The 144,179-nt window shown below is 41.3% G+C and overlaps 5 protein-coding genes across 5 annotated transcripts in view; 2 read left to right on the forward strand and 3 right to left on the reverse strand.

The window, feature by feature from the left end:
- Window positions 1-681: 681 nt before the first annotated feature.
- On the reverse strand, window positions 682-59,347 carry cep89 (centrosomal protein 89). Its single transcript, XM_084001573.1, has 17 exons — window positions 59,205-59,347; window positions 58,525-58,631; window positions 57,185-57,331; window positions 56,371-56,563; window positions 54,313-54,364; window positions 52,559-52,666; window positions 49,875-50,093; window positions 48,951-49,093; window positions 45,470-45,553; window positions 44,640-44,743; window positions 44,084-44,208; window positions 43,798-43,978; window positions 42,757-42,924; window positions 33,749-33,890; window positions 28,290-28,379; window positions 8,374-8,522; window positions 682-1,446 (listed from the first exon to the last, which is right to left on the reverse strand). Exons 1-17 carry the CDS (start codon window positions 59,244-59,246, stop codon window positions 1,161-1,163), a joined length of 2,340 nt encoding a protein of 779 aa, XP_083857699.1. The 5' UTR covers window positions 59,247-59,347; the 3' UTR covers window positions 682-1,160.
- On the forward strand, window positions 8,590-22,952 carry LOC311005382 (E3 ubiquitin-protein ligase RNF182; the record flags this gene model as incomplete). Its single annotated transcript, XM_083997768.1, has 2 exons — window positions 8,590-8,650; window positions 22,216-22,952. 2 exons carry the CDS (start codon window positions 8,590-8,592, stop codon window positions 22,950-22,952), a joined length of 798 nt encoding a protein of 265 aa, XP_083853894.1.
- Window positions 59,348-63,509: 4,162 nt separating the features above from the next.
- On the reverse strand, window positions 63,510-92,452 carry rhpn2 (rhophilin, Rho GTPase binding protein 2). Its single transcript, XM_083993236.1, has 15 exons — window positions 92,275-92,452; window positions 87,109-87,224; window positions 80,169-80,297; window positions 74,960-75,035; window positions 74,264-74,341; window positions 73,561-73,685; window positions 73,251-73,417; window positions 71,464-71,651; window positions 71,115-71,271; window positions 69,007-69,126; window positions 68,648-68,839; window positions 68,077-68,153; window positions 66,353-66,499; window positions 64,935-65,090; window positions 63,510-64,546 (listed from the first exon to the last, which is right to left on the reverse strand). The coding sequence occupies exons 1-15, from the start codon at window positions 92,338-92,340 to the stop codon at window positions 64,280-64,282; spliced, it is 2,061 nt and encodes a 686-aa protein (XP_083849362.1). The 5' UTR covers window positions 92,341-92,452; the 3' UTR covers window positions 63,510-64,279.
- Window positions 92,453-111,779: 19,327 nt separating this feature from the next.
- slc7a10a (solute carrier family 7 member 10a) lies at window positions 111,780-132,786 on the forward strand. Its single transcript, XM_083997780.1, has 11 exons — window positions 111,780-111,970; window positions 117,001-117,205; window positions 118,655-118,806; window positions 127,838-127,963; window positions 128,582-128,735; window positions 128,895-129,018; window positions 129,242-129,345; window positions 129,487-129,583; window positions 129,762-129,911; window positions 130,570-130,747; window positions 130,866-132,786. Exons 1-11 carry the CDS (start codon window positions 111,865-111,867, stop codon window positions 130,964-130,966), a joined length of 1,497 nt encoding a protein of 498 aa, XP_083853906.1. The 5' UTR covers window positions 111,780-111,864; the 3' UTR covers window positions 130,967-132,786.
- Window positions 132,787-138,396: 5,610 nt separating this feature from the next.
- The window catches only part of lrp3 (low density lipoprotein receptor-related protein 3), a gene marked incomplete at its 3' end in the record, with an annotated part of 8,702 nt that continues 2,919 nt past the window's right edge, over window positions 138,397-144,179 (reverse strand). The window contains exons 2-7 of the mRNA XM_083993386.1: window positions 143,403-143,541; window positions 143,106-143,311; window positions 141,488-142,104; window positions 140,328-140,800; window positions 139,963-140,095; window positions 138,397-139,281 (exon numbers count right to left, since the gene is read on the reverse strand). Coding sequence (XP_083849512.1) covers window positions 138,397-139,281; window positions 139,963-140,095; window positions 140,328-140,800; window positions 141,488-142,104; window positions 143,106-143,311; window positions 143,403-143,541 — 2,453 coding nt within the window. The remainder of the gene's footprint in view (window positions 139,282-139,962; window positions 140,096-140,327; window positions 140,801-141,487; window positions 142,105-143,105; window positions 143,312-143,402; window positions 143,542-144,179) is intronic.

Here is a 144,179-nt window from a genome sequence, read left to right on the forward strand (position 1 = left end):
TTTTTGAGTGACAGAAAGAACAAATGAGCCTTGTGACCCAAAGAAAAATGTGCTTTATTATTAACACAGTAAATGACACCTGTACCTCAAAATGTTAACTAATATTTAACTAATACAAAGAAACAAGGGGCACTAACCATATAATAACAATAATTATTATTATCATATAAAATTTGAGACAAGCATGTATAAATATATCTATATAAACACTTATTTCATCTCAACACTTCCGATTTTGTTGTTTGTTATTTTCAAAACAAATAAATCATTCTTTCACTCATCAATATGGTCTCTTCCTTATTAATCACTCAATTTCATTTTTACATTTCTTACATTTCTTATGTCATATTTGACCCCAGGATTTAGAATTTTCTCTTTCTGTCACACACACACACACACACACACACACACACACACACACACACACACACACACACACACACACACACACACACACACACACACACACACACACACACACACACACACACACACACACACACACACACACACACACACTACAATACAATATTGCTACTGCAATAATGTTAATACCGTTACCACATGTGTCCTGCAGATGGCATCATTGGTCATGTACATTAGTCTTTATCAAGCCAAATATTACAGACATTATCATCTTACTGGTGAAATATTATGCTTGGCATCTATAAATCCCTGAGACTCTTTTAAAAAGACCAGCAGAAAAAAATCTTTGGAGATCACACCATTCATGACACAATGACATCTTAGTAATAACCCAGAATGATGTTCTCTATAATTGGCCACGCATACTGTATTTGGTCATAAAAGACCAGTGAAATTGAGTCATTTTTATGTTTTCCCTTTTATTTCTCATATTATTATCTCTGATATGTTTTATTCTGCTCAAATCAAGTTGTCATTCTTGATTCAAGTTGAGTGAACTAAACTAATCACTGCCTCTATGGTACCGTGTGGTATTTGTTTTCACCAGATAGATATCAGAAATATGTAACTACACTGTAGTTGAAGTAGTTTCTTAAAGAATATAGTGCAAGTTTACAATGGATCCATGTGTGAAGCAAAGTGAAACTGGCAAACTGCATATCTGTAGGTTACAATGCTTGTGTATTCCGATATGTATGCACGGGCGCAGCTACAGGGTTGTAACTCTCTGGGTGTCAGCAATAGAAATCCAGCCCATGTTTATGTTTTTCATCCGAGGAGTTGTTGGGGTGGTCGGAGTCAGATTTAAATACAGACCTTCTCTGGAGCCCAGGGCTTTGATGAGGGGTGGAGGAGGAGGCTTCATCTGGGGCCTGAGAAGGCCAGCCAGGAGAGGCACTGCCAGAAACGGCCCAGCCATGGAGGTCTGAAGTGAGTCTTGAGTCAAAAAGAGTCTCCTTCATTTGCTGGTTTTCCCTGGTTGCTGCCTGCCACACCACCTCCAACTCCTCCTCTACCTCCCTGGAGGAGTGAAGAGAAAAGAATAAAGAATGAAGAACAATGAAGTCAGTCTGTTTATCTAATATTAAAATTTGGTATTTCCTTAGATCATCATACATACACAGTTAATATATTGCATATCTACATATCTACGGTCATACAGTACATCACTGTGGCTGAATAATATGATCAGACTGATTTAAAATGTATGTCTTCCTTCTCATACTGTACAGTGGAAATGCTGAGTCATCAGTCATCACTAGTGGGCAAATCATTTAAACCTTCTGTCGACATGCTGCTTTAAACTAATCGGCAAAAAGAGCACAGGCATCATGGGGACAAAGTGATCCCAGTAGCTCACTCACACTTTCACATGCACAAGACTAAAAGTCTTTCAGGTTGCCCTCTTCCCACCACTCCTCACTTATCCAAATACACGGGGCTGCTAAGAATACAACCGCATGCACAATCTCCTTTCCCAATCAGGGAAGAGGCAATTCACACTATGACTGACAGTGTTCAAACATGGATTGGATTAGAATTTCATACATATTTATCTCTCGTTGCACTCTCTCCCTCACTCTTCTCACACACACACCAAGCTTTTTCTTTAGGAAATCAGTGTCTGACGGGAACAACACTCACCTTAATGTTAGAAAGCGTCATTCAGCTAAAGCACAAGAGCACTTCACTATCAAAATGAACTCACCATGGCACCATGCAGGAGAAATAAGTGGAGTGTCTCTATATAAAGCAGCAATCACAGCTCAGACGGGTTGTTACACTGAATTCAGATCATATGGGAATAACTGTCATAGGAGAGTGATTGTTAAAGCCTCAGACTGGGAAGTGCACACTCCATTAAACACTTCCTGCCAGTGCAACATTTTAACAGAGATAAGAAGCCGAATCAGCTGCATGAAGATGTAGTGATGCTGAGTTTCATTGTCTCAAAATGTAAATGTTGAATGATTGTAGTGAGTAGCCTTCCAAAATTGAACACAATGTGACTGCAATAATCATTTTAACCTGTAACAAGTGGTGTTTGTTATTTTGTCTAACCATGATGTAAGTTAGTAAGTTACTTGTCTAAACCAGAACACTAGAAGAGCAATAATGTATTGGTTCCTGTCAGACATCTGTTAATTTACTGCCTCTCTGTTTCTGCACTACATAATGTACTGAACTGATAATTAATTCTGCTCATGTGCTACCTCTCATTATATTTACAGTTGTTGGCTGCTATTTCTAAGTGCAAGTAGAACAAAATGTGAGCAGCATGTGTACAGTGGTGGACTAACAACCTGATATTTCACGCAGAGAGGAGGGGAAAAGTCATACTATGAACAGAATTACAGATCCACACAGCACGTAATAATCTCTGTGTGTCGTTGGCTGACGCAGTAAAGCTCCTCGATCATGTGCTGTTGGTACGTCAGCACCTGGTCTGGACGCAGTCAGCTGCTCATTACAGACGATGGAGCATTATGATGGATTGATGTCAGCCGGCTACATTTTTGTGCAGATGTTCATTGTTCCCAGTGGGTGAATCCTAAAAATGTAATCCTGCTGTGATACTTCCCATGTACCAGGTTGCAGTTTTCACTTGAGTAGTCGTTTCAGTAGTTTAAAGGGAGCATGGATTGTCATAAAAATATGGCAAAGACATCCATGTCCACTCAGATTAATTTGTAATTATTTTTATGATTTCTTTGTTAATGACTAAATATCTTATGTTAAATACTGTAGGTCTCCTGTCTGTATGTTTAGGTACTTATCATAGTTATCTAACATGTACAAGAATTGTAAAAGATGTAAAGTTGAAAACTCTTGTTTAATAGATTTTCTTACTTTAGAGTTAGGTTTTCATTAATTATCATTTTATCCAACCATACAGTTGGTATCGCAAAAATTGATACTGAGAGTATTTCTGTTTCGTTTTGTTTGTTTTTTTCATCTCATCTACCTGGTCACGTTGTTACATTATGTCCTTATAATTATAAATATGAGGAGCTCAAATCTCCTTTACACCAAAAAAGGTGCACTTTCAGTGGCGCCCAGTTTATTAAAGATGATGACAGTGACTTATGACAGTGATCTCACAAGGTGGTGCCTGTAAACTTGCACTGGTATAGTCTAATGGACTTTAATAGATACTTTTGCTTGTTGAAAATGATCCGATAATGTTACTTGATCTATGTAAATGTGGCCATGTTTCTTATTCAGATATGAGACAGACACGTGAAATACTGTCAGAATAACATTAAGTAGTGCAAAATCTGAAAGCTGCCTAAATCACAAGGAAATAAAAACTAAGGAGTCAATAAATTCTGGACCAAACTTCAACAGTGATTGGTTTCTGTCCCAGTCAAGAGGTGTTAGTTGCCAACATTTAAACAAACCAGAGATCAAGAAGCTGTCAGTAGCCAAAGGTATAGCATCTTGTTAACGTACAGTATGTGAAGAATAGTTGTTGATGGGGTTTCAGTGACCCTGAGACAAGTGATCTCATCTTTAATTTAAGAGGTCACTTCAGGTGATGGACTGCAAAGCATTTTTCTCCTTTTCTGAGCAAAGACCATCGCAATTTTCACCGTCTGCTAATCAACTTCAACCCAAACAGCTTGCACATACACGTTACCCATGGCAACCACATTCAGACAGACAGAAGATTCAGTCTGAGCAACAAAATAAACCCTGCAGCTGTGAGAGAATGAAAACGCTGCAGAGTAGTGTGTTTTTGTGATTTGATGGGAAAGCTGTGGCCACCACTGGGCCACACAGCTGCAGTCTGACCTATAGAGAAAGGCTCAGCAGACGCTCCACCAGACCAGTAATCTCCATTACAATTATAGCTTCAGTAAGAATCAGCCATCTCAGGATTTGGTCTGCCACTCTGAGCTGTTATTCTGAGCTGTGAGGTTTATAAGGCAGCTCTGTCCGTGAGACGGCCACAGGCAACAACACTAGTGCTAGCATTTACCGTCTCAATTGTCACTTCAAGAAAGCCTTTGTCCTTTTGTTCCATAACATAAGAGTAGAGGGTCATTTCTGTACAAATCCTCATACACTTAATTCAGATCCAGACAGATACTTGTGTGGAATAGTAATATACTGTATAAATAACATAAAGTGAGACAGTTCCACAGTTCTCACAATTGAATTTTGTCAACTGAGTTGTTGTTTTTTAGCAATAAAGATGTTGTCTCCTGGATTTATTCTCCATTGAGTACATAAATGTGTTTTCTGTGTTACTAAACTCAGGTAAATTGGAGTAACACTATGAACAGCAAACAAAACAACAGTTGATCATTTCATTGGGTTAAAGAAATGGCATCTTGGTGCCAGTTCCAGCTCTATCAAAGGGCTAATGGGGGATTATGTATGTGAGCTGAGCCTTGAGAGGCTGGAGCGTAGCAATAAGTACAAAGCACATACTAACTGTCGCTACTTTTACAAAGGTCAGTAAATACAATAATCACTATCCATCCCTATTGGTATTATGTGGAGTTTTTCAGTGTATGTGTTCCTCAAAGTACTGTAGGTACAAGTGAGTTCTAACATGACCCTCCTATTGGACGTGTGTCCCCCTCCCAACCTGCTGTTTCTGCTCTGGCAGCAACAGAATCACATCTGAATCTGATGGGAAACCAAGCGATAATCAAGATCTACTAGAATGTGTTTTCTGCTTTCATGAGCTTTAGCATTAACTATGCATGAGGTTCCTAGTGTGTTTGCCATTTAAGTAATGTCAGCATTTTTACACTGCTTATTTTCCAGCATGTCAAAACAGGAGAGACTAAAACCGTGTTTCACCAAGCTGAAACTATTTTAGTAACAGCAATTTTATCCCGCATAATGGTCCTTTTCCCTCATCATATTTTCAATCAATTACAAATGGAACCCACTCTTATTTAGCTATTTGTTATATTGAAATGAGGATACAATAAAAACTTCAGTTATGAAAATCACTGTTTGCTCATATAAAAATATTGCTCTTTGTTTTCATGGCTGGTTATGGCGGGAGACAGGACTGCTTTTTTGGGGGGGGGGGGTAAAAGTGATCTGAGGTCTCAATCCCCTCCTGTGCTCCTGGAAGTCTCAGGCAGCGTTGCTTCCCTAGAGGGTACAGGGAACTCAGCAGGCAGGCGGCAATCACAACCTATCAGCGTCTCTGCCGCTGGTGCATGGGCAGAATACAAAGCAGTGGATCAGAGAGAAAAAAGAATGAGGCAGACATGGATTTTTCCTCCATGTGGAGGTGAGAAGTTTGACTTCTCACCTCCACGAGTTTAACAGGAGAAATCTGGATTCTCAACACCACAGGAACTGCTACACTGACTACACAACAACTGACTACACACTCATATTGCACTAGGCTGGAGGTCAGTCAGGGCTTCAGCCACATGTATCATAATGACCTACATGGTCCAAGGGGAGGGTGCACGGTTGGCAGCACAGCATGACAGAGCCAGTAGGTTAGTAGTGTGAGTGGTGTGCATGTGTGTGTGTGTGTGTGTGTGTTTGTGTGTGTGCGTGTGTTTGTGTGCTTTGTCATTAAGATGCCCTCAGAGCAGAGCAGGACAGGATCTTCTAACAATCTGATTAGGTAGCTTTCATTTGATAGCAGCAGGCAGCAGGCCCGGAGACTGAGCTAAAAACAGCCATACTAACAGGGGAATAAAGGGGAAGTGGTAGGTTGTTTCAGGAGCAACAAAGTACCCGTCTGGGTTTTTCAAGGGTGTCATTCTGTCGCACTAAAAATATCTGGGAATAATCCCTCCCTGAAAATCAGCCATAACTCAAACTGTTGTATACGTGACTTCGTTCCTCCCATATCCAGGACACCAGCTTTACCATTTCAAATCAAACTATACCGGTAAACCCACTTCCATCACCAGTACAATTCAATGAATGCAATAGTCCGGCCTTATTACTATTAACATACAGCCTTCACTTACAAGATTGCTCTTTCTGTCTTGTCTGGGTGCAACTACTACCTCAAAAACAAGAAAAATACACTAAACACATACAGTATATCATAGCCCAGGCACAATGAGCAAGACAGAAAGGTACAGTAGGCCACACAAGTTTTAGAGTAAATTAAACCCCCAATATCTATTTGCTAGTAAGATTAAATCAATACAGTAGAAGTGATGTGTGTAATGTGTGTGTGTGTGTGTGTGAGAAAGAGAAGCCATATATGTCACCTGGGCCCAGCTGCATGACATCCTACTCAGCAGCTTCAACCATAGGCAAGGACCCTACAAGTGACTGCCAGCACACACAAACAACCCACAAAAGAGTGGGAGGCATCATCACACTGGTATTAACAGATTTACCGAAAAACTAAAATTGCCCGTAAACTTGTGCTATTTGTAACAGGAGGGGGGCTTTCTCTGTAATTCTAAAGTACAATGTTTCAGACACCACTTATGCAAATTCTGTTGAGAAGTGCATGTGATTGTTCCTCCTCCACAATCACAGCATCTGTGGATGAGAATACAAAGTGAGGATTGGAGGATTAGTAGAGAGGGCTGCTCCTGAGGGGGTTTTAAGAGAATTTTAGAATGAAGCTGTCCACAGGTTTCCTGAGATGTCAGTATCTGTCTCCTGAATCCACACAGAGTAGAAATGGACTGTATAAAGACGGAAACTGTGCAAACAGACACACAAAATGTATGAATGTAATGTGTTGTATGCTATTTTGTGTAAAGCTGAATTGAACAGTATATAAACCACAAAGAACCGTGTCTCATAGAATTTTTTCCTACACAACGAAATTGCAAAAGCGTAAGGTTGTGTATAAAACATATTTCTGACTGGAACATAGTTTATATAGATATAATGCGACATATCTGGTGAGTCATAAAGGCATTAATACTGAATATATCAGTAAAATGATCAGCTGACCATGTAATACATCCATTTTTAGTAACAGCAGGGTTATTAAACTAGTTTACAGCTGTGTTGAGGCATTTGTAGCACCTAGTTCAGGTAGGAGAAAGATTATTATGATTATGAACTTATGTTCATCATGTTATGATAAGGCAGGTAGCATACAGCGTTTTTTTCAGGGCTTCTTGCTTAAAATAGACTCATCTGGATAAGGGGGGTGAGAGTGACTTATTACTGTAATAAAGTTGCAGGCTGCACAAGCAAATCAATACAACTCACTAGCGCTGAGGGGAACTGTAGAGTCAGGTGTTGATTATCCCTGCAAACCCCTCTTACACACATTATATAGAAATACTGATTGTAACTATGGCAGCTTTACATTTGGCCATTGGTGACCTGTGAGACTGTATTGGGAAAGACGTAGAAGAGTAAAGTTCAGCATTTTTGTGCTGCTGTTTCTTATCTCTTTTTAAGTATATTTTTTGGCGTTTCCATGCCTTTATTAGATAGTACAGTTTAGTGAGACAGGAAATGGGGAGGCAGAGAGAGGGGGAATGACATGTAGGAAAGGGCTGCCCGATGCGGGGCCACCTGCAGCAAGAAATGTAGCCTCTACACATGGGGCGCCTGCTCAACCGACTGCGTCCCCGATTTTCGGGGTAACCAACTATCTCAGCAGATGTTAGTCAAGCTTCATTGCTGTATGTATATTCTTTTTACAAGAAACGATAAGAAAAAAGAAGAATGCTTTTAAAAAGGTTGAAACTGATCATTTAGTCTCGACATCTCTTTCTGTTTCATCAGTAGCTATTCAGTTGTGTCCTGTTCTATCTCCACATACACCTTACTGCTGCCTCTTACCGCCTCGGGCCTCCCTCCCTTTTCTTTTAAGCTTCACACACTATTGCCTCCTTCTTTGTCCTCGTCCTCTCATTCACACATTCTCTGCCTATCTTCCTCCCTTTTTCAGGCTGGCTGCCTTCTACCGTTTCTCCTCCACTCTCTCCTCCCTCTCCCTCTCCCTCTCTCTCCTCCACACTCCCCTCCTACCGTTTGGACTGCAGCAGTCTCTCCTCAGCCTCCTGTCTTTCTGTTAGCAGCCTCTGCAGGTGAAGGATCTCCCTCTGGTGAGAAGCTGTCCTCCCCTCCGCTGCCTCCTCCAACACTGCCAGTCTTCTTGATGCCTGCCTCCGGTACACCTGCACACACAAACATACGCACACAGGAATGAGATGTGGAGTGTTTCTATGAAAGAGGTGGATTTACATGGGGGACAGCGCAGCAGAGACAACTGGAGTGGAGGAGGGGGAGTCACACACAGGACAAGGTGAGGAACAAAACACACACACACACACACAACCTGCAGATCTTGCGTAGAGAGGCGAGTGTGAGTACATCTGTACTGCAACGCTACTGCATTTTGTGTCTATTTGTTTGGAGGGTTTGTACTTGTGTTTATGTGTACGTGTGTCCACAAAATTATAGGTTATATTTGAGTTGTTGTATCAACAGATGAGCAGCTGCTTTATAAAAGTTCATAACTAATGCTCTTAGTGCAGCTTGCAGACTCATACAAGTGGAATACATGTTTATTTTTAAGTTGACTAGTTTAGCCCAGCGAATGCTGTATAACACTAATGCCAATAAAGCAAAAGGAGGGCAGGTAGAGTCAAGAGATAATCAATGGAAGACAACAGAAAAGGGCAAGAGAGGCAGGAGATGCACAAAGAGAAGCAGAGGGGAGATGCAGTGTGTTTCTACTCTATGCTCTGCAGTTGGAGATGTAGAGATGAGAAAAACAAGATCTGAATAAAGACAGAAACTGTATGTGACTGCCTTCAGCGTTTATCAGAGTTTATCACTCTGTCTTCTTGGTAAAGAGTAAGAATACACAAGTTGCTTTGACTCTTTCACCTACAGTACACACCACAGATAGATTATTTGACACAGTGCACTGGAGCAGTTAAGTCAAGTGTTGTATGACTTAATACTGATGATGACTGTGATACTGATTTATTTATTAGGCTGTACTGAAGCTTCTCTGCATGCTTTTTTTAATCAAGCAGTTATGATTCCACAGTACTGTTGAGTTGCAATGGGCTTTATGCACAGCTCCACTACTTCCTGAAATAATCCAGCTCGTTTGTTTCCTGTTTTATATTATTGGACAACCTGATTAATCCAGGTGTGTCTGACCATTGTGACTACTCAGACACACCTGGATTAATCAGTTTGTCCAATAATGTAAGACAGGAAATAAACGAGCTGGATTATTTCAGGAAGTAGTGGAGCTGTGCATAAAGCCCATTATCCAAACATGATGGGTTTAGGTAAAGTTTATTTTATTTAGGAATATTTTACCCCCAAGTAATGCAGACTGTACAGAAAGTGACTGGAAGTATGTGGCTACATGTTGCTAGATGTGGCCTCTCTGCACGGAGGCTTTAAGAGAAACACACTAACAGGTGTGAAATGTTTTTCTTTTCTTTAGAAAACCAATTCCAACCAGGACTCATGTTTCACTTAGTCTACTGTCCGTTTTGAATATATACACACGTGTGAGTGACGGACAGTTCTGTTCCTTTTTTCTTTCAGGCCTCCCTTTAAAAAGACTTGCCTGCCCTTTTCAGGTCACTTCATTAAAGATGGTGGAAAAAAAAGAAATGAACTGCAAAGAACAGACTTGAAAGCTGAGAGAATGTCAACACGATGTTTTGCTCTGTGTAAAAAAGAGCTGATGAATAAGGAAGTGGGGTTAAATTAATTTTCAAGTTCCACATGTTGTTAGCCGAAGTGTTGAGGCAATGTCACCAAAGACAAATTAATAAAAGAACCAGAAGCAACATTAATAAGTAATATATGAATTAACTATGAAATAAATGAGAACAAGTACAGCTATTGTGCGAGTTCACACTTTACCCATCATCACTACACTAAATTAATTTTATTTTGAGATGAACAGTTGAAACAAATTCAAGCTAAGGGTAAACAGTATAAAATAAAGAACATAAAAAAAACATCCATCAACAAGCATCAACATAATCAATTACACATTTAAAAATGCATGAATAACCTTCTACATCATAGTTGACAAAAACTATCTGTAATACAGTATGTTCTTTCCACACCATCCCATGTATGATGAGCAAGTCATCACTGGCACATGGCTGGATGGACTTTTGTTCAGCCGTCGGGAAAATTAAAATGCAAAATGAAGCTGATGTGAATGTATAAATGATGTTTGAATACAGATATCAGAACCATATGTTCTGAACAGCCAGCCATATGGAGCGGTCACCTGAGAAATAGAAGCTATAAAACCCAGTGCCGACCCTGAGCACATCATTCATTACATACTTCCTCTGTGAAAATATTTGCTACAGGTAACAGGCAAGCACTGGTAAGATGTACCTCACTGCTGTTTGAATGTACAGGATGTCACAAATCATAAAATGGATGAATTTGTCTTTTTTGTCTATTGGCAGGCCAAATATGTTATAAAACACAGCCTGGATTTTCATTTGTTATAATTACTTCTCTGATGACATTCAGTGGTATTTGGCATTTATTCGCATAGCACGTTATGATCACATTTTGATTTTGGCATCCACCTGAGAAAATCTCTTTCTTTACTGACTAACAGAGATTGTCTTTCTATTAGTGCTCGAGCATTGGTAGTTTCACGCAATAAATACACTCTGTGCATCATCAGACCAACACCTGTAAATATTTCAGAGATTGTACTTTCTATTCAGCCAACCTCTGTGTAGCTGTTGCTCATTAACTGCACACCATGGTTGATGGTTGCTTGGTTTCCACAAGTGTGTGTGATGTAGGAGAGGCACAGACTGCAAGCAGCGTTTCAGAGACAGATGCTGAGAAAGACAAGAATGATTCAGATGCATCTGGGCACAGAGCTCAGAATCAGACTTGACGTAGCACGAAGAATTAAATTAGTGCTTAAAAATAATCAGCATATGGCTACAATTGAGAATATCAGTATTAGTACATACTGTACATGTAACATGCTATTTAATTTAGCTGTGGCCTCACTGAAGTGTTGTAACCCTCCTCTGCAAAGGGATGTCTAGGTGATAATTACATGACAGAATATGGCTTTAGCCCCCGCCCTGCTGTGGTTGACAAAATTAGAGGTCCTTTATGGAAAATGTGTGATTCTTGATATTAGGACATATGAATTGTCAACTGTCATCAATAACAATAGGTATTTACTCTTAGCTCTTCTTCATGAGCAAAAACTGTAACCAACTATCTCAAGCATGTATTGACAAAGCTATACCAATGACCAAAATAAGTAGTATGCTGACCAAAATAACTTGATAATGCAATCATTGCAAATCACTTGGAAAAAATATATAAAAATATTATGGTCCGCCATCACTGTCCATGAAATTAGCTATTAATTCCTGTTTTTTTTTCCTACTGTAGGCTACTTAAGAAAAATGAATCAGACATAATGTGTAATACTGAGGGTAGCTACAGTACATTCAAGATTCACTCAGGAAAAGTTTGGGAGCTCAGGAGCTGCAGAAACATATTAGCCTACTTGGCCAGCTACAAGCCTTAGCGTTCAGTATGGCCCTACCTCTCTCCCAAACCAGCATGTTAATTCCCATGCAGCTCAGCGCTCAGTGATGAATGGAAACGGTCTCATATTTTGAAGAACTATGATCTGGAAAGTAAATTGCCTGAATCTCCATCACCTCCTCAGGGAGGCAGTGGGGTGCCAGCATCAGCCCAGCTGAAGCAAGTGACATTTAGCCCTCACAACAAGCTTTGGAGCTGTAGCCCAGAGGCTGAGTGACCTTCTCCACCCAATAACAACAATAACAACTAAAAATTCAGAGCAAACAAGTATTTTTCATATACTGCCTCCCAGTGAGGGACTGTGGCTGTATTAGAAATGCATTTTCATTTTTTTGTTAACACTTATCTCCAGAGATTTCACTGAGCACTGTGCAGCACTGTCTTTTTATACTCACACCTGAGAACCTCTCAGTAAAAACACCTTCAAATGATAACTAAAAACCTTTCAGCAGGGACTGGGATTTACTGCCAGACTCAGACACTTTTCTCCTGTATCAAAGAAGACATGAAACTATTTAGTCCTATTTAAAATGAGGACAGGACCCCCTGTCATGTAGGAGGGTTTCACAACAGCCATGACGAAAATCATGCTGTATATTGCATGAGTGATTTATCTCTCTATGTATTATGCTTATGCTGTACATGTAGAATTCACTCCCAGAGTCACTGGAAGGACATTCCTGTAAACCAACATACGTAATTTGACTTAGATGATGTATCTGTCATCCTGACTCACTGCCAATAACTATCCCCTTGGGCAACCTAGATCCTACAGGTGGATACTGTGGGACAGTGTTGAATACACACAGCAGTGACTAACAGCACATTTGAGTTGTCTGCTTGATCTTGCTGGCAGGCTTCATTTTCTGAAATGAGTGGTCACCTGATTCTCTTGTTTGTGCAGTTGTTGTTGGTCCTCTGGGCTCTACCTCCACCTCCAAGTCCTGCCTTATGCTGAATTAAGATTTGTGCCATCGCCAACAGCTGCCACAACATGTCTGAATTCATGAGTACGCCTTGAGCCTCTGTTTAGACTACTTCATGTGCACCCTCTCTTTCATCTTCCAAGTTCCACCCTGTAATTATTTTGATTAACACCTTGCAGCCTCACTAATGCCATTCTATTTTATACACTTTACACATTCACAAATCCAGATGATGTTGAATTCGCTGTAGTAAAAACTCTTTACTTCAGCAACAAATTGGTGAGTGTGTGAACACATAAACCTTTTCTGCCAAAATGCAGTTGCAAAAATAAAAGACTTTACTCCTCCTCAGTCCTCACCCACCTTAAAGCATTTAGTGAGACCCAAGTGAATACACTGACTGAAGCAAAGTATAGTTACAGTAAAGAAGGAAACAGTAAAGAGAGTGAAATTTAGCAAGCAAGACATTGCATGTTTCCAATAGGGGTGTTGACTGGATACTAGCTCTTATTGGTAGGTGATAGAAACATGGTTTAATTCGTAGCTCAGAGGAACAGGAAAACAACATTAGTTGCTTTCTATTGGCCCAACACAGAGCACTAACAAGATGCTGGACAGGATCCTGTGGTATCTGGGGACATTTGTGTGAATAAATACAACTGGATGACTGTGAAGAAGGCTGGGGTTGAAATACAGCATTTAGTGCAGGTCCATTAACTTTTCAATGAAGGGTAGAAATTACAGTATTTCTCTACTTACTGTAAGCCAATAATGTGCAGCATAAAACTGAAGGACCAAGGAGAATCTAATTGCCATCACACACAAGGTATAGTAAAGTACTTGTGGTGTGGAGGGTCCACAGTTGTGTGGTGGTTTGTTGAAAGTTGGCCTGAAATGATGATTATATAATGTAATCTATAATGTTGTGTGATAAAAGAGATTATCTTCCTTTTTGTGTATTAATATTGACAGTTCACAGATAAATTAATATTTGTTGGTATCTATAAGGACTGATATTTTGAACCATGTCAGAGGCTGTCTATAGCTTGTTCTGTGTTTACCTTCTTGACTTGCTGGTTCTTTGTCATTTCTCTGGTATATAGTCACTTATTAAGAGATCACAGTAGACTTATCAGATGAATGGACTTAATACACTTTCTTCAGCCTAATGGTTGTGACAGATTGCAGTCGCTTATATTTTCTATCAACGTGCTCGACATTTTGATTAGAAATGATGAACATCTTGAAAACAAATTAGACATGGTGGTGCATTTCATGAGACCAGCAGCAAGCCACACTTGCTTCGCCACTGCTACGTATCATTCTAACAAGGCCACCATAATGCATTCACTGAAAAACACAAGGGCAGCATCAGTAACCGCTCTGAAAGCACTTAAAGGGCACTCTCCAGCCTGATATGGGAAGAAGATGGTGCTCCCAAAGTAAACCCACACAAACTAAGAGATTAATTTCGCTTGCTGTGAAGCAACAGTGCTCACTCAACGCTCCTTCAGAGCCTTTTTCCCATTTCTGCTGGACTCCTATCTCCTCAAAAATGTATCTACTGTGGCAACAGAGACCTCCCACAAAGAAATATGATTGCTCAGACTGAGAGCAATTAGGGGAAATGGCTATAATTTCAGTGCACATACAGTACAACATATTATGATCAAGTAGTGCAGACGAGAGCACTGAGAACAAAGAGAATCAAATGATCAATGTACAGTAATAACCTCAGATCAGTTGTATTTTGTGATTTTAAGAACAAGCCTTTCCCTTGTTGCACCATATCACATGGTAATCATTCTATATACCGGTACTGTACATTATTTTGTATTATTGTGTTACTTTGAATCTACTGTAATTAACAGACTAAATCCACTGCTTCATTATAAGCCTCTAAGGCCGCTATGGTGGCAACCACCTTTATGTTAGATCCCTGCAGTGTCTGTGACAAACCCACTGCTCAGAATATGAATAACTAACTGCTCCATTAATACCTTGCAAATTTTTTTCACATAATTTTGCATTTACAACTTCAATCCTTGTACATGCTCTATTTTCATTTCTATGCTTTTACTGTCACTATTCACACATTCTGTTATTGCAGGTTTATCTGAACACTGTAGCAGATTCTTGGTGCATTAGCAGTGTCTTTTCCCACTGCCTCACACTCTTGAGTGTGTCTACATTAAATGGCAGGGAACCGAGCCACATCCCCAGCCAATAATAATTACAACTTACGATGAAATACACTTTGACAAATGTGGCGCTGACAGAATATGGTCAGATGCATCATTTTAGATCCATAGATCTGTCTTTGTCACAGCTAAAGATTGTAGAAAATTGCCTGAATATCAGTTGAAATGACAGCAGCTAAAAAGTAGCACAGGTCAGTGTGCAGAATGTCAAGTAGGGATGGCACAGCACAACTGATCATATAGTGCAAGTTTAGATAAATGTACCAATCCACCCAATGAAGCAAAGGCACCCACTATTCTGTCACACAAGGCTGAGTACTATTTATCACTGTAGTGAAGAAAAATAAGAAGGCTGTATTTGAAAAATGTTACAGGGGAACATGCATTGGGGTCTGGGATGTTTGTGTGTCTGTTTTTTTTAAAATACGTTTAAAATGGATAGTGTTTTTTCTTCTCCGTTTCAAACCTGCCTCCTGACTGCACACTGTTGAAATTTGGGAGGTGTGCGCTTTGGCTACCTGTTATGCTCATCTTTTTCATCTCGGTGTAGATTTTGAAAAAGTTTTTGAAAATCATCTTGAGCCAACATGAGGCCATGGCCTTGGATTTTGAGTCTAAGTGAATGTTAGCACCAAATCTGAAGAAATTTCCTCACTTCACATTATTGAGATATTGTGTTCACTAGAGTGGGGTAGATATACTGTACATATGGACAGACAACTCAAAAACATAATGCCTGGCCCTGGAGGAATCTTTCCTTTATTGTCCACAATGTGGAAATTTGTCTTTGGCTTCACCACATAACACCACATAAAATCACTTGCCAGAGATATGTGCTCCTCAGAGTGTAATATAAGTCAACTCTCTTTTTACCCTGCAGCCCAGCTCCCATTGCACCTCTGAGATGCAGAGTTGTTCATTAGAAGATGGTTCAGTGCTGATTCTTTTCTGCAAGGTTAGTTGTATCAGATGTCATTAGTTTTAGTTACTAACTAGTAGAGAGAAGAGATGTTAAATATTCAGAAATAATGTTTATATGTTGTATATTTGTAAAGCATTCTTCCTACATAGAAAACTTGAGGAGACTGAGGAGACTTTCCGATCTACAGGAAATATTCTGCGTAAATACTGTATATCTACACTGTAGGGTTAGGGTGTAGCTCGCCTTACATCTCTGTCAGGCCACAAGACTGCATTGCATGAAGGGAAAAGCATTGCAAGGCACAACTATGCCCATCCTACAGTAATATTCTTAAAGCAGTACTAAAGAACTTTCAGTTTTGGTTGAGTTTGGCGGCGCCAGTGGCCCAAAGCGGTAGTGTTTTGCCTGAAGGAAGACTCCATTCCCCATGAGCACTAGCACGTAGTGCCGTAAACATCCTGATCTCCCGGTGCATGGAAATTAACAGAAGACGTCCAAACTAAGTTTCTGTTACCAGCGGATCATTTCTCAGTAAACACACACGCAAAAGTGAAAGTGAAACTTAAGTGAGAGCCGGGTTCCTACCATGCTCCTCAAAGCTGCTTAGTGCCAGTGAAGATGATACAGACCCCCTCAGGCCATGACAGAGGTGTCATTCAACCTGTTGTAGGTCGATGTACCATCACAAAAGGTATGAAAATATTATATGAAGGTTGAAAAGTTCCTTAGTGTTGGTTTAAACATGACCGTCTTCCTCCATTGCTAAAAGTAGGTGTGTGTGCTACCAAACCTTCAAAGAGCTTCCGCTGCCAGTCTGAGAACAATTTCAGGGTTGAGAAATGAAGAATCTGGCAGAAGATAAAGCCCTTAACAGTCATTTAAGTTAATCTGTTTGCTTAAGAACATTGCATCTAAACTTGTGACTTAGACATACAGGTCAATAATATTTCATGAGCATGATGCAGGAATCCAGGTAAATACGAGGGGTTCACAATTGGTTTCTTGTTTCTGTACTTCTATAGCTTTTGAGCTCTTAAGCTTTTCTACATCCAAGGGGCAGACGAGACTGCATAACCTGTTGCATTGCTGTGTGTACACTTCACACCTACCCAGACCACACTTAGGGTGTCCTTTTATGTTTATCTGTTTTGCCAGCCCAGCTGGGAGCAGCAGTCTCTCTAAACAGTGACTTTCTCATTGGACTGTAGAGGCTGTCTCTCTGGCTTGTCTCCCGTTGCCTCACAGTGAGTAGCCGCACTCGACCAGAGACATACTGTATTTCTGAAGAATATCTGTACTGTAGCCCCAAATGTTTGTTCAGTTTTATCATTTGGATGTGTCAGCCCCTTTCATGGCTCACGGTGACCTTTCTGCTAGGTCTATGATGCACCTGAGCGAAGGAGGTTTGACCTCAGTTTGGTGACTGCTCTGTGGGGTGTGACTACATCGTCTGTAGGGCTGGGTATTGTGGCCAATTTCCTGAATCGATTCGATTTCGATTCCTAAGGTTCTAAATCGATTAATCACGATTCGATTCGATTCGATTCGATTTCATTAGAATCGATTCAATCTCCTTTTGAAAAATGAAAATGGCTCAACTCTGTGTTACAAAATACACTGCACTTAAAAGCTGTTGTTTATGGTGAAAAGAAAGAAAGAACAAACTTGTAAATGTGACAGTTTAAACTTGAACTGTAAATAAAACTGTTCCAATTCTCAAAAGGGCAATTTTGAAATTAGAAAGGAATTGCAGGTGAAAGTGAACTTGAACTGCAACATTCCATCACTGCAAATTGCATTAATTAATTAATTTATAATTAAGGCATTGTTTCTTTAAGTGCAAAAATAATGTTAATGGTAAAAAAAAAAAAAAAAAAACCCTCAAACTGTCTCAAGTCAAGTCTGCAGCAGCTAAAGCTCCCTCCCTCCCTCTTTTCGGGGAAATGTGTAGAAACGGAGCCCATGGTAAATAAAGTGACGGTGAATGGAGATAGGCGGCCCGGTCACGTCGCCTATCTCCGGAGTTCGGGCGCCATGTGTTATTTTTTTACCCAGCCCTAATCGTCTGTACTTTGTGTTGTACCAAGTGAATCAACTAAAATGGAACAAATTGTGACTATAACTTCTGTTCCCTGGAGAGGAGGAACAGATACCTGGTTGCCCCATCTGTTCAGCTGGGCTCAGTGAAGAGTTGCTGTTGACCTAATAGAATGACAGTGTTGATTGATACAGTATGTGTGGATAGGGCATTACAGACACTGTCTCAGGTCATCTGCCTTCAGGCATGAATACAGATTTCTTCAATCACACAGTGTGAGGGCGTGATGACATTCCATATTTTGCCCATTGTACTTTGATCCTCTCCTTCGGGGAACAGGTGTTTTAGTAATTTGGTTGGTTTTGTACCTAACTAGGTGTTTGAAATGGGCAAATGGCAGTTTGTTGTATGTGTGGATCCATTGAAAACACCCAAGAGGATGTACACCTCTGGTATCTGCAGGACAGTCTCTAATGAATAGTGATAGCTGGAAGCAGTAATGTCGCATTAAAGTTACTATTGAGACGATAAAAAAAGAGAAAAATATGAAACAAACTGGCAAACAATATTCATGAGGATTCAAAACATTTTAGACGTTTTTTTTATGGTTTATGAGATGAGAAATATATCATATTCAATCTGTAGGCTCTGAGGAGGCAATTCCTTCTGGTAAAGCTGAATGTTAGGTTACAATGTAAACTTCACAGAATAACTTCAGAGTCAAAGGTAACCTTTACAATCAAGTTCAAGCTGCATATTAAGAAGCTGAAACACAGTCCCAGAGTTGTGCCCTTTCTTTACAACATGTATTTGCCTTTGACTTCTGGGGGAAACCGGTTGATTCTGCTCCTGGGATTGATGTAGTAGGAGCTGGTTCTTTCTGACATCTTTCTGACGTGCTTCAGAAGGCTTTTTAAACGCAACAGACTGGTGGCTGAAATATTTAACAATCAGCAAGTCACAGAGAGGCCTGGTGGGCAATTGCCAACGCAACATCGACCTATTCAATCTATATTTTATGGTCATGAATGAATGAATGGCTGGCTTTTCTTTATATAGCATCCTCCTGTCAGGAGGGAGACTTGTTAATGACCAAATAAAGACGTAAAGTAAGAAGTAATAGGAATAAAGAACAGGTCACTGAAACACCAAGGTTTAATAAGGCTGTTACTGAACCTTTTGACGACACTGAATTACAAGAAATCTAACCACATTAAACTGAATGTGAGAGAGGACTGCAAAGCACTTCCCTGCTGCATCCCACAGCTGCAGAATACACAGCAAAATGCATATGAATGTATACATCTCACTGTAACAGATATCAACCCTGAGGAACACTGATTATAGTCTTTGTACAGGATGTCCACATCAGCATGTTCTCGTGGCTGATAATACAATCCACGCACAATAAACAGTTACAAATAAGCATCATATGGCTTCAAACAGTAATGTCAGTGAGCAGTCATCACTTGTCATCTTGACTATAAAGACCACATCTACTCAGCTTCTCTTGTTCGGCCATGCTGACCATGGCCTGGATGCTCAGAACCACATGTAAGTAAATTTCAGCCTGGGACCTGAGAGGGTTGTGACTGAGATCCAGAAATGTGGCAGTCTTACCATACCATAGAAGGTTCCAGCTGGGGCATGGAATTGTGGCACCATTAAGACAAGCACTTTTTGGTCACATACCAAGTGGGCCCTAATAATAAATATGGATGATTGTTGGGTGACTCAGACGAGGGGTGATCATTGCCCCTGAGGACAAGGGTTGATGTTTCTCCCTCACCAATCATACCAGGGAAGTGCCAAACCTGCAGCGAAAAATGCTCAGTTCTTTCCCCTGTACCAGAATTAAAGAGGAGCCTCTGTAGCTTAAACGTCCTAAGAGCAACATCTACAAGAGTTATTACACACACCATCATCAGTCCAGATACAGATCATGTTGCAGGATACTTCAAGAAAGTAGAAGGTACCTAAAAAAACAAAAATGTTAATTTCCATAAATCTGTGATGACACATGGAAATTAAAAAAATGCGACACTGTAGAATTTCCTACATCAGTATTTTTAAAAGATCAGAAATACAAGTAAATTACATATAGAAGAATGGTTTATGAACATAAAACATATAACTTGATATAAAATAGCAATAGTTCCAATATATTTGGTATAATTCATGCACATACTACACTGTCTCCATAATACTTGAACTCATTTTCTATCCTGAGAACCTGCACTGGATTTTAAAATAAAATAAAATAAATAAATAAATAATATCTTTCATGTGGAACTCAAAATACGATTACCTTTAAAAGCACAGTCTTACAAGTTATTACCTGCAAATTGATTGCTGTTTGACACGTCTTTGACAGCACACTTATACAACCATTATACGACAAAATTGGGCCATGCTTGATGACAGTATCTGAATCCAGCCCCCTTAACCAATATGTTTGAAGTATCTGAAAAGGTTTTCTGAAAATAACAGTACTGCTGCCAATCATCCTGTCCTTATCGGGGCCCTATTTCACAACTAACACTGACATTTTGAAGACATCCAAAGAATGATAGCCTTGCTCTCCTGATCCTGTAGGTTTAATGAGATAATAGAATACAGCAACTGTTGCCTCATTAACTGACTTTGTCTAACTAAGTACCACAGTTACACTCTGCAATATTGATGCAGTTTTTGTTACAACTATCTATCTATCTAATTAAATGTTTCTATATGATGGCTAATAGTTGTATTCTTGAAATCTCAACCAGGGTAAAGCTCAGTGAGTTTCTAATAGACCATTAATTGTAAAATTCTATTATTCAAAGAGTGGGAATAAACACCTGTATTAACAATAATCAAATTAATCACTGATTATCTGGATCAGTCTTGGTACTTTATTTCTGATATTGCGGAGATCTTGACCTAAAAACCTAATTCCTATTCATGTTAGGTGACTGATGGTTACATGCTCACAGCTATTTGACCTTATTAATGGTGACTGACAGTGTCTTGCTGTTTTTCTATGGAGCAAACAGATCACTAGAGTTTTCTTGTATCAGCCCTTTAGGGCCTCAGTAGATGTCAAACATTATGTACCATCCCAGTGAGGCTGTACTGATACAGGGATACAGAAACACAAGTACTGGCAACATGTATTTTGAGCCCTGAAGAGGTTAAACCCAACACAGTTTAGAAAAAAAAACTGATGGAGAAGAAACAAAAAGTCACAATTTGAAACACAGAAATGTGTTTATACACACACTTGCCTACATCTTGTTTCCAGATTATAACATGAATTTGTTTGATGGACATAAGTGAGTTGCTGTGTTTGAAGCATGTACTGTACCTCATATAAGCAGCAATAATGTGTTTGTGATATCTGATCAGTGACAATCTTATGTTTTCATTTCAGTTTTTCTTCTCTTTATCTCCTGTGAGTGTCTTCACAGACCTTTCAAGTATTCATACGTTTAATTGGTTGAGATAAAGCTCTGTAGTCATGGCAGACAACAGTGACTCATATTGGGAGTAAAATAAATCAATAGCCAGAAGCATGATAGTCTTTAAATTGCTTTTTTGATCGTGAATTAATCCAACGGTCACAGATTAATGCCGACCAAAACACTAATTTTCTCAGTGTCTTTAGTCAGTATAAACAACACAGAAGTGAAAAGCTTTCAGCAAAGACATTTCTTTGCTTTATAGTTTTTATCTTAACAACCCACATAAAAACTAAATAGTACATCATAGACTCAAACAAAAGGATTAAAATTGTAAAAGACTCAATTCCAGGGTCACCTGATTGCTAACTAAATAGAAAAAAAAGAATGCATATTCTCCACAAAAACAATGAATTAACAGAAACTGCTGAAGAAGAAGGGACAATGCTGCTTGTCACCTATCCCCAAAGATCAATAGCATTACAGGCTGCCACAACTGGCTCTCTGATGACACCCTGATCCTATTCCCAAACCATAAATCATTCATCAGCAGCAGGTCCACAGGGCAGGAGCTGTGAAAGCAGAAGGTACTGTAGAGTCCTGACCTTTTCCTGTTGGGCGTAGATGAGACCTGCTTGTGTCAGTGCCATGTCTAACATCCTATTCAAAGTCATGTGTAACGCTGGACTAGAGAAAAGTCATCATCCCTCTAACGCCTTCTTTATCAATCTGTTTCTGCCTCTATATCTTTCCCTAGAACATGACTTGAAGATGAACAGCCCACAGCCTGAGTTGGAGGAGACGGACTGTCCTCCACCAGAAGAACTAGAGTGTAAGATCTGTTACCAACGCTACAATGCCAACAACCGCAAGCCCAAGATCCTGGACTGCTTACATCGGGTCTGTGCCCGCTGTCTCATTAAGATCCTGGACATTGCTGATGGAGCAGGCTGCATCTCCTGCCCTTTTTGTCGGCATCAAACTGAGATCACAGAGTTTGAGGTTTCAGCGCTGCCTGACGATGCTAACATCATATCCCACTTGGCGATGCGGGACAAGTCCTGGAACTCTGACCACAACAAGGAGGTGGTCCTGACTCCAAAGAGTTTCTCCTCCTCAAGCCCATCTCATGACTCCTCTAACTGCCTGGTCATCACCATAATGGAAGTGCAGAGAAACTCACAGCACTCCCCAAGCCGCTCAGACATTTACACTGAGCAGAGCCTGGACTCGGTATCAATGGGCTCCAATGGGCCAACTGACCAGGACACCCTGTCCAAGTTCTGCAATCATGTCCCACGCATCCTGGTCTGGCTGCTGGGTTTCTTATACTTCGGCTCCCTGCCTCTAGGAATCTACTTGTTAGTAATCCAGAGAGTGACTCTGGGTATTGTATGTGTTAGCTTGGTACCATCAAGTTTGACAGTTTGTCTGGTTTATGGATTCTGCCAGTGTCTGTGTCAGGGTATGTGTGACTGCTCCTCCAGGGGCTGATATGATGCTACTTAACTAGTGGTACCTACTGTGGATGGGATAAAAGCTACTGCAGAAAACGGGTACGTAATTTGTTAAGTTGATAGATATGAGGCCAAAAAGTGAATGTGATGTTTTTTTTAGCAGGAGACTGACTAAATACTAGTCAGTTACTTTCGTGCAATTGATGGGCCAGTCAGAAAACCTAAAGAGACCATCTTGAAGGAGGTTGAAACTCAGAAACTAGTTTGTCCACAGCCGCCCAACAAGCTCAGCTAATAGGTACAACACCTTGCCTACATCTCTGTAATGTATTTTTGTGAGCTGTTTTTTTCTGTGTTGTGTGTATGCCCTAGTCTTGAGAGAAGATTTTTTTTTAACTTTAACATACATCATAACAGCACTAAGTCCCATGCCCTCATTTATCAGCACTGAATACCAACAAAATCTTACAATCACTTCAGTGAATGATGAGTTTTACTAATATGAAACTTTATTTTAGGATGCCTGCACATTTAGTTTAAACTCTGAACCATGAATAAACACAGCACCTGATGAGAAAGGAGCACTACAAATGAAATACCACATACTAGATATTTTCACTGTTAAAATGACAGATATTTCATATCAGGAAGAAAAGGAATATTTTCATGCAAGATGCACATCTTAAACACTAATTACCAAATTCATTCAATTGGCTGCAATACTTGTTATTTGTCTGTCACAGTAGGTTTGGGCATACATGATTAGGTTGTTAGCAGAACCCATCTCCTCCCTCTCTCTGCCTCAAATACACACATCAATCAGGTTGTTGTTTTGAATCTATCTGGTATATGTCACATAAAAACCAGTCTCATATCTCAGGTTTTTTGATACTCTTTCAATGTTTAGCAACAACCTTCAGTTTGATGGTAGATTGAACAAGGCAAATTACCAAGTGGTACTAAAAGTTACACTATCTGTCAGCTGAATGCAACGAGATGGCGAGAGAGAGAGAGAGAGAGAGAGAGAGAGAGAGAGAGAGAGAGAGAGAGAGAGAGAGAGAGAGAGAGAGAGGGAGAGGGAGAGAGAGAGATCAGCTACACATTTATGGAATGACAGTTTTTCTGGTTATGCAAAGGCAACCTTGATGTGTACGGGTGTGTAGCCTAAGGCGCAGACATTAAGCATGTTGGCAATAGTACAATAGTGCTTTTTGTGGCCTTGTAGGTTCCATAATGTTGCATAAATACAACATAATTGGTCTCAGTACGTAGTCGGAAATAAACCATTCCTCACTCTCAGCAACACATCAGTCCGACCCCTGAAACCTCTCTCTCTCCAAATATTTATAATCTTAAATTAAGTGTTTCAAAGGCAGTTGTGTATTGTGTACTTACCAGAGCGCCATATGAATTAAAACTGTGATTTCCAATGGTGGCAACTGCAATAATTATGTACAATCCTACTGTAAATTGACACAAGCACTACGAGCAGTCAGGAGCAGGTGTAGATTTTGTTGGTAGCAATGAAAAGGTCGGAGCTAGTAAAATATTGATGAATGCAGAAAGGCACATAGATTTCCCTCTGCCAACAGTTCACACACATTCGTTTCATGAATGAGACCCGTTGCATATGGCCACAATTCAGTCATGTGGATTTGTTATTGTGTGGCCCCTCATGGTTGTATTTATGTGGCATTTAGGGTAGTTTTCCTTTAGCTAAAGCTATTTGTGTGACATCTTGAATTGCTGGATTTGTAACCAGCATTGAGTTACTTTTACTGCTGCATTTAAAAGAAACTTTAGACTATGTTTTGCTTTTATAAATTCCCTTTTTAATGTGACTGGAAGTGGCAATCAATAAGCATGGTCATTTACAACTCTGATAACTGAGGGCCCTCAACTATTAATTATAGCTCCATGTAATTATCTCCTTCATAAAAACTGACATGTAGCATTTTGGGGAAGAATAATTTTGAACTGAATGGGTCCTGTGTAAGTGCAGTAAATTCTGTGATTGTTTTGCCTTTCTTTTGTCAACATCTTTCTATCACTGTCTCTCTACCCAGTCCTATGTTTTCCTGTGTTTCTGTCCATGATCTCCTCAGCTCTCTTAGTGCCACACTTCAGATTAAAGATGCTAGTAGACAATGAAATAAACGGATAATTATTTTCTACATGTTGCTTATGTGCCAATTTATTTTTACTGAGTTCCACAGCTGAGGGGCTCTAATAGAAAATGCCCGGTCAACTTTAGAGACTTTGGCGGGCTGTGGGAGCAGTTAGAAGGCTCATACCTGAGGAGCACAAGCAGCGGCTAGGCTCATAAGGTACAAGTAAGTCACGTAATGAGTACGTTTAAAATCAACCCTAAATTTGACCAGTGCAGAGTAGCAAGGACAGGTGTTATGTGGTCTTGTCCCTTAGTATTCGTTAAAAGTCTCACAGCCGAATTCTGGACGTGCTGGAGACGAGAGATGGCCTTTTGACTCGGTTAGAGAGTGCCCCTCATGTTGGCATATGCCTGAAGCGCTGATCGCCGGTTTGACTCCTGACCAAGATGATCCTTTGCACATGTCATTCCCCCAGTCTCTCCCTCAAATAGAGGCAAAAAACACCCCAAAATATCTCCCCGCCAAAAATCTGCTACGCATTCTATAGTGCAACCAGTTGGAAACTAAGTAAGAGGAGGCAGAAGAGAGAAACATAGTAATGAGAGATGACAGACAATGGCAGCAGGTCAGACAGTAGAGAGAGGTTTTATTTTCTGCCTGGCTGGCAGAGCTGTTAGACAGAGTGCTTTTCAGTGGAGCGTTTGCCCTGCTGATTGTACAGTCCGACATCTATGAGACCCCGCCTTTCATCTCTCTCAGCTTGAGTGGCAGGTTGTATAAAGATAGAAATCTCGGCTCTCTTACTTCCGAAAGGGAATTACCATATTTGTGTGAATGTAAGACAACTCAGACCATACTACAGCATCTCACAGGATAATCCACAGATCTCACTGTCATTCAACTGTTCTTCTTTACAAATCATACTAATTAACAGAGTTGACAATAAGTAATGTAGTTAGGTGTCACTTATCAAGGATTTGTCCTGAGAGTAGAAACTCCTTGATTTGGCTCGCTGCCTGTAAGTCATCTCACGCTGACGTCAAGCAGCATGGGTCATGCAAACGTGTGACCTAGCTATATTTATACAAGCACTCATATAAAATATTCAACATTTTCAGGTGTTTAAAAAGATGGGGCATGAATTTTAATTACACATGAATAATGTACTTACAATCTGTCCTCTCTTTATAGCATTCACTTAACACAAAACCCCTGTCCTCGTTTCTGATAAGCAGCTAAATTAATTTCAATCACCATAGGTTTATTATAACAACTGCGTGAAAGCTGGAGTTAGAACAAAAAGCAACTGCAGGAATTTGGTAGTGTTGTATTTCATTTGCATGAGCTGCGAGAGCAACGGATAAAAAAACAAAAACTATGAATTCACATTGCCATCTTAGAGTGAGTCACCTGCTAACTGCTGTGAGATGCAGTGGAATACAAAAGGGACTGTGGTGTATGAATGTGACTGAGGCAGGTAAAACAGCGAGGCAGAAAACATACAGTATAACATTTGAAACTCAATTTTGATGTCTTTGAGAGAATACGACCATTGAGATTTAAAATCTCAGGAATGTACCCAACAGCTTGTTAGACTTTTATTGTCATTTGAATAGTCTATCCAAGTGAGATAACTGTATCATTACCTGATGATGCATGACCCGGATTTAGTGCATCACAGGCAGTGGTTTCAACCTAAAAACAACCTGAAACAATCTCTATGCACAGCTCCAGTGTAACCTCTGGTATAGCTCCTCCTTTAAGCATTGTCTTACTTAATCTCTCATTTTTGGAGGGTAATGGGGAGAACACAAGCGTAAAAGGAGGAAGGGAATAAATATCTACAACTTTCCTCTATCATTCCTCTGATCACCACCAACAGAAGGAAATCACATTCACAAATGAAAACACACACCCCTTTCTATCCGGGCTGTTGCTATAGAGACACAAATAAAATTGTTACTAAAATGTTTTCCCTCCCGTAGGTCAAGTGACAAGAGCCTCTGACAGCTGGAACACACACAGAGCACTGGCCCTGGAGCAAGGCACTACTGCAGCAAGACTAATAGCATGTTTGTGCTTAACTGAGGCTGAACCAATACAGTGTTGCAGCACAACTGTTAGCCATAGTGACAAGTTTCAAACCAAGATGACACTGTAGGCAGAGATAGAAAAGGTTGCCATGGTGATTCCTTGAATAAGCTCCATTGGGAAGAATCCATACGTTTTTATGTTGTTGTTTTTCTCACAGTCTTCATGTCTACAGTCAAGACTGTGTTTACAATCTATAGCATCTACCTCGAAAAGGCACTCGCTGACAATGATGTACACCAGTAGTGAGAGATCTTTGAAAGCAACAATTATTGCTACGAGTGGCTGTCCAGCAGCTCATCGTGCTGCACACTGCATTGTGCTACTCATCAACTGTGTGCATATGCACTGCATGACTTTCTCCCCAGTTCATATGATTATTAGGAAGCTCTTGCCTACACCTTACCAATTGTAGGTGGACATAACGTCTGTCTCTATCTGACTGTATCTGCACAGAGGTTTCCGTTCTGTATTCTCATGTCACCTATGGTCCATGAACTAATAGTATATAGGAACGTTTCCAGGCAACTGGTAAAATAGTTGCCGTGTATATGTGGCAGTTATAGCACCAGTGTCAGTTAAGCGGAATAGTTTATAGCAACAGAAATTAATGAGCATGAGAAATAAAGAAGATGCAAACAAAGAATGTGTGACTGCCCGTGAAGCCCTGTAAATTGCCACAGGTTAGAAAAAAAAAAACATGTAACTAACAGCAGCAGTCTCACTTGTGTGGTATGATTCTGGACTCTGTTAAAGACTGAAAACTAAAGTCCTTAGAGAGCCAATACGATCAGCTCAAAGGATGTCAATCTGAGAGGCACAACTGTGGTGGTGAGGCCTGATAACAGATGGTTTATCAAGTGCACTGGAGTGGCCTGATCAATAAGAAGTAGAGTGGAGGGCCATCATGGGCAAAATTAAGTTTATGTGTATGTTGTAACAACTGACCCAAAGTTGTACCCTACCAAAACTGGCCTGATAACAGGAGTTATAGTTGAAATAACTTGTATATTATTTAATGGATAAGTCCTCCAGAACTATAAGGAACTTCTCAAACATTTGATTCAAATTTTATAATTGAAAAAATGCTGACACTTAATTTTCATGGTAAAATAGGCTTTTCATAGGGGTTCATTTTGGTGAGAATGTGACATTTAAATAAAGGAACTTACTTTGACCTCTTCCTGTAGTTTTCCAAATCGCACAGTGCCATTCAGTATCCTGCTCATGAATCCCTGCTTTTCTTGCTGAAGAACTGAAGCCTGGAGAGGAAGAGAGGGAAGATGGGAGGTTACTGATCTAAGAGTGGAACACAGAGGGGGGTGGAGTGCACAAGTGGGTGAAGGAAATTGGAAAAATGGATTATAGGAGAGATGGGTAAATGAAGAGAAAGAAGACAGTTGAAATTTGCAGTAGCCCTGTGGGAGGCACAAACACTGCCACAAACATTTTCAATTTAGGTCTCCGACTTTAATTGAGTTCAGTTCTGAGTTCACAACTCAAAAGGGTACGGGGAAACCACAAAAGCAATTAGCTATGGTCACTTAATATGAAATTATCATGGTCACCGTAAACTGCAGAAATGAGAAAGGGCAGATCTAACTGGCTTCTGAGCCTGAATCTCAGTAAACTGTTACTACAGTAACATAAATACTGTAACCCTAGACTACAAAGTCACTGCAGTTACCACAATTAAAACTTAAACCTTATGTGCTAGTCTTTTTTTATGGAAACAGCTCCGCTGTTCTGCTAATGTGCTCTAATCACAATACAGCAAATAATCAACAATAATATCTTGGGGCGTCATTTAGCTCAGTTGGTAGAGCAGACGCATAGTCCTCGCTGCAGCCAGCCCTCGAATCTCGACTCAGGTAGCCCTTTGTTGCATGTCATTCACCCTCGCTCTGCCTCCCATTTCCTCTCTCTCTCTCTCTCGACTACACTATCGACTAAAGGCAAAAAAGATGAAAAATATATACCGGTACAGTACTTACTTAAAAACACACACGCACACACTGTTGCGGTCACCTTGCCCCCTCATCCAGACAAAATTAGTTTTTGTTAGCTTTAGACCTGCTGCCTCTGATGTAGTGCGAGTCTGACCTTCTACAAGCTCTTGCTATGCACTAAACAGATATGGCAAAGTCCCTGCATCCATTAACATTTACCAGAAAAACTTTCTCCATTCCTCTGCCAGACATGACACTGACTGAGCAGAGCTCGCAGTGCAGTGCAGCTACTTATAGTTTCAGATAAGCTTTAGTGTTTGATTTCATAAGTTGTATTATGTAGCTATGACTGTTATGTATAAAATTGCAATGTCCAAACACAAAATGGTGAAAATATATAATACTGTACAGTAAGATCAAGCCTGATGTTGCATTACCTGAGACATTGTATGAATCGCAATAACATCAGTCAAGTGTAAATGTAACAATGCACTACCAAAGCAATGTTATGATTCCAGACAGGTTTAGGCCTCAGAGCGAACAAAAGGGGTTTTTCATGAAATAATAACAATCTTCAGTTAATCAATACAACACTCCATAGCAGCGACAATACATTTTCCGAGCATTCATTTTCTATGGTTTCATGCTTGTGTGTTTTTTTCTTGCTGACATTAAATCACATAAAAATGTACAAGTAACAGAATACTTGCGAGATTTGCTGTGTTCATTCTTTTGGCTCTGAACTATTGATTAACAAATCAAATGCAACTAAAAACTGATTATAAGCTTTGACCGAAGTGAAGCCTTAGTCGAGTTTAAGTTTTTGCGTCTGAATGTCAACAGCCTGCACAAAAATCAAGCTACAGTAAGTGAACTAACAGGCATTTGAGGATATTAATTCACTGAGTGAGTGCACTGCCCTCTCAGGAGTACGCAGCCTGGAGTTGGCACACAACACTTCCACTCGTCAGGTCAGAGCCAGATTTACCAACATGAATACCTTCATTCAATGCACCCTCCTGGTCCATGTGTACAGCAGCAGCTCATTACTGCCTGTCAGGCACATTCTGCAAGCGTATGAGAGCTCAATATAGACATAGTTCAACGCTGAGATTTTCCTGTATTACCAACTCTGACAGCAAATGTCACTCTGGCTAATTCTCAGAGTTCAGCCATTCATCTAGTAATAGAAACATCTATTACTCATAGAGTTATAAGATAAGCTTTCAGGTGGATTTAAGTAGTAACATAGGTGTGTTCTTTAATAAACACTCACCTCTACAGCTTTTTCCCCCCATTTATTTATGGGTGATGTCTTACTGAAATCCCTGGGTCGCTGTAGGTGTCTTGTCAATACAGAGCTAATGCTAGCTGTTGTGATTTTATGTATTTGGAGTCTCAAGTTCAAATACATTTGTTCATCCTCTGCTTGTGTCAAGTATTGTTTTCATTTAAAATCTTGGGTCACTCACTTAAATAAACTCACTCTGTATTTTCCATTCAGATGTGCAGAACTTCCATGAAGAGATAAAATAAATTTAAATGTTCATTCCAGTGTCCTTGTAAGCTATGACAGCATGCATATCAAAATAATGAAACTGAAAATACTGAAAAATACTTTCTTCCTGGTATGGTGTGGCAGTAAAACGTTTTTAAATGCACACAGTCATACATCATATTTACACAATCACCCCCACATCTTACAGCTGACATTAAGAGCCTCAGACTGTTTGAAACAAATGGCGCTTTTCCACTACACACAGCACGGAACGGCACGGCACGGCTCGGCTCGGCTCGGTAAAGTTGCTTTTCCACTACAGCTGAGTTCTCTAGTACCTTCTCAGCGGGGGCGGGGTCGGCCAATAGTGTAAAGCTGCAGTACCGGAGTAACCGTAGCTCTAGGGCCGCAGGTCTAGGACCCGTTCGTTTTACGTCACAGCGCCCCGGCCCCAAGGGGGCAGTTGTCGGTCTGAGAAGTGAAGCTCACTTCCGCATTCAAAAAGCTGCAATCCCCTCGGCTGTCGCTGGGGGCTGGCTCCAGAAGGGAGCAACTCCAATCGAGCCCCATGTTAAAATAGCCGATTTTACAGCTTAAAAAAACATATTTACAGCCTGGTACATTTTATTTTTTTGGTCTCAATCGATAGTTTCTACCCCCGCACACACTCTGAGGGGGGTGAATTTTTTTTAAACTCTACCGTTTTACTGTTATTAGGTTTAAAGTTCTGGCCAATTAGGGAGCAGAACCGTTGAGTGACAGGTCCGGCGACCGCTGCTACGAGGCCAGTGGGCGGGCTCTCGGCCGGCCAACGGCCGCACCGCTCCAAATATGGCAAGTAGAATCCAACATGGCGCGGCTCAAACCCCCGTAGTAGCGGCACAAAACAGACTCCTCCAAACCAATGGGTGACGTCACGGACGCTACGTCCATTCTTTTTACAGTCTATGCCCGGCCCCGACACCCCCAACGTTCGGAAGTTGCTGCGTTACTATGGAAACGGTCACCGCTTTGACCGTTATATTATTCCGCTTTGAATTTTATGGTGCGTTCCAGGCAACCCGTAACTCGTGTTTTTCCGACCTGTTCCTATGGTTACCCGTTAGAACGTACAGTCAAACTCGTAACTTCCCACCTGTGAACTCGTACTAGATCGATCTACTCCCAGTTCCCAGTTTGTAACTCGTAACTTGCCTGGAACGCTACAAACTCGTAACTGGTGACTTGAAGTCGTGACTTACGGGTTAAAAAGCCTGCCTGGAACGCACCATTATATTACAAGTTCACAAATCGAACGGGTCCTAGAGCTGCGGTCCTAGACCTGCGGTCGGTCCTAGAGCTACGGTTACTCCGGTACTGCAGCTTCACCCTACTCGGGTCGGCACGGGGGTGATCGCGGAGGAAATCGCGGGGCCGCATTGTCCGTGTCTCTTTTTTCGATCCGCTCGTCAGCTACAAACTCACTCGTCTGCACCTCGTTAACAGACCACAGTGTGGTTCTTTTTACAGTCTATGGGTTTTACACACAGCAACATTTAGCCTATCTCAGGTGAAGGAATAACAACAGTTTTGATACAGATCAGCTGGCGCTGTTGCCGCTCTGTTTTTGAAATTTGATTCTCATGTCGGACGTAACGCTCGCGACTCTTCCAGTGACTTCCAGCGAGGACGCTCTGCCCAATCAGCAGAAGGCAGTCGGCTGACGTCACGTTATAGTATCGCATAGATATATATCAGACCAGAGGGTAAATCTGTTCTGCTTGTGAATGGTATCAACATAAAAGACAAGAAATGTAACAATAAGCATATAAGAATTTTTTTTCATGGTAAAAAGAGGCTTTCTCCACGAGGAAAGTTTTATTGGCGCTCTCATATAGAAGACATAGATTGGGAAAAAGCATAACAAAGTTAAAGAAACTCATTTTAAAATTCTCCACAAAATATATCCTGTTAACTCCCTCATTTCAAAATTTATAGATTTGGACAGCTCCTGCGTTTTCTGTGGCCATACTGAAGAAACTTTAAATCATCTGTTTTTTGAATGTAATGTAACAATGAAAATTTGGTCAGACTTGTGTTCTTATATTTTCTCCCATGTAAACATGTCATACGGCTTCTCCATTAAAGATGTTATATGTTATTATGAAAATAAGAAGAACAGGTGTCTTCAGTATTTAGTTAATTTTTTCATTTTATTTGGTAAATACTTTATTCATAAGCAAAAGTTTGCAACCTCCAAACCAACCTTTTCTCATTTTTTAATTGAATTCAATTCTCTCTATAAATCCCTAGCCTTAGTTAAAAATAAGAAGAACACAACTTTTTTAGAAAACTTTGAAAAGGTATTTATTGTACTTCCTGACATTTAATGGAATTTGTTAACAGTGATTATTACACACCTATGTATTGACATGACAATATTTATTTATTTTTGTTTTGTTTCTGTTTGTTTAATTTTCTTCATTTTCTACTTATTTGAATGAGATCCTTGCTGTATTTATTTATTTTATCCATTGTCTGTCTGAATATGAAACGGCTCTCGTGTTGTGTTGTGTCAGTGTTTGACACTTTTTGTACACTTTGAACAGGGCCGAGGAGGTACTAAAAATGGTACCTGGTACCAGGTACTAGGGCTAGTGGAAAAGCAAAAATGCCGTGCCGTGCCGCGCCAGTAGAAAAGCGCCAAAAGTTACCAGGTGCCAAAGGTATCAAAAAGTTGCTCTCTAGTTTCCCTGTCTCTGTAGATCTGTTAGATTCTCTGTAATGTAGAGGGCAGCTCTATGGTTACCAGGCATTTCCCAGATTGCCTGTGTTGCTATAACATGTCAGCGATTCCTGACAGCCTGTGCTCTGGGCCAGCTTGTTTTTATAATCCTACCTGCCTGCACAGTGGTGACCCAGAAAATAACCACTGCTTTCCAGATAAACCCACTGAATTTTGGTTTCTGTCTTTCAATTGCTGCTTCAACTGCCACCCATTTTAACAGCCTAAAGGTTAAATAAACTCTGTGATTCTGAAAACAACTGTTTTTTTGTCTTGTTGACTGTGAAGTATGATAGAAAATTGGTAAAATTATGATGGTGTGAATTTCCCTTTCATGACACCATCTAAGGTCAAGGACACACTGGATGAGGCATATGTGTGGAGGTGGTAAAGTACCTAAAGTAAAGTAGTAAGTAGTACCATGTGTAACAGTTGATCTCTCTCCTGGGAAATATGCTCCGCCACAGAAATGACAGCTCCCAGGTAATGCCGAATCTTTTCCTCCTTCAGTACAAACTCCTCCTTCTGCCGCTTCAACACACTCATTCTCCTCTCAGCCTTCCTGGATGACGAAGGGAAGGACAGAATGGGTAAATGACGATTTAAGTGAATGATTAAGAAAGAAGATGGGGAGAAATAACAGACAGGGGTTAACAGGGGTTAACGAGAACATGGTAGACATAAGCACAGGAGAAGACCAGAAAATAGACCTGAGCACATAACTGGATAATATCTTGAGTCCCTGTCGGCTCAGTGGGGACAGGGTGAAAACACTGTTGGTTAATCAAACACCTCCTGACAATCTTTACACCTCAAAATGAGAAAGCCAAAATAATCTCAGCTTTTGCCTACAGGGAGCAGAGAAGGTTCCAAGAGACCAAAGCAGACCAAACAAATAACGCTCTTCATTCCTATGTACTAAACAGTTAAATGACTGACTGATACTACTATATAGCCTACTGTATGAATGATATTATATTATAAAGAGCCGATTATCAAATCAGAATGAAAAGTTTTTGTTTTTTTTAAACTTTTATTACATACTGCATGGTTTTGTACTCAAAACCTTTGGCAAATAAACACATTTTAAAATATGCCAAATATTAGTAACTCGACTAGTTGTTTGTTTGCTGTGCACCTGTCTTGTATGTGTGATGTGTAGGGGTGTCACGATTCTCCAAATCCTCGATTCGATTTGATTTTCGATTTTAGGGTCACGATTCGATTCGATTCTCGATTTTTTTTTTTCTTTTTCTTACAGCACAGACGCCTATGCTATTTTCAGACTAGTCTAGTCTACGATCATTGGTTTTATTCATCAAATTTTGTACAGTAAATCTTATTTCAAAAGATGGGATACATATAAGTGATGCAATTTCCATAATGTATCACATTAGGCACTATGGTCACATTTAAATAATTTCTTTACAATATAAAGGTAACATGCCCCCAAAAATCATGATCCAGGGGCCAAAATTGCCCCCAAGGTTTTGAAACAAATATATTTATATCTGTACATTATCATAATTTTATTTTTAATTAATTTACCGTCGTGTCTCATTATTCTCCTGATGTCGGCTTAATGTAATGTAAACGAGATTGCGCTGATACGCGAGAGTCATGTGACAGACAGCGGGGCAGAGCTGCAGCTGCTGTGCTGCCATGGATCAGGTCCTGATCAGACTGGCGGTGGTCCACAGTGAATCAGTCCCGACCCGGATCCTCCACCGTCACCAGATCCCCCGAAAGCCCCCGCAAATAATACATCGACAAAAAGTGGCAAGTTGCACCTTTTCGTCGGCTTATTATTTGCGGGTTTTTTTTTTATTTTTTATCTTATAACGTCACTGCAACATGCGGCTCTCAGTGCTTGTCGGTGTTGTGTAGTTAGAGCTGTGTCTCTCCTGTTTCCCAGCTAGGAGGGACAATAGCCCACCAGGGCTGGGTGATAAAACGCTATAAATTGTGAAATAACTTTTCTTCGATAGAAATATGAGACGTGGTCGATAGTTTTCCTTCATCCATGTTTTGGCAAATAGCCAATGATATTGAGAGTTCCGCTGCGCCGAACTAATCATGTGGCTGGAATAGAGCCAGTCAACATGTGCATTTGTTTGGGTTGCTGCAGACGTGCACATCAGCTGACACCGCTGGTAAAAAAAAAAAAAAAAAAGAGAGAGAGAGAGAATGAGTGAGTGTTGTCTCGAAATAAAAAGTAAAGGAAAACGTAATGTTATGAATATACTACTGTTCCCTGAAGGAGAGGAACGAGGTACAACACATATTGTATGGGATATCACGCCCACGCGTGGCCTAACTGAAGAAACCTCTATTCACGCCTTTACGGCAGATGACGTGGTGGTGACATATGTGAGGCCACGCCTGCATATACGTGCTCCACCACAGTCATCCTTCAGTTCGATAGCCGCTCTTCACCGAGCCCAGCTGCGTAGCGGGGCAACGTAGTGTTGTACCTTGTTCCTCTCCTTCAGGGAACAGTAGTTATATTCATAACATTACGTTCCCTTTCAGTCGATTCACTCGGTACAACACATAGCCTATTGTATGGGACATGTATACACGCCCCGCAGAGCAGCCACCGAACCGGAGCCAAACCTCCAATACTCTAGTGCAGGGGTCTCAAACTCCCGGCCAGGGGGCCACATCCGGCCCGCGGCCCCCCTACATCTGGCCCGCGTCTTGACGTGAAAAGTAGGAAAGGCTGTCAAAGTTAATGCCTTAATGCAAAATGCTTTTAACGGCCCTATTTTTTTTAATGCGTAATTAATGCGCTAACCTCGGGCCGCTCGTAGTTGGGGGAAACAGAGAAGCTGCCTTCTCCAGACGTGATCACAGGTAGGCAGTGTGTGCATGTCTGTGTGTGTGAGTTACTACGGTGCGCGACGCTCCCGTCCTCCGGATATTTCTGCAGCTGGATTCACATGATCCGGCCAGACATGAAACTCATGGACTGAGGAGTCGTCCTGCTGCGCTCTGCACGTGGTCCCGGTGTCTCATACACAAACAGTGATAATCCACTGCAACATGTTGCTGTTGCTGTTGTTGCCGTTGTTGTGGTTGTGCGCGACGTAGAGCTGCCGCTTCGACTAGCAAGTTTTCCCCCCCCCCCAATCTCCCGTTCATTCAGCTGGTGAGGGAGGGAGGGAGGGAGGGGGGTGGTGTGTGTGTGCGTGTGCGTGTGGGAGGGGGGGGTCTTATGATGCAGAAAACTTACAGTATATGTTTTTTCTCCTCATGTTCCTACACTAGAGAACTTGTTCTTCTTGTCACCAAACGAGGCTGCTCTCTCTCTCTGACAGCTGATAATACCAAATACCATGAAAATGGTATTTGGAAAGCATAAGAAACGTCCAGATCTGGATGTTTCTTATGCTTTCCATTCATCTTGCTGGTATTTCAAGCAAAAAAGAAAAATACTATGTGATTAACTCAGGAAATTAAAGGATTACAAATTTTAATCGTTTGACAGCCCTAATTATCGTACAATATTTGAAAATAGACCCCGTTTTCAGAAATATTTGTGATTTTTTTTTTATATTCGTCTTGAAAACTTTAGTGGCCCTCCACTGAGATGACAGTGCCAGCAGTGGCCCCCAGCTCATTTGAGTTTGAGACCCCTGCTCTAGTGCATCGTAGAGCCAGCAGAAAGGACAGAGTGAGCCACTGAAGGGGCTGTCACGTCCATACGATAAAACCGAACAAAAGTGTGCGGTGATGACCAACTGGCTGCAGCGCAGATATCACTCACAGAAACCCCTTTAAACAAGGCCCATGAGGCCGCCATGCCCCTGGTTGAATGTGCCCTCACACCTTGGGGTAACGGAAGACCCCTGCTGCTGTATGCTTGGGAGATAGCCTCCACAATCCAGTGGGAAAGCCGCTGTTTAGACAGCGCCTTGCCCCTAGCCGGATTAGCAAAACAGACAAACAACTGGTCACATAAACGCACACCTTGGGTGCGGTCTATGTAAGTGCGTAGTGCACGCACAGGGCACAATGAATTTAACCTCCTCTGCTCCTCAGATGCAAATGGAGGGGGGCAGTAGCTCAAGAGCTCAAAAGTCATAGAGCTATAGGCTGCGGGGATAATCTTAGGCAAATACGCCGCATTCGGACGCAATGTAACCTTAGATCCATCCGGAGTGAACTGGGTACAAGAAGGATGCACAGACAAAGCATGGAGGTCACCCACTCGCTTTGCAGAAGTCAAAGCAAGCAGCAATGCTGTCTTGTATGAAATAAATTTCATATTACTACGACTCAATAGGCTCAAATGGAGGTCCACAAAGAGCCTCAAGCACCAACACTAAATCCCATGAGGGAACGCTGGGTTTAAACACAGGCCTCAGCCTGCGGACTCCTTCAGGAAACGCATAGTGAGAGGGTGAGCGCCTGGCGTCACTCCATCAAAACCAACGTGGCATGCAGCTGCCAAATAAACCTTAATCGTTGAGAAAGAGAGACCCTTATCCAGCAGCTCCTGAAGGAATGTTAAAACATCCACAATAGAGCACTGAAATGGGAGTACATTTCGGTCCTGACACCACTGCTCAAACGCCTGCCATTTGTAGGCATATAGGCCCCTAGTAGATGATGCCCTCGCACTCTGGATCGTTGCCACCACATCTGGGGGCAGACCCTGAGCTATTAAATTGGACCTCTCAACAGGTAGGCCGTCTGGGAGAGGAGATCCCTGCGAAGAGGGAGCTGCCAGGGCCTTGGCAAATGCCCTGGAACCTGTGTGGCTCTGAGGGACAGAAAATGTTGACAGTTTTAACGGGGGAAGGGGGTGTGTCCCCCCCTGCTTGTTTATGTAGGAAACCACCGTTGTGTTGTCTGTCCTGATCAGAACATGATGGCCTGTCAGAACGGGACAAAAATGCTTCAGAGCTAAAAGGGTCGCTAATAACTCCAGGTGGTTGATGTGGAGCCTGCACTGTGCTGGCGTCCAAACCCCTCTCACTGCTGCACACAGACGGTGAGATAGAGTCTCGCGTCGCAACGCTCGCATCTTTAACAGCCCGAGCATCACTACCGCGATAATAAATGCCATCACGCCCGTCAGCTGTAAACTGGTTCAGAAACGCAGTTTGTGTCCCAACTGAAATTAAGCAAGGCAGCGGTGAACCGCAGCTGCCCTGTGCTCTGACAGACCGGTAGTTGCAGACCAATCTCCCTGTCTGATCGCGCTCAGCAGCTGTCTGAGTGTAAGCATCTTGAACTTGTAAGTCCGTAGATATTTGTTTAACACTCGCAAATCTACAACAGGACAGAGCCCCCCTCCTTTCTTCGGAATAACGAAATAACGGCTGTACCAACCTTTGTTCATTTCCGAAACGGGAACAACTCGTATCATTCTTTTGTTCAACAAGTTGTTTATTCCTTCCCTCAGAACTGCTGTTGCTTTGTCTCCTACTACTGTGTTTACTACAGAGTGGAAACGAGGCGGCCGGGTTCCGTACTGTAAACGGTAACCCGCGGCAACGGTACTCTCTGCCCAAGGTGAGACTGCGCATGCGCGCCACCGAGGGAGGTGAACCCAAGGGGGTAGATCGGACTACACGCAGGCGTAGATCACAGTCGGCCATATGAGGACGGGCAACTTGCTCTGACTCTGGCTGCAGTTACAGTGCAGTAGATAGGTGATCCAGTCATCTGCACTAAAAAAACGATTCATAACTCTGTGAAAAATAAATCAGTATGTAGCTATTACTTTAACTATTTGCATAATGTCACTATAATGTTACTTTTACAAAAAAAAATACATTATTAAAATTATCTGTGATTCTAAATATGCTGCATCATAACTGCATAAACGTTCATAAAAATCAAACCGTTTTGAAATCGGACAAAAACTGAGCAAGTTGTGGTCATTATAGCAGAACATGCTCTGAGGGAGAGAGTTGCCCGTCCCAAGATGGCCGCCGTACTGGCTACGCTTTATTGGGAAACAGCTGCGGGTGAGTCATCTAGTTCTTATATGGGTGAACCGCCAGCCGACTGACCTGCAGCACTGTGGGGGAGGGGCTGTCGCCCTCTGGCGTGCCGGAGGGGAACAGCAACACTGGTCTCCTCCGGCTCATTTGATTTGCAATGTTTTGAGAACAAAACTAAGTCTTTATTGAATTCAATAAAAGAACATTTGCAACATTCACACAGTGAACAATAGGCACCATTTTTGGGGCACTTGTGTGTGAGGGGGTGTTGTGCTTGGGAGACTGTGTTAGGGGAGCGCAGCGCCTCACGGGACTGGCCCCCTGAACGTAACATGAATGCGGCCTCTTTGGCGGCAACAACTGAGGGGCAGCAGCGTCTCCCTGCTGCTAAAGCCCCTCTCGAGTCGATCCTGAAGCTAGGATGACTGCTTCTTCTTCCTCCAGGGCGCTGAGCCCCTCTGGAAGCCCGATGGCGGGCCCTTGCTCCAGGCCGATGGGCGTGGGTTCTGGCCGGTTGTCTGCTGCTTCACCGGCTGGGGCCCGGAACTCACGGGCGACGCGGTCCTCTTGGGAAGAGGCGGCGGTGCCGGTCTGGCTGGCTGCATGGGCTTAGCATCACGCCTGGGGATGATGCTGCTCAAAGCTTCGGTTTGCTTCTTCCTCAGCTCAAATTTAGCCTGGATGGCGTCGAGCGACTGTCCAAACAAACCCTCAGCCGACACTGGCTCGTCCAGATAGACCGCTCTGTCCCGGTCCGTCGGAGAGAGTCAGCCACAGGTGCCTCTGCGCCACCACCGTGGAAGCCATCCCTCTACCCAGAGAGAGCGCTGCACAGCGGGACACACGGAGGATGTAATCGAACCTCGTTCAGGAGAGGGGACAGTGGACTGTCATGAGACATGAGTGACCCGAGTTCCGCCAGACACATAGCCTGATATGTCTGGAGCATGGTGACGGAGCACAGTGCACGGGCCGTGCTCGCCTGGGTGCGGTAAATCTTCTCCAGCTGCGACGCGGAGAACCTGCAGTGCTTGGAGGGGAGCGTAGTGGGACCGGCACCGTGGTTCTGGGCCGGGGCCAGGTAGGCTGCCAGGGACGCCTCCACGGGAGGGAGGTTGACCAGACCAGCCTTTTCAGCTCCATCCAGGTCCAAAAACTGTCCATAGCCGGGCACCGTGGCGCGGGTAGACAGCGGTTTGTTCCATGTCGAGGTGAGCTCCGCGACAAAATCAGGGAACATGGGCAGGCTGTTCTTCACCGTCGTCGGTTCAGGAGGAAGAAAAAACCCAGAGAACCGCGACGGTTTCTGAGCCGGTGGAGGAGAGGGCCAGTTCACTTCGAGTCTCTCAGCTGCACGACGGTACAGTGAGAGGAAGGACGTGTCGACCTGGTCAACCGACGCAGCAGCGGCGGCGTACTGACCCGACGACAACAGCTCCTCTTCATCCTCCGACAAACCATGCACATCCAGGCCGATGTCCAGGACGTCCTCCTCGTCATGGTAGCAGGCTAACTCGGGTAGCGGCTGGCTAGCGCCCTCGGAGGGGCCCGGCTCAGACCCAGCTAACCCGCTAGCACACTCCATGTGGGCCGCCCAGTCTTCAACCGGGTCTCCGGCCAGGAGCTCCTCGTCGCCGGACTCGGACGGAGCCGGGTCCTTGGACTCGGAGAGGAGGGGGTCCAGACGTGCAACGGCTGTTTTTCCTAGGACTTTCTCCACAAACTTGACTCGCCTTTCCAGGGTTGAGCTCCGGAGCTGGGGACAGGGGATCGTCGATCCTCTCTTTGACTTCGATGCTCGAGATCGTGACGTAATTTCGATCGATTTCGATAAAAAATCAAAATCGTGACACCCCTAGTGATGTGTGTTGCCTGGTGCGATTATTCAATGTTGCTGTTCTTTTTATTTTTAAACTGCGGACCATCAGTGAGTCCACGACAAATTTCCCTACAGGGACAATTAAAGTATGAAATGAAATAGTACTAAGCAGTCACACAACGGTGGTTATCAACCCAGGTTTCTTATGAGTGTGTTCACATGAAATGAGTGGAGTTCGTTGTTCGTAGCATCTGACCAATCGCAGACATGGACACGTCTGACAGCAGCTGCAGCAGCAGAGTGGAACGTTTCACTCACAGAGGTTTGTCAGTCCCTCTGATGAAAAAATGTATCTCTCATAGATAGATAGATAGATAGATAGATAGATAGATAGATAGATAGATAGAGAGAGAGAGAGAGAGAGAGAGAGAGAGAGAGAGAGAATGTATCTCCTTCAGAGATGTTCATCTAAAAACTAAGAATTATCAGAGCTCCCAGTTTTTTTGGGGGACACTTCCTGTATGTAGCCTGCAATGTTCTATCACCTAACAACGGTGATGGCCTTTTCCAAGAGAACTGATTAGTCAGGAGGCGGAGCTTTTTTACCTGGCGATCTCAATCTGGAATAACCTACTCCAGACTTTGGTTAGCCGTTCAGCATAAGTTACCACGGTAAGAAGTGAACCACTGTCGTAGTACAGAAAACCCAGGCCAGAGTTAACCCTGAAGTTACCTCGATAAGCTCAAATCCTGCTTCGTAGTAACAGGCCTCTGGGATCTCCCATATTAATCACAGGCTGATCTGCAGCCAGCACAGCAGCTCTAGCCTTGTAAACCAGCCTCTCCCGGAAATGCAATTCATTTAATTTCTGAGGGTGAGTCTGGCCTCATTCCCGCTGTAAGCGTTTGGCCTGAAACCCTCAGAAGGCCGAGCCAATCAGTGTCGCCGCTGTGATTGACACAGCACATTGGCCAATCAGGGACCGACTGGTGCAACGCCCCGTCACTACAGCAACTTGCTGATTGGCTGAATGGGGTTGTCTGTCAACGCTACTACTCCCGCCCAGCTCCCGTCCACCCCAAACGCTTACAGGGGGAATGAGGCCAGACTCTCCGTCGAAATGAAATGAAATGCATTTCCGCGAGACGCTGGTTTACGAGGCTACAGCAGCTCCACTTAAACAGTTTAAAGACAACAAAGACCTTTACCGGCCCGTGCCCAGACTTATCCCATGAGTCCAGAGATCAAACCAATTACTTTTTCAGTCACTTTCCCACAGAAAATCTATTCTGACAATAACGGGTCAAACACAGCTTACAACACACAGGTTTGGAGAAGAGCATAAGAGCAGGTATAGTCCAGTCTTTTGACCACAGGTGCTGAGCAAGCTGCCCCATCTGTCTGTCCTAATTGCTACCTGCTCAGGTTCAAAAAGTGACGTTTCATTATTGGATTTAGACGCTAACCACATTCAGTTTTACACCTGTGTCCATAATACAGTTAGAATGTAAACGCAAATATAATTTGACCTTGTGATGACTTAACTGACAAAACACGTCCCTTAGAAATACATCCATCGAGGACATGTCTGGCATGCACCAGTGTTCATGTATGGTATAATAGCTGACACAGGCCGGTGAATATTAAGTACCTGTTGGCTTGTCTGGTGAGCTCCATCTCAGCCTCCATTCTCTTTACATCAGCAGTCAGATTGGCTTTGTCCAGAGCCAGACTCCTATTCTCTTCCTCCAGACGGGACACTCTAAGAAGCAGCTGGTCCGTCTCACTCCTGTTCCTTCTCTCCTGCTGCTCCAGCTGCCTGGGAGCCAAGAGCAGACTTTTCAGCACATTATAACACAACATCTGCTATTTGATCAGTGTTTCCCCTAGGCTGACAGCTTTGGGTGAACAGGTGTGGGTGTGGAGGATGGGGAGGCAAGCCTGACTAGAAGGTTCGTGCATTAGAGGAGGCAGCAGTTTCCACAGTTCACATTACTTATGACACTGACACCCACTCAGTCAGAAAGTAGTACTTTAGTTGTGCTGTTGCCCAATCTGTATCAAAAACCTGATTTGTTCCGCACACAATAACCCCTTGCCCTGCCCTATCCAATTCACTTGATGTCACTGCTCTGTGTGTGTGTGTGTGTGTGTGTGTGTGTGTGTGTGTGTGTGTGTGTGTGTGTGTGCGTGTGTGTGTGTGTGTGTGTGTGTGTGTGTGTGTGTGTGTGTGTGTGTGTGTGTGTGTGTGTGTGGGGCGGGGGGAAAGCTGTGTTTCTATGAAAAGAGGTATCAGAGCATTAACAAATACATGTATGTAAAACCTAATACTAATTTACATCATTAGATTATTATTACTATTTTTCAGATCCTAATGCCTCTTGCAATTAAAACCATAAATCTTCAGGTGCTACTTCCTGTTTTATAAACCGCAAATCAGTTGTACATTGAATTAATAAGAAGCTCAACTACAACAAAGCTGAAGTGAGCTCTTGGCAATGGCAAAAGCTCTTACATCTGGAGGAGAATGTGGGCTCACATATGGCTGGAGAGAATGCGTACCACTAATCTAATATGTTAAACTGTTTGACTAGACACAAGAGAAAAGAGCTGTGTCCTCACTCAGCAGAAGAATGCTTGTGGCTCTTATCTTTAAAGGTATGCAATAAAATAAGAGGCATTATTGTGATACCTCCTGAGTTTTCCAGTAATGTTGCAGTGTTCATCCCAGGTGACAGCATCCTTCAGGTGGGCCTGCAGGACTTGGACCTCTCTTATATTTTTCTGCATCTGCCTCCTGCTCTCTTCCAGATCCTCCTCCAAACGCTGCTTTTCTGCCTCCAACAACAGTAGTTGCTTAGACACCTTCGACACTACACAGAGAGAGGACAGAGGGAAGGGAAACTGGGTGTAAACAGTCAAAATCAAAACACAGCAGATCACAAAAAGAAAACTACACTACATTTGATTTTCTGTACCTTCAGAGTGGTGTTTACTGCGGCTGGCCTTAGCCTCCATGTGCTGAGCCTCAAGTTGATCAATCAAAATCTGGTTGTCCTTCAGCACCATAATGGCCTGCTGTTGTAGTTGATGTAGTTGATGACTGCAGAGAGAAAGAGAGAGAGATTATGTTTAAATTGAGTTAGCCAAGTATGAAGTAACACTACATTGTTGACTATCAGAGAACTTGGAACTAAAAGTGAGGTTGGTAAAAAATGATCTTATAATGTGAAGATACCGTAAGTTTGTGTCAGCATTATATTAAGATAAGTGAGAGGGTAGAGTAGTGAAGGGGAAGATATAGCAGATTATAGGAAAATCAAAAGGTTTTACAATACTTTTATTTCATTATTTCATAAATGTACTGTAAACTTAAATAACAGACCCAGAGACAGGCAAACAGTGGTGCAGAAGAGAAAAGAGGAGGCGTTACTTTTCTACTATATCAGGAGAATGAGTGCTGACAGTCCAGAAAGTGCTGACAGTGCTGAACCACCATACACACACACACACACAGAATAGATTTCTTCTCACCAGTCCTTCTGGCTGACCCCTCCGACCTTTGCAGTTTCATCACAGAGTCTCTGGTTTTCTTTGATCACTCCCTCTACATGAGCACGCAAACTTTTTACCTCTTCCTGTTACAAGCAGACAAAACACATAATATTCTGATTTAGGATACAAATTAAGAGTTTTTAAACTGGTGACTAAAAAACAATACCGAAAAGGGTATTCTACGCCACTAGCACCACCACTGCAAGGGATAAGGATCCGGTAATAAGACATCAGTCATGACTGTGACAATAGCTTGGAACAGCTGTGCTCCTGCTGTCACTGTTACCTCCATGTACATAAACCTGCTGAGTATAGAGTCTCATCATCATTGTGTTTTTTCTCTGACTGAATGCTTTTTGAGTCTTATTTGTCTAATATCTAATAAAGAAGGCAAGGTCAAGTTTCCCCCACATATCACTTATTTATTCACTAACCAACACATTCCTTTTATCTCCACTTTCTTTTGAGATAACCCATGGTCAAGATTAAGTTGTGCTTCTAAATGGAGAAAAACTGATGTGGTCAGCTTGACCACATCAACTGACAGTCTTACAACAAATACAATAACAGGCAGCCACTGTTTCTCTCTAAAATCACAGTTACTTCTGTTGTATGTTACATCTGAAAAACAAAACATACATTCATTTGGTTGGTTTGGTCATGTATGTCCTGCCTCCCAGACATTATATCTAAGGGAGTACATTACATGCACAGCCCATGTTATATTATCACGAATATCTAGTAACTAGTTCACAGTTAGTTGAAGCAATAAAATCTCACACCAATCCAGTGAGTCATGCACACTTTACCTCTGTGGTTCGCAGTAATGCATCTTTCTCTTTTATCCTTTCTTCGTAAGCCAGCAGTCGGGGAGATGAATAGTTTGTGTCATGCTACAAAAAAGAAGAAACACAGGAATCATCAAAAAGAATAAGAAAAGCTGCAACTTGAGAGTCATACATCTACAGTATCTCTCACAGGGATAATTTTCACCTCAGAAATAATAAATACCGTATTAAAAAAACAATAATAATAGGTGAAAAATAACCACCACATACTGTTAGGACTTTGCTGTGATTTATTTGCAGTAAACATTGTGGCAAGGAGATTTGTTTTACTTAAATAATAATAATAACTTTATTTTTATAGCGCTTTTCATACCTTGCCGTGTAACTCACATTTAAGATTCATCTTAATAGTGTTAACAATAAAATTCAATTATTAAATCAAGAGGGCTTTGGTATAAAGTGTGTGTTTTCAGTTCCTTTTTAAAGATGTTCACGGAGGCGGCTTGTTTGATGTAGAGGGGTAGGGTATTCCAGAGCTTGGGTGCGTAGACAGAGAAAGCTGCTTCCCCACTTTGTTTGTGGTCTGCTTTGGGGACAATTAGACACCCAGATGTTTCAGATCTCAAAAGTAATTAATAGCAATGTTCAATGCCACCAATTGAAGCAGAAAATGTATCGGCTTTCTCTTATTACTGTATTATTCTACTGTAAAACGACTCACTAATCTTTTTCCTTTATCTCATCCCTTCACCCAACACACTTCACTTGCCCATAATGAGAGCTAGCAGAGACATGCAGCCACAGAGGGAGCTGGTAACGATGAGAGCAGAAGATCTCCTGGTGTGAAGACATGGCATGTGGAGGCTATGATTAACACACAACAGCCCAGAATGGACAGAGAGCGACAGAGTGGAGCAGGAAACTGCTTTATTTCAAAAAGCAGACCTTATGCTCTGCAGGGTTCTGGTTCAAAGACAGATTTTTATCTCTTATCTGTCTTAACAGTTTGGCTGGAAAGAAATGTATTTTAATGCTAGAGCTGTGGCGTGCTGTTTATAGAATCTGTATAAAAACTAACTTTAATTAAAGCTATGGTCTACGATTTGGAGCATTGGTAATTATTATTAACATCGTTTATACAGCGATTATGGTCCTGTGGTCCGATATACACAATATAAATAGCAAAAAGAACCAAAAAAATCCATTCAGTCTATCAGCCGTGGGCCTGCATAGAAATTGACCAAGTCCGGCTCCCACTGACTTCCCCTCCATCCAATCCCCTTGTCTCGCCTGCTCCTCCTCGACCCGCCTCGTCCCCATCCCCTCCGCTTAGAAACTACAAGTAGTTGTAACCGCTCTGCTGCTCAGCCACAGACACATGAACCCACGAATTCAGCGCCTGCTGGCCCCCCACCCCCGGTCGGTCTGCCGCTGAAAGCCCACTAGGATTCAGAGAAACACAGTACAGAAGCACAGAATGTGTTGCTGCCCTTATTACTGGTACCGGTGCCACGTCGAGTCTCCCTGATCCTCTCCCTGACACATAGCCACTTCCAGCCGCAGCTGCAGCCTGACCAGGGTGCTCTGCACACTGCACACCGCGGCCCTGCTGAGCTACCCTGGTCTTCCTCCTCTCCCCGACACACAGCAGCTTCCAGCCGCAGCCTGACCGGGTCTCTCTGCACCCTACAAGAGTCTCCATGTAGCTCGGCTGATGGCACTGCCCGTACCAGCAGTCGCCGCGGTCCCGTTGCCGGGGACGGCGACGACGGCAACTGGCACCGCCTCATTACCGGCAGCTGGTGCACAGCGGCGGCATCAGGACTGGCGCCGCCGCCATTAGCAGCCATTAGCACAGCCGAGCTACACAGAAGCTGTGTCCGAAATCACCCCCTACTCACTATATAGTGCACTATATAGTGACCACGCCATTTTGTAGTGGTGTCCGAATGTTTAGTGATTATTAATGTTCACTATATAGTGCACTGAATCTATCCCACAATTCACCGCGAAATGTAGTGAGCATCCGATGGTCACTAACCGGAGCAAGATATCCCATCATGCATTGCGGTCACGGATCGACGCCGTTAACACACCGGAACGGCCGGTGTAGCTACCAAATAAATGCAGTAGTGCAGCAGCCTCAATAAATGTGTCCAGCTGCCAGAGTTGTCCGGTTGCGGCTTCCACAGACTCCCACAACAAACGTCGGAGCAAATTTCCTAACAAGTGTTATAAACTGACCACAGGCTCTGGATAGCGAGGCTAATTTATGTTAGCCCGTCTATGGTGTTTTACATAAACGTTAGCATTAAGCTAGCGGACGTTATGCTTAGTTGTGACACTGGCTGTGTGTGTTTTGAATGTTGTTTCAAACTATGTGGGTTTGATTGAACATCTTTGATGCTTAAATATATATATTACCGCTTAATATATTGCTTTACTCCTCTACACCGGCCGTTACCATGGTTGTATCCATGGTACCTGCACCGGCTGTTACAATCGCGGTCGGAACGTTTTAATTACGCGACGTAATACGTCATTAACTGTGCGGCGGAGTAGTGTCCGAAAGTGTTTTTTTATTTGACCAGTGAGTCCACTATATAGTCCACTATATTGAATTCACTAAATAGTGAGTAGGGAGGAGGGAATGAGTGAGTGATTTCGGACACAACCAGAGACTCTTCGCGCTGGGTGACCCAGGACAGGGTCCTGTGTGTGGGGAAGAGAAGCAGGAAGAGTCGGGGCCTGTCGCTCCGCGGCGCCGCGGTGCAGAGAGACCCGGTCAGGCTGCAGCGGCAGTGCTGAGTTGTTGAACAGGTAATCTTTGGTTTTATTGTGGAAGTTGTGACTGTGAATATGACATTTTACTCCACATTCAAAGCCGCGTTTGGTTTCTGCCTGCCAAAAGTCTTGTTGCTTGCTCCGCTCTGCTCTGGGGGGGGGGTCGCGAGGAGGCTCCGAGGGGCGGGCCGTACGAGCTCGGAGGGGAGGGGCGGGGTGTGTGAGGGGGTGCTTTTTTTTCAAATTTTTCTCATCCTCTTTCAAATCGTAGACCATAGCTTTAAATAAAGAGAAAAAGTGATAGAAATGATTATATTAAAGAATGAAATAGACTCAATTTCAGTGGTAAAGAGAGAAGAAAGGTGAGTACAGTAGAATACACACACACACCTGCTTTAATTTTTTTTCTGGCAACTTGAGCTGACTGATAAGTGGAAATGTTCTCATGGCCATTCCCTGACAGTGGGGGGTTTTCTACAGATAAGCTTTTTATACCTGGAACTCAAACTCTACTGATTCAGAAGGAAATCTGTAACAGTACCATTTGAGCTACAGCCAGGCTTTAGGTGGTCACACTAATGAATTGTCACTATGTAAATTTGATTGAGTTGCCACAAAACATGCATTGTGTATCAAAAACACAGGAGAGAATCAAACATAAAACTTTACTTCATGTCTAAAATGAGAAGCAGAGGTATCATCTTGTGTGTTGTCATACCTCCTGTTTGGATGGTGGTCTGACGTGGGTTTGGTAGTGGCTCAGCTCCACATTCAAGTGGTGAACTGTCAATTTGAGGGTATCATTTTCATCCACCAGCTCCTGAGCGTGTTGCCTCAAATTCTGTAGTTCTGCCTCACTCCCTGGAAGCACAGTGCATTAGGTTATAAATATTTCCAAGACACGAAATAATGATATTATTCTGGGTCCCATGATACTTAAAAAGAGAGACATAATACACTTACATCCTTACATGCTATACTTATTAATATAGTTTTTAGAACAGGTCTCTCTTGTAAATGAGACCCTGGGTCTCAATGAGATTTTACCTGTATAAATAAAAGTTAATAAAAATAAATAAATAAATAAATTAGAAGAGAGAATGGAGATAACAGGTAAAATCTAATCCATAGAGTTTGGCAGGGTTGCTTAGTGAGACACTCCGAGTGGTGTGCTGGCTGACACTGAAGCTCAGCCTGAGGAAGGAAAACAGAATTTCCCCCTTGGGCTAATAAAGAGTACATAATCAATGTGTCACTAGCAGAGACTGCAGGAGAACTCCAGTATTTTTCCATATTACTCGCTCCTGGCCACTAGGAGGTCAGAGACACTAAACACCAAGCCAGCCTGCTGCCCATTTAGACTGCCAGTTTTCCATCCTCCATTTAACCTTTTTGATTTATGTCACTTTCATGTATGTTTTCATTGTCCCATCTCCCTCTTCTTCTCATCAAGCTGTGGGGGAGCGAGAATTACAGTCATATCTCTATCCTGCAATGTCATCCCTACTTCCTTCCTTTCACCATTGCACATGCATTTCTCTGCTTCATTTCTCATTTTGCTTCCTCCCTTTTCCCCTATTATTTCTTTCTACACTCTGATTCTCCTTCAGCCTGTATATCTATTGTGGCTCCAGCATTCTACCTGTGGATGACCTCAGCTTTGAGGATTCCTGTTCCAGGCGCTGAAGTCTCTCCTCTAGCAGCGTTCGTTCCCCTGCCATTCTTGCTTTCTTTGGCACAGCCCGAGCGGACTTCCTCTGCACCTCACTGTACACCTTCCTGGGTGCTGGAGATGGCAGGTTGGGGTGTTTTGTGTTTCTGGCTTGGCTTGGGGCATCAGTGGTTAGGATGGGTGGCACAGCTGAAATATGAAAGGTTAATATTTGTTTGAAAAAACAGGTGGGAAGTGGAAATGTATCAAATACCATCACACAGAGTATCACTTGTGAGATACTTGCTATATCTTGAAAGATTCCTACATGTTAGTTACATCAATAAAAGTAATGTTTGTGTTAAGTCAAGATACATCGCTTGATAAGTTACAGTATCTCACAAAAGTGAGTACACCCCTGACATTATTTTAAATATTATATCTTTTCATGGGACAGCACTGAAGATATGACACTTTGATACAATGTAAAGTAGTCAATGTACAGCTTGTATAACAGTGTAAATTTGCTGTTCCCTTAAAAAAAAAAAACTCAACACACAGCCATTAATGTCTGAACCACTGGCAACAAAAGTGAGTGTACGAAATGTCCAAATTGTGCCCAAAGTGTCAATTGTTTGTGTGGCTATACCATTTTTTCCCAGCACTGCCTTAACTGTGACATGGAGTTCACTAGAGCTTCACAGGTTGCCACTGGAAACCTTTTCCACTCTTCTATGATGACATGGAGCTGGTGGAGGTTAGACACCTTGCACTCCTCCACCTTCCATTTGAGGATGCCCCACAGATGCTCAATAGGTAAATGGACATACCACATACATCGTACTTTATACTACAGTAAATACAGCAGAATGCCATAACTTACTTTTACTACTGTATGTGCTGCTTATGTATATTTTTGTTTGGCAACACATTCATGTCCAAAGGGTAATGTATACCATATAAATAGAACTAGAAATCTGTAATTCCCATCTTGACATCCTCAGTGCATAAAGAGAGAGGGCTGCAGTACCAGTCTGCAGCAGCATGTGGTGGATGGTAGAGCAACGAGTCAAAAGTCGTATGAAGCAGGTGGAAACTAATCATAGATAATGGCTCAATTATTTTTCCCCACTCAAAGCAAGTTATACTATAGGGGAGACCGGGGATGGTTGGAACAGCATCACTTTTACCAACAAGGGATAACATTAGAGTGATGTAATCAATATCATGTGTTATCACTCCCTCACTAATATTGCATATGAATTTGAATGGCTCTATGAAGAAGTGTGTAGGTTTTACAGCCCAAAAACATTTTTTTAGGTCAGAAACTAATGTTTTAGAACAAATCCAAGTTCTGACTAGTATCGATACCGCTGGCGTTTGAATTAGGTAACTTGTATAAGATGAAAGAGCAGGTTCTTAGGTAAAATGTGAGTCATTTCATCAATGTTTATTTCAAACCACCATGCTGGTACAGTTGGTCAAACAATGACTGACAGGGGTGGGGATGGTTGTAAAAACCTTTTATCTTTGTTGTTTTATTAAGTGTCATTAAGTGTCACCATCTTTCCTGGAATTTTACCCGGATTATAAGCTGCTTTTGACCTCCTGCTGAAGGTTTCCATTCATATACACCCTTCAATGGTATTTATCAGAATATGTTCTTTAATACAGCTTTCTAATGGTAGGATCCACACCACTGTCACTGCTTATTTAGCCATCAGTGATGGGTTTTTTTTGTTCATACTGAACCACAGGAAGATGCTTTAGTGTTGGAACACGCACAATAAACTTACATAGATCTATATTTTTTGGTTTGGTCTCAGTTTTTAGTTTTTAATCTCACTGTTACAATTTATCCCAGGTTGTGGCACTGGCACTCCTTGCATTTGACATCAAATAGTGAATTCTGTGATATAGTTTAAGAAGTTCAAGGCACTGCTACTTGTAGTGGACAAATGAGAGTATTCTGTGTCAAAATTTGAGAGCCCAACCATGAACACTATGCAAGTTATAGGAGCTGAGACAAAAAATGTTACAACCATCCCCGGTCTCCCCTCAATAAAGAGTTGGGTTATTCCTTCTACAGACTCCTATCACAAAGGTTTTAATACTGGAAATGTAATGACAGTGCCTGCTTGAAAAAGGTCCTGAGGACCGAAACGTTGTTTCTTATACAATAAAGTTTTTTGCAAGTGATTGGACAGTGTGCGGGAGACCCTTTTTTCCTTGTTGACTCCAATCCCATGCTCCAACGCACCTGTTTGTTGTGGTGTCAGCCATTTTCTATGTTGTGGTCTGCTGGGGGGGGGCAGTATCTCGAATGCTGACAAAAAAAGACTGAACAAACTGATCAAGAAGGCCAGCCTTGTTGGAGGTGGAGGCTACTACAGCCACGGTGTGTGAAGAAGAAATACCCCGTCTTTCCTTTCTACGGTTGTCAGATTGTACAACGAACACTAGACTTAGTAGACAAAAGACCAAAGACTAACAACACACCATGTGCAATGATAACTGACACTCATCAGCTGTGCAATATCTCTTTTCTGCTGCTATTCTGCCACAATTTCCCCAACGTGGGGCTAATAAGGAAATATCTTATATTATGTCATCCATAACGAAAAACAGAAGTCAAAATTACAAAAAACTAAAACAAATTTGAGATCTCAACTTACGTGGTACAGCATCTCTCTGACTGCCAGAGCTCTTCCTAACAGAAGCTTTCTTCTTAGAGGAATCACAGATGGCCTCATTTGACTGGACACGGGTGGCCTCAGTGAAACCTGCAGGATGACAACATAAAAACATGCCATCTATAAATCAATAAAAGTACAGAGGAAGTACTCGGAGCTACTGTGGGATTAATTATGCTATAACCCCCAATTACCATGAAGTGCACATTTGTATACAAAAGTGACTTTCCTGTCAAGAAAGCTAATTACAGCCCAACAACAGTTCCACTCTTACATATAACAAAAACCTGCTACTTATGTCCCTGAATGCAAACAACAGTTGCCACATATAACAGGTGGCTTTGCGATTGAACCAATACATCATAGAAAGGATAAGACACGTTTTAGAAGGCAGACTCAGACAACCACTGATTGTTTATCTTGCACATAGAAGAATTGAGGTTCCAGCCCATGGTTTACACACTGTTTATTCCTAATTAAGGTAAGGGAACAATACCAGATAGGAAATTGTGTACAGTCCGTTGTATCTAAATGTTGTACATTAAATTACTGTGCAGGAATAATAAAGATTACCTTGACCTTGAGGGAACAGGAGCAATGACTACTCCTGGACTGCCTCTGAATTGTGATTCTACTCTTCATTCCCTTAGTTATTATTCTACATGCTTATTTTTGTCAAATTTCTATTGATCTTATCTAATCTATTTCCATTAATTAAATTCTATTATGAAAATAAGCTCTGATACAACAATTTACTGTATGTACGAATTTCTGTGACTTGTAAAAGAAAAGAAAATCTGAAAAAATAATTCTCACTTTCCCCATGGCTTGAATGCATTACAGGCATTCTGTATAAAGCATACATACTTTAGTAATGAAGGTATTAATATTTGATTGACACATAAAATGTCTTCATTCAATAGAGCCAATAGCCTGTGGGCACCTCTGGTAATAAATAACTATAATGAGGCTCTAATGACATAAAGCTACAAGATTGTGATTATGAAACATGTTTGGTTGAATAAGAGCTGTGATATGTCTCTGCCTCAACAAAAAAAAGAAAAGAAAACCACTTTGCAGAACATGTCTTAGGAGATCCACTTATTCAGAAAGGATTTTGAAAATCAAGCACAATGACTTGAAAATGCTGCATCAGTGCTGCTGAAGGTAAAGTAAACAGTCTGCTGAGTACAGGGTCTGAATGCTTTTGTATGTGATATCACAGTTTTTTCTTTTTCTGTCATTATGGGACATTGTAAAGAGAAGAAATACATTTAAATGATTTGTAGCACAAAATTGCAAGATTACAAAACATGAAACACATGAAGGGGCAATAATACCCTGAATGCACAGTGTATTGTTGTCGATTTGGAGCCACTTAAATGCAACATTGACTACTGAAATGGATGTTACCACCTGCCCTTGGCGTTTCTGTGGTTACAACCAGCGAGAGCATCAGGTTCAATACTTTTAATGTGAATATAATGAAAACTGAGTGGAATCCGATTTACAGAAACTAACACAGTATGTTTATTAGTGACTATCGTATACAAATAAATATGGTAATAAATGGTGACATGGTTTGTCTGGTTCAGGTTTTATATTGGCTGATAAAAAGTAAATCACAGTATCACCAAGAAATACTATAAAATTCAATAGTCATAAGTTATGGGAAAATAATTTGTTGTCTTTTCCAGAGGATTTTGTAATTCTTGTGTTTATACACTTGTCAGTACCTGGAATGGGGATCCTTATGCCAGACATCTGGGTTGGCGTGGGTGTCCTGGTCTGGAAGACAGACAGACAAAAAATACAGAGCCCGTCAGATAGTCTTATTAAACTGATTTCCCCAGCCCTGCTGCCCCTTTGTGCAAGGTGATGTCAGAGACCACTGCATTCATAAGCATTGTCAAAAGGACAATAAACAGAAGACTGTGTTTATTCTGCTGAATCTTAAAAAACAAATTAAACAGTGTAAATGAGTCACAGTGTTGAGTTCGGTGTAAAGAAGACCAGTCACGGATGAGAAACAAGAACAAGAAAAAGAAACCAAGAATGAAAGACATGACTGAGTAAGACTATTCTATTTAATTTATAAGGCATAACCACCATGTGATTATAGAAGATGCCATAGTCATATATATATATATATTCACATGCAGTACAGTAATCTCTGCACACCCCCTCACGTCACCTCATTGCCCTGATCCTGCATACTAAACAACGGCTGACGAGGGTCTTGTAGATTTATCAAGGTAAAGTCTGAAGACTGGTGTGGATCTTATTTGTATGGTGGTACATTGTTCTGATAAGCTCTAAATAATAGACTACAACTCTGTGTCCTCAGCCAAAATAAAACAGCAAGCAGCTAGACACTACAGTATGATGGCTTGGAAATACAACTGACAGGGGGAATAGAGTCCATTGGGACCTGTACAGTATAGGATAGAAAACTGAGAACAGCCATAAGAGCATGAATAAAGCAATATCCCATGGGTCTGTGAGAACAGAAACATACTGTAGGGATACTAGGGTTTATAATCACTGAGATGCTGAAACACAAGAAGAAATGATATACAATGTATAAAGCATGGAATAAGACAGTGAGCCAGTAAAGCACTGGCACTGGGAAAAATACATTTTCGAGGTGTGACTGGGGAAAGTAAAAGGAACCAGTTTCGACAGTCAGTCTGTCAGTGTTGTTCACACACTGAGGAAGACTGACCATCGAAACCGGTTTGTGTGGGTGGCCTGTACCAGTGAGGTATTAAAGATATCAGAAGGACACTCAGTGTCGCTGGCTTCTATTTTTTTATTGTTTGTTAGCCGAGCACCACCAGACTTTTTTTTCTTCCTTTGAGTGTGCACGCTCTTCCTTCTTCTTTGACTGGGAAAAAAGTATCCACTACTCATACAATGTAGTCTGTGACTGCAGTAACTCAGTTGTAAAGGCAACAAAAAAAATGACTGCACCAGCTAAAAGTAAATTTCCACCAACTCTGAAAAAAAACATACAATGAAAAAAAGGAGGGGGGAAAAAACATATCAAATTCCTACCAAACGAATCCACTGTTCAAGATTCCACAGTTATACGTCACCTGTATTCTATGTAGAGCTGTGCCTCCCAGTGGGTCTGACAGGTATCACAATACCACAGTGGACAGTAATTCTCACACATACACTACGGACACACATCAAAAGCACAGGTGTAACTGATAACATGATAACGATGTCTCTGTGCACCAGTGTGCACACAGGGACCTGGAGCTGGATCAACTACATGATGTAATGCATGTTTCTCATGGTTGATTTTATTAATTACACCTGTGCTGTTGCTGCTCTAGCATGTGTTATCGTTTGTTATGGAACAGATTTTGCTGGCAACTGCACAGTGCAATCTTCTACTTTTGGCCACTTCCCACAAACAAATGTAATATATCTTCATACACTACATTTCGATATTCAGCTGTGTGAAGAATTTCAATACGTTTGCATTCATACATTAAATATATATTTGATAATAATTAATAGGCCTATATTATTACATTAACACATATGGTCACAACATCTTATACCTTATGAAAAATCATTGTATTGCTTTTTTCAATGTGACAATAACATGTGTGACATCTCTTGCAACATCCCTCTAGAAATAGGAACATATACATTGTAAATTATATTTCTGCATGGGTAAGCAGCTCAAGGTGGAGGTTAACAAGTTAATCAAAAGGCTTTTTAAAGCGAGTTTTTAATGAAGGACATTGCACACATAACAACATTTTGTTGTTGCCTACCTTGGCTTTTAGAGGCAGAGCATAAACAGGTTCTGTGACTGAACAATTATCCCGTCTGTCCAGTGTTTGGTAGATATGGTCCTCTCTGTCCTCTTCATTCTCTAAGGCCTCTTCCTTATCTTCCAGTTCCTCTTCTGAGTGGTCAGGTGAGGACAAGCGTGGTCGGCTATCCAAATCGTCTGACCATCTGTCTCTGAAGAAGGTAAGAATTTATTATCTCTAAAAACTGTGGAGGAAACAGTAATTGAAATTTCATTTTCTTAGAGAGAGTCAAAGTAAAACAACCTATTCACTTTCCACTATAAGTATGTTGGCCTACTAGAAAAAGCACAGCTGAGATGAATAACTTTAACAACGGCTCAAACATATTCAAGCATCACAGACACACACATGGATGGAAGAGGGAGCAATGGAGAGGAAAGTAAATAAGATCTTCACTCACAAATCATTAAGGAAGCCAGGGTCTATATTACAACTTCCATGCAGGATAGGGCCGCTTGGCGCGGGATTCGAACCGGGGTCGCCTGCAGTGAGGACTATAGCCTCAACACATGGGGCGGGTGCTCTACCAACTGAGCTAAATACCACCCCGTTCACAACCCATTTTGAAGATCATAGAATTTCTGCTTAAATTATATTTAAGCAGAAGAGTGGTTGCTCTCCCTACCAATCCACCAAATCAATTTTCCTCCCTAACACATTGATATACAGGCCCAGGTCAGCTTTTAAACTAGAGGCCAACTTGCATACAGTAGTGAGATTCACCTGTCACAAAGCGTGTGTATAATACTGGAAATATCTTCTAGAGGTTTACCTATTGTAAAGTGTTGTGCTGATATTTGGTTCAGATAGGAAGGACTCCGATCGTTCACTCGTAGAGAAAGACCTTGGCCTGGCAGGAGGGAGGGCCCATGTCTGTCCAGTGAGCGAGGAAGACAAGATGGCAGCTGCTAAGGCTGATCTGTAGATGGAAAACCACAGTTCATTTGAGGGGAAAACGTGTGTGTAAGAGGAAGGCACAAGAAATGCAAGCTACTTGTCAGGTCAGAATTTCAAGTCATAATGTGTTATTTCTAATGTTTACATTCTATATGGATGTTGCACATTGTTATACTCTATCATCAAACTCTTTAAATGAGTGTGATGGTATTGTTTTAGATTTAACATGTAGAGTAGTATGGCTTCTCTGAAACACCTCTTTGTTTTTAAAGTTTTAAATCTAGTTCCCTACCGACCATCTTATTCTGTCAGACACTCGCATCAGCTGTTTTTTTCCGTCCCAAGAACCTCAAAAGAAATTGGTAGACGTGCTTTCAAACACAAAGCCCCCTCTGACTGGAATAATTTACCACTATCTATTAGATCTGTCACTTCTTTCCATCTGTTCAAGACCTCACTTACGTCCTTGTTTCAGACCCCCTGTTGTTGCTATTAGTTTTTCTTTTTATTTATTTTCATGTATTTTTACCTTTTTTTTTGCCCTTGTGATGGGGTTATGGGCTGATGGGGTATGGTGGGGTGGGCGGGAGGGATTTGGGAGCTGTTGTGCACACTTTAAGTGTATGTTTTGTGTTGTGTATATGTGATTGTATTGTATTGTATTGTATTGTCTGATTGTTTTGATGTATAGGACCCCCTGGAAGACGAGATGATGCATCTCAAGGGGTTATCCCTTAATAAATTTGAAATTTGAAATTTAAAGTACAACAATAACTCTCTCAACCAGATATAGTATGTTAGGCAAAGAAAATCATGTTAAGTATGTGTTGAAGAAAGGGAAGTGTATTGTGAGGATTAGTGATCACTGATCAGTAAATTGTAAATCAATCATGGCAACAGTGTTTTTGCACTGCAGTAACAGTGAAAGCTCTAGAAACCACTCTTTAACTTGTCCATGTACAGTACACAGTACACAAACATGCATGTATCCAGAGACGTCAACTTGAACAAATGGGACAATCTATTACAATCTAGCAACACCATGTTATTGAGGTAACTGGAGAGACCCCACATTGTAGATGATAGAGAAAAAGCAACCATTTCCTCAGAATTCATTCAGCTGCCAGCTGTGCACCAACAGGAAACCAGTGTTAGATGAAATGCAACAACATGAAAGGTTGTGGGAGGTTAAAGATGATGAAAAGTGTTAGGTACCTGGGTCTCTCAGGTGAGGGGTCTGGGCTGCGGGGGGGTGGGGTACGAGGCACAGCAGGCTTTGGAGCAATGGACGCAGCAGGGATCAACCCAGGGGCTATATGTTTCTACACACAGGGAGGGAAGGTTGGGGAGAGGGTAAACAAAAACACATGGACACACACACAGTGTACAGTAGGTTTCATGACAAAGGTTGTGGAGGATTAGTTAAGTAACAGTTAACAACCAACCTGAGAGATAAAACAGGGGGATGGGGAGGAGTAAGGAGGAGGATTACAGAATGGCAACATGACCTTTTGATTAACGTGATACTAAGCAACTGCCTGTGGGGATTTCCTACTGGAAACACACTGTATATTTGGCACCGGGGAACCAGTATTCAAATATATTATCTTAACAGCTTTTCCACAGAACAGCAGGGGAGTAGTGCCTCAGTTTACTCGGTTTTACATTTGGGTCAGAACAAAGACTAATACGGTGCCCCCGCACAAGACGTATTGAAGCTAGTGTAAGTGACCAAGTGTCAGTGCAAATATTTCTGACTTTTTAAACTTTTGTCAACGTTAAGTGACTGAAGTTAGCATGGTTTCAGTGGCAAATAACATGGTCTCATTGGCTTACACGACAAAACGCGTTTCAGCTGACTGAAGACAGAGAAAGAATAAATGTTCAACACTTACAAACTCCTTGTCTTTCTCTCTCCTGAAGCTGAATTTTAACATAGTGGAAATAGGTGGCAGACCCTTCCTTGACTAGCTCAGTTAGTGTTCCAGTTTAGGCAAATAATATGACTCGTTTGCCGCGTAGACTTTCAGTTTAACAACATTACAAGAATGCACTTCTCGTCGTCATTTGTCCAACTATATGGCTTCTTTTTCATAGAAAGCGATTTAATACAAAACACATAAGCTAGGTATATTCAACAGGCTGGCTGCCTGCGGCATCGTATCTAGACGCTCCAGCAAAGGAACGAACGTTGCAACAAACTTTGCGTTGATTGGTTAAAATTGAAGAGAGAAGCCAATCAGCGACTGTTATAATTCACCTGGCAACGAGGTCCTTAACAACCAACGGCTTGGACACAGGAGGGCGATGTTGTTCCATTTGAGTTTCAGCGCGTCCCCTGAAAAAAAAACTGTTTTCACAGCATACAGTCTACTTACATTAACCGTTCAAATATGCATCTTCCGTGAGCTATTGCAAAAAAGATTGAGGTTTCTCCATATTTATCACAGCTGATTTTAGCTGACATTAACAGTAAACCCATAGTCTATTGTTATATTACAGCACATTGTGATTCTACAGTATATCTAACAAAAACAAACATGATCTTTCCCCCCTCATGCTGTTATTATCTGAAGAATTCTGTATGAGTTTTATCTGGTTCTGCCCTTTGCCTATGGGAATAATCAAATTATGAATCTCCCTATGTCAACAGATTTGATTTCTGCAATATTCTCATCCTGTGAAAATAAATCTCATTAAAGTGTGGGGTGTTTGTGAGAATCTGCTCTCTCAGACACGATTCCCCTCCTCATAAGGAGACTTTTTGCAGAGAGTGGTAGGGGTGAGAGGCCTGATGGGTAAAAACCTTGATCACGTGGTGTTTCTGTTTCTGTGATGGTGGATTAGGATACCATGTGAGAGCCAGATTATAAAGAGTTCAAAAAACCCATGTGTGTGTTGACTTTGTGTGTTGGCTGACTGAGGGGTGTGGGCAAACTTCATTCCACTCATTCCCAAACCTGCTGGGCAGTTTCACCTATCGATATAGAAACCACAATATTTTGCATATTGGGGGAAAAAAAGAAAATCTGGATATTTGTTTTGTCCCAGTTTTATTGAGATTTGAGTTTACACGTGACACAAAGAATTTCTAACAAAGCACTTACAACACAGTTGCTAAGCAGCACAGAGTAGGCTACAGATAGAGAGGAAAAGGCAACCTGAATCCTCGGAGAACAGGTAGGCTACTATCACCTCTGCATACACAGTGTGTTCCAAAAGTCTCAAACACCACTTTTAGACCCTTCGGACCTGCTTTACAGTAAGGCATTCAGAATCACTATGCACTGTCAAATGCATACAAAGATTGTTTAGTATGATACCTGTGTAGGTACTGCCTCTGTTAGCACAATTAGTTGGCACTAATAATTACTGCACACATTCTTTGCCATACATTTACTGTGACACTTCATGATTTTGTATAAATGGCACTTAAGACACCACATTAGGTAAACAGAGAGAGTAAAGAGTGTTACATCTTCTCAGTGTTACTGTTTAAAAACACTTTAAAATATAGGCTATTTACATAGACAAAATGTACCAGTATATGTTCACCAAATGATTTAGCAAGACTAGTAAAAATACATTCCTCCAAGAAACCAAAATCAAGAAATCCAACGTGCAAAAATTCACTCGCAAACTAGTTCTGACACCTACAACATACAGGCAAATATATATATTTTTGTGTGTATTTTTCATTACATAAATAATTTGATTATCAAATGTGTATAAGAATCTACTTTGTAGATAAAGAGATAGTCCAACACTGCAAGTGTCAGTTGAATCAGGGATGTGACTGGGATTAAGACAAGTGAAACAAATAGTAGTAACATGACTGTGGGCATTGGTGGAGGCCACTGTTGGGTGACCGCATATTTCGGTTCAATGCAGGAATGTCATCAGTGTGCCCACATTCTTCCCTTCTGGAGATAAAGTAACCTCTAACCACATCAAGATTCACATTACTAGAGACACACAGCTCGTACTCTTCTTACAAACGGACAAACTGCCAGACTGCAGCAGCACTGATAAAAGAGGGTGGGTAAGACGAGTCAGGATGGTAAATGGTACTGACATGCCAGAGACATGGAGGCATTTTGGTCTGTGACATAACTGGTATATTAAGCACACCTAAAATACACCAATATTTCCATTTACATTGTGTCCCAGGCATGGCAGTCAATATAAACAATAATCATTAAAGGCTCTCTCACAAATACAAAAGTGACAACAATACAACACAACCGATGTATATATGTATGTTTTTTAGCAGCTTATAGAACATTGCATTCATCAACTCTCCCCAGATAAAAAAAACAAAAACAAAAACAAAAACACAACAACAACTGCAGAGCACATTTTGTTTTCCCTCAGTCACTCAGTTTAACACACTTGAGAAGGTCACATCTAGGGTGAGTGTACCTATTAAGCCCACGTACCATATAAGCCCACTTGTGACTTCTGAGTCAAATAAAAAAAAAACTACATCACCATTTTTGCTGGTTCATGGTTCTTCCAATGAAGCAGCTTGTTACATAAATTATACTTTTTATTCTAAGCAAATCAGGTTTGTCAATCTTGAGTTATCGAAGCATATGTGTGACATGTGCCTGCTGCTCCCGAAGAAGTTGCAAAAAAACTTCAGTGATTTTGATGCCCTGAAAAAACAATATTTATTCCATATTTCTACTCCGACTTTAGCTAAGTACTCATTTGTTACCAAAATTTAAGAGATTAATGCTTTAAATAAAACGTGTTAGAATTTTACTAGAATTAGAAATAGTTTTTCTTTTGAATTCAAAATATGCATTTTAGCATGCTAGCAAACAGCCCACATGCTGCATCTATGCAGCCACTGCATAGCATTGTTCATTGTCATGACATAAAGCATGATAAACATGGATAGTTTACATTTTTGTATGCAGAATATCCTATTGTATTGTTAAATTGATAATACATATGAATATTTATCTTTATTTATTTTTTAATTGACATTTTTACCAAGTGGGCTTAAAGGGGACAGTAGCAAAAAAATCACACCATTTAGGGCAGATGTAAACGAGTATAGCTAATTACTTAAATACATGATCAATTAATACTTTTCATGTTATGTTAGTGCAGCTTATATAGATTCATGTCATGTAGTTGTTTTTAAATGTCATGTGTGTAGAATAAAAATATTCAGATTTTTAACCAGTAATTCACTGATGTTCCCTTTAAGCCCACCTGCTCCCATTAAGCCCACTGGCTGTGTTTCAATGGAGAGTTTCTTCCTTTCGACTTTTGAACCATTTTCCTGCCTAGGTTTGACCTCACCTAAACAATCAGCTTCATAATTCAGATAATTAAATACCCAAATTTAAATATTAGTGATATTGCATCGGCCAATTCATTCATTTTATTAATTGTTTCTATTTAAGCTGTGTTTTTATGTTTAAAAAGTTATTTGTTTAGTTGTAAATACTGAAATTGATTCATTTATTATCCTTAAAATAGTATTGAACCAGGAAACTGTCTTTCTCTCAGTCATTGGGTCTTCAGAAATCTAGATAAAAACACTTTCAACCAGCTGGCTGGACCAGAAAATTTGGCCAAATGTAAATGCCAATTGTATAATGTAGGATAGAGATACAGACAAAATGACAACAGATATTGAAAGCTTAAGTACTGAAGAGTAATTTCGATTCTAATTTTTATTTTGTTCATGAATAGTTTTTTGGCTACATTCCAAAGAAGACATGTTGTAAGTTTAGCTTTTTCGGTGTTGACAACACAGCAAATAGGCCGATCATGCCTATTTCAAATGCCATTTACAGGGCCAAGGAGAGGAGTGGAGACAAAATGAAAATAGCTATTGAGAGCTAAGAGATTACATATTTTAATAGAATAACTTTGGATTTTTAAGATTTTTAAATATATATATGTATTTATCAACAAATCATGAAGTGGGCTTATTTGGAACACCCATGGGCTTAAAGGGTACATTAAGTACCCATTAAGCCCATGCCAGATTTTTGGTATATTTTGACAAATTAAACAATAAAAACATTAAAAATTGGTATAAATGAATGATTGACACTTCAAATTAGACATTAGACTATCATTTGAACTAAAATGTTTTCACTTAAATTGGGGTGGTATATATAAAAAATGGCTGAAAAGCAGATTTGGTGGGCTTAATAGGTACACTCACCCTACATACAGTATCTATATAGAAAATATATGTACTATTTCCAACCCCAAAACTGATCAGTGTCCACCTATTTCAACAAATATCATGGCAATGACCAAATCTTTCATGTACAGTATGGCATAAATATGTGTGGAGGATGCACGGAAAATGTAACTGCAACTCGATAGTGCGCAGCTACATCAGTACACAATGGAGCTAACGAGAGACTGCTTAAGCCACAGTAAAATCACCCCCTTGCAGTCAAGCAGAAACCAACACTGGGTGTGTTTGTACAACTTTGTTTTTGTCCTTCAACTGGTCTGGAGCGTTTCTTCAAAAAAAACATACTGAGATGACAGTTTGACTTAAAAACCTGTCTCAGTGCTGTGTGTATATATAGACTGGAATAACTGGCATGTTTTTTCCCCACAGTGCAGTTGTACTGTGCTGTACGCATACTGGCAAGGTAGAAAATTATTTTCCATTATAATGTGACAGTCCAGATCATTTCAGATACTGAACTGTGCAGGGAGGGCGCCCACGTACTAACATGGGCGCCCACATACAGTTTTTAGTTCAGCCACATTCCAAGGTAGCTGACAGTGATACCACATTGGTGACCAGCAAGCTTCAAACACTACTGCTCAGTACTTCAGTGGAAACACCAAAGGGCACTGTACCATAGTAGGTGCAGTATGGGTACAGCACAGTACTGTATACAGCCACACTAGGCTCAATATGCATACTGCACGGTGCTAGCAGACAGTAAAAAGCCTGTAGCTAGGGCCTGCAGCTGGTTCAGTGTAGGACACCATCTTTGTTGTAGGAGCTGGAGCTGGGGAAGATGGGATATGGTTTATTCCAGGGCCCGGTGCTGTTGTGGTCGGCTGTGGGAAGGCTGAGGGTGCTGGCACTTTTCAGCTTGTTCTTCAGACCCCAGCTGAGGAAGGACGACTTCTTGGTGACTTTACGGGACTTGGAATTCTTGTCGTCATCATTATAGGCCAGACAGATCATGGAGTAAGTCTTCGGCAGGTTTCCACAAAAGGTGGCGCTCTTGGTAGGCTGGACACAGAGAGATAGACAGTGACATTTAGTGGAAAGTGATGGTCGGTGTTTGTTTAAACAGAGCCGCTCTCTGCTTTGAAACGTGTGTACAGACAGATTAAAGAGTTGAGTTGGGTTGGGTTTTTTTTTGTTTTGTTTTTTTCATTGTGACAGAACAGATAAATCACACAATCACAGAGCTGCATTCTGTTACATTCACTACATGTGGGTCATATCTATTTCTCATGAGAAACTGCAGATTATTAACCCAGGCAATAAAGAAATCTTGCCTGGGTTAATAACTCCACTCAGTTATGTGATACAAAGACAGTGTCAATGTTTATCAATCAAACAAACCAGAAAGATTGCTTCACATTTTTCTACGCCAAAAGAGGCCATGGCATACCATGGGAAGGTTGCTCTCCATCATGCTGACCACCTGGATGTCGATATCCTCCTCGTTCACATCCTTTAGCAGCCTCATCACGTCGCTCACACCCAACCACTTGCAGTCGGTGTCCCCCACTGCAACAATGAAGTCACCTTCTTTGAGACCATCAGCCTGAGAAAGACAGAAGGGGAGATCAACGGTTATATAGAGAGTGGAGGGCTGGTTTCTGCAGCGGGCAGAGTAAACATTTACAGTGGAGGGTTTCAGGGTTTCAGTCAGGCTCACCTACTTTCCATCAGGTAGCAGGGATCAGCAGAGAAAACACTAAGCTTTACTCCCAAAACACTTGGTCGAGTCCGTGCGCTTTATTTCATAGCTCTAGGAAATCTGTCTTGTCTATGGGAGCTCGGCTATTGCTGGATCTGTGCTCACCAGAGGCAGATCAGTCAGGTCTAAAATAAATCCTGCTCAATGCAGTATTAAAAGTTATAAAGAGTCTGGCCTAGTTAAGCTTGTACAATACAACTAATCTGTCTCCCTGCATAGCCTACAGGGCCCAATAAGAATCTGCTCTTTGTCAGCACCTCTTAATGAGCTGTCAGGCTGAAAAGGATTGCAGGGAGTAAATACTCTCTGATTCTTAATTAAATTAGTAGCCAGAGTGGATGAGGAGGGGGAGGGGGGTTGAGCCTCAAAACATTCAGTGGGACTGAATCCTGTTTAGGTTTCTATGGATGACTATAGTGAATTAAAGATTCTCTGTACTGATGAGATCAGTTGCATCTATTTGATATTCAGTCGGGCAAGCATGTCTGAAATTTTAAGCTGTTTAATTTTCCCACTGTAGAAAACTGATAGTGAACACTGCTGCCTGCTCTGGAGTTCATATTGAGCAACCTGTGCATCTGGCTTTTGTTAAACTTTGACAGAAGAAAATACTGAACTGGGTTCCTGGAATATTTTCTGTGCAATGAAATAACATAGTTTGTTAACTTTTTCGAAGTTTACCATTCTACCTCTTAAAAAGGACAAAAAGGGCGGCGTTTAGCTCACTTGGCAGAGCTGCCGCCCCATGTTGAGGCTATAGTCCTCACTGCAGGCGGCCCCGTGTTCGAATCCCGCATTGGGCGGCCCTTTTCTGCATGTCATTCCCCCTCTCTGCCTCCCCATTTCCTGTCTCTCTCTCAACTGTGCTATCAATTAAAAGACATTAAAAAAGCCCAAAAAATATACTTTAAAAAGGACAAAAAGACAACTTTAAAATAAAAAGACCCCTTGTAACACAGGAGATGGTAAAACTGTATTTAATTCTGTTCTATTCTATCATTTAAAGTTGAAGCAAATCAATGAAACCAAAGGCTGGCTGCATACAGTAATAGAAAATAAATCTTCTGTTCAGTCATGAGCATGGAAGATACAGTCGGTTAACTCACAGCAGCTGGGCAGAGGGGGTCCAATGAAACCACCTGGACAGGAGATTCGCCTTTCAGGGTGAAACCCAGGTCTCTGTCTTCTGGGCGGAGTTGTATTGTCCGTGGTGGTGTCCACCGCTGCTTGGCTGAGAAGACTGACAGTGGTCCCTGAGTGGAGACAGTGAGGGGACACAACGGTTAATAAGGCTACAAGAGTACAAGAGGATAATATCCTGTGGAGTTCAAAGGTTTCAGTGAATGCCTGGGGAAAGACTAAAATCCATCATAATAATCCCCTCTTGTGTCCTACAGGCTCGTGAAATATAATTTGAGTCCACAGATGTGACCTCCTACTAGAGGGGTATATGAGACACCTCATAAGAAACAGACTTGATGTATTTCAGCCCTAATTTTCAGGTTGTAGCCTACATGAAAGGACCATATTCAAATGACCGCTCTCTCACACCCCTGAAACTTCTGAGGAAACAAGTTTCTGTAATTAGTCTGAGTTTGTTTTGTTTTATACACTTTTCCACTTCAAAGGCACATAAGCCTTTATGTGCTGTATCAAAAGTGACTTTTGTGAAAGGCTCAGCATACTGTATGTGTCACTACGCTGGGCTGTAGATACACACTATGCAATTATTTTTGTACAACACAACAAACAACTTATTTTTTATTTATTTAAGAATATACGCTTGGTATGTAAAATGGGATAATCTAAGTAAACAATCTATTTAACTGATAATACTGACCAATAACTTCTGCATTAGACAGAACTGATCAAAAACGTGTCATTCTTTCCCTTTTGCTATCATAAATTGATAGACTTATCTGCTGGAAAAACGTCCTGACAATCAGTCCTATGTAATGTATGATTAGATCCTGCTCCTTAAAATGATCACCATGGAGTTTTATGGAGAGATAGTGCTGGGTTGATCTTTTTTCAGCGTATCGTTGTTCTGCAGATAATCTACATTCCTCCACAGCCTTGTTGCAGAGACATTTTATTAAATTGGGATTTTACAGCAGGAACCAGAAATTCCTTTTACTGGTTGTTAGGGAACATGATATGCTCCTGAATGTCTCTTTCAGAGGATGAAAACATGATCACAGTTACTATGACAGATGATGCCAGTGCCCCCACCCAGTCACCACCACCCTGATAATGTTAGCAGTGTAATAACACATAACATGACCTCATACACTTTAGCATGAGCAATCCCAAAGGGGATCAGATTATAGCTTTTAGTTAGTTGGAAATGTGAGGAATTTGTCAGGTGCTATTGCGGGAATAACACGTGTGTCAACCTTAAGAGAGATTTCCAGATCTTCAGGTAAATTCAAATATCACACATTGACTTTAGTAGAGATTTCTTCCCACAACAGCAGTGCTAAATTGTAATAGCAAATGTTCACCACTTGCCATCTGCATGAACCAAGTGGAGTTCAAGCCAGGATCAGAGCACCTGTTTCCATTGTTAGTGTTAGTTTGGATTTGTTGCCTTGGATATAAGAGGCTTTGGACACGAGAGCAGAACTTGCTCAAAGTCTCCAAAGCTTCAAAGACACTCATCCTCGGTTGGTTGTATTCAGAAATAACAACAAAAAAACATTCTGGGGGCTAAAAACTTGTGAATGGATCTAAAACACAAGTCCAGAGTCATTTCATCACTAGCTGAATAAACCAACCAAATATGAAAAATAAAGCAATGTGAGTGGAAGGAGATTAGTAACCCACATACCAGCCTCTGGAAAAAGTCGTTGACTTTCACCTTTGTGGTCGCAGGAACCTCCATCTCTGCTTTGTGGTCTGTTTTTGCTGTGAAAAGAAAGAGGAGGGAAAACAAAGGTGTCATTTACAGTGTTTACTGTCACAACCACATTTAGGTATTGCTCAGTCCAGAGGAGGGCGGGGAGTCTGCTGTGTAAACATTACATCATCTGCACCTGGAAATGTCACTTATCAGGCCTGATTGCAGCAGGTGTGGTACACAACACAGCAGTCTTTTTATATATATATATACATATAAACACCCTCTCCCTAGAGAAACAAACCTTATAAATCAACACAGTTGGTCCCATTTGACATTGCTGGGGCACTATCATTGGTGAAGTGTTTGTTGTGGTGACTCTACGGTTGCTGTTGAGTTTCTATGTCGACCACAGAGACAATGGCTATCACCTTAGTGATGCTTAATGGAGACTCAAATAAACTCAACAGTCACTCTAATCCAATCTTAGTGTTTACTTAAGGCCAATGTAAGGATATTATCATTGATTGTGGTGCTGCTGCCCCCTTGTAAAAACACTCACAGATAATGTCAGGTGCCTCCGTGTAGTCTGTGAATTCTTCGTCTTCATTTTCACTGTGCTTCTTGAGCGAGCGCTGGTGACTGGCTCTTAAAATGTCCTCGAGGATCTCTAGCTTGTTCAGGTGGTGGCACAAACTGTAAATCCTCAGAGCCTCCTCATGACCCAGGATTGCCCGTCGAATGTGTGCTTTACCTGCAAGAGGGGTAGAAAAAATTCACCATTGAATGGATAAGAAGCATGAGAGAGGGAAGATGAGAAGCAGAAAAAAAAGAGCCAGGTCTGGTGTCGCTGGCACTCTGCTGTGTTCTCCTGTTTCCTTCTGCTTTCCCCCCGGGTTCAACCTGCGTGTCCACACTCACCAATGCGTTCTCGCTCTTCTTTCTTCTTCAGGATGTCCAGAGGAGACCGTCCCTCTGGAAGGCTATCGTAGACCTGTGATAACGTCTTCTCCTGTTTGTCCTCATCATCACTGGGAGTCACTGCACACATACACAACACAAAGAGTTAACAGAGGTGTACATCACACACTGCAAGGTATGAAAGGAGACCATCCACAAATGAGTCAGTGCACAGCCGTGGTGCACAGATTGGTCAGAATCTACATTAGCAGTAAGATATTACATGTGATAATATATTGAGATTTTGTGACATTTTACACTAATGTGGGCTGATTTAAAATCGACAAGTATTTTCTATTTAAAGTAAACGTTGTCCTCCTTCTTTTTACAAATGAGTCATAGGTATGGATGAAAATAGCAACATGTGTTTCTACAATAGCCTGAACACAGGTTGACATTAAGATTTTGAATATCACAGCTACGTCCTGAACACAAACATCTTAAAGCTCATGTAATGTTTGGCTGCTACTCAAAATAATTGAAAATTACTTACAAGGTCAACAGTCTAAACATTGACTGAGTCCAAATTCCTGCACAATATACACCCTATAAAATATAAACTACTCCAGGGCACCAGGTAGCATACACCACCACAAACTAATCTTTCTCCTCCATATACTGGCTCATCACTTTGAACAGGAAAATCCTAGGCACCCAAGTCTTCTAGTCTCTAACTAAATTTCTTCCCAGAGACAGTATAAAAACGATTATTTAACACTGTCTGTCGTGTTTACTACAGCGGTCTTCATCCTGTCCAGTTTCTGGGCTCTCTCTCTACAGTCCTGCAGTAATTGCTCTGTTCTTCTCATTCACACAGGAATCTGTTAATGAGCTGCCAAACTCAAAGCTGCTTCGCTCTGTTGTTCCCCTATTCAGTCCTGTCCCATTCATAGCACTGGCTACTAAAAGTATGATCATCCACTGTAAAGCTCCATATAATCTGAGCCCAACAACAGTGCAGAATATTGATACACAGTGGAAGGAAATCTTGATTTATGGGTGGGTGAAATGCTGGAAATAACAAATCAATCTAGTATGGTTGGTTGTGAACTCTACAACATATCTACTATAATGACAAGACATAAAGAAATATGATACAAATTAGCAGCCACAGCTACCGCCAATAATTTGAGGGTTTTTGCTCATTCACAAAACATCCTTCCCTTCTCTCTCGCCCTCTTCCATACTGGCTCTCTTGCTCTCTCTGCCATTTGATCAGGCAGACAGCATTTAGTCGCTACATAACTGTAATCCTTCAGCAGTACTTCCACTTCACTAACTCCAACTGTCTCTCTTTTTCCCTTAAACTCTCTTTCTGTCTTTCTCTGACCAGAGTTCCTGGAAACACAGCCTCTCTTTACCATGGGTAGTGTGTCTCTAAATAGCTGTTATGCAATAGCTTTGTGGCTGGCTGTGGTTCAGACTAGCCATCTGACATGACCAACCCAGTGGCCTACACAGCTCCTTAAGAGGAGGATCGGGTTTTTCCATGGCGTTCAAAATGTAACAGCTAAGGCCAGATGTGATTTTACACCTTAACAGCTGACAGCCAGGCTAATGTCACACAACAAGTACATCACAGTGGGTGTTTAGAGGGAGTGAGCCTGGAGGTTGGACACAAAATCCAAAGCTATGCTGTTGATGTTACTGTGTTGTTGTTCAAAGAGAAGAAGGACCATATTTGATATGTGTTATTCGTGTTGACCTTGTTGTAATGTACCAATTGGAATATTATTAAACTACTTTGTGTTGTAGTTTTTGCATAAACAACATTCCTGTCTCTATTTAACATATAGGACCCGGCCTACGTGGTGCGGCGCACACTATATGCAAATACTAATACCGTCCTCCTCTGACTCTAATGCAGCTTGACTCACTATCAGAAATACTGTAATCGCTGGTGACATAGTCCACTATTTAATTCACAGTTTCTATTGTCTTTAAGCTTATCTATTCAGTTTGCTGATCTTTTCATTTTCCCAGACTCTCTGATTAATCTTTTAACACTCCTGTCCTGATCCTGAACCTGTGTGAAAATTATTAACTTCTCAATAAATGGTTTTCCTTACGCTGGTGGTCGAGCAGGGCCGAGGCAACAAAGTAGTGCGCCATGGAGCGATAGTGGTTGGTTTTGACTTGTGACATGGTGGACCAGAACAATGGGACATTGTCTTTGACTGGCGTCTGGATCATGGACTGATGGACTTGGTCGTAGGTTTCTGAGACCTAGCGGGAGAAAGAAACCAAAGTTACCGAGAGGAGATTGAAAGAATTAATGTGGATAAAATCACTGATAACAGTAAAAAAAATTGTACATTATATTTTACATTCACTTAAGTCACCTAAGTCCACTCAGTAAGAAAGAGCTTGGAGCCTATAAGACATGAGGACTGTGTGTGCACCTGTGTTGCTCTTTACCTTTGCAGCCTCCTGGGCCATTTTCATCAGGGAGTAAAACTGGTTAAGAATCCCAGGCAACGCAATCTTCTCAAACAAGCACTCCTGAGCCTGAGCAAGCATCATCCGTATCAACATGCTGAGCATAGCTGGGCTCATGTCGTAGCTGGGAGTGTGGGTGAAGGTCTCCTTCAGGTGGTTCAGGACACCTGGGTGAGAATTATTCATCAGCGTGGTGCAAAAACAGGGAAACAAGACTTCTTCATTGTGTCTACATGGACTTTCTTAACTTTAGAACATTTGGTCAGGTTAGATCTGCATCCTATTTAGCTATAGAGGAAACAAAAGTGATTTGATTAATGTATATTGGATTTTAACAATTGCATCAAGTATTATGTATGTGATTCTATTTTGAGACCAGCAGTCCCAAATCTCTTTTCTCTTTTTTTTTACCTCCACTATGAAGTTAAGGTTAGCAGCAGCATAACAAGAGCCAATGCAATCCAAACAGATAACCCAAGAAAAGATCTCCCACTAACATCCACTGTGGTAAGGGTCACTTTTAACAGAACAAATGGAGTTTAGGTTTGTGTGTGTGGATGAAAGTTGAATGAGGAAAATAAAAAGGTTGTATGGAAGATAGTTTGCCTGTTTGCGAAATGACTGATTGCGCTCTAAAGCATGTTGGTACATTTACCCTGCTCATCACTGTTTCACACAGAGGTTTTAAAGAGTCCACACAGAAGTTAAGTGATTTAGTATGTCCGATCATCTCGTCGCTGCTGTTACTACAGAGCTCAGTGAAGGGGAAAAGCTCCCCGCGAGCAAACGAGATCAATGTCTGAGTGTTTCTTTAATATTTAGCCAAGACACAAAGCTTCTTAAATTAGTTTTTCCATGTTCAATGAAAGCAATAAGACCATCTGCATTCCAAATGAGAGTGCCTCCCTCTTATTTTATAGATTAAAAACCTGGCAGCGGAGACTTGTAGACAACTTAATAACAGAGCAACGGCCCACAAGTCTTCATCTAAGCCTCTGCGATAGCTGGCTGGCCCATCCAGTCCTCTAAACCTCTGTGTCCCTGGCTAAAGGGAACTGCAGCAGCCCCTCAATAGCTCCCATCCCTGCCCATCACCTCTCTGCATAGTTTACTACTGGCTCGTCATACCGGTGACAATGTTCCTCCTAACAGCATAATTGTTTGACTTAGTTCATGCCTAAATTGTAGCCATCAAAGCAATAGCTCCAAACCCCTGGCCTGTTCAGAGCTGTAATTATACTGCAATACTCCTCGCACTGCCAAGTCATAATTCTATCAAGACTTGTCTGAGCTTCCTGAAACCTCGGAGGGTTGGGGAACCAGTTCTTATGATTGGTACTCTCTGGAGCTCAGCCACATGACAGGAGGCCAGAGAGACATTAACTGCATTCGTTCTCCGTCATGGAGCAGAAGTCAGGGGGCGGAGGCTGGCATGTAATTTGAAAATAGGGCTGCCTTCACACTGGCACACTCCTACTGGAGAGCATGTATCTTTTAATGTTAAGTTTACTTCAAATACAAGTGATCGTTGGGCCACAGTGTTACAGTGTCAGTCTCTGTCAATGGAAGCAGAGCCAGATTTTAAGTCCCTCCATTATTTTTGAGTTTGTATTACAGGAACTAAATATCACATGGGATCACAGATAAATCTGATTTTAAGAAACATAGGAAATAATGTTTCAAATTTGACACCTTTTGAATGTATAAAACGACTCTATATGCCTCCAGGGGTTAGCATAGTTTTTTCCATCCCCAACTCTTCCTACCTGCAGCTTTCTGAAAGGATGAGATGGCCTCCTCCAGGCCTGCTATTGTCTGTCGGTCGCTGCGGGTACCAATCTGAGAGTACAGGGCGGCCATGTTGAAGAGGATACTGGCCTTCTCTAGTGACAGGTTCTGTTGGCAAACTGGCACACCTGTGAAGGAGTCGTACCTGAGGGAAGGGGGAATGAGGAAGGAGTTAACAAACATTTAGCGGGAAATAAGCAGGGAAATTCCTGTTTGCCACAATAGAAGAACTTTACACTTTATTATTTAATGAATTTATTGATTCTAATAATAATAACTGGTGAGTACCAGGTGAAGAAGATGCCTGTCTGGCGATTTGGGGCAAAGAATCTGCTCTCCAGCAGAGGAAGATGGCCGTAGTACTTAGCAAACATCTCTATTCCAGCCTCGCTTCGACTTGGTGTTCGGCAAGCCTAGGACATGAAAGATATGAAAGATATAATATGGTGCTCACTGGTGGACAGCAAGTATTGGACAACATGTTAAACACAAGTCAACTTCAATGATTAGTTGAACTCAAATCATAACACAAAACATTTTTCTAATCTGCCCTAGTTATCTGGATGTGTTTCCTTTCACGGACGGAAGTTTTTTATATGCAAATCAACCACAGAAACAGGTTTTATTGTTTTGTTTTTTGTTTGTTGTTGCCAACAGCTCAAAGTCAGCAAGCTCTGTGGCGAAATGTCGGCAAAATGCCTTTTTTTCTAGATGTCACTTCCAAGGTTTTGTGAATCACATGCTGTAAAAAAAAATCATCCTCATTATATTTGGGTGGTGGTGGAAATACCAGAGATCATTATCTCAGTTCTAAAGAAAATGAAACAAAAACTATCTGCACTGTTACTAATATGTTTCTGTAATTGGGCTGAAAGGGCCCTTTGTGTGGTATAAACTTTAATAAAAAACAAATGGTAGACCATCGATGCAAAGACGGCTTATCAGAAAAGATTTATGTATAGCGTCAGATCAGAGTGTGGGTGTATGTTACCTGTCGCAGATCCATCAGGTCAGCAATCTCTTCTTCAAAACTGTTTCCGTCTTCACTGTAGTGCTCCAAGATAAAGTCCTGTCAACAACAGGTACATCTTATTGTCTCTACATTATACATGACCGGCAAGTTGTTTTGGAGTACTCTCGGGTTCAAACCTGTGACCACAGAATTCCCTCTTGCACAACTCCTCCATTTTATCACATCACATCTGAACTGTATATTTAAATCCAACTGTGCAATGCCAAGTAGACAGGAGGCAGACAGAGGCAGGAGACACCTGGTCATTAAGACTGAAGTTTGATTACAGTGGATAAATAGAGCTGAATTAACCTGTGGTGACAACCTACAGCATGTGCCAATAAACCAGCACAGGATGCAACAATGGCCATAAAACTGCCATCAGGATATTTGCAGTGACTCATCACGACGTCATGACTTCACCAGTCTCAATAGCTATTGACCTAGTTTTGGTAAATCTTTTTATAGGCAGATCATGCTGCTGAATAAATGGAGAACATAGCGTGGTAGGGCAGACAATGTGACCCAAATCCTTCTTGAGAGGAAACTTTTCAAGTCCTCATAGCAAAACGCACCTTGTGTACATACTGTAAAGTCTGTTTATTACAATTAAAATGAATCTCTGTTAACGCACATTTTCCAAATAAGAAGAGCGAGTGGTGAGAGAAGCCGTACCTTGAATGGAGTAGCGAAGTTGATTTCTTTTGTCTCCTTCAGGCCCAGAGCAATGAGGGGGATGTTGGCTGTTTCTCTGCAACACAAAATAGAACAATAGAAACGTCATGACCTGACCAGTCACTTTATTGCCATTATAACATTTTGTGAATCTCTGATATCACAAACACTTAATGTGAGAAGTGCAAGCTCTTGAACGTCCACCAGTAGTCTCCAGATACGTCAAAGGGTTGGTGGTAATGAAAACATAATCTCTAAGGTGTGGAAATCAACCAACTCCCTTTGCCGACAGACCAAGCCTTGTTAGGGTTGCCATGTTGACAGCACGGTCAGATAAGTGAATATTAACGTGTAACAGCCGGGGTCACAATTAGCGCCGACGTCGTTCAATTAGGAAGTTTAGATTTCAGTTTAACCAAGAGTGTAGTTTCACAGAGAGTAAGTCTGGATTAGACAGATGGTGCTGTCAGAGCAAAGCGCAGCACACACACTGCAGGAGCTGGGATTTAAAGGTGAATGGGGCCCTGACGTTTCCCTGTTGTAAAGCTGCACGTCTCTCTGTTGATTAATCATTGTGGAGTTGAAACCTTGCTTCAGCAGAGACCCATAAAACACAGGGTTAACCTTGTAATTTGGTTTGGAGTTTCTCTGGCTGGATGACCTGCGGGTCCTTGTTGCCGACAGACAGAAAGCAGGTTTAGCTTGTTATCTGAACAGAGGAAATATAACCTGAAAGATGCCTGCTGCTGATCAAAAAGAGGCTATAAAAACAAAACCCCTGCTGACTGAAGAATAATGAGGCGTTACTGAATAAACTGCCCTTGCTTTACAAACATGCAAGGGTTGCTTCTGGATTTAAGTTATTAAAAACCTCCAATGGGTGCAACAGTAGCACAAGCGCATCTTAAATAAAAGCAACATAAACACGTATTGAATTAACATCTATTCCATCTAATCCATCCTGTTTTCATCAAAGGGATCAGAAATGAAGAACAAACGTTTTCTCTGCAGGAGACATCAAAACCAGAGGGCTCAGAAAACAACTCCTCACACTCATTCATCACTTGATGATAAGGCAGCATTCCTCTGGCATGCTGGCTCTGTGAATCACAGTAAAACTCATTCATCAGTAACAACTGACAGAGCACGATAGAGGCTGCAGTGTGATCCATTAGTACTAGTAGATGAGATCACTCTGGTCTTTTCTCTGAGGGATAGAGGGGTAGAGAGGGGCACGGGGAGTCAGGGTATCTGTTCTGCAGGGAATCTGAAATGTTAAAAGCCTCCCAGAAGCTCAGCCCCCTCCCACACACACACACACACAAGTCGAAGTGCCAGTGTGCGAGACATGGACCAGACCACCGACCCTGGCAGTCCAGTCCAAGCTCTGGTTCACTGGTGAAAACCCAGAGAAGCTTAAAGTGTTTACTCGGTACAAAAATGTGTGGAGTCACGGTGTGAACATTCATCGGCAACATGAGGCTGTTTCCTTGTCAGACGTGATGTCTAAAGTAATCTCTGCTATTCTTTCCACCTTTCTACTGTAGCAGAGTTAATGAAGCTGCCCATGGCCCTGATCTCTTTATCTCACTGTTTTCATTTGTCATCAGTGAAGCTGTGCTGATTCGGTGTCTGTTTGTAGTGCAGATCAAGAACATTACAGCAGGGAGTTGAACAAACATATCACAGAACAAGTAGCACTGTGGCACTGTGAGAGGTGCAGAGGGAATATCACACTCAGACAATGTTTTGAATAAACATTATGTTCAATGTATTCTGTGAACTTGGCAAGAAAATTGTGATTAACTTCTATTTTCATTGTGGTTAAAGAGTGTCGCTGACTTCATGAGCAGCATGTCTACCACCACGCCAGTCGCTTAGTATACGTGCTCTCTGTTATGCATTGCGTCATGCCAGAACCAGCTAGATCTGGTCTGAGTGAGAAGAAATAACCTGAGAAAGACGCTATTCAGAGGACGGTGCACTGGTGGGAAAAGCCTAGAAAAGTGAGGAGAGGTTGTTTTGTTTGTGTCCCTGCGAGTGAGGTTGTATTTCAGTGCTGAAAGGAGGAGGCTAACTCTCCATTGTGGCTGCACAGCATCATCCCACGTAGACACCTGCTCAGGAAGACGGGAGGGGGGAACTTTCTCAACATATCTGGTATTCCGGTGTACATATTACCTGTACACATGCATGCATGGCCTGAACATGAATTTTGCACGTGCTTGAATTTCTTTTTAACAGATACAATGCGAAGGAGGTAATGGTGGTTTCTCAGCCTGTCTGTTGTCTTTGCATGGAGCAGAGAGCAGGTGCTTCTCTAAGAGCTTGACCGTGGGGCTGATGGGAGGATGAGTGTTCCCACACTTGAGTCTGTTTGATGCCATGTGACAGGACACTTGCGCCTAAGTAGCTGCTGTTTACTTTTGAGGAAGTCGCTGTCATATTGTTTGTTGACTGAGTGAAACACAAAATACATCATGGGGAATATTTGCTTTGCTGGATTCCTGGAAGTTAAAATTCAGTCCGAGTCCAGTCTGTCTACAGCCCTGCAGACAGGCAACCTGATTCACTAAAAACCAGGTTAAATCCTCCAGGCGCTTGCTGTTCCAGAGACTTTACAAGCGAAACAAACTAATCTGGACTCTTTGTCGAGCCAACTAAAGGAATTTGGGGTTTTATCTGGGTCAGAATTAAAAAACAGAACTTGCTCTGTAGCTCAATACGAAACACCCACTTGTGTGTTTACAATGAAGGCGTCTAGGAGCAGCAGCTTGACAATCTGTGAACCGTGTTAAGATTTCTGTCAATGACCCTCAGGACCATTACTATGGTTACCACCACACAACACCCCCATCCCCGACAAACCTCCACTCCTTCTCTACGCTTCTCATCATTTTATTGCTCTGTTGTGACACGTTGTCATGGGTAACGTGGCATCTTTGTTTGAGTATATGTGGCAGAGGTGTTATTGCCTCAGGTTTACGGTTTAGCATATGTATGTACGTGTGGGGGTCTGGGCAGATGGTTGATAGAGGTCTCAAGTGTTCCTAATAAGAGGAGCCACCTGGAGGCCGACATGCTTCACTCTATCAGCTTGTATTGTTGTGATTTTCATTAGCATAGGAAAGCTGATCATTTGAAAACCTTAAATATGTTATATGTTTACAATGGAAAACTTAAATTGTGTTCAGTAATCAATTATTTCTAAATGACAAGTTACTTAAGTGTTACTTCACCAAATGCTATGCTTTACTAAGAATATGATTACTTTGTTATTTTGTTCATTCATTCATTATCAATCATTTTCCTGCTCCCTCCCCTACCCACCAGAGCCTGGACAACCCATCTCACCCCCTGCATCAGCCTATAGATCTCTTTCAGCAGCAGACTGCTGCATCCGCGCTGCAAGAAGGAACGCTACCGCAGGTCATTCATCCCAGCTGCCGTCAGACTGTACAACACCAGTCTGACTGTAATGTTTTTCTCATTCCAGGTGTCATTTATATATTACTACAGTTCCATTTGGTGTATAAACTGCACACCTTTATGCTTTACACCCCTACACATCTGTGCAATACTTTCTTATGCCTTACAACTACCAACACTGTATATAATTTTATTCTATTCTTGTAAATAACTGTATATATGTAACTGAAACTTTTTGGTACACAGCTATATGTTTGTCTCACAATGTTTTACATCTCTATATTTACATATTTCTTCTACTTTTTTACCTTATATGTTACAAATGCTACTGTAACAACCAAATTTCCCATGTGTGGGATTAAAAAAAACAGTCTTATGTCTTATGAGGAAATGTGTTTGAAGTTATTTACTTCACAGACAGACAACTGTCAAACAAACAAAGCATATCTGCCACCACGTAATAAACCTCTGTAATTCAATATTACAGTCAACAAGTCTCCTGCATTTTATATTTTAATATTTTAGCACGTGATCCTGTGCATTTTCTTGACATAAATACTCCACTTTCAACCGCACCCTATAAACATGAGCCTATAACTATCACACACATCCTGTCCACAGACAGGCCTGTGATGTTTATCATACAAATTCAACTCATCGTTTCCTTGTTGTTCTGTCCATTGTGTGCAAAAAAACCAGCTGCTCCAGTTTGACAACAAACCTTTGCGCCGCAGGTTCGTGCATTTGCTCTCTTTTCTGTGCACTCTCCTCTCCTCTGACAGGGTGCATGATAAGTTAATCACAGTGTCAGAGCCATCAGTCTATTCTTGGCTGCCAATTGTGTGTTTGTGTTCCTTGTTTTCTTATTTGCATACTGAGAGGACTCTGACCAGTCAGGACAGGTTTGGGAAATGTAAAAAAAAAAGGGTCAGATTCAGTTCAAGATTTAAGATTGAATTTATACAGTTTTTGGGGCAAGTTTGGGTCAGTGATGAGTCACACACTGGTGGCACAATCACGTGTGTCTACAGCAGAAAGCTCTGCACTGTAGTTCCATCTTCTAATCACAGGTGGTTAGCTTTAAAGTACACCTTTAATTAATCTGAAAATTATAGGCAATTATATTCAATTGCCTGCAGATGCATAGCTTCAGACACCAAAATTGCAGTGCAAAATGTCAGCTGTGCAGCTGAAACCAAACACACGCACGTCGCACAACACAAAAAAATGCTGTTTCACAATGTCTCATTTTAATTTCGGCTTAGATTTAAAGGTTCCCATATTACAAAAAGAGATTTTTGTATCTTCATGATTTCACAGCAGGTTTAGGTCATATCTGAATACTGTTTAAGTATAAAAACGTCAGTCCAATCCACACAACCTGTATTCAGAAAATGAACTTTAAAACAAGCTTTGCGGACTTAATTTTGTGATGTCACAACAATGCAGCCATTACTCTCGACCATGCCCTACGCCCTGCCCACCTGGACCCACAACCCTACCTTGCAGGAAAAGATAGGCTCAGAGCCTCATCTCTTCTGATTGGCTCACTGACCTGTTGTTACTAGAGCTCATGAGAGAAGCCTGAGTGGAGATGGAAAATTATTTTTTGGTCTTTGGTTCTTAAAACAACAAATATATCTTCTTATATCTCAACATTTGTGTAGAATACGGTACCTTAAACTATGATACTGCAATTAGCCAACATCTTGCATTGGCAGAAAGTAAAAGTACTAGAATGAGTAGCAGTCAAAGGAGAAACGGTGGTATTTGTACTCACTGTGTGTTCTGATAGACCTCCACTGAGCTGTTGAGTCCCTCCAGCTGTCCCATCAGGAGCTGCAGGTTGGCATTGACATAACTCAGCTCCAACATAACCATGTCCTTAACCTTGTTGTTAGATGTGGCCCTGTCCACAGGAAAGATGCAGAGAAACAACAAAAACAACAAAAAAAAAGAATAAAGAGAGGGTGGAAGAAGAGAAAAGAAATATCAGCCTTGTTATTATCCAGTCTGAAAGAGCCAAACTTTCCTGCAGCTGATTATTAAAACAAGCGTGCCTCCCCTGGTATTCTAGACCACAGACCTGCGTCACTCTGTCGTGCTGTGCACTCGATTTACTCTCCAGCACACAACCAAGAGTTATGAATCACAGCTGCAATCCCTGTAGCTAAACAACTCTTTCCCATGGTAAAATAACAGTTTCCAAAAAATCCACCATTGCATGACAGTTTTGACATGATCTCACTGTGTACGTGCCACGACAGAGAGGAGCCCATGTGACAGTCGAGATCAGAAGTCACCTACACAACCGCAGCCCTGCTGCTTGTCGCTGCACGTATGTATTGTGCATGGCGTGTGTGCTTGAATCTGGGCAGAGGAATAATTTCTTTAAACCTCAGACCTCCCTGTTGCAAAGTCAAATCATGCAAATGTGATTTTTTTTAAAAACATCCTGGAAGTTGAAATAAACCAAACTGGAAAATCCAGAAAGAAACAACAGCGATTTGATATCATTCTGAATACTTCACTGCACATTCTGAACATTTAATATGTCTAATAGGGTGAATTCACCTAATGTGGGACATTTTTTGAAATTCTGACTTTGGTCTATATTGTGATATAAAGCAAACACTTTCAATCTACATCCTGTACCATTCTGAAAGGTAGAGGTTGGTTAGGTTGTGATCTAATGAAATCCAAAGAGAACATTCTGATATCACACTCATGTTGATGTTAAGGTGTGGAGGTTCAGGAGGAAGGACGTGTATTATGCAGAAAGTGATAAAGGATTAGGATTCACTGCTCAGCAGAGATAAGGTTATAATGACACCACAGAGGCCTGCGTCACTGTGTTAGTACACATAGACAAATTAGCTGGATCCTTTGTAAAGCAAAATTTATGATACCCTGTCATGGTGTCCATGGAGATACAAGCCAACACACACACACACACACTTTGGTGCTCTCAGTGTATCCTTATCTGTGTTCTACAGTCAGTCCAAACAAACTCTCTGTCATTTGTGGGACATACCCACACGTAGCCTACACAACCTGCTCCAAACCTGTCAGTCTGGAGATGATCTGCTGTCATCAATCAGAGAGAGTCTCTGTCAGCTCACAGCTCTCTACTCTGTCATTAGCCTGTCATCACAGAGGATGTGACTCCCGACACAAAACGTGAGGTGTAAAGAAGCACTGTGAGGTAGGGGTTAAAAAAAAAAAGTCCAGGGGAAAGTTAATGAGCAGAAATCATATAAACTAGGTTTCGGTCATAAATCCCATAAATGACAAGTTTTATTACACCGATTAAGATTTTAAAAAACCTGATGATTTGCTCGATATCGCATTCAGGATCACAGAAGACAATGAGTAATACTGTATCACTTCCTGCTGGAAATTGGCCACAGCACATTACCAGTTCAGTGGCTGTAGTTTTTTTCTACATTTAATGTCAACCTCTTCTTAACATTTGCATCACACCATCACTTCCCTTTGGCCCGCTGACGGGTTTCTTAGGAGGTCTGGTCTGGGGAATCGATCAGGGTGGAAGAGGCAGAGGTGTTGTGGTCCGAGCAGAGTCTGTGCCAGCTTGCTCAACCACTGGTTATTATTATTAACATCATGTTTAATATCTCATTATGCCGTGAGAAGTTCAGTTTATTCATCATAAGCAGAATCACTCAGTCTAGGACAAACAGTTGTGTGTTGTGTCTCTAGAGGAGATTTCTAAAGATTGAAAAAGTCATGAGGAGAGAACAGGTCTGACCAGCCTGACTCCACCTGTTGCCCATAGAGAGAGGAATGCAGAACAAGAGAGGAGAGGCAAAAGAAAGGTAGAAGAAGGCAACACACACACACACACACACACTTGCTTAATTGGCTCTTTAGGTGTTGTTAGTTTGATTTGACTCTCTGCTTGTGATGTGACTAGGGCAATCCAGGTGGATGTCAACGGTGGGGTAGCTATGGCGATCCTATTTTGTCACTTTGTCCCAACAGACATTGACACACACACACACACACACACACACACACACACACACACACACACACACACACACACACACACACACACACACACACACACACACACACACACACACACACACACACACACACACACACACACACACACACACACACACACACACACGAGAGCACAGGTAGAACTACAGTTGGACTTCATATGATTTGCGGCTTTAAAAAAGAAATCTAGGGGGGCATATTGGAAGCTCAGATATTCACCCAAGCCGTCGTCTGGACTGCAGCTGGGCTGGTACACACACACACATACACACATACACACACACACACACACACACAGTCCATTTGCCCACGGACTTGGCAGGGCATTCTGTGTGAAGTACTGAAGGAATGTGGAGGCTCCTGAAGCTGTAGCCTTAGACAGGCCTAACACACATACACATACACGTACACACACACACACACACACACACACAGGTACTATCCTCCCAAAGCAGACTAGTGTTAACAGCGATGATCCAGGAATCCCAGTGGGAGAAGTTGAATCAGCTCTGTCAGAGAGACAATGTGCTGTACTATTGAACCCTTTGTCTCTGTACACAGGAAGCTACAGTGACAAAGATACCATAGGATCCTCCTTTGACAGTTCACTGAACTTAACATCATCCTGACAGATGTGAAAGACAGTGTCTCTGCCAAAAGCCACGCAGGACAGGAGGCAGGAACAGTCGCAGGTAGAGCTGCGCAATCTAATGCAATTCAATACAGCACACCTGCAACAAACACTCCTCTCATGAAGCTTATAATATCCCATCATCACTTAATTTGAGAGCTGCCTTTGATCTGATGCACATCTTTTCAAAGGTTGTACTTTACCTCTAGATTTCCTGCAATTAAGTCCAATCAAAATCCCATAGGAAGATTCATTGTATAAGATGTTTTTTTCTTTCAGTATCCTTTGGTGACTTACAGATTTAGTTTTAACCTCTGCTGTGGACTAATCATTTGGAGGATTCATAAAGCATTAAATACATATTATAAACATCAATAAACACTGCAGCAGCAACATACAATCTACATTCTTCATTTTTTCTGTTATTCTATTACACTAATATGTCAGTGCTGGCAACAAAAGACTTTCAAGATCAGTGTTTGATCGTACCTTGGTTTACGAAGCACAATACCACCTCTCTTTTCCCAGCAGACACACACTCACCACTGGGCTTGATTACACCGAGATAAGCACTTTACACCACCTCACTACATCTAACTTCACTGTGAATTTTATCTGAGGTTTCCCTGGAAACAACCAATCTTTTAGCCATGCTGAAAGTGTTAAAATACACACCACAGTGTAGTGTTGTCACGATACCAACATTTTGGTACCGGTATCGGTACCAACATGTTTTTCGATACTTTTCGATACTTTTCGGTACTTTTCCACATAAAAAGAGAACACAAAAAATGTCATTATTGGCTTTATTTTAATAGAAAAATGTTGGACCATAAAACCGGAAATCAGTAAACAGTTACCGCTGCTGCAGGATTAACATTCCATCTATATTAATCTGAACTCTTCCTAAATTAAAAAATGTCTGTTTAAAAATGAACATCAACTTGTTTTCTTTGCATTATTTGAGGTCTGAAAACACTGCATCTTTTTTTGTTATTTTGACCAGTTGTAATTTTTGGGAGAAATTGTTATCAGTAGTTTATAGAATGAAACACAAATGTTCATGTTACTCAAACATACACCTATTGTTTCCCATATGTAGACCAAATTGATTCCCATCAACGCAATATCGTTCCGTTAATTCATCTCTGCGTAGCGCTGCTTCGCCGTGCTCACTCACTCACAGAGAGAGAGAGAGACAGAGAGAGAGAGACAGAGAGAGAGAGGGAGAGAGAGACAGAGGGAGAGAGAGAGAGAGACAGAGGGAGAGAGGGAGAGAGAGACAGAGGGAGAGAGAGAGAGAGACAGAGAGAGAGAGGGAGAGAGAGACAGAGGGAGAGAGAGAGAGACAGAGAGAGCATGCAGCCAGTGGTGATCCGCGGTAAAAACAAAACTTATTAACGAGGCTGTGGCGGCCGTCTCTCTCGCGCGCGCGGCGCACACACACAGATACACACACACAAACACAGGCACATGGACAGGTGGCGCTGTAACGGTAATGATAAAAAGCACCTTGCTTCGTTTGTGACTCGCTCTCTCGCTCCTCGCGGCTCAAATTACAATGCGGCGACTTCACGCGGCGACGTCACCGCTGCTGGCGGCGCAGAATGAAAGTACCGGTCCCATCTAAGCGCAGTATGGTACCGTTTTAAATGCGTTAGTACCCCGGTACCAATCTAGTACCGGTATACCGTGCAACCCTACCACAGTGTATTCCCCCTTTGACTGACCAGTCACTGACATTAACATTTTACTTTCTTTTTTCCTCTTTTCAAACAGTGAGGTTTGTACGGCACATACAGTACTGTACATCCTGAGCTGAGTGATACGGTTGGGAAATCTGTGTGTCGACACTCCCCACTCACTGAGCTCTTATTTTCCAGCTTATTGAAGCATGATGCATCAAGGAGAACAGCAAGGAGTAGCACAAGTACAAATGTTAACAAGTTAATCGGTGTCAAATGTTAAAACATAAATGTTAAGAGTTCATGGACCTCCATAAAAATGTAAAACTTCTATTGGGGACCTGGCCCCAAACATTACCAGGTTTTTCAGAACTCATGTTGAATACTTTTATCATACTAAAAAACCATTAACTCCATACCATCTTTATCTTCTAACAAGCCCTTTGTTGCTATGGCCACAGCTGATGTGAAGCGAGTAGATGCAGCTGAACAGCTTGAGGCTACTAGAGATAAACAATGAACTATTGTTTCAAAGTTTCTGTTTCGAAACACACCATTCAAAGTTGGCCGCACCTCAACAGCTCAACATGAGAGGGAGAAGAGAGCAGTGGTACTTAGACTGAGAACCTGGTGAGTCGTTTTGACAGCATCCTCAAGCGATGTGTGCTGTTATTGGCTGTAGGAGAAACACCCATTTCCGAAAACCCAGAAACGTCTTGAACACAGCAAATATTGCACGGGCAGAGAGCAGGGTCTCTGTGGATAAATAGATTTGCCTAATAGCAGCGACATATGACTGTGATCTTTGCAGAGAGGCGTCACCTAATATTACAGGGAGACCTTGCAATGTAATAAATAACCTTATAGCAAAAATTCATTTTCCTAATGCTATTTTTATCTTAGCAGGATGCTCAGAGTTGCTCAGTTGTTTTTTCAGTGTGGCAGGTTCTGTGGGTGTTACATTTAGGAGTTTGCTCTCAGATCATTAGATATTTACATCTTTAGTTTCTTGACCTGCAGAAAGACACTGTTAAATCAGATAATGTTACATATCAGTTTTGTTTAAAAATTCCAAAATACTGCCTACAGTAACAACAAAAGCCACCACAGAGCTTTGGTGGACACGTGATTAATGATAAGGCCGATAACTGAGAAGCTCAGTTCTTATCTATAGACAATCAGAGACAAGACTTTTGTCCTGGAGGCTATGGGAGAGATGGCAACAAAAGAAAAGACGAAGCGTTAAATATCTGCAGACATGATTGTGCAATGTGAGACTGTACAGACATCTATGCCACTTCAGCTGCAGCCTGTCATTGCTGTTGCAACCCTAAAGTGAAATACAAAATACATTTGCAATTGCAACACATTTTCATCTTTAGATGATCTACCTTCATTTTTTCTGTCTGTTCTTTAGACTGTAGAACAAAAACTCAACCTCTACATTTATTTTCCAGGTCACTCTGTATTATCATGATATACTCCTGCAAAGAAACACAGGCCACTGTTGAAGCTTATGACAGCTGTAGTTTTGTATTTGACTGTTAAAGAGCCGTACTACGTGTGCACAGCACCACTGCAACATTAACATTTCTTTTTCAAAGGTTCAGTAGAAAGCAACCAACCAAATTAACAGATGTATAGTCTTTTTGGATGATAGTGGTACAGGAGGACATTTGGGAATGATGACTGGTTTAAAAGTGGTAGTCATCATCAGGATGTTGTGTAAGTGCAGAAATGTAGCAGACAGTGTTTAGACAAATAGCTTTTTGTAGCATTAAGGCCTGAACCAGACTAGATAAAGAAGCATTAGGTTACAAGTTAAGGACAGTCAAGTTAAGATATGTCAGCCACAAGAAGATATTCCTCCATTTAGTTTTAAACCCTCACACACCAGACACATCTTCCTCCATACCATGTTCATGTTTACCTCCATAGCTACATGATAAAACAGTGGGAACTTTGTAGCCTGTACTCGAAATAGAAAGGGGCCGGCAAAATGATGATGTCAGTCACATAACACAGTGACCCTTGGACTACATGAAATCCTCCCATTGATTTGTAATTACATAAAATCATCTACATATTCATAACACAACCATGAGGGAGGTGAAGCCAAACAAAGCAGCTACAGTTTACTCGAGGTCACACTCACCACAGCGACCTAACTTACAAACAATACAGAAAACATGAATGACACATGAATGCATGGTTTTGCCTTATGTAACAAGTGCAATGGCAATGGCATTTCTGTGGCTGAGTGTATTTTTGTATGAGGTCTTTGTTCTTTGTATCACTTAGGATGATTGACTGAAAGAAACAAAAGCTGACAGACAGTACAGTATGTATTGTATGTGTGCGAGTTCTGCTCTTACTTGAGCAGGTTCTCAGCTCCGGCCCTCATCCTCATCTCTTTGATGATCTGCTGGTTCAGACTGGCTCGCTTGTTCTGAAGTTTGCTTCGTCCGGTCTGGGCAAACGGGTTACAACCCTGAGACAAGGAGACACAGAAATAATAAGTAAATTAGAATGTAAATGAGTGAAACAAACAGTAATCTGCACTGTAAAAAAACATAAAATAAAAAAAGCAATAGGATGATTTCCTTATTGGTAGTTTGGTATTCACATTTACATGATTATTCAAATCCTGTTTATTTATACCAGGAGGCGTGAGTTCCAAGAAATTCTTTCCCATGAGTGATTGTTCCTGGAAGCAAGTGACAGACACCACTTTTAAATTCATTTATGTGATTTTACTTTGCCTATGTTTTCTGTTATAACACTCATGTATCAGTTGGGTGTGAGAAGAGCTACACCTCAGCTGAAAGACATGCTCCAAGTTCTCACCCTGTGTGTTTACACATAATGGCCTGTGTGACTGGACTGTGTGTCCTTGTCCCTATCACAGCCAGCCACAGCCTTCCTAAGTCAACAGGGTGTCGCTCATAGCAGCACAGATAAAGTGGCTGTAGTCACTAGTCACAGCAGAGTAGAGGTGTGGTCTGTGCTGCGCTCTGAATGGCAACACAACAACGTGATGTAGAGACCGGCCGACTCAGTAAAACAGGTTAGATTGCTAGAGTGGAAAACCTTAACATTGTTGTTATTTATCAGACTAAATGTGATGTCAGGAAAATAATAATGGGCTTTGGTTCCTGCTCAGCAACATCCATGTGAATTCAGAGGTCATACTATAGTCAGCACGAGTGTATCATATGTACATTTCTTTATTTTCTTATTATAACGCAAGATTCACATCTCTGACTTTGTGACTCATGCTCAGCAGATCAGATCAACGTCACTCAGTTTCACAGAAAACTTCAGATTTCAGAGTTAAGAGGCTTCTACTGTATCTGACATGTCAGACACATCTAAAACAACAGATGCATCTAAAAGATCTAATTCCCCCACATTTCACAGACTTTGTTTTTTGTATTTTTCATACTCGCTCTCTCCCGCCCTGAGGCCAAGCTCCTGGCTCCACCCTTACATATGGTGTCACCTGGCTTCATTAGGAATTAAGGTCCCTCCACTGATCCCCACCTCACTTCAGCTGTGGTAAAGGCGTAATCCCTCACCGGCTTCCCACACACACGCACCAGAGGCGTCCAAATTCCATTACAAACCCTCTAACTCTTTCAGAGAACACATGTTTTAAATTTTGGCTCATACTAGCCCATAATTGAAGGTCATGAACAGACACATATAGATATATGTATATCAGACATATTTTTGTGACAGTTTAACATATTTCATAATCACTAAGCTAACTTAATTTTGGGTGTTTCCTCACAAAACACTTAAGGTCTGATGACAGTGTAATGATTAACCATTCATACGAACATAAGGCTCGTTAATGACACAACAGAGACGTAACAGAGATGACTGCAGGTGTTAGCTATTCTTGGAATGACAGCATAAGACATAAGTGCATACTAGAAGAGGGCGTGGACTTATTACTGTACATCAATCATTACATCTACAATGACGAGTGTGTGTGTGTGTGTGTGTAAAGACCAAGGGAGTGGCAAATGACGGACCTTACCTATGTTGACATTTTATTAAGTAGGACACTTAAGAAATTCAGTGCATTCCAGCATTCCAGCATTCCAAAGTAGTGACGCTGTGCAGTGATGTGAATGTAATAAGTGTCTCATCATCATCATCATCCACAAACCTATCACACTTATTGATTTAGGATCATGACTCGAAAATCAAACAGGTTTCTTGAGTTTGTCATGTTTTAGATATTGTGGCCCAGAGTGTCCTTTCACTCACTTTAAGTTTGGAAAAAATTATTATCAATCGCTGTAAAACTATAGATCTGGTTTAATTTAATAGAGGAAAAGTTGGAAAAATTGGAGCAACAATTCTTCTCACAGTGTTGCATGGACTATTTGGCATCCCATATTGACCTACACAGGCAACTGAACCCACAAATCTGGCTTCTGGCCATGCTAATGCCTTGCCGGACCGCTTGGGGGAATTGAACCCCCTCCTACACACAAACAGTGCACCCTTTCTCTAAAACAGTTCATTATGGCAAAACACAAAGACTGTCCTGGCCATTACCATATCCATTGGACAGCAAATAATTATGCTGTTGTATAACTTGGGCTTCATAAAGAACATGTGGAGCAGTGGCTCTTGGGGTAGCTTGTTGATACAAGTGGTGATTAAGACTGGCAACCAGCCAGGAAGAGGCTTCATTTCAACATGGTGGACTCACAAGACTATTCAGTGTTTCTATATCTACACCTCTTTATTATGACAAACTGATACCATGTATGCCCCCAACTGAGGGAACCATTGGATGGATTGTTCAAAGAAAGACATGTCTGTCTTCAGTGACCAATTTTACTCGATCACAGCTCCATCTCTTATTTGCCTTTTTCCAATACAATAGTCGCTGAGGGGATCTGAGTGTGTCTCCAAGTCTGGTTTGTGAACCAGGACACATGTTGTCAATTTGTGGCTGTTGTCTGGCTGAAGAAGGCCTCGGGCCAGATGCTACGTCAATGCTCTCACTGGCCGAGGAGGATAAGGAGAAAAAAACATGCCGATTCGGCTTTTTGTTCTGCCATGTTTCCATCCTGCAGTTTCCTCCAGTCGGACGTCAGCCAGCTGGAGGTGAAACAGTGGACGGCTGGGAAGGAGGCCCTAAACCACAACAGCACCCTGGAGCATCAATCGGACCCGACGAGGCCTTGTAAATCATTAAACTCATTTTCACCCAAGAGAAAGCAGGGCACAAAAAATGGAAGCAAAGATCATCTTGGCTCCACTTGGTTCAAATTTGACCAAAAAGTTTCCAAATTGCAAATCTCTTTAACATGACACAACGAGAAGCAGAACTCATTACACTGTGGTTTCAGTGAATGCGTAAGTCTTTTTATACCGAGAGGGGCCTCTGTAACCAAAGATGTTCCTGGGAAATATGGAGGGTAAAGGAAATATAGAGACTAGGACAAAAATCGATGAGTTTGGCTCAAAAATGTATGTGACATTACTAAAGGACACCGTTTGTGATTGAGGTAATGGCCCTGTAGTATCCCACCGTGTCCTGGGGCCGTCCCAGACCCTAGATCCTACAGGCCTTTTTATAGACACAGGAAGTGCAGCACAGAGCCTAAATCCAGACAGCGTTCAGAAGGGGATTCGGGGGGATTGAAATACACAAAGGCCCTGTTCAGATACCAATCTAAACAAGCTTGTCTATGAAAACACTCCAGCTGAGGACACCGTTACAAATGTGGAGGAATGAGACATGGACCACAGCATGGCAGACAGAGAACTCAGTAAAAACACATTAGATAATCACCCGACCACTGCCAAGAGCCTTTCTCATGGCCACAAACTAGGAAAACTGAGAGCTCTGGAAATGTTACAGTTGCAGGTAGATAAAACACAAAACTGGTTAGAGAGGTTTCTCTGCAACAGATCCTCATTACCTACATGACAACACATCAGTTCATTTACACACAGGAAGAACACTCTCCTTTCCTTATCTTATTTGGATAACCCACCACCAAGATTTACACTTTAGTTGTTTAGAGATGATGCTGTTATCCTGAGCATCATGGGTGCAACTCTTAAGATACAGACAGTAAATAAAAAAGGTCAAAGGTTAGAGCATTAGTGGTCTTAGTTAAAATGTTCCTTTAACCACAATGGTAATTATGTTATTAAGAATTAGGCGAGAGACAGTGGTAAAATAATTGCTGAGAGGAAATATCGAACCGTTTACCAGAATAAAAGGAGCTGTTCAAATTATCAATAATGTCTCTGAGGAATTCCTCCTCCTTAAAGCAGAAGTAAGCGATATTTTTGTGTTAATATAAGTCTTAAATAGTTATATCTTCCGACAGCAATCACTTGGGCTACATATAGTGTTTGGACCGAAACACGGGTCTTTCAGTCACTCTGCTCTGCTCTGAGCCGAGGAGAAAACTTTTCTCGTATCCTACAAGTTTTATCCAATGAGGAGAGAGAACGGCATGAAGGGCTGTGTGTGCAGCCAAGGGATGCGCCTGAATGTGGTGACGTAGGGACGAGGACCAATAGATCCATGACGAGGGCGGGGGCTGCTAACTCCATCGGCTGACAAGACGTTATGGTGCGTTCAGGGCAATCCGTAACTAGTGTTTTTCCGACCTGTGAAGTCGTACCAGTTCGATCTGGTACGAGTTCACGGGTCGGAAGTTACGAGTGGCCGTTATAGTGACTTTCACAGGCATCAGGTTGGAGAAACGCGAGTTGCGGGTTGCCTGGAACGCAACAAAGTCGTAAGTCGTGACTTGAAGCCGTAACTTACGGTTTCAAAAGCCTGCCTGGAACGTAGCTTTAGCCAAAACGACCGGATCGCTTACTTCTGCTTTAACTCTTCATGTTACCTGTCAATCACAGTCACACCTCTGGCAGCCATCAGGGAACTGAATAGGTTAATTATGGGATGTCTGGTCACTGCCCTTTCAGCAGGCTATCTCCCACTATCAGTAACTGCAGGACATACAGCTATTCTTGGAGAAACACACACACAGACACCTGAAGCTGACAGCACTGTGGTTTCTGCTCCTGTTGGTGACACTTCAGGATCCGCAGTGTTTGCTTGACAATTTTTTTTAAAATAAATATATGGCGTTATATAACACATTACACCTACATTATGAAATTATCTAAATTATTTTTTGCTCAAATTTATTGAAATTGGATTCTTTAAAACTTCAGTATCACTTTGACAAATTACTATAAATAACAATGTATAAAGGACTTTTAAAAAATAAATAAGCTTGTCTTTCCTTCATTTTCAGTTTCTCTCTTTTATTGATGCAGCGTGAAACCGATTCAGTTTCATCCCCGTTTAGATTCTGAGAAACAGAGACGTGATGAGCAAAATCGCAATGAATTGAGATGGTTTTTAATACAAGATTTAATAAGATATAAACTTACTTTTTTTTTTAAGTAGGCTAATATACAGCAGAAAGATGGAGCCTCTGTTTCGTATCCTATCGTAGAGTGAAGAAACTGTAAACAAAACTCACCTTTCTGAAATAACTGCTGTCCCCTCCGTTGTTTTTGATGCCGTTTGGTAAAAGTGTGTCCGCCATCCTGAAGGCTCACACACTCTCGACAGGGAAACACGGGTGAATTCAAGGTTATTTTAAACCAAAGCGCTGCTGTTCAACAGGTGAGTAGTATCCGTTCTCCTCCGACAAAGTGTTTGCTCTGACTTCACTTCACCCAGCCGCTCACTTTTCCTGCAGAAACCAGAGGCCCCGCCCACACGGACAAAAGGGAAGAAAGAAAAAAAACAAAAATCATTCGTGATGCGTTCACGGACAGAAACTCCCTCGAGCGTCACCTGCATCATTCAGATAAAGCGCACCACAGTGCGGAAGTCGTAAACGCATGACTAACAACTTGTTCACGCGTAACTACAAATGTCGCAATGAAAACTCACACACACGAGTAAAAGCAGTTGCATCAACTGTCTCGAGCACCCTGATGCAGTTTATCAATTATATGGTAAAATAGCTTGTTTGGGCTGATTAAGCTGTATTTTTAATAGGCTACTAACTGTTATGATTGATAAATTCAATTCAGTTACAGAAAAAAAACACAAGTAGGATGGAAGGCCTAGTCCATATCGTCATAAATATAGCCTACAGAGCTACAGAATAATAATTATCTGGAGCTGTCAAAATAAATCACCAAATGTCCAACACCTGTCTCACCAAAAGAAGTCACATGTTGACCACTATAATGTCATGTAAATAAATATATGTATATATAAATAAATGAATAATATCCCAAAATAATAAAAACATAATAATAATAATAATAATAATAATAATAATAATAATAATAATAATAATAATAATAATAATAATAATAATAATAATAATAATAATAACAATAAAACACTGACAAAGACAGTTGTTGGTGCGGAATCAGTTTTCAGTTTGCATTTTTTTAACACATTGTTTGATGTCAATGATGCAAAACTATGCAACATGGCTGCTTCTCTTTAGGGTGAGGGGCACTCTGCATATTAAAAATTATACTTGCACTCCAAATTAAATAGGCTGTGGAATAAACAAACTGCTGCTGCTTATACATCCAGTGTGTAACTATTAATGGCCAACATGTGAACAGCTGTTTCCTGTACCTGTACCTGATGCACAAAGTTTGTATCATTGTAAGTCAAAAAAAACAAAAAATAAAATTATCAGTTCAACTGTGCTGTTCGGTCTGCTATGTTTTTCCTTTGCATCTCATCACATTGGTGACATATGTTCTGATAGATGCAGACAGACAGACAAATCGATGCAAAAAGTAAAAATATAAAAATGTACATCATCTGGTAATTAACCTGCAGTTTTGTTCAGTTGCCTAGCAATGGCAGCAAGCTGAGATGTGGTCAGTTGATGTGACTCTTTTCTGACTGTGCTGATTTCTGATTAACTTTGCTGTGAGAGAGAGGGCGTCGAGTGGCGCAGTGGGTTAAGCAGGCGCCCTATGTATTGAGGCTATAGTCCTTTCCTACGTGTCATCCCGCCTCTCTCTGCCTCTCCATTTCCTGTCTCTCTTGACTGACTGTCAAACAAAGGCTTGAAAAAGACAAAAAAATATATATACTTTGCTGTGAGAGGGTCAGAGAATGAACTGAACTATAGCCCTGATCTAATTTTTAAATGTGTTAGTTAGGCTACTTGTTTAAAGGTACATTAGCAGTAGGCTACCTGTTGTCTTCCATTGGCACATCCTCCAAGGAGACTATGTTGTTTGTTTGGTTTGGAGTGTTTATATGTCAACAGGATTACATTAAGTCTATCAAACCAATTTGCATCGCATCTGGTAGAGGGATGAGAAAGACCCATTACAGCATGGTGCCTCCACAGTCAGAGGCAGGCTTTTATTTTATAACTTCCCTTAATTTCTCAGGAAAGTCTCTCAGTGTTTGCATCTTGATGTAAAAATCAAAAACAAAAGAAAACAGACATACTTTTTGGTGTTGAGAGCTATAATTTAGTGCAGACATAGCCTACTTACAGACCTGTCAGATGTTTGACCTTGGGTGAGGTATGCACTCTACTGCCACTGTAGTGTCTGTTTGGCTCATACATAGCTGTTGTGAAACAAAAGGGCACCGTCTGGTTGTGTATGGCTGGTTTGGCCAGTTATGAGGCAGGTTAAACTCCTGTTTGTGGAGAATGTGGTTATTAATGTCACGAGAGGATTATTGACAACATTTAGACAGAAGTGAAGCCAGTGTGTGAGAGTGTGCTGCTGTGGCTATAAACTAGGCCAAAGCTGTATTTGTCTGGGACTATATTTGTCTGCAACTGAAAGCCAAATTTAGGATTTTAGAGCAGAACAGAACGGAACATTTCTAATCTTATTTAACATCTCTGTGGCTGAATGATTTGATTTTCATTTGACTCATGAATGTTAGAAGGAATTAAACAAAGTATACAGATGCTTTGTTTTCTGTGGAAACTACTCCCATGGTCCTTGATGAAAGACATTACTTTTAAACAGTAACTGGCTAATCCCTACGGAGGATAAACCTACAGTGTGACATGAGAGGTTGAAACTGGACAAGAGAAGGAAGTTGGAGCTGACCATTCACTCTCACACATTGTTACAATAGATGTCACACCCTGTACAAACCAGTCAGACTGGTTATGTCAGTGACCCGGGTAACACTGGAGCATAGATATTTTCAGTCATAGACATTTGTCATTAATCCTTTTGAGGCTGTTTTTTCTTTTTCTTCAGTTTCAGCCTTTTGTTTAAAGAACAACCAATAAGAGGAATTTTGAATAAGTTACAATTCATCAGCAAAATTATTTTTGTTCATGGCCATTTAAGAAAACAACAACACACATTTACCTAATCACAAAGGTCTGGACTTTAATTAGGCTACACAAAGACAAACAGGTTCATCTCAATCTGTGACTATACTGTATGAGGCAACTTATAGTTACTTATTATGATGTGAAGTTGTCCCACCATCCATTGATGGATTTATTGTTTGCATTTTTGATAAGTGATTAACCATTCAATTTTTAAAGAAATGTAGGATCTTTGTTGCAGTGAGGAATATCAGCCACTAGGTGGTGATAGAGACTTATGATAGAGACTCATGTTTCAGCCTTAACCCTTTCTTGCTTTGCTCTATGACTCAGTGGATCGGCTATTCTAACCCTTTGGTTGCTACAGCTTTTTCAACATAATTTAGCTGCACTGTTATTAATGAATTTATGTATTTGTCACAAAAACACATATTTATGAGTTTATAATACATATATATAAAAATATAAATACAATAAATCTCAAACAATCTCTAACGAGTCAATATTCCACATGATATCTGTAGTTTGAATTAATGAATTATATTCCTCTGTTTTTGAAAATGTGACTGGCCTTCACTGTGACTTTGCAAGATATCTGCTTTATTTGGTTTGACACACTGCTTGATGTAACCATGGCAGGAAAACACAGGTGTAACAGATATAAACACCGATGACCCAGTTCCATTTACGCCATTGAGTCCTCGTGAACAATACCAACGCCCTGGAACTGCCTGCCACATGTGAATGTAATCATTATTAATAAGTATACCTGCACAGGATAAGATTTCTGCTATCACTTCCCCTTTGTGACAGGTTAGCCTTTCTCATGGCAGAATGGCTTGTCCGTGTTTGAAGTATTTTGATCATTCATTGATCAAAAGTGTTTAACTCATTCTCAATATGTATGTGTGTGTTACTGCAATACATGGTGAAAGCATACTAGTGACTAATTTTACTCTATTCCACTGATTGACATGCTGCAGAGACGGTTACATAACATTAAACAAATTGATTGGGCCTATGTGTTAAGAGGAAGGAAATACTATTGTGTTGTATTTGTTATTTATCTATTCTGCATACAAAATCTCCACAGGGCACTTTTAATGGTTCCAAAAAGCTATGGGAGGGAGCCAATATATATTATTCCACTGCTCAAAAACATGCTCACTGAAATGAAATGCAGCCATTATTTGTGTCATGACTGCTGTGAAACTGATGGATAGACACTGTTATAGTTCAAGATTTAAGATTCAAGGCAATGTAGACCTGTTAAAACATTTTGGGGAAAAGTCTGTATGCACTCATCCAAGATTATGGAGAAGACAATTCCATGCCTTCCCAGGGTACTCCTGTTAAATGATGATTCCTCACTGAATCTTTTAATAAGAGAAAAAGCCTTATTTCTCTCAGGCATAACTGCAGCGAAAAAGATACTTGCACTCCGTTGGAAGCCACCGCATGATACATCATTGAATCATTGGTCTAACATGTGGATGGAAATTTTACATATGGAATTGTCAGTGGCAAGAATCCATGGTGCCGGCTCGAGAGTTCTTGATTCATGGTTACAGTCTATCAAAAAACTGAAAGAGTGTAGGTGCTACCATCTAATTCTATTTATTTTTTTTGACTTTGTTTTTTGTTTTTTTTTGTTGTTTTGTTCTTTTTCTTTTGCCTTGTTTCTCTCGGTATCTCTCTGTTAGCACCCACTTAGCAGCTGTAAACTATGCCTATGCGATGTCACTCTGTACTTTTGATTTGATAGTTGTTTTTGGGGAAGCTGTAACATTAAAGAACTCCTAACTCCCAAGCTGGAAATTTTTTTTTTTTTTTTGGACTGTATGGCTGTGTTGGTGAGGCTGGGATGATTGGGTTGCATAGTTGCCAGGTGTATGCAGTTTGTATTATACTGTGTACCATGTGCTTTATGACTAATGTTGAACGTTTTAACCTTGTCCAATGAGGTCGCCACAGGAAGTGGGGAGGGTGGGAAGGGAGTGTAGGGAGTGTAGGGAGGGGGTGAGGGAGGGAGGGGAGGGGTGGGAGGCTGGAATGGGATTAGTAGTGTGAATGCTTTCAGCATTCACACTACTGTTCTTCTGTTCGGCCATTTTGTTCCGCCTTTTTACGGTCTTCTTCTAGTCCTTCATACTTTGTGCTATTTCAACAATTCATATATCAAAACGTGCAGCTTTTTCTGGACTTTATCGGATGTATTCAAATTTTTCATACTTTTTAATACTTTTTCAAATATTTAACTTTTTCTGATTTTTTTTTTCCCCATAGAGAATGCATTGGAACAGTCTTCAAACTCTTCAAATCTTCTTACTTCTTTCAGCCACTAAAGCTTCACCATACTTTCTGCTAGAGACTTCATTCAAATTCTAAGCTGTAGACAAACTTTTTAAGTGTTCCTCTATGACTCAGCTTATTGATATCTTCAACAGTTTCTGATATTTGGCAGTTTTAAAATCATTAAGTTTTTTGACAAAATCCAGCTTTATAATGGGTGTGTGTTGCGTCTAACGAGCAGAGCTAGAGTGGTGCCAGAGTGGAGAGAGGCAAAAAAAACATTCTAGAGTTTTTCTGGCTAAACTGTCAGCACGGCCACAAATTAAACTCTAGACACATGATTTTCTCCAGTTGTAGCCACACTTGTCTTCTGGCTAAAATTCTGGTCAAAAATGCAAAGAGACTTAGATAATAATTTAAAATATTTTTTAAATGCAGCCAGGGAGCTCTCTGCTCTCATTCAGCCCAATGCATTTTTTTCACAGCAGCAGGAGAAGGAGCTAAACTTTGTAACTTGCTGTTAAGTGCTTTTTAATTCGTTTTAATTCACCAAAAAATAGTCACAGGTCACAAAAAAGTCCTCTTCTTACTTGGTGTGGCTAATTTCTGCACTTTCCTTACTTTTTTTTTAAGCAGAAGCCAGTGATCCTCTTATTAAAGGTTTTCTTTGCCCCTCACATACTGTCTCTGTCTGTAGCCTAGTGGTTAACTCGCTGGGCTGAAAACCTTAAGGTTGCTGGTTTAAATCTTGCCTCAACAACAATTATAGTGAATTATTTTCCCAGTCATCCTCTGTTGACTTCACAGAAATGTTCATTGTAAGTCATTCAAGCTTGACTCTCAAGCTTTCTTGGTGTTGACACAGTGTGTTTCCAACAGGTGCAGCTTTGGGCTCGTTAACTTCAGAGTGAGACAGAGTGCAGTTCATCATCAGACAACAGTCTTTGCAACTGTGTGTACACTGTGGCCTAGAGGCAAAGTCAAAGTCTACTCACCATGACATTGTGGGTTCGATTCCTGCCTTGGTCAACCATTTGTATGGTGATTACTGCTTGCACTATTTTCACAAAAAAGTCCTCTACTTACTTGTTGTGGCTCATTTCTTTTCTTTTAAAGCATCATTGAAAAATCTCACATTCATCTAAGTCTCAACCTCTACTAGAAATGTTGGAATGGTCCAGTGGATAAGGTTCCTGCCATCCAACCAAAAGGTCAGTGGATCAAATCCCACTTAAGCAGTCTTGTTAGTGTGTCAGCCACTTTGAACTTTAAAGACCCGCTCCCATGAAAATCATGTTTTTCGCGCTTTTCACATGTTCCTGTGGCATTTAGTTGTGTTAGAGCACATATCAGCAGAAAAGGAAGTGCAAAATTGCATTTCTGAGTTTTTCTGCCTTCAAATTGCTGTGAACCAATGGCAGACGCAAACTGGCAGTTTCAGGGAGACTGGAGCTGACGTGTCACAGCTCCAGGGGAGGGCACTAGTGCTACATGCTCCCGCCCCGCTCTGCATCTGGCTCAGAGGTGAAAGGATTGGCAGGTCGGTGTAGCTATCAAGGTATAACAGGTATAGCTCACCTGTTAGAGCAGCTTGCACTGTGGACAAGGCCTATGCCCCAGTCTGGGATCGAATCGAATCCCAGTGTGGAGTTTTACGCTAAACGTGCTGAATCTGTAATTGTACAATGTCCAGCTGTCAGCGAGGTGGGGTGCGAGGAGGTGGCTGGGCGGGTGCAGAGCAGCGCAGTCTCCGCCCACCCTCCAGAGGTGCATTGCTAATGAGCTGGTTTTAAAATGACCAAAAAGGGTCGCGGGAGGGGGACTTTAACCAATACCACTTGGTCTGGTCACATGATCAAACTTATATATCCTCTTCTCTCTGTCTTCCTCACTCTCTGTCCTATCTATCTATCTATCTATCTATCTATCTATCTATCTATCTATCTATCTATCTATCTATCTATCTATCTATCTATCTATCTATCTATCTATCTATCTATCTATCTATCTATCTATCTATCTGTCTGTCTGTCTGTCTGTCTGTCTGTCTGTCTGTCTATTTATCTATCTATCTATCTATCCTGTCTGTCTATCTTGCTCTGTCTACCCTCTTCTCTCTGACTTTCTTACTCTCCGTCCTATCTATCTGCCTGTCTGTCTATCTATCTATCTGTCTATCTGTCTATCTGTCTCTCTTGCTCGGTCTACCCTCTTCTCTATGTCTTCCACACTCTCTGTCCTATTTATCTATCTCCTACCTCCTACTCTATTTCTTTCTTTCTTTCAAACCCTCTGTCTCTTTTTTCTCTCTTTTTCTTTCTTTCTTTCTGTCTTTCTTTCTTCTACCCCTTCATCTGTATTTTAACTTCTTTATTTATTTATTTCTTCTTTGTTTCTACCCCATTTCTTTCTTTCTTTCTTTCTTTCTTTCTTTCTTTCTTTCTTTCTTTCTTTCTTTCTTTCTTTCTTTCTTTCTTTCTTTCTTTCTTTCGCCCATAGAAAGACATTCATCTCTCAGTCTTCAACTTTTATATTTTAGCTTTAGCCTTTTTCAACATTGCCTAAGCAGTTTCTTCAGCTAACTCAGCATTGTTTTAACAATTTCTTCAGCTCATTCAGCAACAGCGTTCAGCTGCTTTCAGCATTCACACGCATTTCCTGCTGGAAATGCTATCTTTTTCTAGTTTATTATATTGTCAATTTATTATGTCGGGGAGAAAATGTTTATTGTGCTTTGTAACAATGAATGTAAATAATTGTTCACAAAAAAAAAAAGATTTAAGATTCAATAGTTGTTGTAAATGCTCCACTAGTGGTCAAAATGTGTGTGGTCACAGTTAGCAAGCAATAATATTTCAAACATAACACACAAACAAACACAATATTTTAACTAGAAAATGAATAGAACTCCAAATGTGTGAGTTAATACAGTCAAAGGCATAATGGACAGGCATGTAAGGTTCATGTCTGAACTAAGCTGCTTATTTACAGTAAGTTAACCCAGCAGGCCCCATGGCTGACTTTAAATGTTTCGATGATAATCCCTGACCACTGCAGGATGGTGAAAAACAGGTACATTTACAACAGAAAATACAACATGTCATCCTGTTGAAATTATCTCATACAAACAATAATAATTTTAACAGTAGACCTACTAAAATCCGATAACATCTTAAATGTTTATGCCCCACCAGGCCACCCTCCTGAACTTATAACAAAGGCTGTTTCAGAGATGTCAGAGCTGGACTGTGCTGGGGACCTCAACTGTATATGAGACCCTCACATTGTCATCACATCATAGTTTACCATGGTGAAAATAATAATCCTTCTAAACGAGCACGAACAACACTTGATACATGTGATGAGTTGGGTTACATGGACCTATGGTGAACACTTAATCCTAATAACAAAGAATTCACAATCTTCTCGGCAGTGCACAAAACCAGTTCCAGAATAGGTTATCCGTTTGCTCCAAAAACAATGTTGTACTCTGTCCTGGCCTGCGATATCAGGAGTATTACAATTTCGGACCATGCTCCGGTTTATTTAAAATTTACACATAGGGAATGTTCAAAAAGATGGCTATTTAATACACATCTGTTAAATGACCCACATTTTATTTCTTATTTCCAAACTGAGTTCCAGATATTTTATAATACACCAGGGCTATTCTCATCCCTTTTATGGGAGATGTGTAAGGCATACTCACGTGGCTTAATAATTCCCAATGAAAAAAGCAAAAAACTGAAGTGTCTAGAGAGGAACAACGGAAACTAGAACCCAAGCAGAACCCAACTAAGGATAATCTAAAAATGACTTTGGCCACAAGGGCAACACTTAAAGCAGAAGTAAGTGATATATTTGTGTTACAGTTTTTCTCTGTTGGTTTGGCTCATTTCTTGAAACAGAAATTACATTCTTAAAACTATAAGACCATTTGGCCAAACAGTCTTACAGTTCTGCACAACATTTCAGCTCACTAGCAAAAGCGCATATCTCTCCCAAAACTGTTCACACATGCTTCAAAACTAGATTCCTTTACCATGTAAAGTGTCAGTACCATCAAAATGGCAAAGATCTTTCTAAATTGCTTTTGGCTCATTTGCATTCACTTAGTGCTTTTACCAAAAATAAACTGGATGGTTCAGCATAACACCATGGATGAGCTGCAGAACCTCATATCTCTCCCAAAACAGTTTACTTATGTGTCAAAACCAAACTTCTTTCTCATGTAAGTAGTCAGTGCCCCCAAAATGCATCATCCCTGTGGCATTCTGTGAGCACTGCAAGTCAAAATGCTTAGATGTTTTGTCACTATGGCAGAGACGTATAAAACCTAAGAAAAGGACTTTACAGTAAGAGCAGCCTCCAAAGTTTGACATCACACACACTGCACTCATATTGCCAAGGAAATTGTAACCATTTTTATTCACATAGCCTACATAAAGTAACTCAAGATTATGTACTGTAAAAACAAAATATATAGGCCTACAGTTCTATGTACATGTATGAAATATGAACACAAAAAAAAAACACCAAGCCTTTGGTGCAGTAAACAAAGTTTCACGAGTAGAGACATTTTCACTGGTCATCACTGTCATCACCCTCTGTCTCCTGGCCACCATCTTCATCCTCCTGACCATCCATACGCTGCGCTCTGATTGGCCACATATTTTCATCAACATCACAGCGGATATTTTCCCTTGCGTGGTCTATAATTGTGGCCCGAATTTCATCAGGCACAACTCTGTGTCTTCTTGCTCCTCGGCCTCTTCCGCCTATTCCACCACGCATCCGCACTCCTCCTCTTCTTCTTCTTCTTCCTCCTCTTCCTCTTCCTTGAGCAGGGAGTTGCTCATGATAATTTTCTTGGCCAGGTACCTCCATTTTTATACTGCAAAAGGTACAGGCCCTAGCCCTATATATACGCGTTTGGCAGCATTCACAATCATAGACAGCACCAGTCAGGTAGCTAAACAGCTGATTGATTGGTCATCTGAGATGTAGGAACTCCTCCTTCGTTAGTCAAGTTCTAATTTCACCTGACTGTCAATTACTGTCATGAATTTATGTAATGCTGCAAGAAATTCATATGGTTTTCATGGTATTAGCCTACAGTATGTTGACTAATTTTGACAGTTGAACAGACTATTGTGCATATGATGATTTACACAGTGAAATCATGCTGACATGTTTTGGAGAGAGCAACCATTAGACTGAGAATCAACTAATCAGCTTAGATCAGCAAGATCTATTCATTTGGAAAATGTGCTAAATGTATGCTCATTGTGCTAACTCTAGGGTACTTGTACATAACCATTTGCAAAGATGCACTAAGACACTTGAGACATGTACTAAGACATTTGCAATTTGATGAAATCAATGAGAAATGCCATTCTGTTGTGAACATTTGCAAGGTGGTTTGGAGATTTGTCCATGTTATTTTGAGAATGTAATTTCTGTTTCAAGAATTGAGCCAAACCAATAGAGAAAAACTGTAATATAAGTCTTAAATAGTTATATCTTCCGACAGCAATCACTTACATAGAGTGTTTGGACCGAAACACGGGTCTGTCAGTCACTCTGCTCTGCTCTGAGCCGAGGAGAAAACATTTCTCGTATCCTACAGTTTTTATCCAATGAGGAGAGAGAACGGCATGCAGGCTGTGTGTGCAGCCAAGGGACGCCGTGAATGTGGTGACGTAGGGACGAGGACTGTTATGGTGCGTTCAAGGCAGCCCGTAACTCGTGTTTTTCCGACCTGTGAAGTTGTACCAGTTCGATCTGGTACGAGTTCACGGGTCGGAAGTTACGAGTGGCCGTTATAGTGACTTTCACCGGTAAAACAGGTCGGAAAAACACGAGTGGGTTGCCTGGAACGCTAGAAGTTGTGACTTGAAGCTGTACTTTACGGTTGAGAAAGCCTGCCTGGAACGCAGCATTAGCCAAAACGACCGGATCGCTTACTTCTGCTTTAATTCATTACTCACTCGAAAGGAAGACCAAAACCTAAGATTTGCAAAGTAAAAATTGTACAAATTTGGTAATAAACCAAGCAAGTATATGGCTTATTTAGTGAAGAAAAGGGCTGACTCTCAAAACATCCCCTTTGTTAAGGACTCCTCTGGTCACGTTCAGATCGATAGCAGTGGTATAAATAAGGTTTTTACAGAATTTTATGAAAGACTGTACACGAGTGAACAGCCAGCCCAGGCCCCAAGACTGATGGAGAACTTTTTCTGTAACTTAACTCTTCCTAAGCCTATACTGATGAACAAAACTCAGACCTATAACATTAGAAGAGGTGAATGAAACTGGCCGCATCTTACAATCAGGAAAAGCCCCGGTATATTTTTTATTTGACTGTACAGTCGAGAGAGACAGGAAATGGGGAGGCTATGGTCGTGTTGCTGGATGCACAAAAGGCGTTTGATTGCATAGAATGGGATTTTCTGTTTTTTACACTCAAAACTCAAATTTTATTGATTGGGTCTGACTGTTATACCATAATCCTATGGTGGCCGTTATTACAAATGATAAATGTTCTCCATACTTTGCACTGGGAAGGGGCACATAGGATGCCCCCTGTCGCCATAGCTGTTTGCGATTGCAACTGAGCCGCTCGCGGAAACCATAAGAACTCATCCTATTCACGGCATATCAATTAATCAAAAGCAGCATGGAATCTCATTGTATGCGGACAATGTTTATTGTTTATTACAAGAAATATCTGTTGCCTCAGTTCTTTATGTTAATAATCAATTTAGTGAATTGTCTGGATATAAAATACATTTTTAATAAATCAGAGGCAATGCCATTGAGCCAAGTACATCACACTCTACCCCTGAGTTGTCACCCTTTAGATGGGCTACACAAGGCTTTGTCTATCTTGTTACTCCTGTGCTTCAAAACAAACACAAAACCAACTTCCTCTTTACCACTCTCAACTCTGGGAAAAGTCTCTCTGATCAAGATGAATTTTTTGCCCAGATTACTCTACAAATTTCAAATGATTACAATCCTATAAAAAAATAATACCATTAAGACAGTGAATAATTGGTTACGAATATTTATCTGCAAAGTTGCAATTACCATTACATCAGGGAGGGATGGCAGCCCCTAACATTAAATTTCCAAATAGCTTCTCAATTTCGGTATCTGGTAGACTGGATACGGAATGACCCAGACTCCATCTGGCTAGATATTGAAGCATTCAATCTGGGTATGCCACTAACAGTTTACTTTAAAGGCTTGGGATATGATTGGGATATGATAAAAATATTATATAAATCCAGGGATGATAGATAATGGGTTTTCTCTGTGGGAAAATGCAGGTATTAAAACTTTGAAAGACTTATTTGAAGCTGATAAAATGATGTAATTTGATCAGTTAAGGTTGAAATATAATCTACCTCGAACACACTTTTTTAGGTTCCTGCAAGTTAGAAGTTTTATTCAGAATCAGACTGGGTATACATTTAATTTGGAAATGTCACCAGTTGAACAATTGCTTAGTAACACAAAGGTACTTTGTGCCATTGCTATGCTATGAAGCCCTTTATAAGTCCATTAAAGCAGAAGTAAACGATCCGGTCGTTTTGGCTAACTTCTTGTCAGCCGATGGAGTTAGCAGTCCCCGCCCTCGTCCCTACGTCACCACATTCACGCACATCCCTTGGCTGCACACACAGAGAGGACCGCCCCTTTATGCCGTTCTCTCTCCTCATTGGATAAAGGTTGTAGGATACAAGGAAAGTTTTCTCCTCGGCTTACAGCAGAGCAGAGTGACTGACAGACCCATGTTTCGGACCAAACACTCTATATAAGTGATTGCTGTCGGAAGAACTGACTTATATTAACACAAACATTATGCTTAGTTCTGCTTTAAAGGAAATTATGCAAATGTGGGCTCAAGATCTTGGAGTGGAGATAGATGAAGCTACAGGGACTGGTATATTGTGCTTAATGTGCTAGTAACTATGTGTGTTAAGTGAAGTAAGGAGATTGGTAGTTACCTATATACACTATATGGACCTGTGCGCATATTCAGGATTTTGGGGTAAAAGTAGTCTCAAAGTTAAATAATAAATGAAAAGCTGTAGTGATGTGACGAATGTTTAAATATGTAAAAAGAAGAAAAAAAATCTGATAACAATACCCAGCTATCAACACAGTCCGAAAATCGTAATGTTGGCCATACTGTATACAAGTCAGTGCCTGTTGCAGTGTGCGGTGAACCGAGGGTGTTTTGCCTTTCCGCTCATTTCTCTTCTCCTCACAATGAAGCACAAAGCCGTTAGTAAGTGAACTGCTTCCCGGCTGCTTTTCTAAAGGCAGAGGGGGCACGGCAGCAAACAACAGGCACCGGCGTTCAACTCCCGATTCCAACAGGAAGTGCTGAGGGGTTGCTATGCAGCTCTGCTCCCCATCTGCAAGAACTCTGAGTTGCCTGTTAACAAATGATGTGTGGTGAGGGCAGTATGGCAAACTGTTTGAGCAGCCACTCCAGAAGCTCTACAGTCAGAATAGATCAAGGGCGGGATGAAACAGAGAATGAGAGAGCATGATAGTTTGTCCTTGGCTGCAAAGTGGTGTTAAGTTCATGGCCTCATCTCCATCCTTTCTCTTTGGGTAACTTGTTCACATTTCACCTTTTCTACCTGTGTCTGTCCCTGATTTCCTTTCTGCTGCTTTTCCTGTGCCAACGACTTCCTTCTTGCTTTGTCATTTCCTTCTTTGTTCTCATTCACCCCTATTTCCCTTCCTGACCTGCTGTTTCGCAATCCATTATTGCTACTTCAGCTAAGGGGGTTATGTTTTCACAAATTGTTTGTTTGTTTGCCAGCAGGATTACAAGAAAAGACACTAAAACCATTTGCTCCTAACTTGGTGAAGGGACAAGGCACAGGCCAGAGTAGAACAGAACAGGAGCCTAACCATTTCAACTAAAACCATAGATAAGGAACCATAGAGAACAATATGAGGAAGCCGCTAAATAATTCAGCCAATTATTAAATTAAATATTACACATTTGTCTGTTTTACCTGTGGGAGTCATCTGTAATATTCCATCCCTCCACTAGATGTCCTTGGACCTTCTTCCTGTTTTTGTATTAACCTGTTTTTCATTCTCAGTTACCTGTGCTTTCAGGCCCACTTACACACCTACTCTTCTCTCCTCATCTGTCATATTTTACTTCTACCAGTCAATTTTCCTTAAATCACTATTTGGAGTGCATTTGTTCACAATGACAAACTTCACGCAAGTACTACTCTAAAAACTGTTTGGAAAACAATCAACACTTCCTCTCCTCAACAATCTTGGGGACACGGGGACACGAGGAAATGCATCATCAAACAAACCTGTGAGTGAGGATGGAGGATACATAGTGGTCAGTCCTGAGGAAGGATACTGAGATATTTCACAGGACAACTGAAAAAGTTTACTTTTTGGAGGTAGAAGATGAAAAGTCAAAAGAGTGAAGGTTCCAAAGCTGTAGCACATATGGATGATTTGTTATGAATTTTCAAAGTTTTGAAAGAGGCTTGCGGTAATGCCACCATCAGACCTATTGTCTCTTGTGTTTCCAGTTGAAGACATCTGGCATTTTGATGAGTCATCATCCTTGCTGGGTCTTGAACCCACATCCTCTCACACAGAACCAGCTCCTAACTCACTGAGCTAATTGTCTGGAAGTGAGACCTGGTGTGTGGACTCTCAAATAGACTTACTGTAGGGATTCATCAGCCAGGCAGCAGTTGTCAAGGCAGATTTCAAAAATTGTCAAAATGTCAGAAAGCCTGTTATCTAAACAAAAATCTGATAATACATAAATTGCATCCGGACAGCTTGGAAATGTTGGTGATTTGTTTTTAACAATAAGTGTTTTGCTTCATAAGAGAAAATATGATGTTTAAAATGGCCACTCTTACATTGACTGCAGTTGTTCCTATGAGAGCAGAATTCAAAATGTTCTCAAAAATTCAGTTTTTGAGATAAAACAAAGTTCATCAACCAAATGTTTTCATGCACTGTAGGTTCAATTTTTGATGAATCAAAATCTTGTGTAGGACAGTCTGAAGATGCTCTCAAGCAAGTTTGGTGTCAATTGAGCAAAAATTGTGGGAGGAGATAGGTTTGATAAGTTTTACAGTTTTTGAAAAAAACAGAGTGATGGACTTCATAATTTGTAATGAGTTTAATCAGCAGTATTGGGGCTACATTTTGGTGAAAGTTTCAAAACTGTAGCATTGTCCCCTCAAAACTGTAGCATTCAAATGTTTGAATTTAATAGCTTATTGGTGATGTGATGTGCTGTGCGTACTGATTATCTACCATGGCTTAGCTAGTGGCACAACTTCAGAACGATGTAGAATAGAGTGATTGTTGCTGATGAAAGGTTGAAGCTCTGTGTTTGTTCAATTTGAATTTGGAACAGTCCGGTGGGAAATGAGCCTAACTAGAAACAAATTTCAAATTGCTGTTTGTTTAAAATGAATACAAAGTCAATATCGGATTCAAAAAAGAAGAAGAAAGAGAGGAGAGAAATTGCACCTTTAAATCCTGACAATCAACATTGTATCAATGACTGCATCCTTTACTCCTCTACAACAGCTGTATGTTATTTTCCTTTACTGGTTAACACAGTGGTACACCCACCAAAGCTCTTTGATAACTGAGATTAAAGTAAACACCTGTGTCCTGACATTTAGACAAAAGATACAGTTAACGTCAAGTAGTGAGAGGAGGAACGGAGACCTTATAGCATCAAGACTCTGAGTTGGGACACAGGTTGTGTGAGTTTTCCTCCAGTGAGGTCAACTAAAGAAAATCAATGTATACTGTAGCTCACTTGTTATCAACTCACAAATCCTTCAGTTCATTGTCCACTGCTGCTTCCAAACCCCTGCATCTTCTCCTCCTCCAATGTTCTCCCTCTCCTCCTGGCCCTCCACTTCATTTCACCTTCTTGTCCACCCCTCATCCTCTCCTTCCGCCGCCATTCTGGCACGGTGTGATGTATTTGTTTACAGCACAACTCCTCCCCATATGCCACCACAGTATTTTCATCTCCTCCTCTTCCACCACACTGAAGCCAGTGTTTCAGCTTGCCTTCCTGTCGCCAACAAAGCATCTCCTCTCTTTGTTGGTGCCTCCTTTTAGAGAGGGAGGCCGGCCTCCATGTTAATTGTGCATTCGTTAGCATTCGCCTGCCGCAACTTACTGACTTAACTCCTTAAACTGTAGCTGAAGTGGTGTGTGTGTGTGTGTGTGTGTGTAAGTGTGTGTGAGCAATGTAAACAATATTGTTTATTAACATTCCCCATCATGTTTTGCCCATTACTAAGATTTTTTTTTAAAAGTTCAGTAAGGATAAACAGCCTCACAAACTAAACTCTAACATTAACCCTAACCCTACAACTCTGTGAGGCTATTCTTTGGCATAGACGGGTCAGCTTTATTTATTGCCTTTAAACACAAACAACAGATGGGGCAGACTGGAAAGTCCTTATTTTTTCTATTTATTTTGTCACAAGCAACTGGGTAATTAAAAAGTAAGGTAACTCCAATAAGTGAGGTAATTGAACAGCAGCTATACAGATTATCCTCTGAGCAAAATGTCAAAAATGTGGAAAAAAAGGCTGCGTGCCACTGTTGCAGCTGGCTAAATGGCACTGGTTAGCTTTTTGAAAGAAATTTGAAAAAGTGGGGTATTGCCGTTCATTGCTACAGCAGGACAACACACTTGCAACCCCTCCAGACATCCATTACTTTCCATTATGTATAAGTGCAACGCTATGCAACATGCGTAGTGTGCGTATTGGGTGAACCGGTACTGCTGTCAAGCCAGGAGAAATGCCAAGTACACAGTCACCAGCAAAGAAAAAGGATATCTGAGTGACACACTGACCAGATTTCTTTTGTAAAGTCTATGTTTTTTGTTTGTTTGTTTGTTTGTTTTTTAGGAAAATCTTACAGACTCCACCTTTAAATTAAAAAAATGGATAATGGGTTAATATTCTCCCAAATTTACCGATGGCTCAAAGTTACTTTTGATAACTTTAAATCAGTAAAAGAACCTTTAACCATTTTTCAACTCAACTTACACGGTCTCTAGGTCACCTCACCTCTGCACTCTCATATCTATCTCCTCCCTCATCATTCTGGCTGCTTGATTAAATGCCTGTTAAAATAAACGGGTAGTTAAACTCATAGCATCAACTATAGTAATTAAGGTCACGGGCTGAGAACTTTTCACAAGCTACTTACTTAGTAACATTTTACAGAGCATTAATGTACCTGGATTGCAGTTGTTAGGTTCAAACCATGATGAAGAACTTCTCAGCTGCAGAGGGTGATCACAGCAAAACTACAAAATTCAATGCATTCCCTCTTTAGGTGTAGACAAAAGCAGGGAATTTGAGAACCTGTCATAGCCGTCACTTCCCTGTGCCTCCTCCTCCTCTTTCATGTCGGCATGCCTCTGTGTGTGTGTGTGTGTGTGTGTGTGTGTGTGTGTGTGTGTGTGGGACTTCACTCTCCACACCTGTTGTCAATCACGATGTCAAACTCACTGTTCAAATACCCCCGCTGTCTCTACACTCAGGGTGTTCATTGTGAAACATTTGTGACAGTGCGTTCCCTCAAACCAGTCCCTGCCTGCATAAACTGGTGTGTACTAGAGCAAATTTAATGTTTGCACACGAACAGATCTCTGACTGTCAACAATGGAAAACCACACGCATATAAACATTTCCAGAAGTGAATGGCTGCTACATATCTCATACAAATCAAATCAAATTAATAAAACAAATCATGATATACGTAGTTCTTACAGAATAAAATTGAAGTGAGATGATGAATCTGAGGCTCAGGCAGACAAAGAATTGGTTCAGGCAAAATAAAGGTAAGTCACAGGCAACAGATGAACTAGATGACTGAATGATTTGCTGAACCGGGGAGTGGAGGGGAAATATAGTAGTTAGTAGTAGTTAGCACAATATGCAGCAGCTTTTGGAGTTGTAGAACTGATGAGTTGCAGTGTGAGTTGGCGAGAGCAAGCACTGAAGGACAAACACACTTATGGTGCGTTGTACTTGGAAGTCGGGCTCCAAGTTGGAATTTCAATCTGGATCTGGATCATACTGTATTGAATTTAATTAAGATACAATACTATCACATTACCATACTTTATCAGATTGCGTCATATTGTATTACACAATGTTCTATATTGTTATGAAGGATGGGAGGATATGTATGTTATGTCTGTTACTCTGACTGTATGTGCTCTGTGTTTTATGTTTGATGCCCTTGAAAACGAGTAAGATTATTATTATTTGTTCAAATAATGGTTTGTGAAGCTGTGATGTTTTAGCAAGTCTTTTTTTTTTCACTTTTTTTCCCATTTGTTTTCACCCAGGAATTCAAAAATTTGAATTGAGCAATTTAACTATTTCAAAATACATGTGTGTAGAACTGTAACATTTTGCTAACTGGGTCACACACCTGCAGGTTTTACTGGGTTTCCTCTCATCCCAGAGTATAAGTTGTAGCTATAGTACTCAGTTAACTCCTTTGAAGTAGAGGCAGTTAGTGGGTGGGAGTTCAAATTACCACAGGGCAGGTGAAAACAGACTGTGACCTGAATCCTGTCTGTCCACATTTTAGACAATTAAGTCAATTACAATTCCCAGCTCAACCAAACGTAGACATATAAAATATATAATAATAATAATAATAATAATAATAATAATAATAATAATAATAATAATAATAATAATTTCCAAATGTATTAAGGGATAACCCCTTGAGATGCATCATCTCGTCTTCCAGGGGGTCATATACATCAAAACAATCAGACAATACAATACAATCACATATACACAACACAAAACATACACTTAAAATAATAATAATAATAATAATAATAATAATAATAATAATAATAATAATAATAATAATAATAATAATAATAATAGTCAAGAATATTTTATGACATATTTGGATACACCCATACCTCTATTCCTTTCTGTTATTTGATACATTTCCTTATACATCCTGATGCTGTAACGTTAAGTTTATGCAGTTTCTACATTACAGTTGCAATATCTAAGTGATATTGAGTTGCAGTGTCTTTTCAGGGGATGAGAAATCCAGTGTAAAGGCTTTATTACATTGCAGTTAGGTACTGTTTACTTACATGTAAGACAAGTTTAACACGTGTGAGGAAGCTGAGTAATTCTCTTTTCTGTTTACTTTAGCTTCAAGCGTTAACTCTCTTGGTCTTGTCGCACTTTTACATCTGCCTATACCTGAGTCAAGGTGGGTTGCGCCATGGTGGGTTTGCGCATGCGCACGCGCACGTCCTCCTCCGTTCATCAGTACGATATAATAAGGGCAGGTCGGAGAGCGGAGCCTGGTTTAGTGTACAGTATCTGGACCGGACCGAGGCGGCTGGAAGCTCATATGTAAGGAGAGGAAATGGGGGATAAAGAGAAAAAGAAGAAGGATAAAAACTCGCCTAACAGCGACAGAGTCACTCTGAAAAAAGAAATTGGACTCTTAAGCGCCTGTGCTATTATCATCGGTGAGTGTGTGACAGCTTTTGATGTAAACTGTGTGTTCATGAAGAGCCGGTCGATGCGGTGTAGCTACATACAGTATAGTTAAGTGGAAACGTGTCTGCGCAGACAGTTGGTGGAATAACTGCAGTCGCTGGCAGATTTGCAGTTTCCTCTGTGGCTTTGTTTAAGTTACAGTTTCACGGCACACTATGAGAGTCTGCCACAGCAGGAGTCAGTTTTAGTTCGGGTCCAGGTCTGACTGTGAGGACGCTGAGGAATCACTTCACTGTCCTCACAGTTTATGAGTGATAGGTCGAAATCTGCCATAAAACAAACCGCCAAAAACGCACGGATGTTCCGTTTTACGCACGGATGCTCAACCTCTGATGTCTGAGCCCAGTTCGGACTTTTGGGTTGAAGGTAATGTGTGGAAACTGTTGCATCAGTCTCTGATGATCTGAATATGGACATGCCTACGTGGCTGGATCCTCATGTGTTGAACTTGAAAAGAGACAAAGCGCAGCCTCCATGTGGTCTCTGTAGGACAGTTAAGCGTGACGCTCTAACACTGCCGGGGTTCATCATGGTTCAATTTCTCAAGTTGCGCTCTGAGTAAAGCAGGGCATTGATGCTTTTCCCTCCGTTTCACTCATCCTATAAACCCACCCAGAGTGAGAGTGGTCGCGTGCTGCAAGACAATTTACTGTAATACAGCCATTGTATGCAGAGAGTAGAAGACTGGGCAGGAAGTTGCGTGGTTGCACACGATTTCCTGTATAAATGTATAACTGTGACATGTTACGGAAACAGCGAATCGAATCGACAGCATACGCTTTATGAGCTGTTATAATCTGACACTGATACAGAGGATTCCCCAAAACTGCATCTGCCAGATTATAAATGGCCCCTGTGACCTGATACATCCAGCATCTGGTCTCTGTGTTTGTATGGCACAGTGGGGAAGACTATTGACTTAATGCAATTACATGAATGTTGTCATCATGATGCAACAGGTTATTGTGTGACAGTCTGTTCTTGGACTTTGTTCATCATCACACTTACTTTTTACATTTCATAATAAACACAGAGTGATAAACTGCACCTTTTAAAAGCAGGGCAACTCTGCTATTACATTTCTGCAAAGCCTGGCTGAGTAAGAACAATACAACAATCTTCGTACACCCTGACATGCCAAACATATGAACTACTTTCTGTAGTTATAACTGGAGATGGTCTTCAAATGCACATGTTTCTGACTTTTAAGCATCTTGTTTCAGCTTGTATGACTGTGTGGTCATACAACAGCAGAGTCACAAGACAGACATTGTTAGTCCAAAGCTAGATGTCATGGGGCATCAGGAATGTGCCCCTGAAAACATAAAAGTATTTCCATAGGTCTCTCCACTGTGCCTCTGTCGATGGGATCACAAAATGATAAACCACAAGTAGGCGGACCCCTGCAATCTGGTAATCGAAGCCAGATGTGGGTCGTTGTGGCCTATAGAACTGGTGTTTCCTGCTCACACAGCCTAAAGTTTCCATACTGGATTTATGTTGAATGTAAGAAAAAAGTGGAGAAAAATAACTCACTAGGGGCATTGCTAAACTCAAAGTAAACTTACTGTTCTGATAAGCCTCTGCAGTCTATCAGACAGCTTCAACTGTTAACTATTTGGTTCGTGTGAAATTAATGCTGAAATCACTCAGCTTAGTTGTGAGCACTTGCCAAGTATTTGGAGCACAGATGGAGTAACGCCTGTGCAGTTAATACAACACAAACAACTTGAGTCATGCCACAACCCACCAGATACAGCCTACTCACATATCCAACACCCCGCACACCCCACTATTGAAGCTGACAGTGCACATGGCTGCTGCTGCTGCACTGCATGCAACTCTTTCTACTACTACTACTACTACTACTACTACTGTACCACCGCTGCTGCTGCTGCTGCTGCTTACCTTTAAGACTCAACTCTAAATCAAATATATCAAATGACAATTATAATAATCTAAACTAAACACATAGCTGGTTTAGGAGGATTTGCCAATATGACTCAGAGGCACAGATAAAAGTGCAAAAACAGTTCACCTTTGTTATGGTTTGGCTGGCCAAAGCAAACAGTGACAAGTAGTGGGCAAAGTCAGGCTGCAGGACCTGGTCAGCCAGATTAACTGGGGACAAAGGAACAGTTAGGCAAAGCAGACACAAGCATGGCTGCATTGCTACAGAGTGGTAAGCAAAGCAGACAAACTGACTGAGAATGAGTGGAAACGTTACACTACAAGTACCTGGTGCTGATCAGTTTAGGGGAGTGGGAACAGGTGAGGTGGTTAGCTGGGAGGAGTCACGTGGCCGAAGAGCAGGAAAAGCCGGTGTTTCTAGTGTTTTTTGCAGGGGGCTGTGGCTGTAGAGTCTCCAATGACAGGACTGTTAATAATATGGAGGAGGATTTTTAGTAAATTTCTATATTATCCCAGCCCCACCTCCACTCAAACTAACTTCAACAACCACTTCCATCATTCCCTGCCTTGTTAGACTTGTAGGACGAGTGAACAGATAGAAAGATACTGTGTTTACCACCCTAACATTTTACCACACAGACTTCCTTATAACATGACATAACACTGGTTTTGTCTCATTTAGTCTCATACTGGAGGCGGATGGAGAGATCTTTCTACTCTTTTCCATGAATTGAATAAAATAGTGATTAGTCTTAGTCAGTGCAGGGGGGCTGAGAGGGTCAGTAGGACTCTGATTCACGCTTTCAGCTGTGATGCCAAACTTTATGACATAACAAACACAACATAGGCATTATGTAACCGCTCTGCATCTCACCACGGCCTCCACAATCAAATCTGACAGTGATAAATGCTCTGTCCGGACCTCCTCCTTTGCTGTGCATCATTAGGGAGCATTCAGAGTCAATTTAACGCGGAGGCTGCGATGGTGCGCCTCACTGGGTTTTTTTTTTTGCTACAGCTATTTAAGCTGTTACCGTGGACAGAGTCAAACTTTGTCCCAAAGTTGGCCAAAAGGATGAAAACACGCAGGACAGTGCAAAAACAAATTGTGCTTAGACAGCTGTCGTTAGTTTTTGTTTTTCTCTTTTCTTCTCAGGGATGACGTATGAGTGCCAGGATAGATTTGAACTCATGACATGGTGGCTTTTAAGTATGTAACCTCTGATCATCCCTGTTTAGGGGGACAGCTGAGACAGGACCCCAACAAGCCATGTATCTATCTACACAGGGTCCTGTTGACCTAACCAGTTCCATCTGGAATATAATAATAATTGTGTGTCATTATATACCTGGGACAAATTTAGATTGTTTGCTAATTTAGCTGTGACTTAAAATCATACAAGCAGCATAACGAGGTAAACACATTTTTTTGCACTGTCAGTTTCCCTCAACAACAACTCCCATAGGTCACTTTGCTAACTGTCTGGTCATCAGGGAGCCAATGAGGTCCTGGGTTTCTTTTTAATTAATTAGATAATTATCAGATGGCTTCACAGAATTTGGGCATCTTTGGATTAACAAATATTAATTAGGCTGAAACAATCATCCTACTTAGACAACTACTTAATATGTTGTTGTTAAAATATTTATAAAAGCTTAGACCTGTTCATGTGAGAGGAGACTTGTAACCTCAAATGCCTTGTTTTTTATTATTAAAGATTCCTTTTAAACTTATCCCGCATATATTTAATTAAATAAAAATAATAATAAGAAAAAAAAAACAATTGGCTGATTTTGACCCCAGTTGTACACTCTGATGCTTGATTGATGCTTTCTTATCTTGATTCCAGAAAGGCAGTTTGTTATTTGTTCAATTTATTATGGTAAGACCTCAGTCACATATTTCAGTGTACACTGCATTATGCATATTATCTGTACTCTGGGCATAGTGAAGCTTCTTTTTCCTCTCAGTGGAAAACAATGACTCATGCAGGTGCAGCGTTGGGGCTGCAGTGTCTAACTTAACAGTGCGAAACCATTTCTTCTTCTTTTTTTAACACAGACACATTAGGCGGTTTTACAGGTATGATGGTCTGTTGCTGGGAAACAGCAGTGATAAAATTGAACTATACTGTTATTTTAATGATCATTAAATTGTATAATTGCAAAGGGGTGACGTTAAAGAGATAAAACAAGGATTTAATTTGATGTTTCTATGCAGCAGCACAGGAATAATTGCTGGCTCTTGTCAGCAGGTTAAAAAGTTGAATGGAAATAAGTCAAATAGAAGCACTGTAGTTGACACGTGTTTTCCTCCTCTGAAACACAATACTGAGGAGAGAGAGCACAGCTTCAGGCTACTGAGACGAGGCGCGTGTGTGTTTTTTTCTGTACAAACATCTCCACATTCAACCACATCTCATTACCAAATGCCAGACCTGAATGCCAAAACTGGTTGTTTTCCAACTCAAAGAAAGGAGGGGAGGTCATTTTATTGAAGCTTTGGTCTTATAATTGTTGTAAATATATAATTGTTGTTTTTTCCACTTACACCACCTGTCTCTCTGATATAAGCATTCAGTGTTCAGTAGGAAAAAAATTATTCACTAATATCTACCGTTTGGGTGTTTTGACCCTTGACCCTTAGCTTCTTTATAAGTGTGTTACAAGATCGTACAAGTTATAATTAAACAGTGGGTTATTTTAAGATTGTACTATTCATTTAATAAAACAAAAGTCAGCTGAAGTGAATCCATAGAGATTTCATTTAAGTGGGTATGATGTTTTAACAAGCCTCTTGGGATTTCTTGGCTAATTTTGTTTTGTTTTTTCTTTATCAAACTACAGGTACTATATTTGAGGAGTTGATGAGCCTCAGATAAAACAATAGATTTCTTTAGTAGAATAATAATTGATTGGTTGATTGATTTATTGATGGCGCGATATGATTTAAAATTAAAGTATGATGGTTTAAATTGTAACAGCAGGTAGATTGAGTTGAGTAAAGATTGAGTTCTTTGAGTATTGAGTAGGGTTAAATTATGTATGACAAGTGTTAAATTACCTTAATCTTTGTTTTTCTCCTTAGGTAACATCATCGGCTCTGGGATATTCATCTCTCCTAAAGGAGTGTTGGAGCATGCAGGCTCAGTGGGACTGTCACTCATCGTCTGGGTCTGTGGAGGGGGGATCTGTGCCCTTGGGTCCTTGTGTTATGCGGAACTGGGTGTCACAATCCCAAAGTCTGGGGGAGACTATTCATACGTGACAGAAATCTTTGGAGGGCTGGTGGGGTAAGCACTATTTTTTGTCCAGTCCATATTTTTTCCACATAACGATATCCAGCCTCTCAGCACTAGAACTAACTTGGTATGAGTTACGCTGCAACAATCCTGGATCCATACACAAGGACTGCCTGTCTAGAACCAGCTCTGACGGTCTTGTGACTTTCATGTGGTCATGTGACATGTCAGCTGATCACAGAGTGTCACTGTAAATCTGGGAAGGTCAAACATGCCCTGCACAGCATGCCTGGGGAAGCTTTAGCCTTTGTGGCTTTGTCCAGCCCAGTTGTTTGCACCTGTAAAACGGGCCGTATTAAAAGTGTCACATTAATGGAGCCAGGAAAAAGCCATGAAAATGAATGAAACAAACACCAATTAACCATATACCCTACCCTCACAAAACTACAGGGAACTACACACTTGATTAGAAACTTTGAATTTTAGACTCAGTCCTAGAAAGCTATTTGTTTTTAGTTTGTTTGTTTGACTTCCTGAGGAGTTTCCAATTGCTGACAGCAATAGAGATGTTATAAGTAATAGGTAATGCTGTGCAACACATACTGTATTTGTAAAACCACTGTCCATTATAACATTGCAGACATACCTAATTGTACCTATTTAATGGCACCTTCCTTCCTTCTTTGTGGTGGTACATCCCTCCGTAATATCATCCAGCTCACTTTATCCCACCATAAAGCATTAGGCAGCACCGGAAAACAGCCTCTCCAACACTAATCGATGTCTTTAACACTGAAGTTTAAAAATCCACTTAATTAAACACCAAATTAAGTTGAACTTGTGAGTATTTCAGTATGGGTTGTGGATGCATATATTATTATAAACAAAAATCTGCCCTGGTCATAAGGGGCTCACATATGTCAAAAGAAAAAAAAAAAAAAAAACTTTTAAAAGCCATATTGTTGACAGTGAGTCACCTGAAGTGAATCCATAGAGCTTTAATTTAAGTGGGTATGATGTTTTAACAAGCCTCCTGGGATTTCTTGGCTAATTTTGTTGTTTTCTTTATCAAACCACATTAATCTATATACAGGTACTATATTTGAGGAATTTAGGAGGATCCTCAGATAAAACAATAGATTTCATTAGGAGAATAATAATTGATTTAGTGAGTGAAATGATAGTGTGATGGTTTAAATTCTAACAGTAGGTAGATTTTATTAGTGAAGTTTGAGCTCTGTGAGTAATGAGTAGAGTTGAATTATGTATGACAAGTGTTAAATGACTTTAATCTTTGTTTTTTCCCCTGAGGTGACATCATCTGGTTTGTCACTTCCACCCACTGTATACTCTTTCAAAGTGACAGTCAACACACAAGGATGTGCCGTGACAGCTTCATCATATAACTTTCTATTTTTAAAGATAATTAATAAAGTGAAGGACTGTTTATTATCATGTGAGAAACCAAGAATCTCTTTTTTGTCCCTTTGTCTTCTGTAGCTTCCTGTTGTTGTGGAGTGCCGTACTCATCATGTACCCAACCACACTGGCCGTCATCGCACTCACCTTCTCCAATTACGTCTTGCAGCCAGCCTTCCTGGATTGCCTGCCTCCATACGTCGCCACCAGACTCCTGGCCACCATTTGTATCCGTGAGTCACAAACAATTCGAAACCCTGTGAATTTTCTTTAAAATTTTAGTCTCAAATTGTTGTATTTTTGTTGTTTTGTTTTGTTTTTAAGCTTTTCTACAGATGATTAGTGAATCAGGGTAGGACAGCCTCACAGGCCTTTCTCTTTTGATTTTCTACACATCAACTGTGCAGGAGAGGATTTTTTTTCCAGGGCAAAGACGCGGACACTGGATGCTTCTTTTCATTGAATTTAAAGTCAGATTGCCTTCAGGTCTTTCCAATTCTTTCAAGTGGGGAAAAAATGATATACATCCTTCCCTTTGAGGTTTCAGAGATGCACTCGTTTTTGTACCATATCAGCACAGGAATACTCACTGTAAATTCTATGTAACATCAAGTTTGGCCTTGCATGAAAGTTGTGAGATGAGAAGAACTGACACTCATCAGTGTACAGTATGTAATTCAGCCTGACAGCTCGAAATGTTTGACTTTCGACTCGAGGAATGCAGCATTAAGGCGTTGATTCGGTCTCTGTTGTGCTACATTTGTGATGGCGAGGGTTACAGCTAACAATGTGAGGAATAATTTCAACTTGCTGCAAAAACAAAGCTCAGTGAAACTCCAAATAAATCTAAACTAAAACAGCAAACTAACAAACCAACTTGACGGAGCACCATGAACCACAGTCACCAGCTGCAGTCTGAGACAGAGATGGAAGAATTGGAGATACATAAATAATAATAATCTCCACAAGACCAAAAACTGTGATTGGTTGTGACAAAGTGTGTAAACAGAGGGCGGGATTGTGTGTAGCTGCAAGCAGACAAACATCTGAGAGAAGCATCAAAGCAGTGGAAAGATGCATCATAATCATAAAGTCTGGTCAAGAGTTTCAAAATAAAATCAGAGTTGAAGAAGAATGCAGAGATTTGAGAGTGCCTTTGTGTCAAGGTAATCATATCCACAATTTATCGTGTGACGTTCGACTTTGGGGACACTCGTGACTCATATCGTGAATCATGATTCTACTGAAAGAGATGGTCAAATTTGTGTCATCTGATCTTTTGGCCATATCACCAACCCGACATTGGTCAGAGCCAATCAAACTGTTCATGAGTTTTCTGTCTTTGTACAAAGCTCAGCAAACCATGTCCAGGAGCTGTATAACGCCTCTGACATTAAATAACATGCATCATGTTGACGGTATGAAGCCTTGCTCAACATGTCCAGCCTGACAAGCTGGTGGATTGCTGCAGTCTGCCAAGTTTTGACGGATCAGCTCTCCTGATTGACGAAAGAAAGTTTGCATTACATGCCAAGGATCACACGGGTGCACTGATACTCCGACTGCCTGGGTCAGGTTTCTCGTTGGCCACTTGCTGCCTCTGTCATCATCACATCTTGGTTCACAGTCACACACTTCACACTTTGCGTACGACACTTGGGTTACTCACCTGACCATGTGACCTGACTGACTTCTAGTGAGGTAACATAAGAGCAAACATACTTACTTTCCTATAGCAGCAATTACAAGCAACTGATCCTACCAGAGGGTCTAGGGTAGAAGGTCAGCGCAAACTGGCTGAATGTTGAATGATGTTAGATCATAAGGACTTGTTCAGACTATGTATGAAACAAAGGTCCCTGTCTAAGGAAATATATTCCTCCCAGTGAATAAGGCCTCTTCCCACCTGTTTCCACCTCTTCCCACCCGGGTCTGTGACCATAGGGTAAGGAATACGCCACAAAACTACAAAGGGTAAATCAAACTCTTCAATCCAGATCCAGTTTATTTAATCTCACAGCTTGAAGATGTTATCATACTGTGACAGTCCACAGTGTCCTGATGGCTGCCACTGTCATTTGATAATTGCTTATGAACGCTGCGCTCTATTTCCAGCCGCTGATCTGTGCCTTCCCTTGAAATGCTGGAGTAAAGCAATATGTATTTAAATAGCCAGTGGCAAACGCAGACTCTGGATGACAGGCCAGCCAGTTTGGTCTTGTCTGAACTGGTTGGAGAAAGGGAAAGACAGAACAGGCTGAGCTATCTATGTGTGCATGTGTCATGGGAGGGTGGGTGGGGGTGGTCGGGAGGGGGTTAGCATTTTCAGAGCGCACCTCCACTATTTTTGGAAACAGAATGTTACAATTGCCGCCCAGCGAGCGACTGTGTTTATGTGTTGTACTCTTGAGTGTTGGTACGAGTTTTTGTGTGTATGTGTGTCAGTATCAGTGTCAGACTACATAATGGTGCCAGCCTCTGAGGACGCCGCTAATGAGAGGGTGTGTCTACGCCATTGTGCATTGTTTTGCAGTGGTTACCGTGACGCTCCTGTCACTGAGCACCATGGAAACAGGAAATGGGCAGGACACCTTGCACATCAATGATGAGGGGATCCAATTGGCCAGATGATGACATTCTGGTTGGCTGGTTGATGTTTGCTATTGGCTGTTTGGTCCCCCCCCCCCCCCCCATCCTCCTCCTCCTCCCTGGTCCACAAGCATCACACTTCAGACCTTCAGTCACAGGGACATTGTGGTCTTCTCTGTGAGACCAACAGTTAAGCCAGCTCCAGTCTTTATATCTGAAACCTTCTCAGCGAGGAGCCTCCACAGAGATCTGGTAGCTACTGCTGGAGAAGATATTCCTCTGAGTCCCAAAAGAACAATGAGTGAAATAAGCTGACGGTCAAAAGTTTGCTAAGTATTTTCTCTGTAGCTCCATTGCCACCAAACACCATAAGCAGATACATGGAAGCCATTTCTCTAACAGATCATTGGTTTTTGTGAGTTAACTTTTAGTGAACTTGCTTTGCTGCCACTGCACATGTGGTAATGACTGTTGTAATCACCAACAGTCTTTTCTGAGAGTAAAGGATGGATTGCTATTTTCAGTCAGAGGTCGCACGTTCCTTCAGCCTTAGGTTTACACAGCACTGAACGCAGTGAGTCACAGCGTTGTATTGTGTTCACCATTAAAGGGATAGTTCACCCAAAATTCAAATTTCACTCATTATCCACTCACCCTCATGTCGACTAAGAGCTGGGAGAAGTTTCAGAGTCCTCCGTGCCTTCTCGGAGTTACAGCGGGGCTCTGTGCAGCACTGCATGTCCATATGACGGTTGAGAATGGGGCTCACTTTTCTTCGTCCAATAAGACACACCAAAAAACATCCAATTACCTCCATAGTGCTCGTCTGTAATGTCCCTCTTGTATTGAAGCTGGCGTCAAGGCAAATCGCGCGAGATTTGGACTGACCAGGAAGAGTAGTGCTGGGAGCTTCCGCTACAAACAAGCTTAAAATAAAGATTTATTTAATTTGGGGGCTTCAATACAAGAGCCCTTAGTCGACATGAGGGTGAGTAGATAATTTCAATTTTGGGTGAACTATCCCTTTTAAGGTCCTGAACAAACTCATGACTATGAGCCATGCAACATAAACTGAGACACCACCAAGTCAAGTTTGTAAATTGTCCACAAAGAATCAGGAAAAACTGGAGATCGGCGTTAAGTATCGTGACTGTCAGAGATGAAATGTAAACTCCTTTCAGCACTTTGGACAATGTTTTTCTGAAACACTCAGGGAGATTAAGTGGATTAAATGTTGTTCTGCACTGTTGACTCTGACTGAGGCCTGTTATGTCAACTGAACTTCTCCCAGTGAAGGGTTTATGAATGTGAGTCAGCCTAGATATGTGTCCCCTCTCCTTCCTCCCCTGCAGGGAGTACTGCGTGAGAGTCACAAGTGACCGAGGGGCGCGTGTGTGTGTCAGTGTGACTGTGTCTGTGAAAACCAGACAGGTCCAGTTGTGGGCTGGATGTGTTCATCTAAGAATAGGAGCAGTGAACAGCCCAAAGTACTGTAACGTCTCCAAAACACCCATTTCAGTAGTTTTATAGAATAAACCCGTTTGTGTTGATCACTTTTACAAGACAGAAAACACACAAAAAACAACAATAACACAATGAATGTATTGCTTCTTTGAAAACATGAAAGAGTGAAGCTGGTTTCATTGACTTGGGCATCATAGATTTCACATCAGACCCAACAACCACCAGAGGACTGACGTGTCAGTCACTTAATTATTACTGAGGAACAACATCAGCATCTGTTGTTCATCGCAGCACAGCAGGATGTTGGTTTGAGTCACCACAAATGTGTCCTACGTTATTGGTGGTACAGCAGCAGTAAAAAGAGAGAGCAGTCATGGGTTTCAGCCAGTCGCTGTCCATGAGCATAAGGAGGTTGTGGTTTATGGCTGATTGGCACCCTACACTGGAAAACCTGTTTTAAGTATTTTTGCTCCAATGCACTTTTAACTTATTTTCATTTTTTTGTCTTTCTTTTTTTCTTCTAAAAACAATATTTTAAATTTTACAGAAGCTTTCCACGACTGACCAGAGAAGCTGAGTTTGCTTGACACACACACTGTATCATATCATTCCTTTGTTTTACAAAATTTGCCTCTGCTCTGCTTGTTATCAATGACTGAAAAAGTAAAAGACAATAAGTAAATGCACAGCAGAGACACGAAGGAAACAGTGTGCAGTATGCAGGCTAAGACCACATACAGACATCATGTGCAAATTAATTTAATTCAATGTTGGCAGATTCCTATGACCACGCTGGACTGGTTACTGTATATGGAGAGCTGCACAAAACTCATTTACTATTTGATTGAAGGATCATGATCTGCCATCAGACTAAAAGCTGCAATTGGTCTCCAGGTGGAAAAAAAAACAGTGTACAGAATGAAAAAGGAGAGAAAACAAAAGGTGAAAAAAGGAGCAACTAGTCAACACTTTGAAACTATTCAACACATACAACCTGTCCTCGTCTGCTGTTATGAGAATCCTTTGCCTCATGCATCAAATAGGATTTTGATCTCATGACATCAAATGTTGTCTGTTTAGTAGCATGGCTTACATTAAAAACATAAGGAATATCAATTATGGAGCTCCAGGTCATTAGTTAAAACATGTCTGTACACATGCAGCTCTGTGAGAATCTGTCATTTGGGAATTATGGCAGTGAGTCTATTCAAGTTGACACTCTGGTTTGGTTCATGCCTCAGAGAAAAACTGTTAAGTGCAGTTAATTCTTGGAAAAAATGCAACACTGGGTGATTTATTTATTCATTTATCAGTTTTTGAAGGGGGGTTACTGCCAGTTCAGTGATTCCAGTGATCAGATCCTGGCCTATAGGAGGCGTTCCTGAGGTTAAAGCCCCCTGATAAATCTGTGCAGAGTCAGGATCAGCCTCCATTAAAAGCTAAAGCAGCAATAAGTTTAGTATTCTAGTGCTGAGGCGGCCCTCAATAGAAATCATGAGGCAGGACACAGATTTACCTGCGCTGTCACATTCAAAGCTCGCTGGCACCTCCTTCCTGTCAGACTCAACACAGAGGGAAGCTGGGGGAGGTGGTGGGGGGTCTGGGCTCCGCAGGAACACAGGAACGGAAATGCATGTAACACTCCTCTGGTAATGGACTATAAAACACAGTGGTGTTGTAGGGGGAGAGAAAGCTCTGCCCAGTGCCACCGAAAGCTCCTGCCAAAAATTCACACACGTGTGTGTATGTGAGTGTGCCCATGCCAGCGGAAGCAGTTTGTTCAGATTTTCTGTGGTGGGAGGGGATCCCGGTGATGGATGGTATTGTTGATAACACCTCCGACCATAGATGCTCTCTCTCTCTCTCTCTCTCTCTCTCTCTCTCTCTCTCTCTCTCTCTCTCTCTCTCTCTCTCTCTCTCTCTCACTCTCTCTCACACACACACACACACACACACACACACACACACACACACACACACACACACACACACACACACACACACACACACACACACACTGCCGATCCTGAAGGAGAGTGTTTTTGTGTAAAAACTAAGGCAGAGTGAACGATAAGGAGACAAAGTTTAGAAAAATAGAGATTATATAAGATAAAAAGAGGGAAACAAGACAAAAGATAAGATATGGAAAACTGAGACTGGGTAAAGAAAGATGGCGAGTTGCACACAACCCTCATTCTGAACCACCTGCTAATCTGAGTGCCTGTGAAACACAGTGGGTGGATAAAGGCCAGAGCAGGGCTTTATATGTATTACACAAATTCCACCTCCTTTAATACTAAATACTGGCAGGTCACTGAAAAAACAGAGACTATACTGTACATTGATGTCACTTTTTATGGACATGCCCTGTCCTCACAGTTTAGTGGCAAGCAAGTGAATTGTGTTAAATAAAAGCAAGTTACAAAGTGTGTGTGTTTACACATCGACCTCAACATTAGGTTTTGTGCATGTCGACATGGTGAATGTGGTCCTGATGATATTTACTGCAGCAGGGAACTACTTTGTGTCATTGTCTAGTCACGTCAACATGTTGACAGGTGTCTCAGCTGGTGTGACCCATCACAAGATGGTCTCTAGTTGTTCAGTTCAGTACAGGTTCAGTTTTGCATCCTGGAGCAAAAACTCTGGGTTAGCATCTTTAAGGTCTCTGTCGTTGAGAAAGACTTCAACCTACCACAGCCTACAACTGGGCAGAAATGTTTGGATTTCATGTTAAAGCCAATTTCTTTGTTTGACACTGATACGGACTGAGGAGAAACAACGACTAGAACCTATTGGTCCATTCACAGTATTATGTTGTTTATTAAGATTATTAATTAATTGTTAATTGTTAATAATTAATTAATTTGTGCATGAAAAATGATGACTAACAGATCTATTGAAGGCTTCCTTGGCAAAATCGTATTTCATATCTTTCACTGTATATTTAAGAGAGATCTGAGTTAGCAAGAACTTTAACAAAATTTTAAGAAGATGCATTTACAAAAGCTTTTTATAGAAGTTAACTGCACATTTCTATTTATGGTTTTTCGGGGTGTGGTGTAATGTGTACAGGAGAGCACACCACTTTGCAAAAGTTTTCAAAAATGTTTTCACACATTATTTCTCTGTGCGAGCCAACTTACAATTCCTGTTGGGTTTAGCTCTCACTTGTGAGCCGCCACTTTAGTTTGAGGGCATCTAGAGAGCCACTTGCACTTGCTCCATTTGGCTCACTTGGAAATTGGCCAGCCCTTGTTATTGGTGGCACTTGCAAACACGCAAAACTGAGGGCCAGTGTGAGGGACAATGGCTTAGAGAGCGGTGTGTGGGGCAGAGGCACACACACACACACACACACACACACACACACACACACACACACACACACACACACACACACACACACACACACACACACACACACACACACACACACACACACACACACACACACTTTGAAAGTAGGAAACAGGAGGTAGGAAGCACTGATGTTCTCTCTTTTACGTTCGTGCTGACACAAGAGGAATGTGTGAACAGTCAGAGGCCCGGGTGTGCAAGTCGACCATGAAGCGACAGGGTCAAAGGTCTGCTTTAGTTGTTGCTTTCTCAGTAGAATAATTGATAATTTATTGAAAAGAGGAATAATTACCTTGGCTATAAAAGTTCCTTGCAGAAATATTGAGTAACACAGGGTGTGTGTGTGTGTGTGTGTGTGTGTGTGTGTGTGTGTGTGTGTGTGTGTGTGTGTGTGTGTGTGTGTGTGTGTGTGTGTGTGTGTGTGTGTGTGTCACATCATGCTGCCAGGTGTGTTAGAGTGCCGCAAAGAATAATAGAAACCACTGTACACTCACATCTGAAAAAGTATGCAAAATGTATTGGGATAAGAAAGGACATGTGCTGTCCCACCATCTGAGATAGCTAGTGTGAAGTGTATGTGAGCTATGACTAAGTGAAACTTGGAACAGATTGGTGGTGAATCAGGTCTGGCACTCCCCTTCCATAGTGGCAAACAAGAGTGAGCTCATGTTGCTCTGACTCTCGTCTCATCCATTTATTCCTCCTCTGCATCCACTGGGTGCAGAACAAGAAAAAGCCATAGAACTGATATTATAAACATATCGTTCCAGCTGATCATTTACTAAATAAGTATATATTTTGTGCTCCAGTGTATTGGAGGCTGCCAGTTTAGCTACTTCTCAAGTATGTGTGTTTAACACAGAAATTGTTTAGGTGCTGTCTGTGGTGAAACTATCAGATGGTTAAACAAAAAAACACTATCAGGATCAAATCTAATCAGCCTTCGTTAAATGTTTACTTTCTGGCCTATACATGTTCTTTAGAATGTTTTGCAAATGTATCACCAGGAAAAAACAAAATATCAGATGGACAAGGATATTCAGACCCCTTGCTAGGACACCTGAAATTTAGCTCTGGGGCCTCTTCATGACTTTGAGTTGTTTCCACAACTTGATTAGAGGTAACCTGTTCATCAGTTGATTGGATGATATAGAAAGGCACACACATGTCTATAGAAGGTTAGACAAGTGGAAGAGTCAGGACTCAATCTGGCGGCTTGGCAAGGGCCTCTGTATGAGCGGTCACCAAGAACGTCATTCAATTCTCAGAGCAACAAATGGTGCCACCACAGAGCTGCAGTCAACTTCCAATCTACTGCATCTGACAAACCCCCAAAAAACATAGGGTCAGTGACAAATAATGGTTGGCAAGATGAGCAATTCAGAAATAGATGTTTTAAAAGCATGCCTCAGATTTTTTTTATATTCATGTTGTTTTTATGTCATTTGAAATGACATTTGAACAATGTTTTAACAAAAGTAAGATTAAATGCCCCTGAAAATGTCAAATGGTGTAACCACAAAGGAATGATAAATATTGAATATTTTATCCACCTACATTGGACATAGACATATCCTAAAAACACTTATTTTTTAATATAATGTGTGAAAAATTATGCAAAACTTTGTCAAGAAACATAGTGTTGCATTGCAAACGTGAATTACATTTATTCCCTATTTGAGTCCAGATTTACTTTCTTGTAAAGTCAGATTTATGAAAAAATATTGGTTACACCTCTTGACATTGGGTTCATCACGTAATTGGCCCAATTAGTGTATAAGCCTGTTGATGTTCCCCTGAGGTTAAAGGTGTATATTTCCTCTCTTTGTGTATTTATGTGTGGCTGTGCAGTGTTTCTGACCTGGGTGAACTGCTCCAGTGTGCGCTGGGCAACGAGGATACAGGATGTTTTCACTGTCGGAAAACTCCTTGCTCTGGCTCTCATCATCGTGGTAGGACTCGTCCAAATCTGTAGAGGTAAACACAGACACATGCACAAATGTAACGTCACTAGGCAGAAACACTGAAGAAAACAATACGGATTGATCATACAAAAAACAATGTATATAATTAATAGTTATTAGTTTCAGCAACAGAACTATGACATAGTTCTACTCTAAAATGCTCCAAATTAAATGTATATTGTGAATAATATAGCCAATATGATAATAAAAAAAAAGGGTTTGTGAACTTTTGATTAATGACAAATACAGCAAACTGGTGTGCACAGCAACACTGTGTTGATGTTGGTGACCCCTGGTGCACATGAATAGATATCACATAAAAAGCTATTTCAGAAAGTGAATAAAAATTCTTCTGGTATAAAGTCTTGTAACAAATGGGAAAAGTAACTTTAAATTATAACTCTTGGTGATTAGGTGTGGGTTTTACAATTATACCATGAAGGCAGGAAAATATTTGAAACTCGTGAACCATTAGTGCCACTTCCTGTTTGAAATTAAGTCTCTATACTCTGACATAGAGTCTCCACATAAGATGCTCTTAAAATGCATGACTACTCTACTCTTATATACAGTGTGAGCCAAATCTCTTTACTGCTTTATCTACCCATGATTTTCTCTCTCCTGAATCCAGGTCACTATGATGCCCTGCATCCCAGTGTGGCCTTTGAGTTTCGTCAGGACCCCTCAGTGGGGCAGATAGCTCTGGCCTTCCTCCAGGCCTCTTTTGCCTACAGCGGCTGGAATTTCCTCAACTATGTCACAGAGGAGGTCGTGGAGCCACGCAAGTATGATACACACGAGAATACACTGTGTTTTTCAGGTTTCTACTGTTTTTCATGAGCTTATATACAACAGATACAACAATGGCCCACAACAACTATTTTGTCAAAATGAAACAACATTTGAATTATCCTTACTTACATTATTGTTATTTATCTCATCAGGAACCTGCCTCGTGCCATTTATATTTCCATCCCACTGGTGACTCTGGTCTATACCATGACCAACATTGCCTACTTCTCCTCCATGTCCCCTGAGGAGCTATTAGCCTCCAATGCTGTAGCAGTGGTAAGCATCACTTTACTTCCCTGTACACCTTACAAGAGAGACATTTCTATAGAAACATAATTAAACAGTAGGTCAATCAGCCATTTAATCAGTCAGTCAATAAGAAAAAGGTTATAATCAATCAAACCTTTTCTTTCATACATTTTAACCTTGTAAGTTGCAGTCCAGTCTTTTTTTAAATCAATCATGAATCAACTGAAGGGTCACAATTGTGTTGTTCCAGACATTTGGGCAAAAGCTGCTGGGGATGTTTTCATGGGTGATGCCAATCTCTGTAGCACTGTCCACCTTTGGAGGAATCAACGGATATCTGTTCACCTCCTCAAGGTAGTGACACTCCATGCTTAACCTTCATTTTACTGTTTTTATTTTATTTTATTTTTTATACCTACTATTGTGTCCTTAGAATAAAAATAAGTGTGTCAGGGGTCACTCACATGTAGTACGTCTGTGTCTGTCTATTTGTAGATTATGTTTCTCAGGGGCCCGAGAGGGTCATCTGCCCTACCTGCTGGCTATGATCCACCTAAAAAACTGCACTCCCATCCCAGCCCTGCTGGTCTGTGTAAGTTCTCCACTGCCTGTTTAATCTACCTTGTCAAGCTCCACAATAACAATGAGCTGTAATATACACAGAAGCAATACTTTACTTGAAAGTACAGACCAATATGGTAATGTTTTGCATCTTTTTAAACTAACGTTTTACATATGACTGACCTTGTGCCTGTGTTCATGTCCCACAGTGCACTGCCACAATACTCATCCTGTGCATTGGAGAAATGCACAATCTGATCAACTATGTATCCTTTATCAACTACCTGTCCTATGGGGTAACCATCGCTGGCCTCCTATACCTCCGCAGGCAGAGACCCAACCTAGCCAGACCCATAAAGGTACAGGACCACAGATCCACGGCAGGAACAAACCTTCATTTGGGGCATATTTATTCCATGACCTTGTTGAAGACATTTAACCCTTACAGTTCTCTGCCATGTTCAATGTCAAAACTCTGTTTCACTTCCTGTCTCAATTCCTGTTTTATTTATCCTCTACATAAATCCAAAGGATGCAAAATAGCAGCAGAACATACCAAAGACCAGACATGTAAATGGGAAAACTCCATTCATACAGATGTATTGGGCACTGAATTGTACCAAAACTATTATATCAAACTGAGTACACAAAAATAAATGGTCAGCTCACCCTCACTTAAAGTTCCTTTAATAATCACACTTCCTCAAGAAGTAACATGAACTGATACTTTGGTAACAGCCAACAGCTGAGGAGGGGCAGCATTACGCATCTTTGATTCTCTTTTAAGCATCAAGCTAGCCAGGGAGTTGCAGGCTAGTAGCAGCTAAATGTTAATAATACTTCATTTGACTTCATTTCATCCCAACATTCATAAGGTCATTGCACAGTTTGCTCAGTCGTTTAGTGTGCGATATGATGGGCAAAACAAATCCAAAGTTTTCATTCTCCCATTTTCAAAAATAGTTATTAAATAAACAGTTTTCAATAATTGTATCCATCTGTTTTTATTGTGTGCAGGTGAGCATGTTGGTCCCCATCACCTACATGATTTTCTGGGCTGTGCTGCTGGGCTTTAGCCTGTACTCTGAACCCGTAGTGTGTGGCCTGGGTATGGTCATCATGCTGACTGGAGTCCCTGTCTACTTTCTGGGTGTTTGGTGGAAGGACAAACCAAAATGGATCTACAGGCTAGTGGGTGAGTTGGGTTTTTTTCCACTGTAAAGACATAATGAAATGATATTTGAAAGAATGTTTGAATTTTTTGTTGTTGTTGTTGTGAGTTGCGATAATTAAAAGACCTTTTTTTTTTGCAGAGAGAATCACGTTCATGGGCCAGAAGGTGTGTTACGTGGTGTTTCCTCAGGAAGACCCTTCAGAGACTGAACCACTCACTGCTTCCAAAGCCATTGACTGAGCAGTGCAGTCAACCAGGAATTCCCCCTTTTACATCAACAACTGTACTTCCAGTTTTTGCATTGCAGTCTCTCATGTTGTTTGGTCATGTTGTGAATGGTGAAGAGATGGTTTCGCCACTTTCTTGTATAGGTGTAGCCCGAATGGGGCTGCAATGAAGTCCCACTATAAAAGAAGCAGATGGTTATGTTTAGGGCATTAGCATGTTAAGCCCTAAAGCTGGGGCATGTGTTTTTATTTGTTGGTTTGTTTTGTACTGTGTATCCCTTCTCCTTACCAGTTTGCCAAGTTTTCTCTTCCACACAAATTTTCATCTCATCTTCACCCTTCTACTCACTCGATGAACTTCCATCTGCCATGTTATGCTTCATTTTCAAGATCTTTTAGTTTTATTACCTTAGATATTTGTGCTAATGTGCCTTATGAAGTCTATGTGTTGGTAAATAGTATTGGTTTGTGCGGGTATTTTGAGTGCATAATAACTTAAGAGGTAAGCATGCAAGCAGTTTCAGCACTTAGCAATACTTCTCTACTAGTGCTGCTATCTTCATCTTTGTTTCACTAATTGCTCACTCGATGTTTACTGTTCGTCAACTGTGGATGAGTATTTCTCTGCGTCTCTGCCTAGCTACAGTACCTGGCCATTCCGTTTACTTTACAACCCGTGTTCTCTCTGTTTGTCATTACTCTCTCCAAGAGACACTGCAGGTGCCTTCGTGATTTTATTAGGAGGTGTCTTCCACAATGACACTTATCCTTTCCAGCAATATTTACAAGGGAGCAGAGACAGGAGAGTCACCATTTTAGACTTCTGCTTGAAGAATGGCCGGTTCTTTCAGACATGAATAAGCTGCATCGTAAATAACACATGATGACAGGTAGTTCTTCCAGGTTTTTAATATCTCTCTGGTCTCAGTGTTGAACATGCAAGCCACTGTTGCTCTGGAAATGTTCTGATATCTGGGAATGCCACTGTGAACTCCCATTCTGAAAAGGTGCTTGACCTGCCAAGACAGTGATTACATTTCCCCATCTCTATCCTGCTGTTGTGATACAGTGGGCCACTTACCATATATGTGTTGTGGTAACAATAGCAGAAATCATATTGACAGATAGTTGGATGGATGGTAGTGCATGTTTACTCACGCATGGGCCTATTCCCACTTCCCCAAAGACACATCAACACTGCAATGACACCTCGTCTAGTGACATTTTATCGATCAACTGACTTATTGTGATACTATTATGTGTTGAATTAATCATAGTCTCATTGACCTGCATGGCAACTCTGTTGTCTTGTTGACTATATTTACTTATTTTTGCTCAATTGAAATACCAAGTTGCCTCCAAATTGTTTTGGATCTCCTTACTGAATTTATAATACCACTACAATGACACAGTATGTCTTTTACTGTGATATAATCAGTGTTGATATGCATTTGGGTAATCTCTTGTAGCAACTGAGCTATGAGCTGTTTATGTTGTGCATAGAACAATACATATGGTGCGAACCAGCATATTGAAATGTTTCTAGTCCTGCAGGTGCTGGGAATTTCCCCCTGCATCAAATCCACAGACGCACACTTGCACACATGTCTATTTGCAATGCCAAGGCGTTGGTAGTTCAGTTGAGATCTGTAAATAATGTGTAAAGGAAAAAAACTGTTACAAATGCGCCACGGACTCCTAAGATCATTCCCCAGACATGTTGTGACACTGTAAAATTGATGGGTGTACCTCTGTGTTTTGTAAAAGACTGTAAAGTTGTACAAGAATAACAATGTAATTGCTTATTAAATATAGCAAATTATGAAAGCATGACATTTTTGGGTTGGTTGACACACTTTTTGATTTTTGTTTTTTTAAGTAGGCAGTCTTGTTGAAATTAAACTGTTCTCTAAAAAAACATAAAACTATTCTATCAAACGCAGCACAATTTTTAAAAAAACTATTAAAAAAATGAAGTTCAGTTCTCCAAATCTTCTTCTAAGCCATTTAAAAAGTAAAGACAGCAGTAAAGTGTATTTATGCAGATGAATTCAGGAGTGGCCTTTAAAGCAGAAGTAAGCAATCCGGTCGTTTTGGCTAACTTCTTATCAGCTGATGGAGTTAGCAGTCCCCGCCCTCGTCCCTACATCACCACATTCACACGCATCCCTTGGCTGCACACACAGAGAGGGCCGCCCCTTTATGCCGTTCTCTCTCCTCATTGGATAAAGGTTGTAGGATACAAGGAAAGTTTTTTCCTCGGCTTACAGCAGAGCAGAGTGACTTGACAGACCCGTGTTTCGGACCAAACACTCTATATAAGTGATTGCTGTTGGAAGATATAACTATTTAAGACTTATATTAACACAAACATTCCGCTTACTTCTGCTTTAATGACATTTATCAAATTTTGTCCAATTTGGATATAACAAGTTGATGTTCCATGGCAAGGGATCAGAATTCACCATGCTGCCATCGGCAGCCTGTTACACAAAATAAAACCACATGGTTGTCAAAATGGAGCTTCACCAACTTGTTGAGGATCATCTGGCTGTGCAATTAAGAGGATGAGTTTTTGTTTTTTGACTTATTTGACTTTTAAAGCAGAATATTTGTGTTAATATAAGTCTTAAATTGTTATATCTTCCGACAGCAATCACTTATATAGAGTGTTTGGTCTGAAACACGGGTCTGTCAGTCACTCTGCTCTGCTGTAAGCCGAGGAGAAAACTTTCCTTGTATCCTACAACCTTTATCCAATGAGGAGAGAGAACGGCATAAAGGGGCGGTCCTCTCTGTGTGTGCAGCCAAGGGATGCGCGTGAATGTGGTGACGCAAGGACGAGGGCGGGGACTGCTAACTCCATCGGCTGACAGAAAGTTAGCCAAAACGACCGGATCGCTTACTTCTGCTTTAAGTTACAAAAACCTGCAGTAAGAGAGAAATTCCCAGTTTCCAGTCCAATTGTCATTGGCTGTCATAGGTCAATGCTAGAAACTAAAACAAATTCAATCAAGAATATTAATTTCCCCTGTTCCCAGATTACTCAGTACTGATCCTGTGAACTGATCCAAGACCTGTGGCTTTTCTGTAGATGAGTGTGTACCATCGCCAGCACAGACACACCTCAAGACCAGACACTAACCCTCAGATTAGGTTGCTGTATTAGGGTGCTGGCCACCAATCCACAGGCCTGGGATGTTTGAGTAATGAAATTCAACAGGACAGTACCTCCAGAAGTGCTGCGATTCCAAGATGTGAGAGGATAAAGCCTGTCCCTCGACTCGACCAGTCCCTACGTACAGTAGGCTACGTCTGTCCATACTTTTGCCACTCTTACAGCCTGAATGAGCCAGTCTGAGCAAATACCAAATGAAACAGTAGCTAAGGTATCCTGGAATTCAGCAAGAACTATTGCTACTGTACTTCTGTATCTAATCATGTCTCTTAAAATATCCCATGATTCATTCTGCTGGTGCATGACAGTACTATCAGAATGACTTGCAGCTACTTACAACTACACTATAACATGGGTTTCCCCCAAGTGGTATGGCTTCCCCTGAAAATGAATAAGTAATGAAACTAAGCAATTCATGTATATCATGATGAGTCCGTGCAGTTATGGTTTCTTTGAAACAATTTGTGGTTTTGAATGACATTCACAGGTTTCTTCATGCATCGAGCTCCTTCACTTGACTTTGCTGTTAACAATAACATAACAGCAATGCAATCATCACCTTACAACAGTTATATCAGAGAGATGGATGACTGTCCAGTATAATAGCTTCAGAGTATTTGTATTTTAGGGGACATAGCTCCATCTTGTGGTTACATACAGTCCCTACATCCTCTATAAATAACTGTAAAAACTATTTCTCCTTCCAGCTATTATCATGACTGAAATGGAGTAAAACGTTAAAGAAGGCTCTTCTTTTGCGGTATTATTCATCTGATTTCCTCCTGTATTTTTTTTATTACTATTATTATTCTTTCTTTAAATACGATCAAACCATGAACAAGGAGCTGACTCTTTCTTCATCATACACATTCATTACAGACAACTACATTGGCCTACTAAACAGTTGAGTGTTGTGCCTCTGTATTTTGGAAACAACTTGAGTTTAAAGTTGCACAGGAAGAACAATGTCATTGCTTATTAAAAAGAGCAGCTTTTGAAATGGGATGAGAACCTTCACATGCTATTATACTATGCTAAGGTGGTGACTACAAGATTTAATCTTGTAGTCACTTATCCAACCCCTTATCTTGATGCACATCAGTATCTTAGAATTGTTTCTTTAAGCAAGTTTGCATGCTAACATCTGCATTTCGCAAATTCAACACGCCGCTACAATTACAGTTAAATTAGTGATATAATATTGAAGATCAAAATGATATTACTGTATTTTGTCCACTGAAAAAATTTCATATGATAATCAGCTTGAAGTTTATTAACTGCAGGCACAGGAAAACATAGACTAATAAACAGAAAGCTGTTATGTAGGCTATCACACAGGGCTTTGATCAGTAAACCCCATGATGCCATGGTGGTATTTCTCTTTCAGCATCAAAATATACAAATATAGATCTCAAAATGTGAGAATGCCTTTATACAAACACAGTGTATGACGACCTCAGCCTTTGACAGGGGAGAAGCTTCAAAATCAAACAGCAAGGAAAAGGAATCTGACTAATAGACAACCTGGTTCAGTAGAATTACATTGTCCGATGGCCTTAATCCAGTGTATTTACCTGTGTCAGTGTGTACATAAAACACAGCATATCACATTGATATACTTACTGGATACAAATTTAAATTTAGAGATGCTACTAAATCATCTCCTATATAATATCTTGTTCGTGGTCTGCACGTGCCAAAGACTGTCATAAATATAAACCGAAATTGTGCAGATTATCATTTTAAACATGTAAATACACTCAATTAAGGCCACTGGAAAACATTTCCTTTTCCCTAAATCCCCTGCTATAATAATCCCAGAGACAAGATTCCTGATGCAGTAGTGCACTGTAAGTCCATAGCAGTTCATTGTTACATGTCATATCATAAATCTCTTAAATCTAATCTCTTCAAACATGTAAACCACAGCTGTGATTCATGAAAGCATCCATGATCATTACAATGGCAATGACAGTCCTTTAAGGCATTAATTACATCTCTGCACATCACAAAGCAAGTTTGGACATACCCTACTTTAAAACTACAGCTAACTACTTCACTTCAACTCAAATATGGGCTGTCAAGCTTCAAACTGAAATGTATACAAGTGATTTGTATTTCTCTGAATGTCAAAGACCTGCTCGGGAAGGGGTAATGGAGACACCTGTAATGGCACATAACATGTAGCAGCTGTTTTACGGCAAAACTTCTATAAGAAGGAAGCACATGAGGGTAGAATGGCACGTTCAGTTCATTTAAAGGAAAACAGCAGAAAAGATGGTGTATTTAGTACCGACACCTAATTCCAAAAATCCACCAGAATTTGGCTTCTAGTTGTCACTCATATTCTCCGCCTCCTACAGTGGTTATTTGACGTCAATATTCAGTATCAATATCCTGCAGTAAAAGAGAGAATTTCACTGATTTCAACAAATATGAAACAGGTACATTCTTAAAGTCCAACAGTGATTAGCAAAAGGTTCCCAGTGTCATACCTTGGACGGACAAGCACTCAAGGTGACCTGGTTTCATCAAGTTCAGTATTTGTCAAGGCAGAAAGAGAAACATGAAAAAGAACTGAAGTATAGATCTTCACAGAGGACTGAAAAATATTTGTCTTTGCTTTAACATCCACAGCAGAGATGTGATTTTTCCACTGAAATAAAACCAGCAGTCTAAATGTCTGCAGTGGCCAGTGTGCAGTCAGCAGTACTGCAGAGGTACCACTGAAGAAGAAGAGGACAACTTGACAATCAGTCTGTGAGGCTTCTCTTTCAAATATTTCCTGGATATGCGCGCAAATTCATTAGTGCACTGAATACAAATCAGAGCACACGGGTTGATTCATTCAAGTGGTGAAAAGACAGACTGGAGAGGACAGGTTAGATTTGATTTAAGGAGGAGGAGCTGGGCAGAGTAACAATGTGTTCATTAGTAAAAACTAATGCGATATGATGACAAAAAAACTAAATAAAATAAAAGAAATTTTGGTAAAGGGGTCATAATGTCACTGAAGACTTTCACCACTGGAAACATACACGCAGACTGAATACTGACAGAGGTTTGGCATGGTTAAATGAATAGTTTGACATTTCTAAATCGCTGCTAAAAAGCAGATAGAATTTCCTAAAATGTCAAACTCTTGATTGATTCAGTGGATAAGTCTGCTGATGTTTTGTATTTTTATTATTGTGAAAAATGGTAATGTAACGACCAAAACCATATTTATTGGATAATTATATTTAATGGACAGGAGAGTCGAGAGAGAGACAGGAAATGGGAGGCAGAGAGGGGGGGAATGACACGCAGGACAGGGCCGCTCGGCGCAGGATTCAAACCGGGGCCACCTGCAGTGAGGACTATAGCCTCAACACATGGGGCGGCTGCTCTATCAACTGAGCTAAACACCGTCCACACTTCTTTTTAAATGGTAAGTAAAAGTACCCAACCTGATTTTATGACTTGTAACTCAACTCATATTCCTTTGCCAATAAATGCTCAATTTATTCCTCTGCCCTGTCATTTTAGAGATGTGCAGGTGCATATGTATGCAGGTGGAGATGACAATTACTGATAGATGAGAAAATGCATCTCTGGTTTTGGCCTTTTCATGCAATTTCTTGACAATAGCAAAAATATAAAACATTTCCAGCTTTATCCTGTATTGTGACAGCCAACCATGACCATCCAGATATGTCATTCTACTATAATCACAATAACAAAGCTTCACAGAATCAAGAGGGGCCAAGACAAAACAGAGGATCATTAATCTGATAAATTCATATGTGGTCACTAAATAGGCTTTCACGGTTCACAGTATATAGCGGTGTGTAATGGCTTTGGGTAACAACACAAAGGCTGCTTTGGCGAACATGTTGCCAATATCGTGTTGGTACTCGTGGCCAGATTTTAATGTGAGGCTCATGAAAAGTTCATGTCCAAACTGGTTAAATGGGGAACTCTGTTTGCTTTTTAATCCTCGGACTCTATGCGAATCAAAAAATTTGCAACACACACCCTAAGCACGACTGATGCTGGTTTCATTCACCATACTTTGTGCATATGCAGATTTTTAAGCAAGTGTTGAACGGGCTAAGTTAAGTGAATTATATTGTACTGGGTTTGATACTGTACCTCCTCCGTATGGCGAGCTAAGGTACAGGTCTGACCTCTGGATCTGGTGGGGGCACATTTCAAGGACACTTTAGCAGAGCAGACATTGTCAACAGCAGGTTAAGACGATGGATAGCATCTTTCTATATTTTTCAGGATGGCGTTGTTTCCCTCTCTGAATCTCCTCCTTCATCACTAAAGGTCCTGAACCTGCAGAGCCTGCTCTTGCTCTCCCTCCTCCTCTCATCCCTGCTTCCTCTGTCCTTACTTGGCACTTCCACAACAAAGTGACAGTCACTCTCCTCTGCTTTCACAGAAGAGGACAAGGGCTCAGTGGGTGAAGTCACCTCTGGAACCTGTGGGTGGGCTTGGGCTGTTGTTGTTGTTGTTGTTGTTGTTTGAGAGTTGCTGGGAAACTCAGAGGGTGAGACAGGGGACAGAGGCCCTAAAGGAGAGTAACGTCTCAAGGAAACGCCTTTTAGGTTAACTGCAAGCTCCAGAACTAGTTTCCTAGATGTTCGGGGGTGGCAAGGGGGCACGGTGGCTTCCTGTGGGACGGGAGGAAGTCCATTCTGTGCTGAAGGGTCACTCTGACCAGCAGTGGGAGGCTCAAACTGTGGAGCCCTGGTGCCTTCCCTGCTGATTGGCGATGGCTCCTCATCCTCTGGACTGTCCACCGACTGCAAGGAGAGAGGCGAGGCGGGGCTCTCCGGCGTGCAGGGCTGCAGATCCGTAGCCCCCGAGCAGCAGGAGCCTCCACCGGCTACGCTGACCTCATCCCCGAGGCGCTCCGCGTCTCGGGCTTGAGGCCCCTGCTCCCCCCCCACTGTCCGGTAGCTATGGAGCCCCAGTGTGATCTGCGTGTGTCCCGGGGGATCCAGCAGCGGTACGTGGCCCCTGGTTCTTCCTCCGCTGTGGAACAAGCGACTCCACAGATGCCCGAGCCGCCGTCGAGAAGAGGAGGAGGTGGAGCGCCGCGTGGAGTGTCGTCTGATCTGTCGGCGCATCGCCAGCCGCAGGTTCTGAAGCATGGAGGCCTGCAGGAGAGGGAGGGCAGAGGGAGACACAGAGAGGCTGTGATTCTGTTTTCCATCTTACTGTCGAGCACAGTTTACCAGATCAAGTGGCCACTCACAGTCCTATTCTTGCGCGGCTGCAAGGCTAACAGTAGCGGAAATTCAATTCAATTCAATTCACATCTATTTTTGTCCTGGTTCCAGACACAAGGCTGCAGGCTTGGTGGATCATTGTGGAGTTGGTTCATTCAAGGCAGCCATGTCCATACATTTAGTTTTTAAGGCCTTTTCCTGTGAATAACCTAATTATTTTTCTGTTGTGTACAGAGCGATATTACAAGGATCCATTTTGCTGCTCAAATGTAATCACATCTCATGCTATGTGCAGAAGCAGCATTACAGCACAAGAGGACGTGTATTCATTCAGTTTAAATAAAAGGCCAATCCAGATGTTGGCATCATGAGGTTTTTACACTGGCCTTTGAATTATTGCAAAAAATAACCTCTGTGACAAACAGGTAATGATACTTACACATTTCTTTCAGGAGGATATTTTTCACAAATAAACACCACCATGTATTTTGAAGACTCAATTTCAACACTGTTGCAAAAACTGTTTGTCAAACCTGTATGTTCAAAGCCAGTTTCACATAAGTAGCACAATAACATGTCCCTGTGTGTATAATTATGTGATTGCACTACCTGGGTGGGGCTGTATACTGGGAAATCCTCCACTGGGGGGATGAGACCCTGGGCGATCAGCTGACCATAGGAGGGTGGAGCCTCCCTCTGAACAAATTCTGCCTCCATGCGAGTCATCTGAGTCTCAAAGGCTCTACAGGGGGCGGGGCACAGAGCAGACCAACAGCAGGTCAGAGTGTGGAGAGAAAGTTGGAGTTAGTGAGAAAACATCTGAGTATGACAAATGCTGTAAGTTATTTAAATCACAGCAGCAGCATCAATAATAGAGTCAGGGACAGTGTAAAGTGTCTTTGAAGTGCTTTGCAATAGTATGTTTGCAGTAAAAAAGTGCTGAATACACACAGCCGGAGGACTCGTGTCCTCACCTGTACTCTCTGCTCCTGAGTGAGTGGAGTTTAAGGGCACAGCCGAGGGCGATGACCAGCAGCAGACTGCAGACCAGACTACCAATCAGGGCTGCAGTGATGACCTTCCTGGGCACTGCAGCCAGGCAGTCCCTCTCGTCGCTCCCGTCCAAGCAGTCCTCCTGGCCGTCACAGCGCCACGTCTCAAAGATACACAGGTTGGTCCCACAGTGGAAGTTTCCAGGTTGGCAGTCGAAGCAGTTCTTTTCATCCGACCCATCCGGGCACCTCTTTTGGTTGTTGCAGCGCTCTGAGGCCGGGTAACACACCCCGGTGCCGCCCTCGCAGGGAAACTCCCCAGCGGGGCACGTGGGGCAGGCCTCCTCGTCACGGCCCGACGGGCAGTGCCAGTAACCGTCACAGCGCTGTCGCTCCGAGTAGCAGCCCTGATCGCTGCCACAGGGGTGCTCTCCAGGAAAACAGTATCCTTTGACCTGGAAGGTGGAGGAAAAAACAACATCACCATCTAGACAAGAATGAATTCATGCCACTTGAATGATTATGTTCTTTGCACCAAGACACAAGTTTCTTTCCCTGAACCAGACTATTTAGAAAACAGGTGATTACAGATGGGAAGGTGATGATACAGATGATGAGAAGTTTAATATGTATTTTAGATGAAGGAAAGCTTTGTTTTCTCAGAGCAAAATACAATATACAAAATATTCCTGAGGATAACAGAACATTAATGTGTGAGTTAGATAAAGTGGAAACTGAGCTCCATTTCCTTTTGTACTGTACAAAATATGAGGATTTGAGAGAGGTATTATTCTGTGAAATCTACCCTGAAATATTTTGCTGCTCTCATGAGCACAAACTTAATGGTTGTTTAGTTTCAATGTGTTTAAGACTGCTAATTTTATTTCCAAAGCATCTTTGATCAACTCCTTTGAAGCTTTGTATTGTTTTCTCTTCTTTCTTTCTTTCTTCCAAAGATGATCTGACTGCTCTTGAGGATCTGGTTGTTTTAACTGTATTTTCATTTGTTTGTTTCATTGATGTGCTGACGACGTACTCCTGGTTTGTTTTCTTGGTGTCTTGTAAGCCCCTGTGTGTTGGGCATAGGGATGTAATTTACTTATTTATTAATTCATTCATACAATAAGCCCAGATTGAAGTACCTGGTATGTGGCGTTGAAACCATGTCCAGGGCTGTGAGGCTGGGCCATGTACAGCACGCTCATCTGCCCTCGGCTCGACTCCAGCAGCGCCAGGCGCCTGTTGTTATGATACGACAACACCTGTAAGAGATGCTCCGCCTGCTGCAGCAGACCATCGTACACATGCAGTGAATCTCCGGGCCCGAGCTGCAGGTCCAGCTGCAGCACGATGGGTTTGGGGTCCTGTGTGTCCAGCAGCCAGGAACACCTCAGCTCCTTCATGGCGCTGCGATTGGCCCGGAAGAAATCTGGGGAAGCAAAGGAACCGTAGAAGTTCCCCAGACGTTTGCCACAGGTGGTGTCGGGGCAGCCCAGCTCGTCGCTCCCGTCAGGGCAGTCCCGGGCTCCGTTGCAGCGCAGGGCGGCGGGCAAGCAGCGGGTGGACTGGACTTGAGTGCACGGCAGGGAACCGAAGGGACAGAGGCCGGGCCGGGCCTCGGTGGGAGGGGGGGAGCAACTGCGTTCGTCTGTGGCATCCCCACATTCGTCCTGACCGTTGCACTTCCACGAGCGAGGAAGACACTTCCCATTCCCACACAGGAATTCATCTGACTGACAGCTGCTCTGACCCAGATGACCTTTAGAGGAGAGGAATAATCAGACTGGGGCCACAGGAGAAAAAGAGCTGACACAAACTGACAGGGTATAGCATCACGCCAGGCTCAGCCACACACTCAACAACAAATGTGTACATGCACTTTGCCAAAACATATGCGCTTTCTTGGCACAAAAAAACTCATCAGCAGGTGACTGCGGTTGTAAATGAACATGCATGCAAAACATCCTAAAGAGGTAACCACTCCAAAAGATATTCATTTGGATATACTGTCAGACCAATGGCTGTATTTTACCAGTGTTCAGTTCGGTCTGGCAACTATCTGCACTTGTAAATTTGAATTACTATAAATTTTGACCCAGTGTCCCAAGCCTCGACTGTGGCTATTTCTGAGCCACTTTGAAAGGCACTATAAAATTCTTGAAACATACAGGCAGACAAAGAAATTAAATTCCTATTTGTTTACATTAAAGCAAGATTTTTGTGTGAGAGACCCTGACTCTAACTATAATTAGAGTCTCAAACTGAATAATTAGCTGCACACAAACGTTTGCAAAGCTGCAAATGAAATATGAAATTGCAGCAGCGATACTCATCACTCAGACGTTCCAGGGAATTTGAAAAAATGCACCTCTCACAAATGACAATATGTATCAATGTCTGATCAATGTTAACGTTGTTGATTCATTGACTCACTGATCACTGAGTTGACGTTTAAATGAATATCAATGTATTGTTGCATCCCTAATAATAATAATAATACAGCGGAGCAGCCTTTGCCCCTTCTTATTATTGATAATATAACACATTTGCAACACAACAGGGGTGAAAAATACTGCACTGGTGAGACAAAGGGACTTATGGGAGCGTTATGTAGTAATGATTTAGTAACAAATTACTGCATGAGGTCAGTCATGGTTTCTGACTGTTATATTATTTAAACTTGACGTCACTGTCATATTTTGCCTTATGAAAGTGTACCAAATAAAGCCAGATAAACTCAACCTCCCGTGACCAGCTTACCTCTGATGTAAGAGAGGCGGAAGCCCTGGGCCTGTCCGGAGCTGTTGGCATGAGAGTGGAAGTAGAGCCACACACGCCCCCTAGTGGAGATGACAGGTGGAGGCAGCATGGTGCCGCACAGCCTGGATTCCCCATTCCACGTCGGGGTCAGGAGGAGCCAGTCTCCCAAACAGTTCCCCGACTCGGCCAAGTCAAAGTTGCGGAAACTGGAGCAGAGCATTGATCGTTTCAGGTGCTTTCTCAAAAACATAAATCAGGTGTGTGTGTGTGTGCGTGTGTGTGTGTGCGTGAGTCTACCTGATGGTAATGACCTCTCCCTGACCTCCCTGGATGTGCCAGCTGCAGTTGACTCCAGGGGGGTAGTTTAAAGGCCAGGCAGGGCTGTAGATCACACCCCTCCGCTCCGTATGGACCTCCACCCGCTCACTGCAGCCTGCTGCTGGGGAACACAGAGACAGACAGACAGACAGACAGATAGGGGGAGATAAGTAAAGTCTGAAAAAGCTTTTGTACGTGATTATGTGTTTCCAACAAAACACTTTCCTGCAGGAAAAATCATAATTTTATTTATCATGAACATCCTTCATCCTCCCTTTGTGAATAAACAGATGGCAAGCAGAGTTTGCTGCAGAATTTGGTTTTCTAGCCAGTTAGGAAGGAAGCACTTGTCCTTGGCTTCACATGCACACATTCATTATTCAAATTTACTGGTGCTCTTAATCAGCAGAAATTAAAATGAAAGAGAAAAAAGCTCTAACCTGTATTTTTGTAATGGTCAACAAATCCCATTTCACGTCTCAATGCTTTCTGACTCATTTGTTCTTACTGTACACCTGAATCATGTAAATGATTAAAAACTAGTCACAAATATATTGATTTTAACCTTTTTAAGCTGTAGTTTTTGTTGCCAAAACAAGAGTAAATTCTGTAATGATGGGAACTATTTTCAGCTGCATGAGGAATAAAATAACACTCAATCCTTTGCTGGTTGTGGTCTTTTCAAAAGGATGTGTTGACAATGACAGAAATAGAGAATATAAAAAGACCATACGTTTGTAAATCTATGACTTTTCT

The sequence above is a fragment of the Trachurus trachurus genome (genome assembly GCF_905171665.1).
Source record: "Trachurus trachurus genome assembly, chromosome: 3".
Lineage (NCBI taxonomy): Eukaryota > Metazoa > Chordata > Actinopteri > Carangiformes > Carangidae > Trachurus > Trachurus trachurus.

Excerpts from the sequence above, each read along its gene's own strand:
- rhpn2 (XM_083993236.1), bottom strand. The coding sequence starts at position 92,340 with ATGGCGGACACACTTTTACCAAACGGCATCAAAAACAACGGAGGGGAC. Across the intron at positions 87,225-92,274 it reads ACAGCAGTTATTTCAGAAAG|GGTTGTAACCCGTTTGCCCA; the intron begins GTGAGTTTTGTT and ends TCCTTGTCTCAG. Across the intron at positions 69,127-71,114 it reads GGCCCTGCTCGACCACCAGC|TGACTCCCAGTGATGATGAG; the intron begins GTAAGGAAAACC and ends GTATGTGTGCAG.
- slc7a10a (XM_083997780.1), top strand. The coding sequence starts at position 111,865 with ATGGGGGATAAAGAGAAAAAGAAGAAGGATAAAAACTCGCCTAACAGC. Across the intron at positions 117,206-118,654 it reads ATCTTTGGAGGGCTGGTGGG|CTTCCTGTTGTTGTGGAGTG; the intron begins GTAAGCACTATT and ends TGTCTTCTGTAG. Across the intron at positions 129,912-130,569 it reads ACCTAGCCAGACCCATAAAG|GTGAGCATGTTGGTCCCCAT; the intron begins GTACAGGACCAC and ends TATTGTGTGCAG.
- cep89 (XM_084001573.1), bottom strand. The coding sequence starts at position 59,246 with ATGTTAAAATTCAGCTTCAGGAGAGAGAAAGACAAGGAGTTT. Across the intron at positions 49,094-49,874 it reads AAAGCTGAGGTCATCCACAG|GGAGTGAGGCAGAACTACAG; the intron begins GTAGAATGCTGG and ends CTGTGCTTCCAG. Across the intron at positions 8,523-28,289 it reads AACTACAGGAAGAGGTCAAA|GTGTACCGGAGGCAGGCATC; the intron begins GTAAGTTCCTTT and ends TTGTGTGTGCAG.